This window comes from Balaenoptera ricei, chromosome 2 (assembly GCF_028023285.1).
Source record: "Balaenoptera ricei isolate mBalRic1 chromosome 2, mBalRic1.hap2, whole genome shotgun sequence".
Classification (NCBI taxonomy): Eukaryota; Metazoa; Chordata; class Mammalia; order Artiodactyla; family Balaenopteridae; genus Balaenoptera; species Balaenoptera ricei.
This window is the reverse complement of record NC_082640.1, coordinates 82,990,614-83,112,509: the sequence shown is the minus strand read 5'-3', so window position 1 is coordinate 83,112,509 and position 121,896 is coordinate 82,990,614. Positions and strand designations below refer to the sequence as shown.

At 36.7% G+C, this 121,896-nt stretch overlaps 3 protein-coding genes across 7 annotated transcripts; 1 reads left to right on the top strand and 2 right to left on the bottom strand.

Moving 5' to 3' along the window:
- Positions 1-4,054: 4,054 nt before the first annotated feature.
- ARPP19 (cAMP regulated phosphoprotein 19) lies at positions 4,055-21,929 on the bottom strand. The gene is made up of 4 exons (XM_059913277.1): positions 21,869-21,929; positions 21,575-21,629; positions 11,999-12,121; positions 4,055-8,136 (listed from the first exon to the last, which is right to left on the bottom strand). Exons 2-4 carry the CDS (start codon positions 21,617-21,619, stop codon positions 7,966-7,968), a joined length of 339 nt encoding a protein of 112 aa, XP_059769260.1. The 5' UTR covers positions 21,620-21,629; positions 21,869-21,929; the 3' UTR covers positions 4,055-7,965.
- A 6,752-nt stretch (positions 21,930-28,681) lies between these two features.
- Positions 28,682-114,866, bottom strand: ATOSA (atos homolog A). Of its 5 annotated transcripts, XM_059913276.1 has the most exons (13): positions 114,692-114,866; positions 114,261-114,376; positions 53,548-53,728; positions 52,371-52,573; positions 51,965-52,090; positions 49,359-51,207; positions 47,088-47,207; positions 43,820-43,899; positions 42,991-43,099; positions 38,921-39,079; positions 34,212-34,280; positions 31,699-31,898; positions 28,682-29,672 (listed from the first exon to the last, which is right to left on the bottom strand). In XM_059913276.1, the coding sequence occupies exons 4-13, from the start codon at positions 52,508-52,510 to the stop codon at positions 29,519-29,521; spliced, it is 3,006 nt and encodes a 1,001-aa protein (XP_059769259.1). In that variant the 5' UTR covers positions 52,511-52,573; positions 53,548-53,728; positions 114,261-114,376; positions 114,692-114,866; the 3' UTR covers positions 28,682-29,518. The 5 variants fall into 5 exon arrangements, with proteins under 5 accessions (XP_059769259.1, XP_059769255.1, XP_059769256.1 ...); XM_059913272.1 differs by lacking the exon at positions 114,692-114,866 and having other exon boundaries at positions 53,548-53,732; positions 114,261-114,368; XM_059913273.1 differs by lacking the exon at positions 114,692-114,866 and having other exon boundaries at positions 47,088-47,204; positions 53,548-53,732; positions 114,261-114,368.
- On the top strand, positions 63,303-64,190 carry LOC132359375 (histone H3.3A-like). Its single transcript, XM_059913270.1, has one exon. The coding sequence runs from the start codon at positions 63,399-63,401 to the stop codon at positions 63,807-63,809; it is 411 nt and encodes a 136-aa protein (XP_059769253.1). The 5' UTR covers positions 63,303-63,398; the 3' UTR covers positions 63,810-64,190.
- Positions 114,867-121,896: the final 7,030 nt, after the last annotated feature.

The following is a 121,896-nucleotide window of genomic DNA, read 5'->3' as shown; positions in this document are numbered from 1 at the left end:
TTGCTCCATTCAGTTCTCCTTAAAAAAATTAAAATTAAAATTAAAAAAAAAAAGCTGTGATTACTCAGCCATAAAAAGGAACGAAATTGAGTCATTTGTTGAGACGTGGATGGATCTAGAGACTGTCATACAGAGTGAAGTAAGTCAGAAAGAGAAAAACAAATATCGTATATTAATGCATGTATGCGGAACCTAGAAAAATGGTACAGATGAGCCAGTTTGCAGGGCAGAAGTTGAGACACAGATGTAGAGAATGGACATATGGACACCAAGGGGGGAAAACTGCGGTGAGGTGGGGATGGTGGTGTGCTGAATTGGGCGATTGGGATTGACATGTATACACTGATGTGTATAAAACTGATGCCTAATAAGAACCTGCAGTATAAAAAAACAAACAAAACAACTAATACTAAACTTTCATTGGGTTATTTGTATGGAAATATGTTAATATAAATGTTTCAGACATTACATGAAATTTCTAAAAATCTTATATCTGTATTTGTATGGAAATATGTATGGAAATATGTTAATATAAATGTTTCAGACATTACATGAAATTTCTAAAAATCGTGTATTTGTATCTGTATGGAAATATGTTAATATGTTTCAGACATTACATGAAATTTCTAAAAATCTTATATGTTCTGGTATAATGTTATAAGTAATAATCCTAGTTATTACTTTAAAATGTATATCTCAGAAATAACTAATTTTCTTGTCAACTGCATTATTATGAACTTTCATCAAATCTTTAACCGTGGTCATTTTTAAGTCTTTTGTCATTTACAGACAGTTCTGGGTGTACTCTGATGATTTTGCAAATATGTTCCTATAAAAGGGTTTCATCTTCAATAAATTCATGGAAAAGACTCTGACAAGTACAGGTTTCTGGTAACTGACTGTACTGCTGAACTGAATGAATAAGCATTTTCAGAACTCTAATGAAAAACTGATGAACTCATAAAAGTGCTAACAAAAGATCAAGATGAAAAAAAAAAAATTAATTACATGGGACTGAGTGAACTGATGAGGATGAGTATAATTTTTGTGACTTTCTGTCTGAATTAAAAAAAAAAAAAATCCCACAAGGACTCAGAGGCAAAGAATATACAAATCAATTTTCACTGCAAAGTAAAGGAGCTGTTACAGTGGAGGATTACTGGACTGAATGTCAATATTATGACATAGTATGAGTGTGTTTCATGTTTGGTAATTGCAATCATTGTTGCTTTTGTTGTGGTCATCCATGTACAATGCTTGGTGTCAGTCTATTTATCTCTTGTAAAAATAAAATACAGTGTGTGTGTGAAAAAAAAAAAAAAAAAAAAAAAAAAAGCTGTGAATTCAAACAATGATCCCAACGAAACCACTTTTAAATTTCTAGATCCTTTCTGGATCTGTTAAGTACATACATGCTTTTACAAAGCTATAAAGAGTCCCTGGGTCTCAAAGCTCTACCCTCTTCTCTTCCTACCCTCCAGGAAAATGACCTCAACCCCCCTCTCTTACAGGTAGGACTAAGGTCATTCAGTGACCACTCTCCTCTAGTATCCCTTTCCCCCACCTGCACTCTAGTCATTCATCCTCTGTTTGGAAGACATGCCAAGGCTAATCTCCTCATGCATGCTCTCAACCCCAGCTCTTGCCCTCTTGCCTCTTCTGTATCTTTGGTTTTTCTCCCATGCTTTTGTTTTGCCTATCTATAACCAAACTCAAATCTTTCCTACATTTAAAAGCAAAGCCAAAGACTGTATCTTCTTTTATGTACCTCAGAAATTCTCAAAAAATCACATCCTCTCCACTAACTCACCTTTCATCACTTATTGTTCCTTTTCTGTCCCTCTGTCCCAGGCCCATGCACACCTCTACTGAAACTGCTCTCTCCAAATGATCAGTGATACCAATTTCCAGTGGCCTTTTCTCAGGTCCCATTCTTCCTCATTCTGTTGCACTCTACTCTGTAGACGACCATCCTCTTATTGAAATTTTTCCTCCCTTTGCTTCTGTAGAACCAATCTCCCATGGGAATATGAATAGACTGCAAACAGCTGGCAATATTGTAACAGAATATACCCAGGATATTCTATTGAAGAAGTGAAAGGTTTGTGTTCCATAACTTGTTAAGTGTGGCGTGACAGAAAGCTGCCCACTGGTGTGTCTGCTTCTGATCTTTATCCTAAAAATATGGCTGCTCTATAGTGATCATTTGTGCAGTAACTCAAGCAACTGGCACCTTATGTCTATAGACAAAGTCATTAGGAATGTTAGCTTGTATAGTTGCAGGAAAGTGAGAGTCTACAAGACACTAATCAGCCCAAGTTATTGGTAATGGGGCAATAAAGAGCCTCAGAAACCAGATGCAGAATGTTTGCAAGGTTGTGATCACAAGCAAGAGTAGAGAAGCAGTGAACATTTAATACATCCTTGCCATGGAAAATCAGGCGCACCAATTTCAGTGATGTGAAGTTTATGAGAGCAAAGCTCTTTGCCATTTCTCCTCATGCAGAGAAACAGAGTATAAAGGCCTACTGCAACGAAGGAAAGGTTAGACGTGACTGAGATGGAGAATCATCATCTCTCTGCATCCATAACCTTAATCTGGTTTCTCACTTAATTTCCAACCCAATATTCCAATTCCATTTCACTTTATTCATTCAACAAGCATTTGAGTATGTATAAGCTGTTTCTAGGTGCTAGGGATGCAATAACGAATTAAGACTTCATCTAAGGAAGTTAAATTTGATCCGAGATCAGAATGAAAAAGAGCTAGCCAAACTACGAAACAGGGAAAGTGTTTAATGGAAAAGAAACATGTTCAGCAGGGGCAAAAGGATCTTGGATATATGATTTCAGAATGGAAATGGGATGGGGCAGTGGGAATGGGTGGGATTGCAGAACGCACAAGGGAGCAGGAGTAGAAAGTTATGTGTTTGTTAGAACTATAGCAGTTGTCCAGGTAAGAAATAGTGGCTTTGGGTATGGTGCCAGCAGGGAAGAGAAGTGGACAAATTCAGTGTATTTTGGTGGGTGTTGGTCACAGCCTCTGAGGAATAAAGGATAACTTCTAACGTTGGCTCGAGTACTCAAGTGGGCAAGTGCACAGAGGTGTATTTACTGAGTTGAAGGCTGGAGGAAAGGACAGTGTTATGCAGGAAAATCAAGTTCCTTCGCATGCCCTGATCTCCAACCAAACTTCTTTATACAGAGCCACATTTTCCCAACTCCTTGCCTATTTGAAAATAACAGCCCTCCACCTAAAATGCTTCTTCCTCCCTTTCCCTCCACCAATGCCTACAGCAACCCATCTCTCAAAACTACCCCTAAAATTTCCCTAACTTACCACTCATCCCATTTATCCCCTAAATTTAATAATGCATTCCTCTAGACTTCCTGGAACCTTATTTTTATTTCTATTTCTCTTAAGGAATGTAATACTTCCACCTTGCATTAAGTTTTATCTATCCATCCATCTATCTACTTATCTATCTAAATGCACACACACACATACAGTTGACCCTTAAACAACACGGGTTTGAATTGTGTGGGACCACTTATAGGTGGAATTTTTCACTAAATACACACTACAATATTACACGATCTGTGATTGGTTGAATCCGTGGATGCAGAACCACGGATAAGGGGGGCAGACTGTAAGTTATACACAAATTTTCAACTGCGCCCAGGGTTGGCACCCCTAACCCCACATATTGTTCAAGGGTCAACTGTATATATATAAAATTTCTCAGAATGTCTCACCCATCTTTCTATTTCTGACAGTATTGTACTAGAGTGTTTTATACCTGAGATGGAAAAGACTCACAATCTGCAAACATTTCATGTTACCTAAATTACAAAAGTCTTTACAAATATTAAGTTAGGCTGCTAGGATCTCATAAACGAACATTATTTAAGTTAAAACAAAATTTAAGACTACAACAGTCAAATTCTTTCTGCATATCGTAGTAGCTGAAATCTAAAGGGATCACCTTCAGAAAATATACTGAAAAACAATATAACACTTAAATGAGACAAAAACTGCAAATCAAATCAATAGAAATTAAGTAGATCAATTTATTTTTGTGTATTTCACAAGTATAATTTTGGAAGGGCTATTTGACAAATATCAGCATTAACTGCCAACTCTATAGACATGTTCAACAAAAACGGCATTTACTCTTGGCCCTTTTAATACAGGCAAGTGTCCTACTGCATCACAAATAAAAGACGCAGTAACAGATTTGAGGGTATATTAATTAGATTTTTCTTTCAAATGCCGTTTAGTTGATAAATAACATAATACAAACATAATTAATGGCTGTCATGACCATCAGTGATTTCCAGAATAAAACCCATAGGCCTACCTACTTTAAAAGGCAGAAACTAGTAAAACAGTATTAAAATCAGTGTTTTTATCCTTAGATTAACAATCCCAGAATGAGACTTCTTTGATCCCAATTTTACAAGGTGTGGTGTGATGTCAGGGGGAGAAGGGATATGGGGGAACACTAGCACTGCATGCTGAATTGCAGAGTTGGGACGGTGGCTCAAACTTGTCATTATCCAGATGAAAACAGTGCTTTAGAAAATTTTAAATGGGTCCTTAATTGTGTTATATTGGGAAGGGTATTAAAGGATTGATCATTCATCAGTCCTAAATACCATTTAATAGATGCCATCAGGAGGCTTAAGAAATAAGCAGGGATGGGATGGGGGAGAAGTGAAGTAAAATGAGGTGAAAAAGGAAAATGAAAAATGGAAGACATGTGTCTGAATGTTGGGGAATGTAAAAAGGTCACCACAGAAACTGCTTAAGTTGCCACTCAGACATGCTCTTCCTATTGGATACCTGCCCCTGGATCACCAAACACCAAGTTTAGAGCACAATTCAAGTAGAGATATTTCAGCCCTGATAAAACTTCACTAATTTGGATTGAGAAAGAATACATGTCTGATTTAGTAAAAAGTATCAATAAACATTCAGAGGTATAGTTTTGTTACATCAAGTAAAAACAGCAACAAATTCCAAGTGAAGTAACAAGTAGAGGGCTTGATGAATAGTTAAGACTTATTTTTAGGTGCGCAGCAAAGGAATATTGAATAACTTGTAAATAGACTGCAAAAATGCTCCTTTCAGTTCATCAAAACAATCCAACAGTCCTTACTATCCCAACATGCCAATAACTATAATTGTTTTAGTCAGATGTAGCCTTTAAAAATGAAATGTTTCTCAGAACTGTATTATCAAATAGGAGCTCCTGGACATAAAACAGGTAATTGAGTTCAGACATTAGCTAGTTTTCATGAAGTATTTATCTCCAACTTGTTTACTCCAACATTCATTTATAATAAGAAGGACAATGATTAAAACTGGCCATTTCTCAAACCACAATTCTGAAACCACAGAAATGTTTAAGCCCATCTTGGTCAAAAATCTTCATTCAAGCAATGGTAAAACAGCCTGCAAATATGTCTTCAATAAACTGAGCTTTGAAGCAGAACAAAAACAGAAAAATGTAAAACCTCTATCCCAAGCACCAATAATGGAGGCTAAGCAATTATACCTACAAGTCCTAAATGACAGGTCTTTTCTGATGGAAAATCCTGAGATTTCTATCACTGTGACTTTACAGAAGGCAGGTTGGTTTAATGAGGAAATTTACTTTTAATAAAAAGACAATCAACAGTATTTTATTTTGGGCACTTACTCAGTATTTCACAGATCCTCAACAAGTTTTGAGGTAGGTTAATATTAGTATTGTATTTTACAAATGAAAACTCAGGCAGAGGTTACATCACTTGTCGCAAACCATAACAGGAGTCCTACCATAATCAGTAACGTGGTCTGATCTTTCAGATTAATCTCTGATGTGTGTGTGAATTTGATGGTGCTAGCTTGCGAACAGTCACAAAAACAGAACAAAACAAAACCACTAGATATTCTACTTTGGGGTATTTTGTAATCCTTAAATAATCCTACAATGATTATACATACTTTGGAACAACCTAGTTACTCCCATTACAAATCTATTTATATATAACTAATCCTCATAATAACAAATCAGCACATTATCGATTTTGTTGTTTTCTGCCTTTTGGGGTGGGTGAAGCAGGAAGATAATCACCAAGTTTTCCTCAGAGAGCTAGGCAGCCTTTAAGTGCAGGTACTATGCTCAAGGCACCATCTATGGTGATTTGGGGTCATAGGAAAGCAGGTATACAAATGGAGCCAAGTTCCGGAAAAGATGCCTGGATCCAAAAGAAGGGGAGGCCCTGCACAAGTCAAAGATGAAGAAAAATATACTATCATCTCAGGCTACATATCCTCAGCATCATGGGAAGAGCGCCTAAAAGACCAGTAAATTTGTCCCAGTGAAGTCTGTTAATTAAAGTTCTTACTAACTAGATAAACCACAAGTATTATATTTTATTAAAGTGACATCTATAGAAACAAAATATCTAAGTATTTATTATGAATATGTTCCACCTATCATGTAAATTCCTCTAATTGTCACAAGCCTAATTCACCTAGCTCATTATAACTACTTAAAATTCAGCTCATCCTGACTAGGTTCCTGGGCCAATCTTCTCAAATATTTGTTTCATTATAAATTTCCTTTTATTTAAACAATTGTCAATTCTTAACAATACAGGATTAAGAGTGGTTAATTAACAACTGAGAAATTGTAAGGAAAATATCATTATTGTGTTAGAATATACAGCATTCAACAGAGCAAATTTCAAGATATAGACACCTATGTTTCTGAAGAGACTGCACGGCACAGCCCAACACAATTTGAGTCAAAGAAGCAAGAAAACAAGAAGGGAGGGGCCACAGGAGGCAAAGTATTTTATTCTAGTGTCCCCAGAATTGACTGTGGAAGTAAAAAGTTTCTACATTAAAAAAAGTTTATATAAATTACATGAATTGTAATTTTCATAAAAGTCAAAATGAAATGTTCTGCATAGGACAAAAGATATGCCTAAGCAACATATCATATTTGCACAAGGCCACTGAATGTCATGGATATGAGGAACAAATGAAAAAGCTTAAGTCTATGGCAGACTGAGCAAAGATTTCAGTTTGGTATTCTATAACCCCAAGACTGTAAACTACTCTTACTATGCAGAAGCTCTAATGACACAGGGTTTTGTGTAGGAACTCTTGTGCTTCTGGTTGGCACATCATCTACTCTTTAATATGTGAAATTAATACAGACAGTTGTGAGAGGTTGTGCAAAACTACTGTATTTACAAAAATGGCACAAAAGTGAATTCAACAGTCGATGCACATGCACACTTCATTCACATCTTCAACAACAAAAGGTATTCTAACACTACAGAACTGAATAAGAATACTAGCTTCAACAGCAGCTGTTAAGCACTAGAGTCACATAAGTTACACCAGAATGGGCAAATATTGCCCAAGTAAAATTCTATTGTTAAAGCTGAAACAGATTTAAGGCCATTCAAGTTCAAGCACAGGATACAAATCTTTTGAAGCTCCATCTATATGTGTTTGAAATATGTGACCTTTCTTCTAACTTGTGGTCTTAAACTTCTGTTTTACAAAATCCAAAAGGAAAATACACAAGAAATCAATACAATAGAGGTTACATTAAATAAGAGTAACATACAAAGCTATAATTAAGATGAATTAAAGAAAGCCAAAACTGTAAAACTTGCTTGTTACTTGTTGGAACCAGCCCTACACTAGGAGTTAGGTAATATATACAATTATTTTCAAGTAGATTACTTTACATTGCTCTAACATGTTCTTTTCATCAGTGCACTGTTAAACTAATCAAAACTCTACACACGTATATTCCCTTACACACACACTACCACTACCTGCAAAGCCATAACTCTCAAATGACTTAGTGAGTGAAAGGAAATAAAAAGTGGAGAAGTAACATATTAAGGAGAAATAATGGGAATTAGAAGATTCATGCAGTTCAGCTCTTTTAATCAGCCAGCCAGCTTGCTAGTAACAAGAGATGGTTTCCGTTGAGGAAGGTCCTGTGGAGTGGGAATGTGGTCACCAGTGACCTCTGTCTTATCCGGAGCTGCAGTAGGAAGTTGCTTGTTCTTCATTTTTGCTTTAGCCATGTTGTAATCCCCAGAATCAAAATATTTTTGCTACAAGAAAAAAAAAATTCAGACTAGAGTTTAAAAAGCTTTCATATGCAATTACACTGGTTTAAGATATAGATGTGACCCTGTACCGTCAAAATAAAATAAACCTATAAGTTTTTAAACAAAAACATCAACTACACGAAATAGCTATGACTCTATAGTGAGTTCTATCACAAGTCAACAGCTGAGAAGTCAGGCAAGAACCCCTTCTTCAGGCTTACTTATATCATTCTAGTTCCAGTATGGAACCCTCAATATTGATATCAACTTCCATATCAATCTATCTGGGAGCTAATAGCCCTGGACTTAAAGAGTGGGACACAAGCCTTTCACTTACTAATGGAAAAACCAGCATGAATTTCTTGTTTAAATGATTTTGAAAATAAAAACACACAATCCACCAACTTGCATTTGGGATGTCACCCACCTCCAATCAAGCTTACAATTATTAAAACTATTATTTATCGTTGCTGGTACTCTGTCATCTAAGATGAACTTTTCTGTAAAGATTTAAACCATTTATTTGAATTAGAGCAGTTCACTAACATAAAAATTAAGGTTAAAATATAAATGCTAGGGTAATAGACGAAATGAACTCATTAGAAATTAATTATCACTTAAAATACACATCCCTATCCTATAACACCATTTTTCACCTAAGACACTAAGTACAACAATCGCTCTTTTTAGTTGGAGAGATGGATGCAGTAACAACCACACCATTTATCACTGAAATAGAAACTGTGGAGCTAAAGATCAACCTTAATATAGATAATCTACATGAGTTAGTCTGTTCCGAGGTAAAAACAGATGAACTTGCCTGGGTTCTGACTTTCACCTATCATGTTTAGCCCACCTTTACTGAGTGCCTGCAATACTACACGAGGCACTGTGTGAATCATGAAGAGAGATATAAAGATGGACAACAGCCAAATAAATCCACTGTTACACTGTTTTAAATACATGAGGTGCTATGGTTATTCAAAGGAGGGGAACCTAACCTTTGCCTACAGCATAAACAAGAAGGAATATAATCCAGATACGAGATGAGGGCTTGGACAAAGGATGAAGGGGGGATATATAAATATTCTCTTTGAGACTTCAGAGGTAACTCAAGTGGTAAATGAAGGAGCTAGGAACTCACAGCTTAGTTTAAGATTGCTGAATGGCCTGAAAAAAAGGTCTCACCGGCTGCCTCCCTCCAATGACTATTCTTTTATAAGCATCTGGCCTTAGGCCAGAGTCTAAAGTTAGAAATTGCTTTTCATGTGTCACTTGGACCAGGCCTTTCTAAGACTTGCTGCAGCTTCATTTCTGCATGTTTCAAAATAAGTGTAGTGAAAGAAAACCTCAGAACTTCTGATGTACTATATTAGAGAGTTACTTCTGAAGTTTAGTAGCCTCTAAAAGAGAAAGCAGACTGTCAAATTTCTTAGAGTCAAAAGCACAAAATGAGAACTTTAACACATAGTGCAAATTTTAGGCAGATTTTCCCCAATGTAATAAAGTCTGTTTCTAATGTTACCTATTTTATAGTAACCAAAGGTTCATCACAAGGGGATCACACTTAACTGTAGAGTAGGTTACTTTGCTTGAGGAAAAGGAATTAAATTTATTTAGTGTGGTGAGAGAAAAACTAAACTCAATGCTTAATAATTATAACTGCTCTAGGTAGAGGAATGAACTAGATCAATGTTTCTCATATTGGAAAAGATACAGTTCAAGAAGGCAATATTACTTGTCTTTAACAATTTTTAAATTTTGTGTAAGTGAAAATTTTAAAAATTAACATATTCTGTACCATCTAGATGACACTCTTGTAAGAGCCTTTTCCCACTTCAATTTAAGGGCCACACTTACATCCATATTTATAATTGCACTGACACTAATGGATCACCAAAGTGACAATATTTAATTTTAAGGCCATGTTTCTTAAAACTGGATCCTCAGTTTTCTTGGGACTTCACAAACTCCACAAATATGAAAAAACATGGGCCAGACTGCTGCTTGATATCCCTCACACGTCATATTGTTAAAAGCCTAAAAATAGGTATCCGAATAAATAACATTAACAAGTACAATAAAACAGAAAGGGACCTAAAATAAATGATATCTAACCAACCCTCTCAAATAAACAAGAAACTGTTTAAAGATACTAAGATAACTTGCCAGTTTGCTATTACAACAGAGGAAAACTAAAACCCTGTGACCCAGACATTTTTTAAAAAACAAAACTCTTTTAACATAGTAAGAAATTATATCGTTGAATATAACACTTCATTTCCCTAATATAAAAGTGCTTATTCACTGACATTTTGGTAAAATACAGAATCACTGAAGAGCTCCCTTCTCAAATTCTATATAAATTTCTTGATTCAAGTGGCATTTTCTTATTGACAACTATTTACATCTATAACACCAACGCCAAGATACAATGTATATAAATTCTAACTTGAAGATACTTAAAAAGTCATAAATCGTTGAAGCTAGAGAAAAATGACAAAGTCAACAGCCCAAATGTTGGAAGAAAGGCTGTTAGCATAAGTTATACTGAAGATTAGCAAAGGAAAAAAAGTTTCCTAAACACTAATAATCAGTCAAATCCCAAATCCAAATAATAATAATCAAAGAAAATTACATAATTTCATACTAAAACCATATCTGATGGGATGATTTCAAAATGAGACTTGGTATGGATACATTTTACACAGAATGTAGAACATGTTTCTCAATGATGCTTTTTTCTATTTATCCCCTACATTATGGTCTTTGCTTTTTAAATGACCACATAATGTTCTACTTTGTTGACTTACCACAATTTACTTACTATATTTCTGCTGTTGAATAGTGATGCTGCTTTTTATTATAGTTAAAGCTACAAAGAAATAATTGTTCTAATTTATACTTCATTCATTTCTATCCTGGATAAACATTTTTTTCTGTGTCTAATAACAATATTTCCTCTGCTAAAATCCTTTATCTAGGGCACCTTAATGTTTTTCTTGTGTATTTGAAAAACCATTTTATGTATTACAAATATTAACTAACATTTTTATAATAATTTCCCCACCATATTACTTTTCATGGAACAAGGATTTTATTTTTATGTTTTGGTATAATCCTTCTTTGTCATTCTATTATTTCAAAGCTGTGAATGTCATTCTTTCATGCTATATAAAAACACCATTCTATATTTTGCCACTTTTAAAAGTAATCTGTTAAACTAAAATTAATGTTAAAATATTCTTTTGGTAGAAAGACAACTAGTGTATGACATCACTTATATGTGGAATCTAAAATCATCAAACTCACAGAAAACAGCGTAGAACAGTGGTTGCCAGGGGCTGAGTGGTGGGGGAAATGGGGAGATGCTGGTGAATGGGTGCAAACTTTCAATTATAAGATGCGTAAGTTCCAGGGATCTAATAAATGGACAACATGGTGTTAACTAGAGTTAACAATATTGGATTGTAAATCTGGAAGTTGCTATGAGAGTCAAGCTTTAATGCTCTCACCATAACAAGAAGAAAATGGTAATTATGTGAGGTAAAAGATGTGTTAGCTAACCTTATTATGGTAAGCATTTAACAATATGTACATGTATCAAATCATCACACTGTGCACCTTAAAGTTACATAATATTTTACGTCAGTTATAACTCAATAAAGCTGAAAAAAATATTCCCTTGAAATTTGGTTTATTTGAGAAAATAATCCACATATAACTATAGCCAACATATATACTTATCAATGCACACACATCTGGTGGTAAAGAGCTATAAACACAGACACCCATTTCACAATCTCTTTCGGCACACTGAGTTCACAGGACTTAAACATTTGAAGATTTACACATGAGAACTTACCCCTTTCTGCAATCGTTTCCTTAAAAAATCTGAACCTCCAGGCTTTTGTCCCAGATGAGGATACCTTGCTTTTAATTTTGCTTCTTCAGCTTTCTCTGGACTAGTCACTTTGTCTTCCATTTCCTGAAATAATTTTAAATAAATTACTTCTCTATTACGATACAGTTATTTTAGATAATTTCACCTTTTAAATATCTGGATTCTGGCTTCAGTTGTCAAATACCAAATAATGCAGCAATAGACTAAGAAATCAAGCACAGAGGCTTTTAAAACATATCTGTCTTGTTTTTCAAATGATCCATGTGATAGCTCTATTATAGCTGTGATGCATGTATAACACCCCACACACTGGATAAAAATATCAAGATAGCTCAGCTCTGAAGTCTTGCTTGCCATTACTTTCCAGTCATGTATAATACATTTATAGTTAGTCACCTTCTATGGAACTCATCAGCTCTTTGCCCATATTTAGAGAACCATCTTAATACTGTTAAAATAAAAAAGAGCTTTTTGACCTCCTGTTTATTCAAAATCATATTTAATTGAAAGCTCTGAGAATCTTTAATAGAAATTAACAGCAGCTTACTTACCATATTTTCCTTGAATAATGCAGAAGACCTTGTTATTTTTAAAGGGGAGAAACATCATCTCTGTCAATCTTTACATCTGTATATTTTATTGCCTAATTTCTACCCATATTTAATGGCAAACAGTTTTCATGCCAAAGATTCCATCTTTAATGCATCAAAAATATGTCTTCTGACCAAGGACTATCAATATCTTAAGCCTATTCACTTTTAACACCAGTCTTGATACAGCTTACTTTCTTTCTTCCATATATATATATATATATATATATATATATATATATATATATATATATATATATATATAGGCTGTGCCACACGGCACGTGGGATCTTAGTTCCCCAACCAGGGATGGAACCTGTGCCCCCTGCAGTGGAAGCGGGGAGTCTTAACCACTGGACTGCAGCGAAGTCCCCAAGAGTAATATTTTATAGGGAAGCAGTGTTTACCACTTCTTGGCAAGTAGTGCAGAAGAAAGAATGAATCAAGAAAAACAGAGCTGCCTTGATAGGGGAGGCTGGGCAATGGCAAGGCACACTTTTTAGCTAATGGACTCATTTCTGCACACCAGCTCAGCAAAATTACACACCTCTGCATCTTGATTCTTCCAGGTTATTTATGAATAGTCAGGAAGCAGAACTGTTATCCATAAATGCCAAGCCTACTGTTCTTACACAGCAGCAAGTAATCATTTATTAATCTAGGAACTCAAGAAACAACTTCATTTTTGCATATATCTTCCTCAAAAGTATTTTCATACGTTTTATAATCAACTTTATTCACCTTATAGATTGTCAAGATTTTTTTTCATCTTCAAAAGCTTCCTCATGTGTTGTTACCTCTTCCCATTTTTAGTCTTAGAGGATTTTGAGAATAAAGCTGCTGCTGCTGTCAAATATACCCTTTCTATGGGGCTTCTTTTATGTGTATGCTTCCTTCTGCTTCAAGTGTTCTACTCTCTTCTTATGCTGCAGTTTCATGCATCTACATATTTTGATTTTCATTCTTTTTACAGTGGTTGCATCATTCACTCGATGTACAAAAAATTCAACTATATGTGTGCCCAGCCAGAGATAGAGACTCTAAATAGTATCGGTGATTCTGCCAGTCATTCCATTCAAAAAGGGTAGCTCAAGTGTAAGGTGTATGACGCAACCCTGCGTTCCCAGGAGAGTCTCAATCCCAGAGTATGTCTCTTTCAGAGTGTAAGTGTACCAACATACTGTTTATCATTCCAGTGTTTAAAACACTCAGCCCCTATAACAGGAGTCAACTACCTCAGCTGGCAATCAACTGAAGAACCAGCGCAGCCATCTGTTCAAACACTAGACAAAAAAGTGACTGACTACCACTTGACCTACTGAGAATTGATGGGGCAGTCTCTAATGTGATCATGACTTCACTGGGTTTTTCAAGGGTGATTTCAGTTATATGTGATTTTTTGCCTTACTAACTTTAGAACCTAACCCCTATACAAGATATGACTACATTGTATTCATCAGATAAGCTGGAGAAGTAATATAAATTTAAGGTTCCCAGTTCAGTATAAGAGAGTGCGCTGGGTCACCACAGAGGCTTCACTTCGCTACTACAGCCCCAGGGTATCCATAGTGGTTAATTTATAAGTGGACTTGGGAGGGACCTACTCTTGGGTTCCACTATACAATTGTTTTTTAAATTGGATGACCTTAAATTTGGACACTGGTTGAAAAGGACTCCAACTCGATTATAGCCTTTCAGTCCCAGCACCTTCAAGCTAAAGGATGTTAACAGAGTCCTACATTTCCACTAAAACCATCCAGCTTTCTTAGGCTTGGGAAATGAGCGTGCTCCACTTCTTTGTTTGATTTGAATTATCAGTTCTCTGTATCTAAGAAAGATTCCTTGGAATTTCTAGTATGGGGTAGCAACTTTCCCTAGTTTCCAGCGTTTCTGCAGATTTCCCCATTTTATATACGAGAGAAAAAAAGTTGTGCACAATATGCCATCTTATCTGGCACTCCCCTATTTTCTTAATAAGGAACACATTTATGTATATATTTACATATAATATTCAATTAAATGAAACAGTTTACTATCGAAAAATATTTTGGGCAAAACAGCACCTACAGCTGAAAATATTATTTAGATTTACAATAAATTTGTAATATGTCCTAGAAAAACAAACCAATTCTTGGACTTTCTGGCCAAATACATAGCACAATGGCAAGTCCCTGCTAGGTGTAACTTTGCAGTTGGATTCAGAATTTCAGCTACATTTAACACCAAAAGGGTGGAAAATATGACCAAAGCTACATTTTTAAAATGTAGTCAGTACCATCAAGACACGTACAATACTTTTAATGGATCATACAGAAACATTCTTAAACCTTTTGCAGATGTATACAGTTCTAGGGCTTATTGATAAGCAAGTTCAAATGCCTGGATGTTCACCAACGATCTGACGCAAGTACAGTTTGCTTGTGGAATATTAATAACACGTCAGGTGGTGGACTGTGTCCATGGGCATTCAGCCCACACTTACCCTTCTCTAAACACTCCTCTGAATCATTACAGTTAGAAGCCTGAAAGCACATTTTCCAAACTGAATTCCTATAAGGTTCCGCCAATGGTACCTACAACAGATTAAAAGGCATGGGAAAAAGAATCCATTTTATTCCTGGTGATGCCACACAATGTGCAGACAGCAGTAGCTCCTGTGTGTTCCTGCAGAAGGGCATCAAGCTCATGATTAGGGTCTATTGTAGCAGCTACCTGAGATGGGGTAGAGGATGCTGGGCTCAGAATAGTCCTCACTCTTGCAGGGTCAAAGGTTTTTTTGCAATCCCTCACCTCTGGAAACATCATCTTCCCCTTTTTGCTACTCTATCCTTTCAAATAATTTGTAACCTAATCCCCTAAATCACATCCCTTTCTGTCTGAAATACCCAAATTGATTTCTATTCTCCAGAGCAGGACATTAACTGACAAAATCAGGTAAAATAAGCAATTTATTGAAATAGTTCCTAGAAAGTATTTGTGTAATTTAAAAGAAAGGAGATAATACGTATAGCAATACGTATATATGTAAACTGCCAATTAAAAAGAAAGGAATAAACTGTTGTATAACTTTTGCTAGAACTATTACAAATAAAAAGAGATCACCTCACCTCCAGGATGGTCCTGGCAGGATTTTGGGTGACTGGGGTGGGCATAGGGCTAAGAGGGAGAAGTGACCTGAGAGTCTACTCCAGATGCCTGACTTTGGAGTTCAGAGAGGTCTTATGTTGTGAGAACTTCATTTCACAGTGATTTAAAATAAAAAGCTGCAATAGAAATTTTTTTTAAAAAAGGCAATTTATCCCTACAGTCATGTTAAAAAATGCAAAGAAGGACACAAAATTTGGTGTGATTGCACGTTTCTGGACATCCTTCAAAGGAATTCCTGAACATTTATTCCAGCTAGAATGAAAATACATCCCTCAAAAGGTCTGAGATAAAGAAGGAAAAAGCAAACAAAGAAATTGGTATGTATGTATGTATACTGAACAAGTCACTTTTCTCATTTTTTCCCCAGCTTTATTGAAATATAATTGGCATATTCACTTTCCTAATTCTAATGTCTTAATATGTGAGGTTCAAAAAGGACAGAACAAAAATACACAAGTTTTTTAAAGTTTAAGTGTTCTATGTTCCTGTCTCATTTAGAAAAAGATTTATGATATTAATTTTACACTTTGTTTAGTTGAGGAGGCTTGATAAAATTTCAGGGGGAATCAATTTAATAACAAAATGAAGTATATAACTTGCAAACTAATAGCGGGGGGTAAAATGGAAGAAGAAAATCAGTCAACTGAAAAAAAAAAGGGGGGGGAGGGTGAGGAGGACAAGAAAGGAAAAAAAAAAAAAAAAGACCAAAAAGCTTTATTAGGAATACAGAAGATCTAATGTTTATGCCCCTAATAAGAAAGCCTCAAAATATATAAATCAACAAAATTATAGGGAGCAACTGATAAGTCTATCAGCATAGGAGAGTTCAACAGACCTTCCTCATATTGGTAGGTGAAAAAGACAAAGTAGTCAACGTACTTGATTTTAATTCTGCATCCAACAATTAGGAAATACATATTCTTCTCAAGGACAAATGGAAAAACTGACTAAATATTAGGCTGTAAAGCAAGTCTTAACCATTTCCAACCAGGCCACAATCTACGACTGCAATTCAGAAGGTTAAAAGTCAATTATTTCAAACTGTATATATCCCTGCCATCTGGAAATTAAAGTACATTACTAAATAATTCGTGGTTAAAAAAGGAATCATAGGAATAAAAAACATTACTTGGAACTCACTAATAATAAAAATTCTACACATACCAAATTTGTGGGATACAAGTGTCCCTTAAGGGCTTATATTAAAGAAAACTAAAACTCAATGAGCTACGCATCCAACTTGAGAAGTTAGACAAAGAACGGAACCCAAAGAAAATAGGAGAAAATAAAAAGCAGAAATTAATGAAATAGAAAACAAAGATACAATAGAAAGGATCAACAAAGACGGGAAATGACAAGCTTAACCAAGAAGAAAGTATTTTTAAAAATTCAAATCTGGTTTTGAAACTTTACTCTCCAAGAGGCCTTTGTGTTACACAGAAATTTTACTACTTTTTAGAAATAGATGCTGGAATATGAGTGACTTCATTTAGCTAAGTGGTTTCTATGCTGATAATAGCTTTGGGAGGAGGGGGGGAAAAAGCATCATTAGAATTCTGGAACTTTTACTCTAGGCTACAAACTAGGAAAGCAGAAATCCAGGATATTGCAACAGGATATTGTATGCTTATGATGCACAAAAAACAAAAACTTAAAAACAATATTTTAAGTGATAGTTATTCTCTTGGCAATAACATATGCCCCAAAATAATCTTCGTTGTATACTCTACAATTAGCACAGGGCCTAATATTTATTAATGTTAGGCACTTGCATTTTTGTGAATCATTCTATTGAAATAGACTAGCTAAGCTTTCTGTTAAGTAGAAAGAGTATAAGGTATAAAAGCATACATATATATATATATATATATAAACATACATATATTCAAATAATTAAGGATCATTTTGTAGTCTGTCATGGAATTGATAGTAAGTTTGAATGATTAATACCACTTTTTGGTCTTCAGCAGGGAAGTTACACAACATCAGCAAATAAAAATCTGACCTCTCTAAGTAAATTCTCAATCTGCTCAGCAATACGTTCACTGATGCACTGATTGATGAATAAGATTAATGAAAGCCAACAAATCCTTTGGTATAGTGTCAGGAAGGGACCAATACTGTTATCAACCTCTGTGGAAAAATTCTGTAGTCCTATTAAGTCCTTGCTGCTTGCCCAGTGCCTGGCATTTAATTGGTGTTCAATAAAAGTCTACTGAATGAACAAATACAATGTACCCCAACTGTTTTTTAAAAGTTAAGAAACTTTCTAAACACGTGATAGTTTCACCATCAGCTCATCTTTGGAATAGTTCATGTTTAGTAGACACTTATAAGTTCAGGAATAGAAGTTGTTAAGTATTAAAGTCTTGCACAAACAACGGGCAAGCCTAAACACTGTTGCTATCTCAGCAATTTACTACACAACAAATGAAAGAGCTTTTTTTTTTTGAAAGACATTTTAAAACTTTTCTGAGGTTTACTTCTAGATTGTTAAGAATCAATGGTTGCACAAGAAACCAGAGGAGCAGGTTGTGCTCCAAACTGAATATATCTTAAGCCTTTTGGTTACCAAAAGTACTGTCAAAACAGTCCCAGAAAAGGCCAATATTAACCACAATTTTTTTAAAACTGGGAAAATGGGAAGGCAATTTATATCCACTCTTTACTGATGACATAATGAAGTAATTTAAACAGTAGTTCTCTTCCTCTTCCACCAGTCACAAAAGCACCAAGCATACCTTTTAAACTGAGAAAAATATTTAAGTTGAGAGCTCTACTTGAGTTAGCCTTTCCCAAGACACCTTACTAACTTAATTTGATGAATCTTGTAACAAAATCTCTAGAAAACCTGTTTTCTAGAGAACCTGCTATTAAGATCTTCTCTAAAAAAAAATTAAAAGCCATATATATGAAAAAATACATATAAACATCCTTCTACTTTCATTCAGATTTCTTAAGTGGGTCTAACCTAAGGTTTTTTATATTACCATGGTCTATCCCTCTCTTTTTTTAACTGCAGTACTAGTATCGTCATTTGTATTGATATAGTGCTTTGGCAATAGTTTCAACCGAAAAGTTTGGAGAAAAATTCATTTAACCAACATTTTCAAAACAATGCCAGGCACTATCCTAGGTGCCATGGGAGAAAAGATAAAGGAGAGTCCTGAGTTTAAGATGCTCACGATGAAAACAGAACTATGTGTTTTAAGTCTCCACATGCCTCTTCTCACCCCCAGGATGAGACTGCATGCCTGTCTCAGCTCAGTGTTATTCAAAGTGGATGATGGATCCATGAAGTCTCTGCTAAAATAATGTTTACTTTTCACTTCGGTGATAATCTAAAGAAAAATATGAGCATATCCTAGGGCTTCTGAATTGCCATCTTATATATAAGCAGTACTATGGTACTTCTGTGTCTGAGCTTTCATTTACTACTCCAGTTATCCAAATAATGAGAAAACAACAGAGCTGAATTTAAAATGTAAATGATGTACCTAAGACTACAGTTAAACGACCATACAGCTTACTCTTAAAAAAGGGAGAAATGAGGGATCATATGGTCTAAGGGAGTGTTAACTTGCCAAACTCAAAAGGCTCCTGCACTTTAACAATTGCTACCATAGTCTCAATACACTGGAAATTCAGTTTCAGCAAAATACCATGCCACAGTGAATTAATAATTTAGAATGTTTTTGTATTTAGTTTGTTTTAGTTTTAGAGTGGTGTAAGAGAGATAGGAGTTTATACTTATTTTTACGTTTGTAATATTTAATTAGTATCGCAATAAAAAATAGTGGCCTATACAGTTTTCTTCTCTTAACAAGAGTGCACATACTACTCAGGTAGATAGTGACTTAGCTCTTACTCCATGCCAGGCTCATCTCTTTACCTTAGTTTTTCAGAGGCAATAGGCTGACGCACCATAAAACTATAAAAGTATTTTAGCTGAATACTTTGGCTTTAATTCAAAGGTCAATTGGGTACAAAAACAATAATCTAATTTTTTTAGGTCATCTAACTATTCTTCCAAATATAAGAAACAGGTGATTTGGCCCACAGGAACACAGAAGTGACTCTGCACATTTTCCTCATGTTTAGGGATGGTATCCATGCTACAGGCACTTAACATCTACAGCCAAACCTTAATTCAAGAAGGGACGTTATATTACTAACTCACACAGCAGCCCTAAAATCAAAGGACCTGAATTAAAATTTTAATGTAGACACAAAAAGAAAACATTGAAGATAGCATTAAACGTGTTAAGAGACATAAATATTAGGTTGTCCCAAGTGAAAGCATTTACAAGGCAGAAATCAACACTCCACGCTTTGGAAACATATTAACAAATCTCATAAAAGAAAATTACATAGCACATTATTGTGCATCAGAAGTCAAAACTGAGGTTGATTTTAGTGTTTAGGACAAGACAGCACAGACATGAGTTTGCTGTTTTATCTGGGTTCCTAAATCCTAAGCAATAATGACCACGATAAATATTTTACAATAAATACATAATATTTAATATTACGATTATGACTGTAATTCTTAAATTATATATATGATATATGCTTTTTTTTTTTTTGCCCCCAAGTTCAATTTTTAGCAAAGTGTGAAAAATACCCAACATAGTTTACATCGGAATATTCTCGAATGATGTAGTGACTTGGCCTATTATTTGTTATTGCTTTTTTCTCCAGTTACTTTACAAGTAATATCATAACAGAACCATCCAATTCAGGGAAAGTTAACATGGTAAAGAACACATGGAATGGGTTTAAAACACTAATCAAATTTTCAGCCTGATTAGGAGCATGGTTGTAACCTTAAGCAGAAGCCCTTACAAAATCCAAGTTTTAGACCAAATCCTATTTATGACAATGCCCTCTGATTCTTTAAATAATTATGGTGGAAGAAGCAAGCACTAGCCCAGACAAATATAAAGTTTTTATATCCATAATCTGAATCACACCGATCCGTGGCCTATTCCCCTACATCAGCAAGGTATTACAAGTGAGTTTACAAAATGTTCCCATGTTTCCACGAAAAACGTGATCAAGTCAGCTGGCAAAAAAAAATTTAAATTCCAACCTTTCAAGTTTTAGTCAAGCACCATAGGCGAATCCCACTGGCTCGCATTTCGGAGCACACGCTGCGCCAAAGCTGTAAGTTACCCACCACATTTAAGCCTCACAACAACTGTATCCAGCAAGGACTATTATTCTTATTTTACAGATGAGAAGACTGAAGCCTGAAGAGTTTAGTAACTGACCAAGGTTACACGACTAACAATGACTGGACCTGAAATTCCAACCCAGGTCTAAGTCACCGCCCCAACACGAGGTACCACCTTTGGAGTTACGAACACGCAGACAATACAAGCAGTTGGACAGTTAGTTCTTCGAGGGAAAAATAAAGGTTCATGAGCCAAGTGCAGCCCACGGAAAAACTTAGGCTCCACGCATACGGACCAAGTCACGGGCTCTTGTGTACAGTTGAGTGATTAAAGAAAACCCCGACACACCCAGGCGCTAAAGGAACGTTTCAGCCAGGACGCCGAGAACCTCCAACTCGCACCACGCCGGCGCTAACTACCCGAGCTCCTGCCGGCGGCCGGTTCCGGAGTGTCTGGCCTTGCCAGGCGAGGAGGAGCGGCACACCGGCTCTGCACCTGCGCCGGGCTGGCTCCGGCTGCGCCCCTTCGCCCTCGGTGGGACCAGGCCGCCGCCAGGCCCGGCCACCGGCAGCAACGGCCCCGGGCCTTGCGGGCTCCCCGGCCCTCTCCGCGGGCACACTCACCTTCTGCTCCTCCGCGGAGGCTGCCTCGGGGACTTCCGCGGACATACTGCTCCCTCTGCGGACAAGACACCGGGAAGAGAAGCAATTACCGAGTGGCCGAGGCCGCCCGCCCGCCGCGCAGCCTCAGGCCCGCCCCGCTCCCCGAGCGCCCGCCCGTGCCGTCTCTGCCCGCAGAAATGGCCGCCGCCTTATGACGACACGCAGCCCCGCCGCGCCCGGCGGGCGGCCACCACTGCGGCCCGCCGCCGGCCCGCCGCCTCTTCGGCCCGCCGCCCCTGCCGCGCCCTCGCCTACCTTAGCCCGCTTCTCCCGCTCTGCGACGCCCAAGCACTTCCTTCTTTCCTTCAAAGGTCGCGGCTCGCGCCCACCTCACATCCGTCCGCCGAATGCTTCCTGGGAATTGTAGTTTATGAGTGGAGCCGCCTCTCCCCGCCCTCGCCTGCCTAGTCTCGTCCCTTCGGTTCCAGGAGCGTTCCTATTTTCACTTCCCCAGGCTCGCCTGGTTCCGCTCTCCTCCTGGCTCTCCGCGCTGCGGTCATACAGACTTTCTTCTGGGCGCTCCATACCTCTGTGCTCCACAAGTCTCTCCCCACTCTGCTTCGCCTTCTTAACCCTATTTTTCACATCCTCAATCCTACGTCATTGCCTCGGGTTTTTACTGAGACCTTACTAGGTCAGATCCACCTCTTAAATGCTGTCACATCTCTGCATAGTTCGACAACGCACGCTTTATCATTAGACAGTATTTGTTGTGATTACTTTATTAATGTCACTTTTCCTGTTTAGATAAGCCACATCAGGGCAGGGACCTCGTCCGTATTTGCTTATGTTTTGTTCCCAGAGCGCAGAAATTCCTAGATAGTCAATAAATACCTGATGAAGGAATTCAGCTTCCACTCATTTGTCAACTCCCAGGGGTCCACTCCCACAACTTTACTCAAACTGCTGGTACCAAACTCCTCCAATGATTTTTTTTATATAAATTTATTTATTTTATTTATTTTATTTTTGGCTGAGTTGGGTCTTCATTGCTGCACACAGGCTTTCTCTAGTTGCATTGAGCGGGGGCTACTCTTTGCTGCGGTGCACAGGCTTCTCATTGCAGTGGCTTCTCTTGTTGGGGAGCACAGGCTCTAGACACGTGGGCTTCAGCAGTTGTGGCACACGGGCTCTAGAGTGCAGGCTCAGTAGTTGTGGCACACGCGTTTAGTTGCTCCGTGGCATGTGGGATCCTCCCGGACCAGGGCTCGAAACCGTGTCCCCTGCATTGGCAAGCGGATTCTTAACCACTGTGCCACGGGGGAAGTCCTTCAATGACTTTCTTAATTGCCAAATCTGTTGGCTTTACATTGAATCCTTATTCTACTTGACATCTGAATAGCTACAGGCAATATGTGGTGGTTCCAATGAAGCGTCTCTCAGAAACCTGGAAATAAGATTGCCCTCTAAAAGTTGAACTAGTATAAAGCAACAGATTATGAATGCAGTTCTGTGGGGATTTGGAAACCATAAAAACTCAACCAGGTTGTCCTGCGTAGACTGTCAGGCAGGAAAAATTGCACTGGGATTGCAACTTGAAAAACAAAAAGTGCACTCCTTTTGCAGAAAGAAAGGAAGGGGTTTGTCAGGCAAGGGAGTATTTAAAATACAAGGGTTCAAGAGACTGAGCTTTTTCTTTGACAAGTATATCCCTTGGGAGTGACTTAAGCTGGGCCAGCTGAGAAACTTCATAAGATCAACTAAATATTTGTTCTCATTTCATACTCACAAAGTAACCTACTGAAAATTTGCCTTTCTTTTATGCAGACCTACAGGGAGAAGGCAGAATGCACTAGTCAGGCTAACTTAAGCATCTAACAGTTTTATTTTTATTGAGTTGACATTCTGGTATATATCCTACATCAATGTATTTGTGAGCTAAAATCTGATAGATGCACATATATAGAAAATCAGTATATGTAACCTTAGATAAAGAGAATCTGTTCCTGAAAGATAGTGACACTCACATAAGGGCAAGTTTGAATTTCTGGGAGGCAGATTTTGGTCAGTGGAGAATCCACAAAGGCCAATGTCCCACTGTGGGGACTGTCTGAGAAGCCATCCTTCCCCAAGTAATATTCCTTTGCATCATCAACCATGTACCTTAATGTTTAAAATTACACAGTGATCACTAATTCCCTGTTTCTCAAAACTTTCTTCCCTTGACCTTTAGGATACCACTCTCTTATTCTCTCTTACTTCTCTGGTCATTCCTTCGCTGAGTCTTTACCTGCCTCTTAATGGGAGGATTTTAACAATTCTGTCCTTGGATCCCCTTCTCTTCTAGTTTTGTACTTTCTGAGAAATCATTTCCATCCTCATAGCTTCAACTGCCATTTATATATTCTAGATCAGTGCTGTCCAAGAGAACTTTCTGTGATGATGGAAATATTCTGTATCTGTGCTAGCCAATACAGTAGCCACTAGCCATATATGAATAATGAGCATTGGAAATGTGACTGGCACAACTAAGTGAATTTTCAATTTTATTTAATTAAATTAAATTAGCTACAAGGATTAGAATCACTGAGAAACCCTAGTGACGGAGATTCTCATTAAGTCTGGGGCAAAGAACTGATGTTTAACCAAAGCTCCCCCTGGTGATTCTGGTGCATACATGCACAAAAGATTTTTCAGGCTTGGAACTAGGTAGGAATATAAAAGTTTTAAAAAAATCAGGGGTCTTTTTGAGGTTTAGGTACCCTAGCTCAAGGGTTTGTAGGAGTGAGTAAAGGAGATGAGAAGTCACACCCCATCCATTCCTCAAACAGCTGAGCGAGGAAGTCTACCTGCATCATTGCTGATATTGTAGCAAATATCAAGAACCGAATACCGTTTTTTAAATTGAAGTATAGTTGATTTACAATGTTGTGTTAGTTTCAGGTGTACAGCAAAGTGATGCATATATATATTCATTCATATATATATATATATATATACATATATATATATGTTCTTTTTCAGATTCTTTTCCATTATAGATTATAAGATATTGAACATAGTTCCCTGTGGTATACAGTAGGTCCTTGTTGTTTATCTACTTTATATATAGTAGCATGTATCTATTAATCCCAAACTCCTAATTTATCCCTATTCCCTTTCCCCTTTGGTAACAAGTTTGTTTTCTAATTCCGTGAATCTGTTTCTGTTTTGTAAATAAGTTCATTTGCATCGTTTTTTTTTTTTAGGTTCCACATATAAGTGATATCAGATGATATTTGTCTTTCTAAAAACAGAATACATTTTTAATGAAAGGGAGAGACTGGAAGATCAACGCAGGGAAACCAAGTTAGATAACAGAGTGCCAGAAAACCCTGAGTATAAATGGTGATGTCTGTGAGCAAAACTCAGGGAACATCACCTGAATAAGTAGGTCTGAGAACTGTACAAAAACAAAAAAAAGTTTTAACAACTTGAGTGTTGGAAGTGGAACTTGAGAGAGGAGGATGCCACTTCTCTAGGGACTTAGTGAGACGAGAACTTTATACGAACTGGAAAGGCTGGAATAGGAAATTTTTGAATGAGTAAAAAGAATGATGAACAGTGGGGTCTGGAAGAGACGTTTAAAACTTTAAACACTTAAATCTCATAAAATATTTGCCACAATATGTTTCTGAAACTTCTCACAACTGTATTTGCATGCCTCCTGACAGTATACTAAGTTGAAGGGCCTCTGAGTTGCTTTACGACATTCCTTCCTAAAGTTTTTTTTTTTTTAATCAAAATCTTTTCCCCCCTAATGATTAATAGGCATTGCCCTATTATATAATCTCATTACACAGCAAATTAACTTTTTTGCCAAGAATATTGATGAAAAGTATATTTTGATGCCAGGCCACAATTACTAGTAGAAAAAAAAAAATGAAAAAAGGGGCAAAATGCCAGTGTAGTAGAGTGGAAAAGACAGAAGATTTAACCTAGATTTGAATCCTGGCCCTTCAACTTACTGACCATGGGACCTTGGGCAAGTACTTCAAGTGTCCTTTTTCTTTCATTGTAGACTATATCCATACCCTCTCTGAATCATGGCTTTAAGTATTAAATAACATATAAATTGTTTACAATGCCTGGCACACAGTAGGCATTCATATGTTCCCTGCCTCTTCCCAGTGTTCAAGTTTAAGACATATCTCTCACAGATAATCCATGGTGGAGTACAATGAGCTGATTCCAATGTCACACAGAGACAGTCTTAGGGATTGAGAGTGAATTCCTACCATGATGAAAAGTCTACTTCCCAACTAGACTGATACTGTGTTCCCAGGTCTAGTAGATCATGTGGAGTGTCATATACTAAATTTTTTTTTTTTTTTTTTTTTTTTTTGGCTGTGTTGGGTCTTCGTTTCTGTGTGAGGGCTTTCTCCAGTTGTGGCCAGTGGGGGCCACTCTTCATTGCGGTGCGCGGGCCTCTCACTGTCACAGCCTCTCTTGTCGCGGAGCACAGGCTCCAGACGCGCAGGCTCAGTAGTTGTGGCTCACGGGCCCAGTTGCTCCGCGGCGTGTGGGATCTTCCCAGACTAGGGCTCGAACCCGTGTCCCCTGCATTGGCAGGCAGATTCTCGACCACTGCGCCACCAGGGAAGCCCTTATATACTAAAATTTTAAAAGCCACCACATCTGTAAAGTGATAGCTAGAAGGGTGGATGGAAGGAGGGACTTTCACATTTACTTTACATAACTATGTAGTGTAAAAAAATTTTATAGTAAACATGCATTGCATAAATTTAAAAAATTAAATTTAAAAGCAAATCATTGCTTCACTCACAAACTGACTAGGGAGAGTGGGGATCCCAAGGATGAAGTTTCTGAAGGAGAAATTGCTTCCTTTCTCTAACCCTCTGGGAATGAGAGAGACCTGGTGGGGTAAAACGACAGGAGAGGGAACCCTCTGTTGGGTGCCTTCCAGCCAGTCCCCATTGTCATCACTTGTTATTAATGTTTTTCATACTCTTCTGATAAGAAAATCTCCAAGGACTTTCCGGAGGTTACTTGTGTCCTGGAGTTCCTTTTAAAAAGAAGTTATCACTCATTTTGTTAGTCTGCAAAACTGCCAAGTGAGCCTGCAGTAAGTGAGGAGATCTCTATGATCTACCACAGGTAGCAGTGTCGGTTGTCTTTACCTGCAAGCCAACTCTCACTGTAGTGACATAATCTGTGAGTACAAAGAGGAGCCACATAGGAAGTGTGGTAAAGTCTTGGCCTATGACAAAAGAAGGGTAGAAAAAGAACCATTATGATAGAGATAGTGCCAGGGCAAGCGAGAGCAGACAGGTGCTGGGTCACCATACCTCACTGGGAAAAAGAACACAGACAAAAAAGGCCGTAAGAAGTAGATGGACAAAATGTCAGCACTTGTTTCCCTTGCACAAACTTCCTAGGAAGAGCACAAGATGCATCCAGCTGCTTCAGTCATTTTCTGGAAATTTTCTTTCAAATGCCCAGAAAGGTGGAAAACCAAGTACTAGAAGTAATTCTAGAAAGATTGCAGTGTCGTGTCCACATAAAAAGACACCTGCATACACATACATCATTAATTTTTGGATTACTAGAGAGGTTAAAGCAGCAATAACACTTTTTTAAATTAAATAAAGGCATTTTGATGTTTTAAATACTTGGTATTTTCCGAGTTTTATATAAAATTATCAATATTGACTTTTGTCAAATGTATATAAAACGTCTATTGGGGGGCTTCCCTGGTGGCGCAGTGGTTGAGAATCTGCCTGCCAATGCAGGGTACACGGGTTCGAGCCCTGGTCTGGGAAGATCCCACATGCCACGGAGCAACTGGGCCCGTGAGCCACAATTGCTGAGCCTGCGCGTCTGGAGCCTGTGCTCCGCAACAGGAGAGGCCGCGATAGTGAGAGGCCCGCGCACCGCGATGAAGAGTGGCCCCCGCTTGCCACAACTAGAGAAAGCCCTCGCACAGAAACGAAGACCCAACACAGCCATAAATAAATAAATTAATTAATTAATTTAAAAAAAAAAAAAAGTCTATTGGGATTGACATATACACACTACTATATATAAAATAGATAACTAATAAGGACTTACTGTATAGCACAGGGAACTCTACCATACTCTGTAATGGCCTATATGGGAAAAGAATCTAAAAAGAGTGGATATATGTGTATGTATAACTGAATCACTTTGCTGTACACCTCAAACTAACATTGTAAATCAACCGTATGCCAATAAAAATTTTTTTAAGTCTAGATACATGTATTGAAATACGTATTCCAATAATTAGATGACACTTTAAGAAGAGAAGACACATTAATGATACTCTCACCCCATTTTGTCAATCACCCAGAGCCAGAAAGTTCAGTTCCATCAGATACCATTAGAGCTAGGACTATAATCCAAACCTCATGGGTCCTAATTCCATATTGTTACTACCAGATTAGAAACAAACCTTTATAAATTTGTGCCACTGAAAACTTTTTTATTTTTCGTGGAGTATAAATAGCCTTTTCTCTTTAAGCTGGTATTTCAAAAGGACTTTATAAGAGACTTCTTGCTGACCACCCCACAGCCTGCAGGCACACACTCTTACATGCCTTGTATAGTCTATCCATTTAGGTGAGTGCCAAAATAAAGACCTTCCCATCTCCCAAATTCCAGACTGCTCACTTGGTTCTAGACTCCCAGGTCTCCTGGGTCTGGCCTACTTGAACGGTATGTATTTTCTAACCTGCGTTCACGGCTTTGTGTGAGCATTCCCAGTATCTGTGCCTTGTTATCTGATCTGCTGTTGCCCACTGTCCCTGTACAAAGATCTAAAACCACTCCTCTTTCTGAGGGGGATGGATGGAAGACTTCTGATGCACTCAATCATGTTCCTTTACTCAGTGGTTTTCCCAGTTGCCAAATGCCTTCCATGTGACCGTGAATGAGAAAGTGATAAATTGGTACAAGGCTCAAGATCTCTCTCTCTTCTTATCAGCTGTAAAGCTAGAATAGAAACTGTCTGATCGGTACCAGAAATTCACTCAATCACATAAATGTCTCATCTAAAAATAAAAGCCAAATACACATTTCTTTGTTTCTTGCATATATTTACAATATAAATACTAATTTGTTTTCAAAGTACATATTCTTTCAACAATTTGCAAAAGTTATCTAGAATGGGACAGCAATTTAACGTAAAGCCTTTGTAGTAGTGATTAAGGAAAAAATAGAACTGTTTTGGGGATAAGGGGTTCTAGAAGGAATATGAATGGGCATGATGATCTGAACTTGCTAAGGGAATGTGAAGCAGCTTACTCTGCGTTGCACTGCCGATACAGCATGTCAAGGGACTACTGTGTGAGACAGCAACCGGGATGGGGTTTTGTAAAAACTAAACCTGGGAGATGTAAAAAGTACGCATGCTTGCATAGTGCGTTAATCTTGAAAGAAGCTCAACATTTCATTCTCATTTTCAATAACTTAAATGAATAGTACTTAAAACACATCACACAAAATTAAAAGACTTGTGCATATATTTCAGATTTCAACATTAATGTCAAAAATACATAGTATGATTTTACATAGGATTTGTGCTACATTAGAACACTAAAGACAAACATCACTTGAGTAGTAAGGAGAACATTAAATATTAAATAACTGAGAAATGAAACGTGTAAACACTAATCTAACTGTGGCGGGGGCTGTGGGGGGGGGTGGTTTGCTCTTGCAACAAGTCCAGTGAAGTGGTTTCGACAGTACAAAAAGGGTTAGGACATGAGTGTTTCCAGTCTCCTTGGAATATGTGGATCTCATCCCAGGAATCCTTTCATAAAAACTGGTCCAGGATTACAGGAGAGGATCCACTCTCCTGCTTGTTAATTTGGTACACTCCCTTCTATGCTATTTTTTACTTTCAAACTTGGGTACTGAGCAAATACTTTAAATTGTCACTCTTTATCAACATCTTGGTGAAAACTGAGGGTTTGTTGGCGATTCAGTGTAAGATTTGAGTTCATATGCAGCACCGCTATCAACTTCCATCGACTTTCTAGAGAACAGGAGCCGTACATCTCTATGGAGGTAGATCTTTCCAGATTTAGAACTCTGGAACCTAAACAAAGAAACAATAAAAAGATGCTTCATTTCAGGGAATCAGTGTTTAAAACAAACCTGAGTAATTAAATTTTGAAAGCAGGAAGAAGTCTTGCTATAATATTAACAGTGCCTCTTTAACAAGATATTTAAAGTCTTATATTGCCAATGCACTCGCTGCTATTTCAGTGCCTCTCCCTCACTATCCCTAAACATTCCATACTCCCTTTCCCCTCTTACAATGACAGAGGTGCTTCTTTTCGTAAATCTGGGTTTCACATGCAATCTGACTTTACATCCCTGACACCACAGCACATGCACCTTTCCTTACCTGTAGTAAGCACTTTCAGTTCACGTCAGCCAATTATACTACATTTGGGCATCTTCTAGCTACAAAGAATGACCCATTTCACACAACTTGCCCTCCTACAATTTTGAGTACATTAAAATGGATTCCACACTTGGAAAGTCACCACAGAAAACTATCAAGTTTTGAGACAATCACAGGATGAGAAAGGACTGCTACCACCAGTAGTGGCTAGCTAAATAAAGCCTAATCATCATTAGAAACCAAGAGGAAAGTTAGCAGTGAAATGAAAATGGTTATCAAAGCTGTATATGGAACTGTTTCTATCCTCTGCTAACAGCTTATAGCATAATACAGGGGGTTGGAGGCTTTAATCACATAAACTTATCTGGCAGATAGTCAAACATACCCTTTAGTGTTAATTTCTCTAGTTTTCCCTTTGCATAGCAGAAATATCTGGGTTTGTGGATTTTATTCCCAAATTAACTGAAAAATCTGGTGGTCAGTTGTATATATTAAAGCAGACCTCAGACTGGCTCACTCTTTCATTCTTTCTGCAGTTTTTCACCTACTCAATCTGAAGAAGAACATGGTGAGCTTTGGGAATTATGCCATACCTTCTAAAGCAGTTTCTTTACAGCATTTAAGGTATCTAATCATTATGTGGAGATGATAAAAGCTGGGATAGTTGACTTTTTGGTGAATGTTGGTTACATATGGCTACGGCTGTTGTAACAGATTAAAGAGATGAAAGTTACCTCCTCCTGACGAATAGGGCTCCTTGGAGTAAGTAGTTAAGCTAAGATGAATTACTGTCACTGATGTGATTGAGGACTTATCAGAAAATTATTAGGAATAGACTTACAGGCAAAGGGCTACTGAGTTCTCTTCTAAGCAATAGACTTGCTCATTGATCTTAAGAACTACACTAGGATTTCAGGGCTTAAAACCTTACCCTACGATGCTGGAAGCATGGACCTCAAGAGCAAACAAATGGTTTCTCGCAACCTAGAGCTATTAGCTGGGTAGTAAAAGTTTGAGAAAAATATATTTCTGATGGAATCACCAGAATATGAGCTGTGTAAGAACAGAGATTTTGTCCCTGCTGTTTCCAGGAGTCTAGAAGCATGCCTGACACATCAGTATTTGTTGAATGAATGAATGAATACATGAAAGTTAAGAATTTCCCTGTCCAACTCAGCAGCCACAAGCCACATGTGGCTACTGAGCACCTGAAATGTGGCTAGTTCAAACTGAGTACAGCAAAAGAATGTAAATATCTCATTAATAATTTTTATATAGATTACATATTCAAATTATAACACTTGAATATGTGAGGTTAAATAAAATATATTAATTCTCTGCTTCTTATTACTTTTTTTAATGTGGCTACTAGAAAATATAGAACTATATATATGGCTCGTATTACAATTCTATTGGACAGCATTGGTTTAGAAAACTGTGTTTCATTTCCCCCAGATATATTAGCATTGTTTTGCTATAAAATAGTTTCCATTACACAGCTATAATTGAAAACTCCCCTAATTCAACAAGTAGTAATGACTGAAGGAAGATATGCCATGTGTTTTCTGCATCCTGGCATATCATAAAGAGTGTCGAAGTTAAGCAAATTCCAAGGGGCACTCGTCTAGTTAGAATGACAGTTTTTTAAAATAAACTAAAAATTTTAGAGTTTTCTTCTAAAGTAACGTATTTTCATATTCATTTGAAACATTACCTCAGATGTATGAGGTAGCGTAATAACCGTTCTTCTGTATGTCGGATGTTCTCTTTATTAACACTTCTCTTCATTTCTTGTTTAACAGGTACAGAAAAAGTTCTTTGTCGTAGGAATGTCTGATGATTGGCTGGCATATCTCGTAAGTCATATATCACAACAAACATCTTCACCACAGTCTTATTAGGATTAAATAAGGTCTGAAGAAACAATATAGAAATTATTCTTTAAAAACAATGATTTGTTTATTTGATTCAAAATGATTGTGCCAATAATAAAATAGGCTTTTTAATAATAAATTAATCCCAGTGGATATAATTCAGTTTGGGGGAATAAAGTTAATAAAATTTCAGAAGCTTATGAAATGATATTCAATATATTTTTAATGGTTCAATTAGATTTTTTATTTACAGAAATAAAAGAAATAAAAGCTCCTGTAACAAATCAAAATCTTTAGTCACAAATCTCATATTAATAATAGATAATACATAACATTTACTCTTGTTCATATTTTAAGAAATGGTTTCATTAGATTAAGCAAAATACACCTTCACTGAATTAAAACATTCCAGTTCAATTACTTCAAACACTAGCTTTATTAAAATGAGTCAACTGAAAAATGCTCAAAATAGAATTTTAGTTTTCCTCACATTTTAATAGTGAATAAATAGAATTTTTTTAAATAAAAAAATAAAATCTTGGTAAAACTAGACTTTGATGTGATGTTTCAGGTACATATGGTTATTATAAAATTTAAAATACATTCTCAAAAAAGAGAACTTTTCTTGTTTGGAAATTTTTCCAAGTTTAGAAAATAAAGTTCATTATTATTAGTTACAAAGTAGGCTAAGTAATACTACATGTTCTCACAGTTGGATTCATTTCAAACACTGCAGTGATACTAGACTTTTTTTTTAATCATCATCAATATCATACTAGACTGAAATTAAATTCAATTGCTACTTGGCCATTAATAACTGAAGGAATATTATTTTTTAAAGTACTAATTTTTAAACAAAATTCCAAGCTGCTGATTTGACTTTAACCAAATTACCAACACATCAATAGGTAACTTGGTGCCCATGCTTTCAGAAGCTCATCCGTGGCACTGGACATCACTCACTGAATCAAAATGAGAAATATATCAATATTATGATCCAACTTTTGAAATCTAGTGAGTCTTAAGGCTAATAATACATTTAACAACCACAACAACTAGTAAGCCAGGAGTTCAAGCCATGTTTATACATAATTAAATTTATACAAGGAATGAAAGACATACCCAAATTTCAGATTTAAAATAGCCAGTAGAGTTGGTAGTCTTCAAACAAGGGGTAAATGTGCTGCCTCTGGGTTTATGCCTCATTATTATGACACCTGATAGCTAGCTTTCCAGTGACCCACACTTTCACAAGCGCTACAGAGCCAGAGGCAAGAGATCAGAAGATGATCACTCTTTTAGTTCAAGAAATCCATTCAACATAAAAATCTTACTTTAAAATGCAGTGATTTTTCCTCGGTAAAATTTATACATATGTACATACTGCAATACGTACATGCATATATATTGCCTAGTACTATGTTTCATTCCTGTGCGATACGAAATAAACAAATGTACAGACTCTTCGCTATACTGGAACAATGCTGATGAGTAAAAGTGGTCCTTCAAAGCACTGATCACACTGAACCCAAAGGTCATCAAAAGGCTTGCTGAATTAGACCAGACCCTTAGTGTGAGGAACTCAGCTAGACCTTTTTTTTTTTTTTTAATTTCAGCTTTATTGAGGTATAGTTGACAAATATCAGCTAGACTCCTTCCAAGAGGTGCAAGAGCCAACACTGTAATAGACTTCTGCGCTTACAGGATTATCCTGGGTCTGACCTGGAGATGAACTCAATCACAAACTGGCCTTGATATAAAATTACTCTTCTGAGAACCCTAGATCAAGGATGATGAAGGATTATTGCTCTGGGCTAGAAGAGTTCTCCTAAGCCAAAACTAGATCAACACCTAGACCAAAAGGAAAGAGGCATTCTTTGCCCTGACATCTGTTGGGCTGCATTTCTGCTTTGTGTAACCGTCTCATTAAATCAATTTTAGAAATTGTTACAGTAAGGATAATATAATTTTGCTTCCCATGTTTCCCTGCCAAAGCAATACTAATATTTGGGGTCTCCTTTTACATAGGTCAATCTCAATACAGCTTATTATATTAAGTAGAAGGTACTGGTAATCTAAATTCTAATTATACTGAAAATAGCTCTATTTAAATTATGTTAACTGTCATATACTAGTTTTCTAAAGCATTCACCTTGATTAGCTTATTAATGCTTTCCTTTTATGGAGGTCCCCAAATGGTCATTCCTGAGGCAGAGCAGGGAAACTCCAAACAAAGCTGCAGCCCCACTGTTACTTACCAAAGTTGTTGCAGCAGCAGTAGCAGGAGAAAGGGCTAAGTTCTATATGTATGTGAGAGAATGATTATTGCAATTGTAGGCTATAAAACACATACCACTTGTATTGTTCCTGAAGGAGGTACTCGATAACCCCTTTTACCAAGGGACTCTAAAGTAATCACACCCTTGAAATAAAAGAAGACAAACTGAGTACAAACTGATGCATATATATACATAAAAGACTAAAATAAGAATAATAAATCATGTAATTACTAACATTTCAGAATTGTATTTGTATGGAAAAACATTCACATTGAATTAAGAGATACATTCTATGAATATGAAATAGTGAGGATCCCACCTCACTAGCAAACAATTTACTGTTCTTCCTAGAGATGCTTCAATAAACAATACATAACATCAATGACCATACTGCTTGAAATTAATATTAAGATATAAGATACAGAAGTGAGAAGTTCTTTAACTAAAAAGGAAATAAAGGGAGATGATAGGATTATTCTCTTGTACCATGTGGGAGGAGGGAAATGAAGCAAAACAATTTATTGGTCTTTGGACATACAGAAACTCAGGAATGAGGAATGATCCTAAGTCTTGCCCAAAAATGAAGTCAATTCTTCAGTCAGAAAGTTGAGTTGTTATATACGTATATGGACTTCTGACTAGAGACAGACCAGCATCATCGGCATCACCTGTGAACTGGTTAGAAATGCATAATTTCTGGCTTCTCCCCAGACCTACCAAATCAAATCTGCATTTTAACAAGATTCCCCAGATGATATCATATGTACATTAAAGTTTGAGAGGCACTGCCATATTATATAAAATAGTTTTCTGAGAAAGATGCTGTAATTACTGAAGTCCAAACAATGATAAACAGTATAAATTAAAACACGGGAAGCTAAGATTGAATGTGTGAAAGTTTCTAGATAACCAGGATGACCAAATTACTACAGGTGGTGACTGTGATACTTAATTCTTAGGTAGCTTTAAGAAACAAATGCTGATTCATTTAACTGGGTGAATAGTTTTCTTTTGAGTAGTTAAGTAGAATAATTGCATGCTCTACAACTCATATCCCATCATTTTACACTGTACCTGCCAAAACATGTCAACCTTATGTAAAAGTAAATATAAAACAGGACTGTCCCATCAGGCAACATCTCTGTTGGGTTTGAAAGACAGACCAGGGGAGGCGGTGGGGGGTAGAAAGCAGTGGACAAAGGTAAAAGGGAAGGCCAGACTCTAATATGTGAATACCTAATCTCCAAGTGAACAGCAATTGACAATCAGAATATTAAATTAATATGTTAATAATGGGAAATGTTCATGGAAATGGGCACTGGAAAGACATATGTGGTTCTTAACAAATATGATTACATGGTCATTTAAAGCATGAAAACAGCATATCAACAAACTGCATCCCTAACCAAAACAGTAATGAAGCTTTAATAATTTTTCTCTTATAATCTTCTCTACATGAAAAAATGCTATGGTATATAATGCTCCTCTTCTTCCTAGTTCCAGAAAGAAAAAGCAGAATATATCTAAATAATAGCTACCTTTCTAATCACATTGCTCCAGGCAATACATTACTGTTTTTCCTTGCCATCCTCCACTAAATATATATAAGAAAACTGGTGAGGGAAAATCTACTACCAAGCCTACACTTACTTCCTTTAATACAATACAATTCTAATAGATTTTAGAACATAATAACAGTAACTAAATCAATTTATAAAGAAAGAATATGGATATTTTTAAAACCCCTCAAAGTTTAAGGCAACACTTTACAACAATAATTTCTAAGCAATATAAGACTAGTATTGGCAATGGCAAGTTAGGAATTTTGAAGAGATTGGGAAAGTATTTGGAATTTTATTTGTATTATGATTAAATGTATTATTATTTTTAAAATTTCTTATTTTAATTGGTTGGCATATTAATATTTCCACCTAGAAAGTTACTGTATTTAACATAAAGAAGAAAAATACATTTTCTTCTGGCATTTTAGGATGGAATAGGTAGATTAAGATGAACTAAATTTGGTCAAAATCTTACACAAAAACTTCTCAAGTGACTGGGGAATAGAGAATATGCAAAGCTAAGTAAAACTGAAGGAGGTATATCTTAATTTGGTTAATTATAAATAGAATAAAATATATAAAATATATAGTGCTGTTAATATGATCATAAAGCAAGTCATACCATGAATTTGCCACGGGCAAAACTGCTTTAGACCTTTCTGCCTGGTTCCACCATGCAATAGTTTCTCAACAGTGAAACGTTGCCATATTACATAACACTTGGAGAACATTTTTACCACTGACGTCGGATTGGGGAGAGACATTTATATGGCTTTGAGCTAGTCTAAAAGGAATTAGTTAATGAAAAGCCCTGTACTATCTCTACTCCACAAAGACAGAATTCTCTGTGCTAAAATTTCACCCTTGTAAGTCATTTGTATAATCTGTCATGACAGGTCCCAAGGTTATTATTACAGTAACAAATAGGGGTTTGGTGTCTCAGCTCCACTGGTCTGTGATATGTACTATCTTATCAAAACATGATCAGTCCTTTGAAAACAGACTAAACTACCAAAATACAAATAAGACTCCCTACCAAATAAGATTAGTTTGATTAATTTACAGTAGGAAAGATCCGTGGTCTAAGATTTGGACTGGGTCATTTGCAAAGGGAACCCATTCCTAATGAGTAAAAAAAACTACATAATGGAAAATTTATTAAAGAATATTATCAGAGAAAAGTAAGAAAGAGATTCTTAAAGGATAGACTAACTTAACCTAATTTAGACTCTTTTCAATATTTATTCATAATCTGTGATCATTTGTGTGTGCTTTCTGGAGACAGAGTGATAAAATCCTTTATCTGTCTTTTTTAAAAATTTAATTAATTTATTTTTTATACAGCAGGTTCTTATTAGTTACCTATTTTGTCTGTATTAGTGTATATATGTCAATCCCAATCTCCTAGTTCATCCCACCCCCTGACTCCCACTTTTCCCCTAAATCCTTTATCTCTTAAACCTTATTTTTTTAGATGTCAACCAAGTCAAGAATTAATGTTGTTTTGCTTTTTTAAAGCATAGTTCAAATTACCTCTTGCTCATGAATTTCACTCAAAGATAGGTTTTTGAGCTGACTTTCAGCCAATTCACTCTTTAACTTGTTTCTAACTCATCCTAATGGTCATCAGGGACTCTGTACACTAATGACCTTAGACCTTATCTTTCCATTCTTTATTACCATGTGCCAACAGAATACCTGAAACTAATGAGACTTCTTGATGTCCCAGTAAAGCAGAATGGGCATCCTTATAGCTATATTCTAATATTATAAGCATTCCAGTAAGATACACATTTTTTCTGGTATTGAGCTTATCTCAATGATATTTTCCATTTTATTAATTATCTAAAATTAAGTTATTTTTTCAAAATTATACTGGAAAGTGGATACATCTTTCTATGGTAAATGAATAACAAGTGGTATATGTGATAACTGGGTAGGTTTGTGAAGAATTGGGCCTCTGTTTTTTATAACAACCACTGTTATGCATCTTTACAATTATGACCCACAAGTGTTATTATTATTGAAAAAAGAAAACTTTGAAAAAGTGATACCACTGTGCTTTTTAGATCAAAGTATGAAACACCAATCAGACTCTTGATTAAAATTTTCACCCTTAGAATGGAATAAGGCTTAACAACCTTCCTTGAACAAACTACGCCAATAATGAGTAGACTATATTTAGGTCCCTAAAACACTATAACTTCTCTTCCTCTATTGTTTCTCAATTATGTAGAATTTGCTTTTCATAGTTTTTATTAATAACAAAAGACATTGTTGCTAATGTCCTTGAGGAACCTAGAAGGTGGGGGAGAGGGATATTAGAAAGGAAGCAATTGGGTCAGGGGATAAGCTGGGAAATTCAAGTAGCAAGACCAGAGCTGTATATTTCTATGCCTATTGCAATTTGTATTTCTCAAAGTAAGACCTAACATAAAAACCCAGATCTGACTCCATATTTTATACCATCAGTGTAAACTTCTTACAGACTTGCACTGCTAGCCACTAACTTGTCTTTTGGAAAAGGGCTGATAGTAATCACACACCAGGACTTGGTATCATTTTTGCAGTTGAGGGCTTATTTCATCCTCAAATCCACTGGAATAAAAAATGGGAAAGATAAAATTATAGGATCCTAAGGCTCAAGACAGTGCTCTTATTCCTCTTAGCTATTTTAATCTCCACTAAAACATTGGCCTGGAGTCAGAAATAGCTAGTATTCTAAAGAACCCTAGGAATGGAAAAAGAATGGTTCAAAGATAAACCAAACAGGAGAAAGGGGGTGAAAGGGCCTCACAGAAGCCGTAGGTCACCAAATCTTTACCCAAACTCTACTGAGATGAGGATCATAGTGAAGGCAACACTGATAGGACTAGAGTGCCCAGCAAGCACTTGAGAATTTGTGTGAACTCAGCAAGATATGGAATTACAGTGTCACTAATCAAAATTTTATCATTTTTTCATATTACATGGAAACAAGTAAATTTTCAGCACAATCCTCAAATGTAATAGAGGATATCTGTTATTAGAGCTTGCTCAGAAAGAAGTTGTGGGGTGTTATTTTGGCATATTCATCTCTATGCAACCTTCAATCCCCTCTTAGGAAATGCTTTATATTTTCAAGCATTGCACCAAAGTAGTACTAAATCTCTTTAAACTTAAAGGTATTTGTCATTAAGATGGTTGATTTTAGCAGAAGAAGACAATTAAAAAATACTTGCCATATAAGGAGAGGGAGCGTTATCATCAGAAACACTGTAGAATGACACTTCAACTGGAAGAGTCAAATGAGTGGGGCAGAAAACACCACTCGCCCCTACCTCGGCAGTAAAGCCATCAACAATGCCGAGAGGATCTAAACGATAGTTCAAGACAGACTCCTGGAAGGCAAAATAAAAGAATTTTTAAGAAATAAAATTTAAAAGTTAACACATTCATTCTTTCGTTCTATTTAAAGAAATATGTTAGTATGCTTTCTGGCACTAGAAAAGTGGTCGCTGCCATTGCCATGCCCTCATTTCAAATGTTCATCTGACCTGAAATCAACCCCCTCCCAAATCAATCTTCTACCATCCTACAAAGTTTGGCCTCCTTACTATTCCAACCCACACATCTTTGAACTTCACCATTATGTTGATATAATCGTTTAATGAGTTATTCTTATCTCTGTAAAGAAAAATATGCTCTACCAGAGCAGGTATAATATCAGAAATTTTCTTATTCCTCACAGAGTATATTCCTACTGTTAGCCACAGAGAAGCACTTGAAAACTTGTTAACAGGTTATATACAGAAGTTCCATCAAAACAGAAAGCCAAGTACTCATAACTTTAACTGAGAAACAACTGCCTCTTAAAAATCGTTGTTGGATGTGACATATGTTTTATTGTTTAGCTTAATTTAAAAGACAGTAAATACACATTGGGAAAAAATTTAAAAGTACATAAATACAAACAGTAGAGAAGCTCCTTATCCATCTCTCCCAAGCTCATTTGCTGAGGAAACCACTTTTAACAATTTAGTGTTTATCTGTCCAGGTATGAGAAACATGTTAAACATTTCACAAGCTCTCTTTTCTATACATACATCAACACATATATGCATACATCATGAAGTGTGAGTAGCATTTCTTTGATTCAGTAATTCTTTGAAAAGAAACACTCCAAGCCTTCATGAGTCTAAATTTGAAAGTGACATCAGCAATTCTCAAGTCCCGTGTCAAAAAGACCAGACCAAGAGACCTATGTTACAACCAGCCTTTATCTCCCTCCTGCCCTGCAATCAATCCAATCCATATCCTGCTGATGGGACCTCTCAGTCTCACAGCCTCAGCTCCCTCAACACCACTAACCTAGCTCAGACCCTCATAACCTCTCCCCTGAACAAATGCAATACCCTCTAATTAGTTATTCCATCTTTAGTGTATCATCTGTATTACTGCCAGAGTTTTTCTTAAAAAAAAAAAAAAAAGTCTTATGTTACCCACCAGGTTAAAAACTTTGTGTTTCCTGATGTCCACAGGATGAAGTCAAATATTCACAGCATGGTATGTAAGGCCCACCCTACATCTCTTACCACAGCTCTCCTCACTTGCACACAGTCTTATACTCCAGTTCTGGCTGATGCTTTTCAATATCACCATGCTCTTTTACTACTTTTACACATATGCCTTTGCACATGTAGCTCCCTTTGTCTAGAATCCCTTGACACTTCTCACACAAATTTACTTGGCAAATTCCTACTCATCTTTTGTAACTAAGCTCAAGTGACAGCTCCTTAGTAAAACTTTCCCAGTCCCTTAGCAGAGAGAACAAATATATGAAGACTGAGAAAATTTCTATTACAGTGCTAATTACTTCGGTTTATAGATTATTTATATGTCCAACTTCTCCAGCAGATTGTAAACTTCTCTAAGGCAGGAAGTTTATTACTTAGCTTTATATTCCTAGCATACAACATGACACATAGTAGGTACTCAATAAATGTTTCTTAAATAAGAAAAATGTTCTAAAGATGTATGAAATTTTCAGAGAAAGAGCACAAACAAAAATGCTAATGGATAAGGCCAATGATCCAATGTAGTCTCTGACTTTATTCAGATTTTTGTGACTTTAAACAAATATATTGTACTAACATGCATGTTAGGCCCTATTCAGTGCAAAACTACAAGAAAAGGAAGTAAAAGGTATACAAATTACAGAGTAAGAAATAAAACTGTCCCTATTTGTAGATGATGTGGGAATCTACGTACAAGAATCCACCCCCTCCAAATCAATAAAATTAATAAGTTGAGCAGGGTCATAGGTGATTATATATGTGTTTATACATGCATATATATACATACACACATACATATATATACATACACACGTCCATACATATAAAATCACTTATATATATGTATATTTTTAGCCCCACCTCGCAGCATGCAGGATCTTAGTTCCCCAACCATGGATCTAACCCATGCCCCCTACAGTGGAAGCATGGAGTCCTAACCACTGGGCCGACATGGAATTCCCTAAAATCACTGTTGTTGGGAATGTAAATTGGTACAACCGCTATGGAGAACAGTATGGAGGTTCCTTAAAAAACAAAAAATAGAACTACCATATGCCCCAGCAATCCCACTCCTGGGCATATACCCAGAGAAAACCATAATTCAAAAAGATAAGTGCACCCCAGTGTTCACTGCAGCACTATGTACAATAGCCAGGACATGGAAGCAACCTAAATGTCCATTGATAGGGGAATGGATAAAAAAGACGTGGTACATATATACAATGGACTATTACTCAGCCATTAAAAAGAATGAAATAATGTCATTTGCAGTGATATGGATGGACCTAGAGATTGTCACACTGAATGAAATAACTCAGAGAAAGATAAATATCATGTGATATCACTTATATGTGGATTCTAAAAAAAGGGTACAAATGAACTTATCTACAAAACAGAAGTAGAGTTACAGATGTAGAAAACAAACTTATGGTTACTGGGGGGTAAAGGGGGGGAGGGAGAAATTGGGAGATTGGGATTGACATATACACACTACTATATATAAAATAGATAACTAATAAGGACCTACTGTGTAACAGAGGGAATTCTACTCAATACTCTGTAATGGCCTATATGGGAAAAAAGAAGTGGATATATGTAAGAAAGAGTGGATATATGTATATGTATAACTGATTCACTTTGCTGTACACCTGAAACTAACACAACATTGTAAATCAACTATACTCCAATAAAAATTTTTTTTAAAATGTCATTTACAGGTTCATGTTTAAGATTGTTTTCTAATTGAAGACAACTAAACCCTTGATATACTTGATCCCAAGTAGAAGAGTCATTAAATAAAGCAGCACATGTATCAGAGACCTTTAACCATTTGATTTTTTAAAAATAATCTTATTTTATAATAAATTTAGATTTACAGAGAAGTTGCAAATATAGTACAAAGAACAATTTGATTTTGAAAATCAGCCTCCTTGATCCTGAATCAGCTGCTATCAGCCCACCATCATCCTTCCTGGGTCCCAGAGCCAGTTTTACCAGGTAAGAAGGTGTGGTCAAGCCTATTTTCCAGCTCGAGCAATGGATACCTCCATCCAACCTGATTTCACCTAAGTCCTGCATCTCCTCCACCAGCTCCCAATTCTAAGATGTCACTGCCAACAATTCTCCCAACTTTACTTCTCATGAAAAGGAAAGGAAAAAGGGAAATGGAAAAAGGAAAAAGGGATAAGGAAAAAAGAAAAAGGGAAAGGAAAGGAAAGGAGGTGATTTCAAGGCTTTAGAAAAATGTAATCCATTTATTTCCTTTTCAAGAACAAATGACATAAATGACACCATGGATCTAGGTTAGGAAACTTCAACTCTTAAAATAGTTTCAAAAAACATTACCTGGGCTTCCCTGGTGGCGCAGTGGTTGAGAATCTGCCTGCCAATGCAGGGGACACGGGTTCGAGCCCTGGTCTGGGAAGATCCCACATGCCGCGGAGCAACTAGGCCCGTGAGCCACAATTACTGAGCCTGCGCGTCTGGAGCCTGTGCTCCGCAACAAGAGAGGCCGCGATAGTGAGAGGCCCGCGCACCGCGATGAAGAGCGGCCCCCACTTGCCGCAACTAGAGAAAGCCCTCGCACAGAAACGAAGACCCAACACAGCCATAAATAAATAAATAAATAAAATAAACAATATGAGTTAGTCTAAACTATAAAAAATAAAATAAAATAAAATAAAGAACTCAAAGGACAGTCAGCTTCTAAAAAAAAAAAAACAAAAAAACATTACCTCAAAATTTCCTAAGAGACTAAGACTTGTTATAGGTGGAGCACTAGAACTCAGAAATGGTTTTTCATGAATATCTGGATCATCTTCAATGTTTAAACATGGTCGAGGACTATTTAAAAAAAGAACAAATCAGCAAATGGACACATTAACAACAGTATTTTCTAATTTACTTTTGTACAAATTAAATTAGGAGGATCTAATCAATTTTACTTAAACTACCATAATAAAAAATTAATGTAACCAAATTTTAAGATAAGAAATATCTCATTCTAAGTTCCTGATTAGATTTTATAATCTTTGCTATAATATTTGATAAAGAATATAAATAACATCCTAGGTTTCAAGGTGGAATTTATAACATATCACATAGCAGCATCTCCTGGAAATATATAATATTATAATGCAGTCTTCGATATCAATCTTCATTTTAAGTTAAAAATTAGAATACGAAGGCAAACTTATGTGACTAAGGAATATAATGAGAGTATTATTTGTCAACATGGAACAAATTGCCAAGGCTTTTTTGCAAAGGAGTATAAGACAAAGGAGGAGGTGAATGACCAGAAACAGACAAACCCACGTAAATGTTAAAACCAATGTAAGTGTTTGTTTATCATAATGACCACTGTATAGTTAGTTACTCATCATCTTAATTTCTCCCTCACTCATCCTTAATAACTGTATGTGTGAAATCATCTTGAAAATGATAAACTGAAAAATGGGATTCCTGTTAAAATTTTGATTTTCAGAGTCAACATTATTTACTGTGAAAGGCTAGAATTTTGTGCAAGATTACTTCATATACACTGATGAATTTTAAGATAAATACCTTCTAGATGATAAGCTTTTCAGATGCAGTAATGAAGAATCCAGATTAAAGCAACCTGATTGTGCCTTTCTTTGAGGAACCTAAGGTTAAAATAATCACTTGTTAGGTTTCAAAAGAATTTCAGAAGACTATAATTTTTTTCTTGAATTGATAGAACAATTTTCAAATGAAAGCTAAGCATATCTTAAAAAATAATAAAACTTCTCTCCTAACAGCTTATTAAAATCATGCTCTTTATTACATACTGTCCCTATGTTCTCATTTTATTAACTAGTTTGGAAAAAAGATGATTAATAAAAGCACTTTTACTAGGTTTTGATTTTTTTCTTTTTTTGGCCGACCACACTGCAGTATCTTAGTTCCCCAACCAGGGATTGAACGCTGGCCACGGCAGTGAAAGCGCCAAGTCTAAACCACTGGACCGCCAGGGAATTCCCTAGGTTTTGATTTTTTAAGAACCAGAACCGGTTTTTTCTAAAACCAATTCTTACATGTAATCCCAATATATAATATAATAAGACTTTTACTTTTTTACTTTATATACTTCTGTATTGAGGGGGTAGGAATAAATGATTTATAGCTTTACAATAAAAGGGGGAAAAAAAGAATTAAATGGTGATGGGAGTCTGGGGTCCTGCCAACCCTACTGTTCTTTTATCCATCCCTACTCGACTGCACATTTCCAAGAACCCTGGCTGGGGCTTCACAGAGAATAGGTTTGAAAAATACTACTGTGGAATTTTAACCACTATTGTATACCAAATTACATTTAAGACAAACCACCAACTAGCTAAAAATAATCTAAAAATGAAAGACCCAAGTGTAAATTAAAGGTCAACATGCAAGTTAGACGGATTTGTCTCTAGAATTAATGTTAAATATGTATAAAGTATCTGAGTGATTGGTCTAATTTGTGACTAAGAAACAGATGATACTGAAAGTCTAAACAACCTCAATATTTTTGAGAGTTGTACAAGTACACCATTCTATATTTTGGAGTTAGAATTTAATGTGAAATCTTCAATCCAGATTCTCAGGTCTTCAATTCGGGAAAGTTTTCTACTTTCATTGCCTCTAATACTGCATTTTCCTTATTCCATCTAGTCTTCCTTTTGGAATTTCTACTAGGCTTATACTGAACATCTCATTTTATCCTCCAGGGCTCTTTCATATTTTACCATCTCTCTTCCCTTCTGCACTTTATTCTAGGTGCTTTCTTAATATGTGTCTATCCACTGATGAAACCTCTATTCAGGTGATTCCAGTCCATCTTTTAATCCATGTGTACGTGTATGCGCACGTTGTGTGTACACTTCAATTATGTTTTTCATATTTTTAATTTCTATTTTTCCAATCCCACATGTTCTCTTATCTCAGTTCCCTGTCTTTATCTTCATTTATCTCTTGGAACATTCATTCATTCACTCATTCATTCATTTATGTTAACATCTTTATTGGAGTATAATTGCTTTACAATGGTGTGTTAGTTTTTGCTGTATAACAAAGTGAATCAGCTATACATAAACATATAACCCCATATCTCCTCCCCCTTGTGTCTCCCTCCCACCCTCCCTATCCTACCCCTCTAGGTGGACACAAAGCACCAAGATGATCTCCCTGTCTTGGAACATTTTAAAAAGAATTATTTCTGATTCTCTTTCAAGTTGCTCTGATAACAGGGTTCCTAAATATGAATTTTCCCACTTCTTCTTCTTGCTGATTCTTTTAAGGTGCTTTGTAATTTTAATTCCCCTGAGATCATCCTCAGTAAGAGTTACCTTCCATGAAAATAAATCCTTGGTGCCATGGGTAATAGATGTGGGATAGTTTCATGTTTTCTCATAGACAGCACAAATTCAGAACCCCCTAACCATGGATGACTTAGGCTTAGGTCTAAATTCTTCTGGGGGCTTCTTTTCCCATCTACTCTATCCCTCCTATTGCATCCCTTAAGTAAATAGGTGATTTTTTTTCTCTTCTCCCATTTCTAGAATGGCAGTCCTCACCTGTTTCTGGCTTTATGGAGTTTGGTTTTAGGTCCCAGCTATGACTGGCGTAGACCTGACTCCTGATCCAGCAGGAGCATTAAACCCTAGCACTGTATTAGATTTAGATATCTTAGAAGGTCATAATTTGCCCCAAGTTAGTTTCAGAGATTTATCTTTCTTGCTCTTACACTATATTATGTATTTAAAAGTTGTGTTATATTTTGTCCAGGATTTTTGTGTTTGGGAAGGAGGAAGGATCTTCTTGTATTAACTCAGTCCACCATATTGAACAGAAGTCTGTAGTGCTTTTTATACCCGCATGATGCTATAAGTTTTTTCCTCATCACTCGGGCATTTTGAAAGCACCTCATACGTAGGTCAAACATTTGGGGTTATTTTAAATTGTTTAGAATTCAACTTCCCTAAAATAAACATCTAAGGTCCAAGTTACAAATTTAAAACTAAATCTCTTATTCAAGAATTAATTTTTGAAAATATGCCAGATATTGCATGCTTTGAGTTTACTTAAAAAACTCACATAAAAACAAAAACTATGTCAATAGCAAAATAAACATGTTTTTAGTTTACTAGGATATTGACTGCTTACCTCTGGTTTAACTGAAATGGCAGCTTTAGCGACTATCAAATGCTGACAAGGAATGATACTAATCATCTTCCCAACACTAAGGTAGACATTATCACCCCCTTTTTTCAGATGAGGAAACTGAGGCTCAGAGAGACAATATTTCTCACCTAATGTCGCACAGCTAGGGTGAAGTCAGCGTGACGCCAAAGCGAGGTTCTTAACCACACACTCAGATCTATAAATTTATTAGTAAATGTAGAGTGGGGAAACTTATATGTCTCAAAATAAGAAGATTAACTGTACAGGTCGCAAGTCAAAGACAGCCACGAATTTGATTCCCAGATGATTCAGCTGGTGGTGTCAACCAGCCTCAGTACCATGATAGAAATCTATTTAGAGAAAATCCACTTGACACTAAGTATTTTCTTTACATTAGTGAGAATTAATATGCTGGACAAAAGAATTTCAGAGAAATTTTATAATCCTAATACAATAAATTCATTTGTATTCATTTTTTCTGCCTTTTTCCATATTAATATTTAGCTATTAAATGTATCAAAAAATAAAATGTTTTCCCACTAGAAATTTATTTTGAAGGTATTTAAATTTTTTCAATTAAAATTTGGATAAAGTGATTTGCAAACATTTTACATGTTTTGCAATTCTAAACATAAAATAAGAGAAAAACACTTACAGGACTGGAAAGAAGAGGCAATCCAGTTCGAGGATGAAAGGCTCTGGTTGAGGTTCCATCCAAGGAATGAAAATTATGTTTCTGCCAGACACTTGACTGTTTAAGTGGTATAGTTCTCTGCTAGGAAAAGATTTAGATTTTAATGGCAATATTTAAAATTTTTTTGTTTTTAGATTTATTCTTAACATGTACTGAGGTATTACATCCTTGGTGGTAAAGCTAACAACCTATATAACTATCTGTACACACATATATATACACTTTAATCAAAAAACAGTGTTTAAGAGTTTTTTCTAAGATGCTGAATAAACTCAAATATTCTACAAAAAGTATGTCCAAACACAGTTGCCTTATCAACATATTTATAAACACTCAGTCTGGGCTTCCCTGGTGGTGCAGTGGTTAAGAATCCGCCTGTCAATGCAGAAGACAGGGGTTCAATCCCTGGCCCGGGAAGATCCCACATCCCGCGGAGCAACTAAGCCCGTTCGCCACAACTACTGAGCCTGTGCTCTAGAGCCCGCGAGCCACAACTACTGAAGCCTGTGTGCCTAGAGCCCGTGCTCCGCAACAAGAGAAGCCACCGCAATAAGAAGCCCTCGCACCGCAACCAAGAGTAGCTTCCGTTCACCACAGCTAGGGAAAGCTCGTGCACAGCAATGAAGACCCAATACAGCCAAAAATAAAAACAAATAAATAAATAAGTTTATAAATATAAAACAACTCAGTCTATCATCTAGTAAGCTAATATTCAATTCTTTTAATCTGTGAAAAAAAAACCTCACAGTTAGAAAAAAATCAGTAAAATATTCTAAAATATAAAACTATGTCAGTAGCAAGAGTCATTCTCAGAAAATATAATTTGGTACAGCATGATACAAAAATTTAAATGTGAATTTTAAAATATACTTAACACAGTCACAGTATCACGTTTTTGAAGTGATATAAGAAATAGACTAATTCTTAAGAATTTAAAATGGCAAGTTTATACCCAGAAATAAAAAAATGCATAAAAACACATGAATAAAAATCAGAGAAGAATAATTGGGGTCCTGGCTCTACCATTTACTAGCTTTATGACCTTGGGCAATTTACTTAACCTCTCTGGGCCCAGAGTCCTCATTTGTAAACTGGAGTTAGTAATAGCACCTAACCTCATAGCGTAGTGAAAGGATTTAGTAAGCCAGCATGTATAAAATATTCAGAAGAGTGCCTGGGCACCCAGTAAATGCTATATAATTAAATTTAAAATGAGTGTATGAAAAAACAAATCTTAGTGGCTTGAAAAATACCATGGTCAAAGTAAGTCTCCCTATTAGGTACCAGAAAGGATCATGAAAAGCTAGTATTCTTAAGGCCAGGGTAGGTTTTTGTGACAATTACAGTTTTAGGAAATTGGAAACTGTCATTTGATTAAACCCATGTGTTAGAAAGAGATCGTCTGTTGAAAAATATTAATTGGAAACATGGCATACTTTTAAGACTCTAATGTCTGGCAAAACTAATTTGTATGATAAAGAAGATGAATCAAGGTTATTCAGATTTGGATAGAGGCAGTTAAGTAGTTTTCCATATAACTGAGATATAAATTTGTGATACTTCTTGGAGAAATAAAGGAAATTTAAGCCTAATAATAATTTTCTAAAGTTAAAAAGTGGTTTGGTGGACAAATAAAATGGAACTAACTTAAATAACTTTGATTTAGGTAGAGCATTAAAAGCTTACAAAATGTTTAAAGATCTATAATTTGATTATCACCACAACTATAAGCAAAAGAGATTCATCGTTCTTATTTTAAAATCAAGGAGACTGAGGGTTTTACAAGTTACGTGATTTATTCAGCTTCACTCAAGGACCAAATCGACAGGACTGAAACTTGGGTATTCTGACCAACAGCCCAGTGATTTCACTATAGATATTCCTAAAATCCTTAGCTGAGCAGTGGCATAACACAATGGGCACACTGCTTGTACTAGGCCAGAGCTGCTATCAAACAATACCTTAAGCTAATGATAACAGGTTTCACTTCTGACTCTTATTTACTCTCCAGCAACTGTTCACAGTATTAAAGTAAACAAAAAAAAGGCAACAGGAAGAATTTACCTAGCATTTGCTCTGAAGTGGGTGGGTTATTTACAAGGATGTTTACTATATCAGACAGTGAGTTCTACAGATAACGGGCATCTTGGGCCTAACTAGATCTCCTGTACACAAAATTCAAACCATAACAAATGTTTGAGTATTATATTTGAAATGTTAGATATTACTTACCAATACCTCTTTATTTTTCAGTCGTTCACACGTAAACAAACAGTCTTTTATATTCTTCCTCTGAGAACAGTTTTGAGATTTTTCATCAACTGGATCTTCTTTCTTATCCTGTTCATTTTTTAAGTGGTTTGGCTTTTTGCATTTGAAAACTTCACTATCTTTATTGAGATAATTTTCTATACTATTAAGTTGAGTATTTTGTTCGCATGACTTAGGCTTTTTTGAGTCTTTATCTGAGCACTCATTTACATGTTTGTTCAAATATCCAGACATTTCCAACACAGTAACATTTATTTTCGAGTCATTCTTTTTTGAATGATCAAACTGGTGATTGTTAAAAGATTCTGGATTATAATTTTCATTTATTATTATTTTGTCCTTATACTTATTTGTGCAAATCTGTTTGTCAATACTGTTACATTTTGAATACTGTTTATTGATTTCATTGTCAATTTCTTGTTCCTTAAATTGACACTCAGAAAGTGTCTTTTCCAATCTGATTGTGAAATCTAAGTTATCTTCTTTGCAATGAGACATATTTGAAGGATTCATTAAACCAGTGGCTTTGTTCTGTGTCTCTTGAAATGTACTTTGGATTTCACTAGGATGGTTCTGATGCAGATTTCTTCTTGTTTGAGGTTTCAAAGAAGGCTTGACATTACTATTGCATTTAAAAGAACTAAAATATTTATTAGGTGTTAAGTTTTTCCCTTCACTGATGTTATCTAACAAGGAAAATTTTGTATCAGAAATGGAAACAGAGGTGTCATCCTTGTTTTTCTTCAACAAATTTCTGTCTTCATAGGAACTCCTAAACAGTTTAGAAGGAACTGAACTGGAGTCCTGCATGTTGAATGATTGCCGGGGCATGTGAGGTGCTGTTGGATCAATATGCTCCAAGTGCTGAGCAATCCTTGCAATGACATCTTGCCGCTCCTGGAGTAAAGAGCTTATCAAAGGATTAATCTCACCAACAGACTGATGAGAATGAAGACCATTAGAGATGCAAGTCTCACTTCGAGGAGTTTCTGGTTTTACTCGAATTTTCCCTTCATTGGTGTCTTCTGAGGAGGTGAGCTCTGGATTACCAAAAGAAATGGAGAATGTTTCTTTACATTTTCTCACATTTTCATTTTCTCGTGAAACCCGGAAAAGTTTTGAATTAAGTGAACTAGATTCTTGTGTATTAAGTGGATGTCCAGAAACATGTGAAGTGCTTGGATCACAATGAATCAAATGCTGAGCTATTCTTGCAATAACTTCTTGTCGCTCCTGAATTAAAGAGCCTATTAAAGGATTAGTCTCACCAACTGACTGCCAGGAACTCTGGTGGCTAGATTCACTAGAATCAATCACTGAAAATGATTTTAAAGTTCTCACTGATGTTTCATGTGACTTTTTATCTCCTATACCACTGAAGCCCAGAATATTGCCTTGAGATGTTCCATAGTCAGATTTACCGCTAGTGCCCGGATATAGTTTGACATTTTTGATAGCTGCAGTATATTCTGGAGTTGTGCCATTTTTTGCATGTAATATTATGCTCTCGGGTGCCATGGTCCAAGTTTGTTTGCTACACAGACGCTGTGAACCGTTTGTACCACATTGCTCTGCTTCAGTAGAATTTCGGTGCTGATGGGTTTTAAGTTCATGGTCTTGAACTCTTTTCTCATAAAGGCCAATATTAGTGTGAATACTACAGGTCAAAACTGGATAATTAGATTGTCTGGGCAAGGACTGAACACTGACTTTCAAGGCCACATTGTGAGACACATTGGGAACAGGAAACACATGTTCAATTGGAGTCTGTGAAAAATTCCACTGTAGGTCTACATCAGCAGCACTGATTCTAGAATCACACAGAAAAAAATGGAATCAATGGATTATAAAACATATCATTATTATATGTTATTTAAAAAATTTTAAACAGTCATATACTTACCTTTGTTGCATTAATTACTACTGAGATTTTATTTTAACCTACTTTACCGTGCATGTCGTTCTAACAAAACCAACATAAATAGGTTATACCTGGAATAGAGACCATCTTCTTTTTGAGAACACGATTCTCTTAAAGCATTAAAGCTCAAAAATACTATAATTTAAAATTAGTTGTCAAAACAGAAAAAAAGGACTTTCCATTTACTACTAAATAAATGGATTCAGCTAACTCTATTAAGCATGGTGATTAAGAGATACTCTCTATCTCATGGCCACCTGCCTAAAGAGACAGTTAAGACAGTTGTTCAGCAGCCTCTGTGTTTACAGTTTTCAGGATCTAAAAACTAAGTCTACCATTATGGAAATTCAGCAACCCAGAAAGTTTTTCCACTTTATTTATAATGGTGGTACGTTCTCATTGTTAGTTCTGTAAAGTAAGCTAAAAAGTTCTCTGAAAACTATTCTACACCAGATTTAACCCAAGAAGCAAAATTCATATTGAGTCATATCTAAATTTCTCTAACTTGTTTTGAAAAATACTTCAGTAAATTTTGTCCACTTATATTTAGAAATGAAGGAAATAAACTGCTGAAAAGGTAAAATTTCATTCAGTAGCTAACCACTGTAGCTGAATACACATTGTCCTTTTTCTGCCCTAGACATACCTGTAAAGAATATTTCGTGGAATAGCACCATGAGAAACACTCAGCCAAGCACTTAATTGAGAAAAAAACACAAATGAGCGGACAGCCAATAGGAGAGTCTTCTCTTCAATAAATCGATCGCCACTCCTAAGGGAAGTAAAAAAGCATCATCTAAATGTCAGCAAGTACAAAATGACTAAATTTTAGAAAGATAAAAGCTGAAATAAACATATCACTCAGGATATGTGCTTTCAAGAGTATAGGAGTGCATTTACCAGTGTCACCTGAAGTCACATAAGTACTAAATATGTAAATTTTACTACATAAATAGAGGGACTCAAAGATATGATATATTATTAAAATAATTTATATAAAGTAATGGAAAACCTGATTTACAAAGGACAACTTCAAACTCAGTTCAACTTACTGTCGAGGAACTGGCTCCAATATCCATCTTTCTAATAATAACGCATCTTGCTTAATTGCAGGATCATTTAGATCAATCCCTTCTGTGGTGGGCCCATCGTCACTGTAGCAGCAATCTGGTAGTAGCATCACTTCCACCATGATTGGAAGGTTATTCTTCCACAATAATGTGACCTCAGACCTAGTTCGTCGGGCTTGGCGACACTTGGAGAAGATGGAGATAAGCAAAATGGCTTAAGAGCCCACCCAATTTTATATTTAAATTTGAAAAGTATAATTGTAAAGCAGACATCTGTATGAAAATGAGTTGCCTATTGCAGGGCTCAGCTCAGGCTTGTCTGCCTATTTAGGTTTCCTCATTAAACAATGCATCAGCACTAGGAGCTCTAGAGTGTGGGGATTAGTAGCAAACAACAATTATGATGCAAATTTTCTTGGGGGAGGATATCTTTGCTCTACTTTGTGGAAAAAGAACTGCCATGCCCAACGTCTGACAGGCTTCAAGATGGCCCAGCCTCGCCTCATTTGTTAATTACATCATCATTAATTACAGAGGAAAGATTCATTCTAAGAGCAAAATATTAAAAACTCATTTTCATTAAACACTCAAAGTAGACAAGATTTTAGAAGTTTAAAATTTTGGACTACAGTTAAGAGACTAACTGGGAGAAAAATCCTTACAGCAAATTATACGCTACATACCAAAATAAATATTTTTAACAGTATTATACAAAAACATTAATGATAGCAAAAAGTATCCTCCCATTAAAAAGGGGAGGGATATAGGAGGGAAAGTGATTAATGTGGGGAAAATAATTATGAACATCAATCTACTAAATAAACAAGAACACAAAGTTGATGAACCGGGGCTGAGACTAAAACTAAAGAAAAGCTAATTCATAGTAACAAAGATAATCTTAAATCTGGTGTGTGTGGAGGCAGGTATGAAACTGGCTGCCCACCTGCCTGCTGATGGAAAAGCTACCTACTGTGGCCTTTTAGAGCCTTGTTTACGAGCCAAAATTATTAGCTGCGGTTCAGGATTAGTACTTCTTCTTTATGTTGTGACCAATTTTATACTTAAATGTGAACATTATAATTGTGATTTAACAAAGTTAATGACAGAATTTAAACAGGTTTATATAAAAGATAAAAAGCATTCAAAACACAATTCTCACCTGGGCCAGCTTATCACTACATTCATGTTTGCTAGTTACTGGGTAACAGGACTGTGCTGGAGGGCAATGGAAACTTTCCGACCGACCTTTAACAGAACATTCAGGTGTTCGTCCTTCTGTTATTAACAAGGCCAGAGAGACCAAGAACTCCTCTGCATCATATTCAAAATATTCATCCAGACTATCTGGTATCAAAAAGAAAGAAAGAAAGAAAGATGGGTCCTTGCTTTAAGGTATTCTTGACAAGAACTCATTTTTTTTTTTTAACATCTTTATTGGAGTATAATTGCTTTACAAGAACTCGTTTTTTTATGTCTAAAATAGCCCAAATTCAAGTATATTTACTAACAAAGAGTGAAAAGAGAATAAAAGTGAGGCAATTAAAATACAATAAACTCTTGGTACTTCCCTGGTGGCGCAGTGGTTAAGAATCCACCTGCCAGTGCAGAGGACACAGGTTCAAGCCCTGGTCCGGGAAGATCCCACATGCCACGGAGCAACGAAGCCCGTGCACCACAACTACTGAGCCTGAACTCTAGAGCCCGTGAGCCACAACTATTGAAGCCCACGCTCCTAGAGCCCGTGCTCTGCGACAAGAGAAGCCACTGCAATGAGAAGCCCGCGCACCGCAATGAAGAGTAGCCCCTCCTCACCGCAACTAGAGAAAGCCCGTACGCAGAAACAAAGACCCAATGCAGCCAAAATAAATAAATAAACTTATTAAAAAAAAAAACTAATAAACTCTTAATTCACAAGGTACAGAAGTCAGATGATGATGGATAATTCAAAATTTCATTTAAGACAAAGCTGATTAAAATTATGGCATAAAATTGTTTTTATGTAAACTTCAATTAAAATGTTTAAGATTTAGGAATACATTTTATAATCTTTTAGATAGTGATATTTTTGGACCTCAAATACAATAATTTTCACACACAAAACTTCGCCAATAGCCAAAAGGTCAAAATGTCTTATTAGGTCATATAAATATTTTCAGCTGTCTTATTACTGTTATTAAATATTAGAAAAAGAGTTAGATACAAATGTATGTTTCTCCCTTTCTCTCCCTCTCCCTTCCTTAACTAGTTCCTTGTTCTTACAGCCCTAATTCTGTGATGTGGACACTCACAGCCACAGGGTCCTTCTCTTTCCTTGCTATGCAGTGGTAGTAGTTTCAGAGGAAGAAATTTTATAATTATCCAACAGGAGATGCAAGCCTGTATTCCAATATATGAAGTGTGATATTTTTTGGTTACTAGGCAGTTCCAAACAATCTAACCTGCAGATGTTTCACTTAGATATATTAAATTTAAAATTTTTCACAAGTCCTCCAATTTTAAAAGCACAGTTAGTTTTTAAAACTGTTAACCTGCTATGCAGGTTGGACATGCATGCATGTGTACATTCACACACGAAATTCAATTTATAGTGCAAACTTGAAAAGGTTGCTTTCTCTTATCTCTGCCAGCTAAGCAACACATATTTTAAGTGCCTAGCACACTGTAGTAGGTGACAAGGGGACACAAAGTTGTACTGCACATAGCTACTAGTTTCAAAGGATTTGATTCAGAGATGATTTTTTAAAACAACAGAACACTGAAGCATATAATAAATTCCAAAGAAGTTCAGATAACAGTGGTAAAATTTTGCCAAAGAGGTAGATGTTAAGCTGAACCATGAGAAAGTGCAACTTGAGTGGAGCATTTGTACCAAAAAAGTGTAGAAAAGGCAGGACTGGAGCCTGATTGTGAATAGCCTTGAAGAGTATGACGACGAGTGCCTATTTCTAGCCTCAGGAAGGCTTATCAGGAAAAGAAGGAGTCTTGAGAGCCAACTTGATTGAGCTGGTATTTTAATACCATTCAGTCCCTAAAATGACCATTTGCAACATATAAAACAACAGCCTGCACTTAGTAATGTTAGGCATTGCCAGTTCTCACTACTTTCTATACATTAAATCATTTACTCCTCAAAGCAGCTCTAGAAGGGACTATTACCACCATTTTTATAGATAACCGAAGCATAGAAAGGTTAAATAACTTGCCCAAGACCACCCAGCTAGGAAGTTGCAAAGTTGAAATTTGAACCTACACAGGTCTGGTTCTAGAATCTGAGTCCCTAACTACCCCATGCATGCTTTCTTTCACTGTGACTACAAATACTGCCTTTATATACTTTAAGAGATGTTTGTAAAAATATAAATAATGTATATTCAACATATATTTTAACAATATATTTTGGAATATTGTGGTACAGGATTTGTTTCCAGGAAAAGGACCGTAATTTATAATAATGCGCCAAACTGGGAAAAAAAAAAAGAGGACTCAACTTTCAACTTTCCTCCAGGAACCAATTAGGTCATAAGCCAAGGGTCTCCTGTGGTCTCCTGGGACTCACTGAGTTAAATTATGGTGTCCTTCAGACGGAAGCAAAAGACATAAAAAGAAATCCATTCAGACCTTTCTCTGATGGTTCTGTGGGTTTTCAAGGCTAGCTCAGGCTTGCCATGGGCTGGCTACATGGGATGATTTTAGCTCCCGGGAGATTTCTCTGGGCTCATCCTTTTCCCTCTCTCAGACTGTGGGGTAATCCTGGAGAGTTAAGAATTGTGGCAGAGCAGTGGCTCTTACGCTATGGAATGCTGAATGATGTCAAGATGTCAGTTACTCCATGTGAGTACCAAGGATGGTCCACAGCCTAAGTAACGTCTCATATATATTTGGCACTATTTTTTTTTAATTATAATTTATCTCCAAAACCCTAGCAGGATATCCACTGACAGATGAATGGATAAAGAAGACGTGGTACATATATAATACAATGGAATATTACTGAGCCATTAAAAAGAATGAAATAATGCCACCTGCAGCAACATAGATGGACCTGGAGATATCATACTAAGTGAAGTAAGTCAGAGAGAGAAAGACAAATATCATATGGTATCACTTATATGCAGAATCTAAAAAAAAAATGATACAAATGAACTTACTTAACAAAACAGAAACAGACTTACAGACTTAGAGAATGAATTTATGGTTACTGAGGGGAAGGGTGGGGAGGGGGATAGATTGGGAGTTTGGAATTGACATGTACACACTGTTATATTTAAAATAGATAATTAATAAGGAGCTACTGTAAAAAAACAAAAAACAACAACCCTATCAGGAAATGGCTTACTCATATACAAGAAATTACCAAGTTTAAAGTGATAAAAGTTAAACTGTTACACATTGTAAAGCAACTATACTCCAATAAAAATTAATTTTAAAAAACTGTTACGTGATGACAACCTTTAGGAACTTGTCAGGAAAAATTTATGGGTGTCTGAATTTTAATAAATGAGAATAGTAAATCACAGTAGTCATTAGAAAAGTTGCATTATTAAAATTTTGATAATTTCCATCTCTAAAACCTCTGCCATAGCACAGAGTTTACTGTAGTAAAGAATATGACTAAGGAACTGGGAAATTTTATGTCATACTAAAGAAAATTCATTAGATATGACGATACTTTGAGGACATAGCTTACTCAAGAAATAAGGTATAATTGTTGGGTCTCTGAAAACAATTTACTCTTTACAAAAACAAAAAGTGTTGCAAATCTAGACAAATATGGGCTGCTAAGGCTTACCTACTAGCTATACATTTTAAAAGAGAGAAATTATTTGATGTAAAACATAACTTTGAAAACAACAGAAAGGATGTTATAAATTCTCACAGGCTATCAATGACAAATCATTAGAGAGTGGGAATCAATCAATCAAAACATAGTCCCTCTGCCCCCAAAACCTCAATGAGGATAGTGCTTACACCACAGTCTGACTAGAAGCCATGACCAGACTAGCTCCTTTTTTGTGGCACACTCTTCTGGCTCTGGAGTTCAGCCATCTTAAAGTTCTTCATCTGTTCTCTCCAACAAAAGAGGTTAATAATTTGGCCCCTGGGAAAACCTTAAACAATCAGAATGACCCATAGGTGAAACAGACTAACTTGGGAAGTAAATTCTTCATCACCAACGGTGTTCACAAACAGACTGATAAACAATTGCCAGGGGTGTGGTTGAAGGGATTTAGCTGTCAAGTGGAAACTGAATTAGACTTGCAGTGGTTCTTTCAACCTTGAGAGTCTGTGAATCTCTGTTCTTCAGAAGTACTTCATAAAAAACCCAGGGGAGAGGCCAGAACCACCACTTCCTTCTTGGGAGGCCCTAACCAGGAGCCCCTCTGAATCAGAACTCATCATAAACACTTAATGGTGGTGTCTCTGGATCCTTGATTTAAAACAAAAACCTAGGATACTTCAAAGCTCTGTCTCAAGGAAACAGAAGAAGGTCCTTCCTACCATTGGGCTGCTGTATATATTGTTCAATTTACTTCTAAAGCCTGCCAAGGTAGTAGATTTCACCCCCCTCATATATGGAATAAAATGGCAAGAGAAGCATGAGAACACCTGGGGGATTGCCAAAAAGAAAGTTTCTCTAAAAATAATGTCCTTTCAAACTTATAATGGACAATCTAGTAATACGAATAAAAATTCTTCTGTGAATTTATTCCAATGAAATAATAGAACAAGTACACAGAGATGAATGTTGAAGGATATTTATTAAAATGTTTATAGCAGTCAAAAAGAATTGTAATCAATCTAAATGTCCAACAAAAAGGGACTGGTTAAATATACTGTGGTACAGTTTTATCTAAAATAATGATATAGATCTACTTTTGACAAGGAAAGATTATCTACACCATAAGTGAAACACAACTCTCAAAAGAATGTTATGATCATGTGTTTGTGGAATTACACATGCATAGAAAGATATACATGCAACAAAATATTATCAGTCCTATAAAGCAAACACACAAACACATAAACTAAATTTTAAATAAATTACTATTCTCTGACTGGCATTAGATAAATGATAAAGCCTATTAACTGAAAAATAATATGTAAATAAAAGAATTACATAGTGTCATATATTTTAATTAGAGTTATTGTTTTGTAAAACTCCTGCTAAGGAGATCACAGTTTGGTTACTCAGTAGAGGAATTTGTGAAGACACACATAGGTAACAGTACACTGGTTCTGGTGTTGAAAAATTAGAACTTAGCAGTTTGAAACACTTTTCTGCTTTGCTTTCTTTTTTTTTTTTTCTCTTTATAAATAATCTTTTAAAAATAATTAGGTAAGAACTAGCATCTCATACTGATAATATGAGAAACATATGGATGAATCTGAGAAAGGGTGTTAAGAATTAGTAGAGGAGGTTATGCTCAGAGAATTGGACTCTCAGTTGATATTACCAGTATGTAGGTATGAAGATGGTGCTAAGTGCCACGCTGTAATTGCAAAAATTGAGAATAATTATGTAAATGCTTTATACTAACTGTTGAGGGATGGCTTTTCTGAGCAGATAACATTTAAGCCAAGGTCCGAACAAGGAACAAGCAATTCAAAAATTGGAGGAAAGACCATTCTGAGCAGAGGGTCTAAGGTGACAATAAAGGAGTAATGTCCCAGGAACTAAAAGAAGGTGAGTAAGGCTGGAATGGCAGTAGCAGAGAGAGAAAGTGGTAAGAACTATAGTTTAGAATGGTGGGCAGGGAGTACATCACACAGGATTTTGAAGCTAGGGCAAGGAGTTTAGATTTTATCCTAAATGCAATGGGAAGTCACTGGAGGGTTTTAACTAGAGAAGTGACACGATCTGATTTACATTTTTAAATGATCGCTCTGACTGCTATGTTGATAACAGAATAGGGGAAAAAGAATCAGAGTAGGTATACTAGTTAGAAGGTTGCTGTTTTCCAGGGTTGGGGATATAGTTTTGGGAATCATTGGCATTTGGATAGTATTTAGAGTGAAGAGTTACCTAGAAGCATGCAGAAGACATTCATGACAAAGGCCCGAGGCACTCTAAGAAGTAGAGATCTGTTAGAAGATGATGAACCAGCAAAAGGAGCTGGTATATGTCAAGTATGGTATCATGGAAGCTGCAAGAAAAAAAATGTTTCATGGAGGGCATGGCCAATGGTCTCAAACACTAGTGAGGTTTAATAAAATATAAACAAAGAAATGACCACTGTATTTGACAATAAGGAAGTCATTGGTGACTTTGACAATAGCGATCTCAGTAGGTGGTGACGATGGAAGATTAGATGTGACATACATTGTCAATTATTCTGAAGGGTACAGATGATAAATACAAAAGCCTACTTTCCTAGTCCTCTCTTAACACAATGGCCATTCATGTATCACAATATAAGTATTACACATGCAAAATCATCACTCATACAAAATTGTCTCCAAATCCCAAAAGGGAATACGAGAAGTTCCCTTCTAAGTCTATGGTACAGGGACAGGAGATTCTCCCGCTTTATGGTCCTAAAATCCAGTCACTGAACAAGTCACTAACTTGTTCTTCAAATTTCTCTTGAAATTAAACCTTCCTTTTTAACCTCAAAACAGTTACCAAGGTGGATTCCTATTACTTTACACATCAATTACTACACCAGTCTCCTAGTTATGGTCTAGGACTCTAGGCCCTTTCTTATTCATCTTGCAACCTGATGCAGATTAATCTTCCTGAAAGCCATTCCATCACATTCCTCAAAGTTTTTCTGTTTGTTGTTTGTTTGTTTTATTGGCTCCCTAACTGCCTATTAAACCCAGTGTAAACTCTTAAGCCTGACATTAGGGCCAGGGCCACTGTACAGAGCCAGCTACTCTGGCTGTGCATTGCCAGATTCTGATGTGAACACTGCCTCTTGAAGTTATACACTGAGGTGACCCTGCTTAAGACTCCACCCACCTCTGGTTCTTAATCTCATCTTTTCCTGCTCTCTGTGTTCTACCCAAACTGCTGTCTATACCACGCTCTACTCATTTCCCACCCTGTACCACTGCTTTTTCTTTCTGTACTGCTAACTTTAGCCAACCCTCTCCCAACTGCAGGAACTTCCACAGTTACACTAACCCATCCATTTCTTTATAAAAATATTCTTAATATTTCATAGATGTTTATCTCCTAATGGGTTAAGTTCTACATACATTGAAATATTTTTGGTTTCTCATTTATATGTTCCAATCTCATAGGTATGTGTTGAGTGTTTCTGTTTTAAGTGACAATTGTAAAGGACCTTAGAAATCATGCGGCCTAATCTACCTTACTTCCAGATGAAGAGAGTAAGGTAAAAAGACATTAACTTTCTTGCTCAAAGCTGTATGCATACTGCTGCACACTGGAATCCCGGTTTCTTCATTCCTAGTGCAACTTGATTTATACACCATGAGAAGTCTTTAAGCAGAGAATAAAAGACAAAGTTGACTTTAATGACAAGTGCAAAAAATAGTGGCTGTGGCTATAAATGAAAGCAACTTTATATCTGCACTATTATTTTATTAATACTAGTGACACATAAATATTTCCACTGTCAGAAGAGTACCTTCAAACACAAAAATATTCTTTGTTTTTGTTAGCCAACAACAAAGCTTAAACTGAATTTTTAAAAAATCCTCAGCACTCTATTATGAAAAAGGCCAGTGATCTGTAAACAAACTTATCACGGACTGACTTTTAACAGCAGCTTTCTAGACTTGTGTGTGGTTTAAATTCAACCAAGTATTTCTGCTGTACATCTACATTATACAGTAACCACCAAAATTCAAAATTATGATTAAAACAATGAATATTCTGAGGTTCTATCTGAAAAACAAAGTCGTGTATGTTTTTATAATAATCTAGCTCTTTGAAAATTGGCTATAAATTTTAATTGTCACATAATACAAACATTCAGTTAAACAAAGATGATCATTATCATCTTGAGTTGTGGAGTGTTTTATCAAGTGCTTCCTCATCTTATTTCTCATGATGTAGCATAAAGTAACAGTTAAGAACATGAACTGTGAGGTCAGGCAAACAGTTCTGCTACTTGCTAGTTGTTTGGCTTTGTACAAGTTATAGTGATACAACCTCTCTTTGCCTTAGTTTTTAAAAAATCTACTAAATGGCAATAATAATAGTATTGACCTTCAGAGGGTAGTTAATAGGTTGTTATTTGTAAAATATTTAGAATATTGCCTGGCACATAGTGAGCACCATACTGTTTCTTTTTTCTTTTATTTTCCATCTAACGTTTCTTAAATTTAAAATAAAAATAGGGACTTCCCTGGTGGTACAGTGGTTAAGAATCCTCCTGCCAATGCAGGGGACATGGGTTCGAGCCCTGGTCCAGGAAGACCCCATTTGCTATGGATCAACTGAGCCCGCGAGCCACAACTACTGAGCCTGCGTGCCACAACTACTGAAGCCCGCACGCCTAGAGGCTGTGCTCTACAACAAGAGAAGCCACCACAATGAGAAGCCCGCACACTGCAAGGAAGACCCAACATAGCCATAAATAAATAAATAAATTTATTTAAAAAAATAAAATAAAACAAAAATAAATGCGATGGCATAGGTTTTTCTCTCATTTTACAGATGAGAAAACTAAATTTGTAAAATCATTTGCCCAAGGTCACAAACATTATCAGTAAGTAGAGAACCACCTGTAGGAGCCCACTTTCCACTACCAATAGTTCTTAATAATGCTCAATTATGAAAGTTCATTCTTATTTTTCATTTCACACAAAAAAGACTCATTTTTAGGGTAGAGGTTACCCTACCAACTCAGGGCATAGATTCTAGAAAGCTCTTCAGATAGACATATCTTCAAGGATTCCTGGTATTAAAAGAATTTGGACAGCTATTCCTTTCTCTCCTTATGTCTCCCTAGTTTAAAGGTTTCTCAATTTAGATATCATGGAAAAGGTCTGGATCATGCAGTTCCAGAAAGAGCAAGAGGATATCCCACTTAGAAACATTATCCTTATAATGCTTGGCAAAACTGTACAATTACATCTGCTCATAAATAAAATATTTCAATGTTCTGTTTTGTGCATTCAAAACCACTTAGAGTTTATTAAAACCAAGCTTGGTCCCTCTGTCATCAAAGAAAAATAAGCAGCTTCTGTGGGCAAAACTACAGGGGATAAGTTAAAAAGTGGGGCAAGGTGGGGGGAGTCTTGGCTTTTGTATAGAATTCAGGAGTTAAAGAACTCAAAGGAACCTTCAAGAGTATGTATTTTCATTAATCTATAGATGAAGAAATTGGACTTCAGAGAGTAAAGTGACAGCTCAGACACACAGAGCAACATAATGGTAAAGTGAGGCCTTAAATCAAGATCTCCTATGTATATAAAATGTTAAAAATCTGAGGACTTATTTCCAAGTGTCATCCAGTGTGCCTACCTAAACTCTACTCCCCAGTTAGTCCAATTCCAATTCTGGCTCAGGAAAGAATAATGGATGGAGACTCAGCCTCAGGTATTTGTTGGCTTGGTATCAAGGTCATTCTTACAGCTCATTCTGTATTGGTTATCTAGCCTGTGAATGTTGATTCTGGTCCTTACTGTAAAACATCTTGATGTCTAATTCCCAATCTCTGTTTTCCTTTGAATTCTAACTGGACTTTGCAGTTTACATGGTTACTATTCTGCAATCTTGACAGAATTTTCTTTGTTTCTCTGCTCATGCAACCACTCTGAACCCTACTTCTCACCACTGAGACATGAGGTGCTTACCTATCTCAGGATTGTTTCCTCAACATCTATTATATCTGATAGGGATTCCTATATGCCATGGCTACCCAAACTAAACCTGACACTCTGAAAGCTGCAAAAGAAGAGTTGTGAATGGCTTTTTTCAATTGTGTTCGCTGCCGCCGCCGCGCCGCTGTTGCTCTCCGACGCCAGCGCCGCCTCTCGCTCGCTGAGCTCCAGCCGAAGGAGAAGAGGGGTAAGTAAGGAGGTCTTTATACCATGGCTCGTACAAAGCAGACTGCCCGCAAATCGACCGGTGGTAAAGCAGCGAGGAAGGAACTGGCTACAAAAGCCGCTCGCAAGAGTGCGCCCTCTACTGGAGGGGTGAAGAAACCTCATCGTTACAGGCCTGGTACCGTGGCACTCCGTGAAATTAGACGTTATCAGAAGTCCACTGAACTTCTGATTCGCAAACTTCCCTTCCAGCGTCTGGTGCGGGAAATTGCTCAGGACTTCAAAACAGATCTGCACTTCCAGAGTGCAGCTATTGGTGCTTTGCAGGAGGCAAGTGAGGCCTATCTGGTTGGCCTTTTTGAAGACACCAACCTGTGTGCTATCCATGCCAAACGTGTAACAATTATGCCAAAAGACATCCAGCTAGCACGCTGCATACGTGGAGAACGTGCTTAAGAATCCACTTTGATGGGAAACATTTCATTCTTCAAAAAAAAAAAAAAAAAAAAAAAAATTCTCTTCCTGTTATTGGTAGTTCTGAACGTTAGATTTTTTTTTTCCCCCCGTGGGGTCAAAAGGTACCTAAGTATATGATTGCAGGTGGAAAAATGGGGGACAGAAATCAGGTATTGGCAGTTTTTCCATTTTCATTTGTGTGTGAATTTTTAATATAAATGCGGGGACATAAAGCATTAATGCAAGTCAAAATGTTTCAGTGAACAAGTTTCAGCAGTTCAACTTTATAACAATTATAAATAAACCTGTTAAATTTTTCTGGACAATGCCAGCATTTGGATTTTTTTAAAACAAGTAAATTTCTTATTGACTGCAACTAAATGGTGTTTGTAGCATTTTTATCATACAGTAGATTCCATCCATTCACTATACTTTTCTAACTGAGTTGTCCTATATGCAAGTACATGTTTTTAATGTTGTCTGTCTTCTGTGCTGTTCCTGTAAGTTTGCTATTAAAATACATTAAACTATAAAAAAAAAAAAAAAAAAAAGAGTTGTGAATGAGTTGGAAAACCAAAGGGGGAAGGGAAACAGGGGTTAAAAACCTTAACTAAGGAGTACACTGTTACAAACTGTGTATTTTCCAATGGAGAAATTGAAAATCTGCCAACTTTTTTCTAGTCCCTGATTTCAGTTAAATTTCAACTCAGGTGGGAAGCAGACACAGAGGGAAATCCTCTCATAAGCTTCATGTGTTCCTACTGCAATTATTACTCTACTCTAATGGCCGACTGTCTCTAATTAGATTATAAACTCTAGGCATGCAGGAGCCAGGTCTAACACATCCATCATTCTATTACCAGTGCCTAGGACAGTGCCTGGCGTACAGGCGACGCTCAATGAATACATAAGCAAAATGAAAGAGTGGTTAAAGTGTAGTTATTTAACTAATTAATAAGATCTCAGTTGCAGATCAACTTGAGATCTATGTTAAAGTATGACCAACTCTGAAGAATTCAGGTATTATAGGACAAGTGACCTCAGATTATTAGCCCTATAACAAATGGCAGGTTGAAGGTGCCAGGACATCAGGCAATGCACAAGAAGTTCTTTTAGCTTTTATTTTACTACTTTTTTTAAAAACAGAATTTAACTTATTCACACTGACATTTTAATAAAGAGTTGTTAAAACACACACACACACACACACACCACTAAAATGATTATATTCATGTATGTTCCTGGGCCTCAATCATCAGTATCTCAAGAGAATTTGTTTTCTACATTCTACAATTTGACAGCCAGTTCTGCCATCTGATAGTGTATTCTCTAAAATGTTGAAAGCAGGTAATTTTTGAGGGTAAGATCTTACAGATATCTTCACACTAAATCTCACAGAAACCAAAGGAAAAGCCTTGGCTAATTCTCTAATCACTAATTCTCTATCATTAACAACTAGCACAACTAGTATAACCAATGGAAATGGACTAAAGGAAGGCAGGCTTAGTGATTTGACAGGTGAGAATTAGGACTTTCAATTATTTTCAATGCTCCAAAATGTTTCTTAAGTTTTTCTAAAACTGCTCATGTATGTAGACATTCTATCAGGCTCAGAACTGGTGTTTTGAAATTTTCATATATATACACAAAAATTTAACTATTGTGAACAAAATCAATACAAAATATTCATTCCATCATTCTTAGATATTTTAAGATTAATAGTATTTTCTAAAGCACTTTGAACTTCTTGAAACAAGGATCTAAATAACGTTAAAAGCCATATAGTTCTAGTTCTAAAACTAAAAAGGAACATAAGAGAATTCTGGAAGCATAGAAGGTGCTCCTTTGATATGAGCTATGACAAGCCTGTGTACTCAGAACTCAGGCCGTACTGAGTTCCTATGTTCCCTAAATTACTTACAGTCAAGTAATAAGTACTAACCCTTTCCCACCTTTGCAAATATTGCATTATAAAAAACAGCAATCACCTACCAATTTGAATTTGTTTACCACAACTATTAAATAAATTACAGTAACAAAAAATACAATGCTATGTAGTTTTTTAAAACACTATCGTAGACTATAGTAAAACTTTTAAAAAGGCATATATTTTATGTCATTTAAACTGCTCAGATGATTATATTATAGATTAAAAGCTTGCATAACAAAGAAATATGGCATTTATGATGCCATATTTGATGGCATTTCCATCAAAATAATTTTTAACTAAAAGTGCTACATAGGCATAACACAAAAGAAAGAACTCTTTATAGTAGTAAAACAATTGGTGAGTTTATTTTAAAAAAATTCAATCTAATTTATGCAATACTTATTACTGAATTTTTCACCCAGTTGTTAGCAGATAGATATTTTCTAGGCACAGAAGAGTAAATAGAGTTCACCAGAAGCCAAGGAAGGTAAACCTTGTACTTCACACAATTCTGCAAGGCGACTCTTCCCAGAGGACTGTAATTGGCTGCCGTAACAGACATCTCCTTTTCCTCTACAGTCCGAATTCCCAACTACACAAAGCCTCTAATATGTAAGTGCCGTCCACATTCCCCTCCTGGCTCCTTACCAATTCAACCACAGTAATTTGTGTGGAGATAAGGGAATTTTTAAAGAAAACAATCAGAAAAGAATAGAAGGATAAGTAACTAAGAACTGTGATCAAAATAAAGAGAAAAACAGGAGGAAAGGGACAGGGAGAAACAAAATAGACAAAGAGGAAAGAACAAACAGGAAAATAAGACGGGGCGGGGGGGGGGGCGGTGCGGGGGGAATATAAAAGGAAAAATAAAGTAAACAGAAGAAGAGTAGAGTTAGAGGACACTGAACAGATGAGGGAGGGAAAAACTTTTCAGGGGAGCCATCACTTTCTGTCCTAATTGTTCCTTAGGCTCTTTTCCTAAACTCCCATCTTTCAAACATTGCAAAGTAGGCCTCCCTGTCTTCTCACACATGTTCTACTAGCACCCCTAAAAGGAGCCCCAAATTTGTTAGTTAGTTGTATACCCATTGATTAAAAACATTTTAAAGTAGAAAAGGCCAATTCAATCTGGATTTTAGTTCACAATAGTGTTCAAAAGGTACAGAGCTTCAATTTAGTGAGCATAAAATATTAACTGTAACCTAGGCAAGTTGCTCTCTTAATTATTTCTCTGGTATCTAAGAGATGATTTACTGTTTGATAACCATATTGCTTATAATAATTTTTCTGTTGGTTTTAGATAAATGATCTTAAAGATTAATTTTTCTAAAGGACACATAATATGCCAAAATTATAACTCTGAATTTTAAACCTGAAATATTAAAATTTTATGTTCTTCTATAGAACTGTGATGGTTCTAAACTGTGGCCTAACTTCGAAGAAAAAACTGGCTTTATGATCAAGTAGATGTAAATTCAAATACTGAGTGAATCTAGGCAAATTAAAATAATAATTCTTTGAGAAATTTCTGAGGAAAAAAAAACTCTGCCCTTTGATCTTTGGCATACCCTACTATGGTAGGAATTATCAAATTAAATTTCAGTTATTATTTAACCTTAAACAGCAAACCTCATGTAGTTGACAAATATTTATTTATTTATTTATTTATTGACAAATATTTAAAAACCCACTCTAAATTCACTGCTCTTTATGGTCAGAAGACATTCCTAGTAAAGTTTTCATACAAAGGGCCAGAATATAAATTAAGAAATTATTGATTTCAGGCTGTATTTCCTTCATAATGTATTTGATTCAAGGAAAGCCATGAAGCATAAAACCTTCCCATCTCCAGAAATGAAATGAGGTTATATACAACATAACTGATGGCCAAAGTGAAAATTAAAATTCATGTAAAGATCTGAAAATGAAATTAACCTTTAATAACTATTTTGTAACTGCAATACGTAAAACATTCACTGCAGAATTTGATTTTACTGTTTTCACAAAGACAGTAGGATCCAGTGAGGACAGTCCTGGGCAAGTTCAGGCATGTCACTTAATTTCTTCATTTATACAATGGTAATGGTAAGTGTCAGGGGAGAAAGGAACTTCTTCCCTTTACCTGGGTTGGGTCTCTGTACACAGGGAGAGCAGGACTTTACCACAACCCTTATCTTCCACCAAGGAACATACTGGGGAGAAACACATAATTTCTATATTCATCCATTTTATGAATTCTTCCACAAGGCCAGTAGGATGGCTGACATGACTGGTTTGATTTTGGTAGTCACTGTGTTATTTCCAGTCAAAATGGAGTAACAGGGACTTGATTTACCCACAACCTAAACCACAACAAAATACAAACAACTGTTTCCAGACACTGGACAACAGACAGTGTAAGACAGTGATCTCTGAGAGAAAAATAAACAGGTGAGCTCTACAACTGCCCAACTTTAAGGCCTGGAGAAAGTTTCCAGGCTGAAGGACAGGGAAGGAGAAGGCAGACAGAATCCAGCAGTCTCCCTGAATCAAGCACAAAAGAACTAAGGGAAAGGGAGGGTAGGTGGCTAGAGTCACAGGGCAGAGTACCAGACAAGGGAGAGTAGCACAAAGAAGGTGAGCTCAGGAGAAATAGAGGAGTGAAAGAAAAAAACTGTCAACCTGGAATTCCTGAAAAACAAACAAACAAAAACCTTAGACCCAGAAAAGCTAAAACAAGTTTATCACCAACAGACCCTCACTACCAAAAATGGTAAAGGAAATCCTTCTGTCAGAAAGAAAATTAAACCATTTGAAAATCTGGATCTACACAAAGAGAACTGGAAATCATAAATATGTAGGTAAATAAAAAATAAATTTGTTCTTTGTTTTAAAATCAGTTTTAAATAGAACTGACTAAAGGAAATGTTGAAGTATTTGAAGGTAAATACTTCGAAGTATTTGAAGGTAAACTGTGACAAGTTAATTATTGCATACTTTAAAGTAACTACTGAAAAAACAAACTAAACATACCCCCATAAAACTAATTATAATTAATAAGTTAACAAAGGGGATAAAATGGAATTATTCAAAAAAAAACCCAAAACTATCAATCCAAAAGAAGACAGAAAAAGAAGGATAAAGGAACAAAGACCAGATGGGACAAATAGAAAGCAAATAATAAGATGACAGATTTAATCCCATCCATATCAACAATAACCTAAAATGTGAATGGTCTAATTAAAAAGCAAGGATTATCAGATTGGTTAAAAAAGCAAGACACAACTGCATACTACCTATAAGAAATCCATTTTTAATATAAAGACACAAATAAGCTAAAAGTGAGTGCTAACACTAGCCAAAAGAAAGCTGGAGTGGCTACAGTAATCAGATGAAACAGATTCCAGAGCAAATGATCTTGCAAGTGATAATGGTGGCCATTTCATAATGATAATGAGGCCAATCCATCAAGAGAGCATAACAGCCCTAAACGTTTACATACCTAAGAAAATAGCTTCAACAAGTATAAAGTAAAAATGATAGAACTGTAAGAAGAAACAGACACATCCACAATTATATTTGAGATTTCAACACCCGCTTTTTCAATAATTAATAGAACAAGTAACAGAAAATCAGTAAGAACATAAAACTCTTGAACAGTACCATCAACTTGACCTAATTGGCATTTACATAACACTCCACTCAACAAAAGCAGAATACACATCTTTACTAGGTACACATACAACATTTACCAAGACAGACCATATTCTGGGCCATAAAACAAATCTCAATAAATTTAAATAGTTTTAAATCATCCAAAGTGTATTCTCCAACCATAATGGAATTAAATTAGAAGTCAGTAAGAGAAAGATAGCTGGAAAATCTCTAAATATTTTGGAAGTAAATAACTGGTGTGATTTCAATAGTCACTGGGCCACCTCTTTACTCTGAAGTGAGGTTTCCAAGTTTATGGACTGAATTGTGTCCTGCCACACCTTCCCCCACATCCCCAAACTCATATGTTGAAGCCCTAACCTCCAACGTGACTGTATTCCGAGACACGGCTTTTAGAAGGCAATTAATGTTAAATGAGGTCATCAGGGTGGGGCCGTAAACCAATAGGATTGGTGGCCCTACAGGAGTGGAAAAGAGAAATCTCTCTACCTCTCTTCCTTCCCCTCCCACCTCCCCCCTTTCCAAGCACATGCACCAAGGAAAGACCATAAGGGCTTCCCTGGTGGCACAGTGGTTAAGAATCCGCCTGCCAATGCAGGGGACACGGGTTCGAGCCCTGGTCCGGGAAGATCCCATATGCCGTGGAGCAACTAAGCCCGTGCTCCACAACTACTGAGCCTGCTCTCTAGAGCCCAAGAGCCACAACTACTGAAGCCTGTGCACCTAAAGCCTGTGCTCTTCAACAAGAGAAGCCACGGCAATGAGAAGCCCATGCACCACAACGAAGAGTAGCCCCCACTCTCTGCAACTACAGAAAGCCTGCGTGCCACAACAAAGACCCAATGGAGCCAAAAATTAATTAATTAATTAATTAATTTTTTAAAAAAGGGAAGACCATATGACCACACATCAAGAAGGCGTCCATCTACAAGCCAGGAAGAGAACACTTACCAGAAACCAAATCAGCTGGCACCTTGATCTTAACACTTCCCAGCCTCCTTAACTGTGTGAAAATGAATTTCTGTTGATTAAGCCACTCAGTCTATGGTATTTTGTTATGGCAGCCCAACCTGACTAATACATCAAGGATAAAACCCAGGAATCTGCCTCTATATTTCTTGTTCTTTGCTGAAACTCAGAGGGTGTAGTCCTGCACCTTGCTCCAGATTTCTAGATAAGGCATGCTGGAGCCTGTGCCTAGAGCCTACATGTTCTCAATTAACAAAAGAGGGAGTAAAAATACCAGGCATAAATGGGTTTCCAGAATCCTTGCATTTGGAGAACCATAGGGTGCATGCCTGGTTTAATAAAGTGATACTCTATTTCTCATTCTATTGATACCATCAATCATGTGTGTATATACTTGCAGTTGGAAAGGAGAAATGGTGATTAGTACTATGAATCCCTAGCAATTATAACTATCCAACCATCTTACATAATTGTTGTGAGGATCAGAAGTGAGGTATGCCAAACACTGATTCATTAAATTAATCTTACTCAAAGGAAAAAAAACCCTTCTGTTCGAGGGCATGGCTACTTAATGAAGTCAAGGTGGGGGCAAGGGGACAAAACTGAGAAAAGAGTGAGGAATAAGGGGAAAAGAAAAACAAAAGTAATGATAAACACATGTAGAAATCACGAAGTCCAACATCATATTCTACTCCCCCCTACTACCTATACATCCCCAAACCCAAACCTGCTCTTTCTCTTGAGTTCCCTATATAGTCTAACATTATCGATGCTCAACTGCCCAAGCCAAAAACTTGGCAACGGAGTCCTATAAACGGCACCTCCTAAACAGCTCTAGCCACTTTTCTTCCTCACTCTAGGACCCCTACCTATACTACCAATGGCCATATGGGGACTTCCCTGGTGGTCCAGTGGTTAAGGCTCTGCGTTTCCACTGCAAGGAGCATGGGTTAGAACCCTGGTCAGGGAACTAAGATCCTGCATGTTGCATGGCGGCCAAAAAAATTAATAAATAAAAAAATAAAATAAAGAAACCATTAAAAAAATACATACTTAAAAAAATGGCCATATGTTACACACTAGTGTGTATAAAATAGATAACCAACAAGGACCTACTGTACAGCACAGGGAACTATACCCAATATTATGTAATAACCTATAAGGGAAAAGAATCTGAAAAAGAATATACACATATATATATGTATAACTGAATCACTGTGCTGTACACCTGAAACTTATATGATATTGTAAACTATACTTCAATAAAAAATTTTTTTAAAATAGCCATATGTTAAAAAACACCTCCTGTAAAATGCTATGAAAAATATATATATGTATTTCACCAAGAGTGAACCCTAATGTAAACTATAGACTTCTGGTGATGATGTGTCAATATACATTCATCGACTGTAACAAATGTACCACTGTGTCATGGGGTATTGATAGTGGGGGAAGTTGTGCATGTGTGGGGAACGGGGTGTATATGGCACTCTGTACTTTGTGCTCATTCTTGCTGTGAATCTAAAACTTCTCTCTAGGGACTTCCCTGGTGGTCCAGTGGGTAAGAGTCTGAGCTCCCAATTCAGGGGGCCCGGGTTTGATCCCTGGTCTGGGAACTAGATCCCACATGCATGCCACAACTAAGAGGTCTGCACGCCGCAACTAAGAAGTCCGCATGTCACCACTAAGAAGTCCACATGCTGCAACTAAAAATGATCCCGCATGCCGCAACTAAGACCCAGTGCAGCCAAGATAAATAAATAAATATTTTTAAAAATAGAATAAAACTTCTGTCTAAAAAAAGTTTATTAATTAAAAAATATTTCCCTTCTATAAAATGCCAGAAAAATATTCTTGGTGGTTTTTTTTTTTACTTTCTGCAGATTTAAAAAATAAAAATCAATACTGAAAATAATCTATTCACTTATCCCAAAATTGTACTTAAGAAGTTTCCCTTAGGAAGCATGAATTATGAAGAAAAAACCAAAAATTATAGTAGAAAGCAACAAAAGAAGCACAAAAGAAAATTATCAAAGCTCAGATGAGTTATCACTGTCCCAGGATCAAAAAAAAAAAAAAGATGTTCTGTACAAACTTAAATTAACATGGTTTATGTTTTATATTAAAGCATTTTAATGCCTCATAAGTATGAATATACTTAAAAGTCTTCAGGGCCTGAAAAAAATGTGTAAGTTATGAAAGAAGGGAGAAACACTACTTCTGCAACATTATTTGCTATTTAACTTGTATTACAGGTAAAAAATTAAGTGACTGAGGGAAGCACAGTCCTTATTATAACTGATATTCTCAAAGTCTACTGACAATAATCTTGTTTCTCATATAACCTCTGGTGCTGAGCTTCTTGGACAAAATTCCCCTGGACTAGACTATTGAATACCTATGTTAAATTCTGTATTTTGAGAATATGCCAGAGTAAGAGTCCTTAATGAGCAGTACAGTGCAGTATATTGTATAATGATGGCTTTCAGCATTCTATAAATACAGCAGTCTTGGAAATATCAATTTAACGCCAGTCAGATTTGTTTATAAAAGAACCCACCTACAGGAAATAACTGAAATAAGTTTCACTTACAAACTGAAGACTGCTTGGACATCTTTCTCTGGTCTGTGGTTGTGGATCCATCACGCAACTATAACACTAGTATCTACAATGCTATGATAACAGCTGACACTTCCTAAGCTCTTACTATGTGCCAGATACTGAGATGATTATTTTACCTTATTTAATCTTCACAACGATACTGAGAATACATCACACTGTTTTACCTCCAAAAATAGCCTGATTATATATGGAATGGTCATTCATATATAACCACTATTGTTAATTCATCAAATCTAAGATGTCATTAATTTTAAGATACATAACTATTTTATCTTTCATTAAGAAAGAAAAATCTGCCAATTTAACTACAGTGTGCATCAAAGTGTAAGAAACACATTTCTTTCTGATTTCAAAGATTTAAAATATAGAAAATGTGCATGCTAAAATCAACCAAATATGGTAACCCTAAAATTGTAAGTTTAATCAGAATCTGATTTAAATGCAGTATTTCTTAATAGACCTGAAAACAAAGTGAGCTAACTAACTGAATGCTTTTCAGCCTCTTTTGAGAAGAAATCCAACCTTGGAGAATGAAATCATTTCGCCAACAAACTTCTTAACTGAATAGGAAAAAAAGAGAGAGAGCTACAGCTGCAGGTGTTCATATGAACTGCATTCACACTTTATGCTTATATATTTTTAGTCAAACTATGTACATTATTCAAAGTAAAAACACCTTCATCAAAGTGTGTGTTTAACAGTGACTGGTTAATCTATATTATAATAAAAGGGCGAAATAAGACTGGATATTTATAGTTTCGTGGTTAAGATCATGATTAACAGACAATCTGAATCCTGGTTCTGCTGCTAATAACGATGTAGCCCAAAGGAACTTATTTAGTCTCTCTAAACTTTACTTTCCTGAAAAATGGAGGTAATACCTATTTCATAGCATCAATGATTTCATGAGCTAACAGTATGTTGTGTTGGACAACATGGCACACAGTAAGCAGTTTTATATAATACATAGTCTTACTGTTCCTTAATAAGCCAAAGTATTTGGATAGAAGTTTTCAATAGTTCTAGAATCTTGTGGTTTGGAATCCCAGCTGCACATTGAACAAACTGGAGAGTTTTAAAAACAAAGTATAAGACAAAACAAAAAAACAGAAACAAAACTCAGGGACACATCCAAGACTGGATATTATATTCTTATAAAAGCTCCCTATGTAATTCTAATGTAATTCTAATGCAACAAGGATTGAGAACCACTGCTCTAATTGGAAGCTTGAGGCTAAGCAAGGGGAGAAAATGAGGATATTAGGCAAGGTGGTACATGGAGAAAATAGTGGTGACATTCGAAAAGCAAGAGACCCGCTTTAACATATGTACACTGGAGTTACATTTTCAGTTATAGCTGTGAATTTGTGAATATCCATTTATAATATGTAACTGAGGTAGAAGTGGTTCTCAGACTGGGGTCTGTGGACATTCTGGGGATCTGACAGCTCTCTCTCCAAATCTAACACGTGATTTATTTTCAATGAAAATCTCAAAAAATGAGCAGAAACCTAGCCTGGAACGTCGTGGACAATGATAATCAAGGATTGCCTTATAATTTCAGTGCTATATTCATAAGTACTATTATGATTTACATTTACAGTTTTGCTGGTGTTTAAATAACATGACTTTAACAGCTCTAGGCTAGTAAGAGAGGTGGACTTAACACAGATGATGTTTTGTATTGTGTGCAAAATGGTGGCCCGGGGTACCAACAAAAGTTGACAATGTGTCAAATGGGACAAGCAAATATCAAGCCATAGTACGGTAGGCACGTTCATCTCAGAAGGACTTGGCCCATAATACCAATCATGATAGTCACATTTTGACCAGTAACTTTGTAACACAGCATAATGATTTAAAGTTTACTGGTTCTACAGTTTTATTTGCACTTAGTTTTTAATTTTTAAAAATCTTTTTAATATTTTAATTTTATTGGAGTATAACTGATTTACAATGTTGTGTTAGTTTCAGGTGTACAGCAAAGTGATTCAGTTATACAGATACATATATTCATTGTTTTTTAGATTCTTTTCTCATATAGGTTATCACAGAATATTGGATAGAGTTCCCTGTGCTATACAGTAGGTCCTTGTTGGTTATCTATCTTATATATAGTAGTGTGCGTGTGTTCATCCCAAGCTCCTGATATATCCGTCTCCCCCATGTTTCCCCTCTGGTAACCATAAGTTGTTTTTGATATCTGTAAGTCGGCTTCTGTTTTGTAAATAAGTTCATTTGTATCTTTTTTAAAATTAAATTCCACATATGAGCGATATTGTATGATATTTGTCTTTCTCTGTCTGACTTACTACATGATAATCTCTATGTTGCTGCAAATGGCATTATTTCATTCTTTTTTATGGCTAAGTAATATTCCATTATATATATATGTACCACACCTTTTTTATCCATTCCTCTGTTGATGGACATTTAGGTTGCTTCCATGTCTTGGCTATTGTAAAAAGCGCTGCAATGAACATTGGGGTGCATGTATCCTTTCGGATTATGGTTTTCTCCGGATATATGCCCAGGAGTGGGATTGCTGGATCACATGGTAGCTATTTTAAGTTTTTTAAGGAACCTCCATACTGTTCTCCATAGTGGTTGTACCAATCTACATTCCCACCAACAGTGTAGGGAGGTTCCCTTTCTCCACATCCTCTCCAGCATTTATTGTCTGTAGACTTTTTGATGATGGCCTGCATTTAGTTTTTTAAAATCATTTTGGTTTGATAGTTGTATGAGGTCTACAGGAAAATTATACTGAGTTCATTTGTCTACAATGTAATTAAAAAATAACTTATGTCAGCTGGCTCAAAAAATTTTTTTCCCTTAAATAGTTGTGGGGAGTCCTGGAAGAAAGACTGAATGGATTCAAATCTCAGTTCCATTATATAAGGAGGAGGCTTTCAACTTTTCATAAAATCTTTAAGATCTCTTTCTCTCTCAGGTATTATTTTGAAGTTGGCAAAAAGTCATACTTGGCACACCTGTCAGAATGGCTATTATCAAAAAGACAACAAATAACAAGTGTTGGTGAGGATATGCAGAAAAGGGGACCCTCGTGCACTGTTGGTGGGAATGTAAATTGGTGCAGCCACTATGGAAAACAGTATGGAGATTCCTCAAAAAACTAAAAATAGAACTACCATATGATCCAACAATTCCACTCCTGGGTATTTATCCAAAGAAAACAAAAACACTAATTGGAAAAGATATATGCACTCCTATGTTCACTGCAGCATTATTTACAATAGACAAGATATGGAAGCAACCCAAGTGCCCAGCAAAAGATGAATGGATAAAGAAGATATGGTTTATATATACAATGCAATATTACCCATAAAAAAGAATGAAATTTTGCCATTGCAACAACATGGATGGACCTAGAGGGTATCATGCTAAATGAAATAAATCAGACAGAGAAAGACAAATACTGTATGATTTCAGTTACATATGGAACCTAAAAAAACAAAACAAATGAGCGAACATAACAAAACAAAGTTATAGATATAGAGAACAAATTGCCAGAGTGGAAGGGGGTTGGTTGCCAGAGTGGAAGGTGGTGGGGGGAGAAAAGAAATAGGTCATGAGTATGAAATGCACAGTGTGGGGAATATAGCCAGTAACTATGTAATATCTTTGGTATGGTGACATATCGTAACTAGACTTATCATGGTGATTATTTTGAAGTGTATAAATACCAAATCAGTATGTTGGTGCAACAGGAACTAATATAGTGTTGGATGTCAACTGTACTTCAAAAACAAAAAAACTAACGCACTCATAGAAAAAGAGATCATTGTGGTTACCAGAGGCAAGGGGTGGGTGAAGGGGGAATTGGAAGAAGGTGTTCAAAAGGTACAAACTTCCAGTTATAAGATAAATAAGTACTAGGGATGTAATGTACAATATGATAAATATAATGAACACTGCTTCATGTTACATATGAAAGTTGTTAAGGCAGTAAATCCTAAGAGTTCTCATCACACAAAAAAAGGTTTTTTTCTCTGTTCTTTAATTTTGACATGATGGATGTTCACTAAACTTATGTTGATAATCATTTCATGATGCAGGTAAGTCAAATTATTATGCTGTACACCTTAAACTTATACAGTGCTGTGTGTCAATTATATAGAGAGAGTATGATCCTATTTTTGTTTAAAAAGAGTTTTAAGACATCTAATATTATATATACTTACATGCGGACAGGGGAAAGAGTAAAGATACATGCACAGAACTATAGATACTGTTTATCCCTGGGAAAGTAGGCATAGGAAGAGGTAAGGAGTTTTCCCTATTTGTTTATACACTTTTCGTTTGTCTGAATTTTGTTTCAAACACCATGTACTATTACTGTAATTTTTTAATCAAATTTTTCAAAACTGGGGGAGGGGGCAGTGAGACTCAAATAAAGATACATGCCTTTAAAGGCTTTTAAAATCACAGATAAGAAATACCTACCATAAAAACTAGAGGATTACCAACTTTTTACTTTGCTAGATATTTTTTAAAAGACTACTGAAATAGAGAACTCCTAAAATGACTAATTATATATAAAACTTTAAGACATCTATCTTATATAAACTTTCCAAGACAGAACAATATTATTTAATAACAGTTCAAATATATATACAGTGATTAAGGGGAAAATATTGAGTATCTACCATACACCAGTGTTTCTCAAATTTTAATTTTTCTAAGTATTATGGTAGACAGAGTAATGACCCCCCCCAAAAATGTCCATGTCCCAATCTCTGGAACCTGTGTATATGTAACTTTACATTGAAAAGGAACTTTGAGGATGTGATTAAGTTAATCTTGAGATGGTGGGGGAGAGGTCCCTGGATTATCCTGTTATGCCCAACATAATCACAAATCCTGGGCTTCCCTGGTGGCGCAGCGGTTGAGAATCTGCCTGCCAATGCAGGGGACACGGGTTCGAGCCCTGGTCTGGGAAGATCCCACATGCCACGGAGCAACTGGGCCCGTGAGCCACAATTACTGACCCTGCGCGTCTGGAGCCTGTGCTCCGCAACAAGAGAGGCCGCGATAGTGAGAGGCCCGCGCACCGCGATGAAGAATGGCCCCCGCTTGCCGCAACTGGAGGAAGCCCTCGCACAGAAACGAAGACCCAACACAGCCATAAGTAAATAAATAAATAAATAAAATTAAAAAAAAAAAAAAAGAAAATGTATATTCCCAGGTCCTACTCCCAGAGATTCTGACTCAGGAGGTCTGCACGTTTAATAAGAAAGCTCTATGCCTCTGATGCAGGTGATCTCTGAATCATACTTTGAGAAATAGCACTTTAGATCATACATCAAAATAAATACCTCACAGGTAAAAAGAATCATATCTAAATTTTAACGGGGAAAACTAGCAGAATATTCAATATGTATTTATTTGACCTGTGGAATAACGAGACCTTTCTCAGCTTGAAAAGAGAAAAATACACACAAAGGAAAATATTGGCAGATTAAAATGTTTTAAATCTAAATTTTATATATTTCTTTTTCTATTTCTTAAAGGTAAAAAGTAGAAGGGGACTTCCCTGGTGGTGCAGTGGTTAAGAATCCACCTGCCAACGCAAGGGACAAGGGTTCGAGCCCGGGTCCGGGAAGATCCCACATGCCACGGAGCAACTAAGCCTGCGAGTCACAACTACTGAGCCTGCATGCCACAACTACTGAAGCCCGTGCGCCTAGAGCCCGTGCTCTGCAACAAGAAGCCCGCGCACCGCAACGAAGAGTAGCCCCCACTCGCCGCAACCAGAGAAAGCCCGTGCACAGCAACAAAGACCCAATGCAGCCAAAAATTAATAATAAATTTATTTTAAAAAAGAATGGAAAATATTTCTATACTATATGGTTGACAAAGTGTTCCTATTTATATTACATTATTCTATATGCTATTTTAATTAAACTTACTATTTCAAAAGTTGAAAAGAGAAAGAATTCACATAAGGTGAAATAAAAAGAGTAACCACATAGAGAGAAATGTTTACTCTCTCTAGAGAGGATGTTTAATCAAAGAAATACCAATTAAAACCATACTGAAAATCCATGTTTTATCTACTATAATAGTAAAGTTAAAAAAAATTTTTTTAATTATCTGTGAAAAATGGTTTGAGTGATGTTATGTCAACATGATGGAATATCCAACAGACATTAAAATAATTATATTATTTAGAAAAATGCACTCAAAATCCATTAAGTTAAACAGCAATACATACAATTTTATATTTAAGACTTTTTTCAATAATGTATAAACTGATATAAAGATGATCTGAAACAAAGATAATATAAAAAACTAAAATAAGTTTGCTAAAGTTTGCTAAAATAAGCTCTCTAAAGCTTCTGAAGATTTTTAAATACTTTACTTCTTAAAAGCAAAATTAGAAAGAAAAAAAGTACTATCTATCTATCTTTTTACTTTCACCATCATTTCATAAAAGAAATAACAAAAATTTAACAGTCATGATCCAGACAAAGGGGTCTCTCTTGAGAAAGGCTGCCATCTTTGCCATGGACAAATGAAAAGCTTATGTTAGACTAGCACAGGTCTGAGGACCAATCTTTGGGAACCACTACTACTACCCTGAAAACTACTTGACTTCAGGCCCTGTGTGAATAGTAACCAAGAGCCCAACTACAGTTCTCTGGGGGTTCTTCCTCTTTCTCTCTCCACTGCTCCCACTTCAATCAGCCTGAGAAACTTATCTATCATTTGAAGGAGCAATGATAGGGAGGGTAGAGACCATGTTCCACAAAAGTGGAAAACTGCCAGTTCTTAAAAAAAGGGGGCAATGGACCAGAAGTCAATGAGAAAGATAGCTTGCCAAAAAGAAAATGAGATGATGTAATAGCACCAAGAAAGAATACCCACTGGTTCCTACAGTGATCCAACCAGTTGAAGCAGGGAGACAATGCCACCCTTTTAACCATTTGTTTGTTCAAGTAGATTCATTCATTAACCTCTGTGCAAATGTGGGGAGATCAATTATTTTGAATGGAGGTTGCAGTTTAGTTGTAAATGGCTATTGTAAAGATATCACCTTGCTATATAAGGTTGGTAAGAAAAGAAACAATACTTTTTTCTCTCTAATTTTTTCTTCCTCAAAGGCAGTTTCATATTGCTCTATTTCCCCTTTAAAATGGGGAACTCTGCCAAAGACAGTATCCTTTGATAAAGATAATGATCAAGCAGGGGGATTTAATGCTAATGTAATGCTTTTAATTAACGTTTTATTGGATAACTCTGTGGTCATTATTGTCAACTTCAATCAGCCAAGTACAGGATAGTTCCTAGAACCAGATTAAACTGATTTTAGTTCAGCCAGTATACACACAATTAGAACTATCATCAGTCGAGCATAGCTATTATCATCAAGCAATTATTTATTGTTATATTATTCCAAAATCATCTGTTTAGAAGATAAACTTGCCAATATGCTTTAATTCCATATTTAACTTACATCTTTTACCTAAATTTTGATAGCTAAATAAATCTTAACACCAACATTTATACTTGTAACAGATCTTGAAATTGACAGATCTCTCAATAAAACAGAAAACAAATGAAAAAAATTTTATAGTAACTTGCAAAAAGTATGAAAATGCTATACTAGAAGCCAGAAGATCTGGATTCTAATTTCAGCTTTGTCATGAACTGGTTCCAAGACTTTGGGAAAGGTCAATTAAACGCAAACTCACTTGTAAAATGAAGGAATGTGAAACTAGATGGCCCCTTCCAATTTAAATAATATCTGATTCTACATGTGCCAATTTTTGGAGTTATAAAATACTATCATCCCATTTGCTGTCAGTACCACTTTGTCCACAAGCACAGACTGATCCTGGTACATCTAGCCTACCACAAACTAAAAATAATCATGGGGGTGCTGGTCAGAGTACAAAACTTGTCCCAACTACAGCTGTTTTTGCTTTCTGTGACTCAAAATCTTAGAATTTTCTATGCCTCCTCCCTTTCTCCCGTCTCCAATAAGTAAAGTCTGACTGCTTCTATTAACAATCTCCCATATCTGATCCCTCACCATTCCCAGTTTGGCCAGAGCATTGGTTTCATAAAGAGAAGCAATGAGAGATGAGGTAAAAAAGGACGCTATCTAACTTTTTTAAACCTCTTCTGTCATTACTGCCCTTTAGGCATCCAATGGTCTGGCTCACCTGATCTTATTCTCTCCCATAGCCACATCAAGATATCCCACCCCTCCGTATTCCACTGAATCACTATAATTTCTTGTTTCCAGCACTCCCCTCCTGGCAAGCCTCATAGCCCCACCTCAGTTGTTTTAATCCTTCTCTCCAACTATTCCAGTATTTTTAAAGCCACACCATGGAAAAACTTTGTGGTAAGGAGGTGATTCATCCTTTGTGCTCCAACTCTCCTAATACTCTTACTGCTTTTCCATTCTTGATACCCCACTAATTTACCAATGAGTCCCAAAAATTATAGCTAGTGACTCAAAAATCACTTCAACTAACTTTTTAAAAACTGCATTTTAAAGGTTCAAATCTCACCATTTATACAAGCCTTCTAAAATATTCTTTGGAAGAGTTTTAAAATTTTCTTCATAAAGAATTTGCTATTAAGTTCATTCAAAATTAGATTTGTTTGTTACACTTGTGCATGGGTTTTTAAAATTACATTTTCTAACAATCTCTACTCCTATGAAGTTAAAAATTTAACTTTACCACTTGGTCAAAGTTCTACAGATTAAAAGAACAGGGTATGATATGACCCGGCAATCCCACTACTGGGCATATACCCTGAGAAAACCATAATTCAAAAAGAGTCATGTACCACAATGTTCACTGCAGCTGTATTTACAATAGCCAGGACATGGAAGCAACCTAAGTGTCCATTGACAGATGAATGGATAAAGAAGATGTGGCACATATATACAATGGAATATTACTCAGCCATAAAAAGAAACGAAACTGAGTTATTTGTAGTGAGGTGGATGGACCTAGAGTCTGTCATACAGAGTGAAGTAAGTCAGAAAGAGGAAAACACATACCGTATGCTAACTGATATAGATGGAATCTAAAAAAAAAAAAAATGGTTCTGAAGAACCTAGCGGCAGGACAGGAATAAAGATGCAGACGTAGAGAATGGACCTGAGGACATGGGGAGGGGGAAGGGTAAACTGGGATGAAGTGAGAGAGTGGCATGGACTTATAAATACTACCAAATGTAAAATAGATAGCTAGTGGGAAGCAGCCGCATAGCACAGGGAGATCAGCTTAGTGCTTTTTGACCACCTAGAGGGGTGGGATAGGAAGGGTGGGAGGGAGATGCAAGAGGGAGGAGATATGGGGATATATGTATATGTATGGCTGATTCACTTTGTTATAAAGCAGAAACTAACACACTACTGTAAAGCAATTACACTCCAATAAAGATGTTAAAAAAAAAAAAAAAAAAGAACAGGGTATGAAATAATGCAATGAGCTCTAGTTCAGCTTAAATACACAATTCTTCACTAGGTCTTATCCCAGCTCATCTGGTCCTATTATACCCTCCCATGATGTTTTATTGTTTTTAGGAGAAGAGCTCATTGTACCTTATGCTTTTCATTCCTAAAACTTAGCACAGATAAAAATAAATCACTATTTGCCTTTTTTCTCTAACCCACTAAGCTCCATGAGAACAAGGACCAACTCTCTTACAGTTACCCAGCACAGCACTTAGCATGAAGAAGCTCTCAAACACTTGTTGAAATACTGAATGGTTAATGTTCCATCATATTTTGTTTTCTGCCTATTTCAGCTTATTTCTGGTTAAAGTGATAAAGGCTTGCTGTTACCCTTTCCAGATAACTATCATTTTATTCTTCTCTTGGATTTGACATTTTGCACTGAAATAGTTTTTGTGAGTTTTTTTTTTAATGCCCGTATTATATAATTTTCTTAAACGGGACAAGGAAATATTTGTTTTTAAAATAAAGAAATTGCATTAGGTAATCACCACATCTCTAGCCCAGGGCAAAAACATTTACTTTTTAAAAAATAAAAAAGAGAGCGTACTTTCTGAATTCTAATTTCCATATTGGTTATTGGAATTTCTAGATCTCAACAGTCTTTTAAGGGGTAACAGAGAATTCATCATACCAACCTATTGATTGCTCATGTGATGAGTTGGGGGCAACTTAAGCTCTAGAAAGAAAACTGTATTTTAAGTAATTTAAAGACTGGCTACAAGGTAAGAGTGGAAAAAAGAAGTATCTACATGTCAAAAAATTCAAGTGAAATCCAGCTCTTCTCCAGAAGGCAATGGGAGAATGCCTTCAAGTAGAGGACAGTCTTATGGAGCACATTCAGATAAGTCTAATTCGGGGTGATGCCTGATAGATAATAAAGGTGTTACTAGAATGCTTAGGTGGGAACTCAGTCTTAGATATCAGAAAAAGCTCCCAGAAGGCTTGATATTTAAAATGAAAGACTTAGGGAATTCCTTGGTGTTCCAGTGGTTAGGGCTCGGTGCTTCTATTGCAGGGGGCACGGGTTCGATCCCTGGTGGGAGAACTAAGATCCCCCATGCTGTGTGGCATGGCCAAAAAAAAAGAAAAAGAAAGAAAGAATTAGACCTAGTCAGTGTTACTGAGGTGTTCTTTTGTTTCGCCTCCTTAAGTTCAGGTTGCCAGAACTGAGCTTTTAGCCACGTATCATAGATGCACGGGCACAAACTTAGAGCTACACAGATTTTATTCATTTTCTTCTTACTTGCACTGACCCTATTTTTTAATTTATCTGTGCTCTGTGTAAACCATTAACCCTAATTCACCACTGTTTCAGGGCCTGAAAATCCTCAAGTAGAAAATACTGTCCTTTCCACTTTTGTAGGAATATTCCTGATTATATGGGTGTTATCACTCCACACCACATGCAGAAAGAACCATGGGACAAAAAGCTGAGAAAATGCTGCCACAAAAGGAAACAAAGTCCTGGGCTTCCCTGGTGGCGCAGTGGTTAGGAATCTGCCTGCCAATGCAGGGGGTCATGGGTTCAAGCCCTGGTCCGGGAAGACCCCCACATGCCATGGAGCAACTAAACCTGTGTGCCACAACTACTGAGCCTGTGTGCCACAACCATGAAGCCCATGTGCTTAGAGCCCGTGCTGCACAACCACAGAAGCCACCGCAGTAAGAAGCCTGCACACTGCAACGAAGAGTAGCCCCTGCTCGCTGCAACCAGAGAAAAGCCCACACGCAGCAACGAAGACCCAACGCAGCCAAAAATAAAATAAATACATTTATAAAAAAAAAAAGGAAACAAAGTCCTGTCTCTCAAAACCACAAGTTCTAGATTTAGCTATACACTCAAAAGATGACCCTGTGCTAAAAAAGCAACAATCCACTATTCTAGTTCTGTTTTGTTTTGTTCCAGCTTTACTAATCCCAGATAACTGGCACATAACTTTCCAAAATTACTCTCAAGCTTAACCTAATTTAGTCTTTCTTACATTTTTATCTCGTGGGAATATGGTTACAACATAGGCTGGTCCCCAAAAATACATTCTGTCCTTTCAACCTCCTTCCCTCTACCACATGCATGACTCCTACTTCTAAGTACTCTTAACATTCATATTTTCCACTGACTGTGTGCTGGTATGTGTGAACCTTAAAACTCCAGCAGAAATAAAAAGTGGATAGAGAGTTGTTTTTAATTAAGAGTTGAAAACTTGCGCATACACACTAAGATCAGTTCTGCTCAGTTCTCTTGAACAAAGATGGAATTAGGTAACATCCGTTGCAGTGGACCTATCATCTCTAGTGCAGAGCAATTTCTGGAAGAGCAACCAGGTGAAAGCCTAAGGCCATAGGAGGTGTCTTCTAGGTCTCGTCTTATCTCAGTCTACAACCCAGAGATGATATGTAGGTGCTGGGGACCTAGATATTACATTCCAGGCCTGGTCCTTTTTTCCTAGGTTCTTTATCAGAAGCCCATCCAGAATATAGGAGTCAGCGCAGGAATATGGGGTACTCCCTAGGACAAATCCATTTGCAAGAGTATTAATGTACGGAGTACATGTTAGAACATTTTCCCTCTCCTCAGAAGTTACAAAACAGCATCCCATGTTCACCACTTAACACTTTGCTTGTATACATATCCTGAAGTTCTTATCCAGTTTGTTTTAAACCTCAGTTCTCTAAACTTAATGCTTTTATTCTCTGACTAAAGGCAAATTATGTTTAACAAGATTTCTTAACTTAAGAGAATTTATGAACCTCTGGATATTTTCCACAAAATTATGTATGTATATACACAGATGCATTTTTTTCCTAGCAAGAGGGTTGATATTTTTCAGCAGATTCTCAAAAGGGTTAGTACCCTAAATGAGAAACAATGACATAGAGCAATCTTTTTTTTCTATTTCTGTGTGGATATTTTTCAGAAAAAAATGATTTAAGGTAAACAAATACACCAATGCAATGCAATCAGGTAAAATCAGGATACTTATTTCTAAAAAGGTTCTCCTACCCTTTTTGTTAGATGTGAAATAGTCTCTGGACCCAATGCAGAAGCCACTTGGGCTGTACCACTGAATGCATTGACAGTGAAAAAATGGAGTACACTTGCAAGAGACTGTCTTTTCTTTACATTTGCTTGTTCTCTAATCCTCAGTAAGCTAAACTTTATCTTCAGCAAATTGGAAGACTAAATATGTTTATGTGAGCTTCCCTGGTGGCGCAGTGGTTAAGAATCCACCTGCTAATGCAGAGGACACGGGTTCAAGCCCTGGTCCGGGAAGATCCCACATGCCGCGGAGCAACTAAGAGCCTGTGTTGCGCACCTAGAGCCGGTGCTCTGCAACAAGAGAAGCCGCCGCAATGAGAAGCTCGCGCACCGCAACAAAGAGTAGCCCCCGCTCGCTGCAACTAGAGAAAGCCCGCGCACAGCAACGAAGACCCAACAGAGCCAAAAATAAATAAATTTATTAAAATAAAAGTTTATGTAAGAATCACAAAATCTTAGCACTTGATGAAAATATGAAAACCAGGATGGGAACCCAGATTAACCCTCTCTCCCAAAATAACTTAAAATTATCACGACCCAAAGCAATGAAAATACTGTGCTCAGTTGAAAAGAACCTGAAATTTTGTATACTTATTAAAATGACAAAAGAGCATTTTCTGAACATTTTGGCTAAGAAGTTTGAGTTTTAAAATTTTAGCCCTACACTACCATATTTTTATTCTGTAAGTTCTTATATTTCAAAACAGTTACATTCATCATGTATGTGACAATATTTAATTTCTGGCTTCCAGACAGCTGGCTTGTCCCTTGTCATTAATGAGTGGTAAATACAAGGTCACCCTTAGCCCAATCCTAGTTGAGGAATTCAAAAGAAAAGTCAGAAATGAGCTACTGCCCAGTAAACAAATCCCCGGTGGATTTACCAACTCTAGTCAGTCAGCCCAGCACTTGTGGGCACTTGTATGCACACACAGGTGTGCACACGCACACACACACACGCACACCAAAAATAACACATCAAACAAATTTTTTCTGCCTTCTCTTCTTCATTTATCTTCCCATTTACTCATTATTTCCTTGCCATTATTGACTATTATCTTTCTTCAGAGGTTTAGTCACATACTTCCCTATCAGCCTTGCCCTTTCTTCTGCCCAAATCCCCAAACTTCCACGACTTTCTGGGTCATAAAGTAAATTGAGACATCTGCATAAAAGTATATCTGCATATGCGAAATTTAAAGGAAAAATATAAAAAACTATACTTAAAATTCTCAGAATTTAAAAATGTAGAATAATTTTAAAGAAAAGAGAATGGTTAATATTTAGCAAAAAATATTACGTAAATAACAGGGATTGTAAATAACTGGCGGAGTTCCCCTTTCATACTCTGGATGACAAGAAGCCTACAGCAAAATCTGAGGCCCAACTATGTATGACTCTTAGGGCCGGGCTATTTTTTCTACCCTATCTTGACTACTTCCTGTAATTTATAATTTTAATGTCCCTGTGCTTATCATAAACCTTATAATTCAAATCCTTTGATGTTCAGAAGTCTTTAAATGAGTAAAATTGAGACCAGTGAAGAACAAGGCAACATTTCCAGTTTCTCAAGTAACAGTCATCATACTACCACTTGTAACTCAGCCTCATCACAAAGGATTATATAATCAGATTCAAGCAATACGGTAAACAACTATGTTTTTAAAACTTGGGTCTTTGATTTTAGATACAATGGCATCTGAAGATTTAAAAAAAAAAGATTTATTATGCTCTTGCAAAAGCAATATAGTTTATGCAACAGCACTGTTGCTACATGAAAATGCTTGATAAAATGTTGTTAAGAGGCATCGGTGGCAGGGTCTGGGGAAGGGGCGGCAGGCGCCATGTCGGGCCACAAAAATGGGAAGAAGAAGCCCCTCAAGCAGCCCAAGATGCAAGCCAAGGAGATGGATGAGGAAGATAAGGCATTCAAGCAGAAACAGAAGAAGGAGCAAAAGAAACTCGAGGAGCTAAGAAACGAAGGCCGCGGGGAAAGGCCCCCTGGCCACAGGTGGAAGAAATCTGGTAAAAAGTAAGCTGTTTCTAGACTCCACGTATTGTGTCCAGGCAAGTTAATGAACAACACACACACATACACATGTGCACACAGCAGCAGCAACAACAATCTATGGGGTCGGGGGAGGGGTGGGGAGCAGGGGTAAAAAATGAGAATCCAGATTTGCTACCAGATATTATCAAATATGTCTACTTATCAAAAAAAAAAAAAAAGTAAGCTGTTCCTTGTGCCTGAGGCAATGATGATCCTTAATTCCGTTCCTGTTTAAACATCTGGATTAAACATCTGGATTCCCTGCCATAACATCTGTGGCCACCTATAGCTAGAATGAAGTGTTGTCTTGGAACCTATTGTACATTTAAGAGTAAACTTTTGTTAAAAAAAAAAAAAAAAAAAAAAAAATCATTAAAAAAGAAAGTGTTGTTAAGACAAAACTTTCCTGCCTAGCTGACTATAATAATCAAATCTTTTTTGGATTCAGAACATGAACAAGTGATGGAATTTCTGTAAGAAGGAGTCAAAGAAACATTGTATGATAGAGCACTTAGAGCATACATGTAGGAATCAAACGTTTGGGATAATACTTGCTGTAGGAATGATTTTTCACAAAAGACCAAAAGAAAAAGAAATTACTCAGATTGTTACCCCTTCCCAGCCTGAAATTTTAAATTACAGAACTTTTTTTTGAAGAACTATAATGAAATACTATTTTCATATTATTGCCTGGTGATTTAAGAATAAACAAAAAAAATTATTTTATTTAAAATAAAATGTTACAGCAATCACACTGCATCTGATAAATATAAGAACTTCTATTTGCTATTGTATCAAGTGGCTAAGAGAAAAAAGTAATCACTATTTTTGAGAACTGAAGTATTTTTCTATTTTCAAGTACAAAGAAGTATAGTTAATTTAAAGATTTGACACAGAATAAGACAATTAAAATTCTATTGTCAAATAATAGATAAATTCAAAGAGTTGAAATATGCTAGCAATGTCACTAGCCTTGACCAGAGGAACTTTCAGATGTGTAAGACATGTAAGAACCATCTTTAGGTGCTGAGCCCAGGAATAAAATCTGGGATTCTGCCAAGACTATTCCTCCTGCAACACAAGGCAAAGCTTTTGTGTGACACAACAGTAGATCCAAATTTCTTGCCAATATCATGTACCTTTATTTTTGCAGCATATGAATGAAATCATCCTGCTCTTGGAAAGTCTGTTAATTCTTAAGAAATAAACCAAGGGGAAGGGAGTAGTAAACCAATTCAAGCAACATTTTGGTTTTTGTGGTTGTATAATTAAAAAATAAAATAGTAATTGATGAGAGTGATAGCTAAAAAAAAATGGAAATAACTAGATTGACTTCCATGTGGTTAGAGCTACATTTGATGAACTTGGGTCTACTCAGCATGCCTCTGCCTCCCATCCCTGCCCTTCTCATAGCTCCTCTTCTGCAAATGAGTACTTTATATTGCGAAGGCCACCAAGTCCAAAAAATATAATAGCTTTCCTTATTTTGCCATAATTTTTATAACTCCTATCAAGTTCAAGTTTGGGGGTACACGTAACGAACTGAAAAAACTAAGAAATGCCAGTCTTTTAAAGTTTAGCAACATGTAGGTTCACATAAAACACTTTTTTAACGTTTAAGGTCAATTTATTTTGTAAATTTTCATCTACTATTTGAAATCCTTAACTTACTATAAATATATATGTATCTTTAAAAATGATCAGTAATGGGCACAAAAGCATGAAATGTATTTTGAGTTCTTTTCAAGAAAAGATATATCTCTCCTCTCTTATCAAATAATGCTACCCCTTCTTAATGACAAGCACTTCTTGAAGAGAACAACAATATCAAAACCAATCCTATTCCAAAATATATCATTTGTAGAGATAAAAAATAAAGCTTGACTATTAACTTGGAATTTATATTATATTAATTTTATTCAGACATAAATTACCTAGTGAATTAAAAAGGAGCCACTTACACAACCGGGTGAAACTGGATAAGCAAAATAAAATTGTTCATAAATGGGCAATATACTAATTAGTATTCTGTTCTGCTTTAATTAATTTAAAAGAATCATTAAATCAACTATGTAAAATATAATTTCACAGTATTTGAAATTATGTAAAACTTTTCTTTATATCTAAGATATTTTAAAACTTGCCTATAATTAGTTGGATAAACTGGCTTTTCCAGATCTCATAAACTGTAACCCACATTCTGTTCAATTATTACAAATATTGAATTAGGTTCAATTTAATAAGACTGTACTATATCTGCAGTATTAACTAAGTCAGATATGGAATTATTATATTTAATTAAGGTTTACTTTAATTTTAAAATATAATCTTAAACATTTCTGGTTTGTCTTCAAAATCCTTTATTTTTTCAGTTTTCTATATGGACATTTAATAGAACATGCCACTACCTTTGCAGTTGGATTTTACTACTATCCTTTATCTGAACTGAGAAGTACTAGTCAACAGATCAAATAATTAAGAGGTTATATACAATTTGAGGTAGCATCTTCACAAATCCTTTATAGAAAGACACCATGTCAAAAGTATGTCAAAATTCTCACTAAGCTAAATTCTGACAATCTCTGTCAAATTCAGAAACAATGAATTTCAGTTAAAAATACGTAACTTATATTAAATACATTCTCCTTAACAGCTTTTATTTTAAAAACACCTCCTGCCCCCAAGTACAATTAATACTTCTGTCTAAACCTCATTCTCTTCCCAGTTTTCTCATTTTTATCATATTTTTTCCCCATTAAAGTAAGCATATTGTATTTTGGTTTCTTTTCTCCCTATTCATTGTTCAGATCAGCATTTTAGTAATCTTTTAAGCAATGCTGTTCAAAGAAAACAGGCTATATGAAGCTAAAGAAAATTCCCTAAGTTCAATGTTTTTCAACCTGAGATCATTTTCCTAGACCTATTTATTAAAAATCCACGCAAAGCAAACACTACAACTGTAAACAGCTACAGAAAATTGGAAGCTTAAAAATAAAGCCGTTGAAAACACTTCATTACACACCTTCTCTGTGAAGCCCTTTGTTTCCACTGAAAACCATACTGGAATCCTTGTATAAAATAAGTTGCCTTCTGGCTGTCAATAGCTATACAGTCAGTAACTGAGGGATCCAGATGTCTGCAGTGGTTAAAACAAATGTTCAGCAGTGGGTGCTGATTCCGCTTCCCTCTGTGTAAGGTTTTTCACAAAGGCAGCAGAGTAAGAGCTCACATAGCAACAGCACTCACAGCTGATTGGATGGAGGATATGCTCTGCCGCCCCTGCTCGCTAGGTCCACTACAGCTTCCTGTCTGCTTGGCAGCGCTATCTTGTTGTCTTTGCTCCTCTTACCAACTCAGCCGTGTTTAGGCAACGTGAAAGGAAAGATCAGTAGAACGATAATGACAAAGTATTCTAGCATGAGCCCCTAAAATGTGCGTCTCTGGGTGCTTTTAAAAGGAGAGAAATTCATAGGGCAAACATTTACTTCAGTCAGTGTTTCACATAAAACTGAGGACAAAGAGGGGTGGTGGAGGGAATCAATTTATTACTTCGCATTTCAAGTAAATCAGGCTCTACCAAGTGAAACCCTCTGAAAACAAAGAATACAAAAATTTTCGACAATTAGGATAAAGCATCAACCTCCATCTACCTAGAACTATGAATTACTTTACAACAAAGTTCACAAATTCCAAGAAAAGCACGCAGGACCAGTTAGATAGTTAAAATGAGACAGGGCCTAAAAATAGTCCTCCCTCAAATTTATGCAGTGCCTTTTAAGAGGGCATGAAAAATTGAGGTTAACAGATTGCTTAGAAAAAGATTTTAAAAGGAAAAAATAATTGCTTAGTAAACTCTTGACAACAAGAAAAGATTTAACTAGGTATCTGCATTAATAATATCTCTTCTTACATAAACGACAATGACATAAAATATAAAACAACGACACTGAGCCTGGATTAATTTATTTTCTCTATCATAAAAGTATCTGGAGACAGGAAGGCATAGGAATTTTTTTTACCCCTAGGTTTCAAGTACTGGGCTTCAATGTACCAATCTACACTATCTCTACAAGCTTTAAGAACAAAAACAAAAATCCATCCCCAATTTAAGAAGATGTTTGGGGGAGTCAATGCAAGTGTAGTAGGAGATAAACAGATATGAAGAATCAGAAAAATTCCTCATTTAGGAAATATTTCCCTTGAACTTCACACAAGCTAGGATAGTGTTTTTCAAACTTTTAAAGCAATGGAACCCTTTTAATTTGCATTCTTCTAATAAAATGCATTATTAGTGGTGGCATTAGGATTTCTATACAGGAGGGGTTTGTGGGAGTAGGCAGAGGCAACAGCAGAAGCATACTGTTTATTAGTCAGATCTTTGTTTATGTGGAGTGTCTTGGGGATAGGGCAGAGAGGCTGATGGAAATGTTGGCACTATTAAAGCACCCCATGAGCACCATGAGGCTATTTTTAAATGAGAGGCTACAAACAACACTGCAGTTTCATATCAGCCCCAGAATCTACAGAATTCCTACCCTTGAAAAAGCTTTTAGGATCTCTGGAGCTCTACAGTATACAAACAAGAGATATAACCCGTAAGAGTTAAATCTTATTATTACCTTAGTGTAAGGAAAGAACCTGATCCTTGGCTCCACAATTAGCCAGAGGGAGAGCTGCTAAGCCCTCTGAGAAATAACAAGAGAGATGTGTTTAGGAGCACAATAACCTCGGAGCTAAGTGACTTGGAGAAAGAATGGCATAGTAGAGAGAACAAGGACGCTGGAGTCAGGCTGACCAACCTGGGTTCAAAATATGAATCTGCCATTTACAAACAGTAAGACACTATACAAATTACTAAACTACTCTGAGCTTCAGTTTTTTTATCTATAAAATGGAGTTTACTCACAGGACGATTGTGAAGGCTAAAAGGTGCTCTTGGCCAGCCAGACTGCTTTTTTGGTTACTAAGTTTCTTCAAAACTTAGGGTCTTTGCAAATACTATTCTTCTTTTGCTAGGACTGGTCTCCCACAACCCCTTCCATTGATAAGTCTACATTAAATTTCTCTTCCCCGGGGCAGCTTTCTGTGAGCCAAGACTAGTTTCAGGCTCCCTGTACTTTTTTCTTAGTACTTAGCTCACAGAATGTTAAATAATTATTTGCAAAAAGACTGGTTGGACATTCTCCTCCACGACATTGTAAGTGCTTTAAAGGGAGGTACTACATCTGTCTACATTATTGCTTACCTAACACCATGCCTGATTTATATTCCACATACTATTTTATTTGATTTCATAACCTTGGGAGGTAAATACAAGTATCATTATCTGCATTGTTCAAATAAGAAAATCAGCTCTAAATGTTTATTTACTCAAGTCATACAACTAGAAGTTAAAGGAAATAAATTTTTTAAAATTTTTGGATGAATAACTTTATAATTCAAAATTAACTTCTTCCTATATCTTTGAAAAAAAGAATATATAATCTCTAAACTGTTTTAGAATACTTCCTTTCAGTTAGAATTCTTAAACTTTTTAATTAAAAGCTAATGTTAGCCTGTTTCTATAATCTAAAACTACTGATTAACATATACAAAGAGAACTTATTGAAAAAATATTAACTTTAATCAGAAATATGTAATTATAAGTGAATAAAATGAACTCCAAGAGATATGCCACCTTAAAAAGTAAAATCCAACCAAGAGATTTATTTAGTGAAATGCTTCCTCTGCTACCAGTTTTCTAAATGGTAAATAAATTTCAAAATGGCACTTTATGTAACTCTGAAGAATGCTTGCTTTTTTTCCTGGTTCATCCTGGTACACAAAGCTATAAATAATCTCAACAGTCTACAAGTTAGGAATCTGAATAGGACTTCCCTGGAGGCGCAGTGGTTAAGAATCTGCCTGCCAAGGCAGGGGACAGGGATTCGAGCCCTGGTCCGGGAGGATCCCACATGCTGCGGAGCAACGAAGCCTGTGTGCCACAACTACGGAGCCTGCGCTCTAGAACCTGTGAGCCACAACTGCTGAGCCCACGTTGCACAACTGCTGAGGCCTGCACGCCTAGATCCTGTGCTCCACAACAAGAGAAGCCACCGCGATGAAGAGTAGCCCCCGCCTGCCACAACTAGAGAAAGCCTGCACGCAGCAACAAAGACCCAGCACAGCCAAAAAAAAAAAGAATCTGAATAATATAAAATGCTATACTAAGTGCTAGTCTCAGGTTCTCAATTCTCAACACTCAACCATGAAAAACTCCCTTTTTGCCCAGCGTGGTCATAATTGTACTCTCCATAGACCAGCTCAAGAAATATAAATTATTTATATTATACTAATGTAAGGAAATAAATAGGAAAGCAGATCTTCCATAAGAGTTTTTTAAGGTACATATTCCAAATATAAAATGGAAAAATTTGAATTATCAACTGTTTCAGATCATTTGTGTCCTCTGTTAGCAGAAATAATTGGGAACTATCTACTTTTAAGATACCTTAGAGATAACCATGCTAGCTTGGACAGTTTTTAAACAAAAAGATATAGTGCTAGAAGAAAAAAAAGAACCCTTCAAAGGTAATGATTACATAGCTGCTATATATGTAGGCCCATGGGCCAGGCATGGTGCTAACTTCTTTACATGCTCATCTCCTCTGACTCTGTGGTAGTTAAGTATCCTCACAGATGAGGAAACCGGCCTGTAACCTGCCCAAGTAAGCAGAACTAAGTGGGCAAAGCCAGGAAGTAGGTCTTCCTAAATCTAATATGTGTGCTCCTAACAATTCCTTTCGTAATTACATTTCTATAAGATAAATATGGCATCACATAAGAATAAAGTTTAAATACAGAAATCTCAAGTTAACATTTTCCACTTATTACTCATTCAATAACCACCACTACAGCCCCATTACACCTCAGAACTGTCATTGATACACTACTTATAAAACAGAAAAACAGGATTTGACTGCTAAACAGGGAGCCAGGCTGTAGCTATAGTGAAGGCACAATAAAAGATTCAATCTGTGAAACTTCACTACTTTATGATCACAGAACACATACCTGATTCAGAGAAAGTATAAAGGGAGTATTATAGAAATGAACGTTGAACCAGGAACCACAGATCTGGGTTCTAGTCTAAACTCTACCACTAATGAGCTTTGTGATCTTAAGCACTTCTCTGAAATTGCTGACGTCTAAGTCAGGAATCTTTTTTTTTTTTTTTTTTCCTTTTCTTTTCTTTTTTTTCTGCCTGCAATATTGGTATGTTGTCAGGATCAAATAGGACAAGAAACAATTATTTTGAAAACAGCAAAATGCTACACAAATAGGATATTGTCATCCCTGGTGGTCAGTCTTCTAGGGGTCAGCACAGTAAACATGTTTGCACAAAATCCAGTGTAATTACTGAAAAGATCCCTTAAAGCAGCAAGACATAATGGAGAAGAGCCAGACAGTCTAGGGTTCAAGTTCTTTCCACTTAACAAGCTGTGCTATCAAATTATTTAACCTCCCTCAGTCTATTTCTTCATCTGTAAAGTGGGAGTAATAATTTCTCTAAGAGTTATGATCCATCTAGTCCAATACTTGCTCTCAAGCAATTTAAGTTTCCTCTTTGCTTTTGCAAACATCAGCTCTATAATATGTCACTAAAGAGCAAATGTACATGCATACACACATACACATACCAACAAATAATGGGCAATACATCAGTAGTATTCCATATTAATAACAGTGGGGATAATATTTAAATCTTGACTACCAAAAACAGATTTTTATGACACTGATATTTCTTAAGTTTGTTAAATGATGTCACTTTGACAACACATTTCACAGCTCACTAACTTATTTGCAAGAAAGACTAAACAAAACTAAATTTTACAGTTTTGGGAATTAGGGAAATTTATGGTTTTTCTAATTAAATCAGAGTTTTTATTCAAAAATTATGCTGTCAGGTCACTACTGGGATAAATTAAGCCATAAAAAGCTATATTAATTTCCACTCACATGGAGATTTCTAGTGATCATTATTGCTGAAATGATTATCCAGTGATGTGTACTTATTATGACGTGGTACCAATAAGCCAAGTGGCCAAACAACAATCCAAACATACTGTGTTTTTAAGAGCTAAAACACTTCTTAAATTTAAAATATTAAAATGTACCTGAGAGACTTAATTGGGATTCTCATCTTTCAAAAGATTTGGGGTTATGATGACCTACATTAGTTCCAGGAGCGGAGCCTTGTTTACAAAATCTAAGATCTTGGAGAGAAGAAAATGTTCTAGCCTGCTTTTTGGCATCACTCATACTACATTGTTTTTAAAATGAGCTAGAACAGGGATTATTTATAATCTAAGCTACTGGACAAACACTCTAATAATATCTTATCCACACACTAGTCAGATATAATAAGTATCAAGATCAGGTATAAGAATCCATTTTTAATATCCTATAGTACTTGGTCTTAATAAAAATATCATTATTTATTTTCTTTTTTTAAAAATTAATTAATTAATTAATTTTTGGCTGCATTGGGTCTTCATTGCTGCACACGGGCTTTCTCTAGTTGTGGCGAGCAGGGGCTACTCTTCGTTGTGGTGTGCAGGCTTCTCATTGCAGTGGCTTCTCTCCTGTTGCGGAGCACGGGCTCTAGGTGTGTGGGCTTCAGTAGTTGGGGCACACGGGTTCAGTAGTTGTGGCTCTTGGGCTTCATTGCTCCACGGCATGTGGGATCTTCCCGGGCCAGGGCTTGAACCTGTATCCCCTGCATTGGCAGGCAGATTCTTAAGAAGTCCCCTATCATCATTATTAAGTAAAATATGTGCCAGGATGCACATGGGTTTCCCTTTACCTATACCCATATTTCTTTAAAGATATGATCTGGGATGTTGTTAATCTTCTTCTATTATAAAGAATGGTGGGGCTTCCCTGGTGGCGCAGTGGTTGAGAGTCTGCCTGCCAATGCAGGGGACGCAGGTTCGGGCCCTGGTCTGGGAGGATCCCACATGCCGCGGAGCAACTGGGCCCGTAAGCCACAACTACTGAGCCTGCGCGTCTGGAGCCTGTGCTTGGCAACGAGAGGGGCCGCGATAGTGAGAGGCCCGCGCACCGCGATGAAGAGTGGCCCCCGCTTGCCACAACTAGAGAAAGCCCTCGCACAGAAACGAAGACCCAACAAAGCCATACATACATACATACATACATAAATAAAAAGAATGTAAGCAGACAAGAATAGCATTAAAAAAATTAAAAAAAAAAAAAAGAATGGTACGTTTGATTCAGTCTTAAAAATCTAGAACCAATCGAGGATTTTTTATTCTGATAAAATGATATTTTAGTAAAAGTATTTCCATGGAGATAATGTATCTTACATTTACTTGTCCCTTAGATGATCACAACTTTGTGAAATAAGAATGAAGAGACAGAATCACCTAACCCAGGTTTAATTCCAAGTCCTGGGGTTTTTTTGTTTTTGTTTTTTTCCCCACAACTAGCCATCACTGGTAATGTCATTACCTCTACTAATTATGCCAATAGTCATACAAATGACAGATTCTGCATTTTAAATTTTGGAGAATGTTAACAAAAATCTAGTAAAGTAAATTAGTTATGTGGAATTAAGACAACCTCATGTAGCTTTAACTCAATTGCTAAGCCCTCAAAGTTTTAATAATTTACTTGCATTTTAAAAAATTTTGCTAATTTCAGACTATTTCATATAGTCTTGTTTCCAAATGATGTAACTGAACTCTTCTGGCTACCTGTATCACTGCAAACTCTAATGTATCTAAAACTGAATTAATTTTCCTCTGATTAGGATTCACCATTATTATCACTCCCAATTTCCTAAGCTAACAAACTCTGGAGAGAATAAAAATAGCCATTGATTATGTGTTTAAGTGCCTGATACAACCACTTTACTCAGGTTATGTCATTACAACAAACCTATAAAGTGAATACTATTATTATCTCAATTTTAACCAATGAGGAAACTGAAGCTCAGAGAAGTTAGGTAATTTGATCAAACTTACATAGAGCAGGTGACAAAACCAGAATTTTAACCCAGGTCTTCCTAGTTCTTTTAAATGCTAAAACAATCTGTAGGACTAAATGTGAAATCAATTTAAGGGGCTGGGACTATCATTTTCTTTTTAAATGAAACAGGAAAAAGAAAATATGAGCCACCATTGCATGAGGAAGATTGAGTAATGAGTGTTGCTTAGGAGGAGGGAATGTTGTTATAGGGCAGCAACTTCAGCTGTCTTTGCGGGCAGTCAAAAAAATGTTTAACCTACTGCTCCGTTTGATACTGCCTCTCAGTTACCACCACCCCCTTAATTTTCCCAAATAGGTGTTTGGTTCTTCCTTATCACATTCAACCAACATGGACTTTGGAAGCCTATATTAAAGGCTGATATTAAGTTTCACCTAGTTTGAGAAAGAAGTAGCTGCTAGAGATTTACCACCAGAATGTATGAATTCTGTAACTACTAAATACACTTTTTTGTGTAGAGGGAGAGTTTTCTTTTTCTTCACACAAATGCTACAGTCAACCTGTCAAAGCTTTCCATTTTCAATACAATTTCAGTTTACACAATTATTTTACCCAGCAAGCCAGTGCAAAGTACTTATACTTTGCATACCTTAATAGTTTCTAACCTTTTAGACCAGGAAGGTTTTAGTTGCATCGCCTAGAGGGGAAAATCAACAAGGCCTCATGAACTAAGCACCTCAATTGAAACCTGCACTTACTGAGAATAAATTTCCATTCCTTATTCTCAAAAACGAAATAAAACAGAACAACCAATACATACATACATACCCTATATTCAAACCAAAAATATTTGAGACAACCACAAATAGAAAAGGGTAGTGGAACGTCAAAGTTCTACAAGTCTGTGCAGGCCATCTGATACTCTTTTCCTCTGGGCCAGTTCCCCTACTCCCCACCTGCGCCTCTTCCAAAACAGCACAGGGTAACCTCCAGTCCTGATTTGTCTGTTGACTCAGGGAAAAAAAGTCAGGAAAGACTACATTTGACTACAGGTTCCATAGGGCAAAGATCATGTTAGTTCTTGCTCATGATTGTATTTCCACCACATATGTGCCAGGCACATAGCAGGTGCTCAATGAATATTTGTTTCAGGAGAAGAGAGGGAAAGGAATCTAACTGTCCAAAGTTTTATCATATTTAACAGTAAATTCTAAAAATGATAAGTCATTTTATCCCTATACTATGTAATTCACTAATTTAAAGTTTATTACAGAAGGCACTGTTCATAAGAATTCAGATGACTTTGAATAAAAATTTTTTTTTGCTAAAATATGTGCATTTTGGTAGAAACATTTTAGAAATCAAGAATTTCTGAAACAAAGTCCAGGTGTTTTGTACCAAATCAAAGCAAACATTCCGTGTTGTCAATCCCTTGATTTAGTATAAGAGTCCACATAAATTATAAAATATTAGATGCAATATCCTACAGAACACAGCTGGGGCAAATTGTCTGCCTTGAGTTATATTTAAGCTAGCTAAATACAGAATAAAATACAAGTTAATGGAAGACAAGATTTGAGTGCACTAGCAGGACAACAGAATGGCTAATAACTAGGGTGAACATAAAATTCTTTGTCCAAAACAATGACACATTTAGAGTGAAAGGAGACAACTGTGAAATAGGATTGAACACAAGCGCAACAGGCATAAAACGAGGACCATCCCAGGTAGCATTTAATCCATCCCATCCCCCAAGAAAATGTGAATTTCATGGTTAAAATAGATACATAAAATGGTTTAAAAAAAAAAGATATATAAAATGGTTAACTTAATTTTTTAATGTAAATTTTTTATTCCATGAAACTCACTGATCTGAGTCAAAATATAAAATTTATGATATTTTATGATATCTGAAATACTTTACAACTGTGCATCAGGTTTTTCAAATGTCCTTAAAAAAAAAAAAGTTACCATATGCAACTCACTACGTCCTAGCCTTCTTGTCTGAAGGGAAGGGAAAGAAAGATCAGGTCTTCACCCACAAAGCACTGACAGTGATTAAGCACACAATAGGCACTTAAATGTTTTCTCAAACATCTAATAAATGCCAGCTCTGAGCCAAGCACCATAACAGGTGTGAGGGAAGAAGTCAGATGCTGTGCTGCCCTTGGAGAACAAATACTCTAGTGAAGGAAGCCCAAATTGTGGTATGTGTCCTAGTCTTCTTTCATTTCCTAAAGCATGCCAGGCTCTTTCTAAATTCAGGACCTTTGCACATACTACTCCCTTGGCCTGCAATGTTCTTCTCCTCACTCGTTACACAGCTAGCTCCTTGTTCTTACCTCACTTTTTCAGAGAGGCCTTAGCTAATCATCCCAACCAAAGGGGTCTCCTCCCTGCCCTAAGTTGTCACCCTCTTAACCTTTGTATATTTCCTTCAGAGCACTTAGAACATGTACTTACCTTACTTGTTGAAGAAATGTTAATGTATTAACAATAATAGGTAACATTTATTGAATATTTCTTCAGAATCAAATACTATTCTAAGCACTTTACATGGATTACTTCATTTAACTACTATGACAGTCCTCTATTTAGGTACTATTACTAGCCCTGCTTTTCACATGACAAAACTAAAGATGGATTTCCTCTATAATTCTTAATAATAAGCTTACACTATTTCTTGACTTTTAAATTTTAGGCGTTATGTCTAATTTCTTTATATTCCTTTCTCTTTTTAGCAACCCAGTTTCAAGGATTAAATATTTATTTCACTTTGAGTCTATGTATTACCATTTGACTTTCTTTTAAAAGTATGTATATATTACTTGAGAAGAATGTTAAAATATAATCACCTAGCCTTTGTTCCTTTCAAGTTCCTTGAGTAAGGCTGGATGATCATGATGTCATTTCTGATGCCAGAACCTAGAGGCAACTGTGCTCTTGCTAGAGGTAATATAATACAGAAAAATACTCAACTGGCTAGCAGGTAATTTAAGTTTTACTTTTATAGTTAGACAGGTTACTTCTTTTTTGGGGGGTCTTATGTTTTCTCAACTGTAAAAATGAAAGAGACTCACACTCTCTAAGGACCTTTCCAAATCTGATGTCTAGCAATAGCATAGCTTTGAGAGTAATTTCAGAATAACAAAAGCATTTTCATGTCCTGAGCTCTTCATAATGGAATTTAATCTGTACCACGATGTAACCTGATGATTTTTTTTTTCATTGTTAGTCATTCAGAGTCCCCTGGCAGATACCTGAACTCTGCAACATAAGCTACAAGAAACAGCACAGGCCAGGGTTGTTATATGCTGGACTACAGAAACATGTCTCCAGGACTAGCATTCAACCAACAGAATAATTACCAAGATTTGAGGATACTTCCTCAAAGGCATTGGTATGTTCCTTATTCCAACTTCTGAAGAGCAAGTATACCAACTTAAGAACACACATGCCCAGAGAAACAATTTTTAAGAAAGGAGTTATGAATGATGGAAAATAAGATTTCCTGCTGTGCTCTTTCTACCACAATACACTGCTGAATAAACCCCTCTTATGACCAAAATTTTTTTCTTGAAGCTTTGGTGTGAAAAGTGTTTATTTGGTTGGGTAGTGGAGAAGATATATGTTCGTTCTCTCCTTAACACAGCTAGAAAAGCTTATCAGTGTTGTGGGGAATCTCCTTACTCTTAATGCTCACATGCAGTTGGGAGGTACAAGCGCTTCTAATCCTACAGAGTTCATTAAGTTTCTGCCAGCAATTGTCTGGAATGAGAGAAGGAATCTCCAACTTCATCCTGTTCTTCTCCCCTTTATTTGTTCTAACACACAGCTACTTTAAAATAAACTGTGCAGTTTACTACTCTGACCAAAGAATATCATAAAACAATAGCCATGGTATTATCAGTATTGTGTGCCATCTTAATATTCCCAAGAATTTTCATAAAAGGCAATACATACTAATCCCTCATATATTACAACGAATGGTGGTGAAGGGAAAAACATGTAGAGAAGAAAACAGCCAACAGTAGAGAGGAGTGTCAGGTAATTTTTATAATACCAGGTAATAATGTAATTTTGAGGGCTAAAAAACTGAATTTAAGACTGTCAGACATTCAATAATATCTCTGTTCTGGTTTACAATGAAATTATATAAATGTACTGCCGAATTATTCTTCCAAAAAGTTCTCTTAATCATATGAAACAGTAATTAATGGTGCCCCACTATCGAATGAATGAAGCTCAAAGTCCTTAGCTTGACATTCAAAACCCGAATCCCCTCATTCTTAAGTAACCCTTCCAATTCACATTAGTCTACCTGCTAGCCCTCAAACATCTTTATTGCTCATGTCCTCTCTTCCAATCTTCCCCCTCTTAATCTCTGTAAAATTTCCATCTATCCAAATCATACTGTCTTTTAAGGCTCAATACAGCTGCTGTCTCTGCCAAAAGACAGGCTTTGCCCTGAAATTAATCATACCAGCTGAAATTAACCATTCCCTACGAACTCTGATAGTAGACATTACTTTTACCATTTACTGTATTCAGTTATGAGTATCTTGTATTATGTTTGTTTGTGTGTTTGTTTGTAGTTATCTCATTTGATCCTTCCAATAACCTTGAGAAGTGGGAATAAATATTCCCATTTAGAAACAAAAATGGACACTGTAGAATTAATTCTTACAGTTATAAAACTAACAAATCACAGAAAAATAATGCAAAAAGTTTTCCAGTAATAAGTTTTATGCTGCACCACAAAGATATTAAAATGCATGCAAGCATTCATTCAATGACAAATATTTATTGAGCAGCTACTAAATGCCAGGCACCAGTTCATGCATGGGGGAACACAGCAGTGGACAAACGCCACTAAGTCCCTGCCCTCATGAAGTTTACGCTCCTATTGGGAGAAAAACAAAAAAAGCAAATAAATAAACATAGAACAGCAGGTCAGTAGTGATAAGGACTATGAAGAGTAATGCAGAGTCAACAGACAATAAAAGAAGTGTACTCTTTTGATAGGATGATCTAGGAAGGCTTCTTTGAGGAGGTGACAACTGAGCAGAAAGTCAAATGAAGTAAAAGACAGTCATGAGACTTATATTCCAAAAGGGAACAGCAAATGAATGCCAAGTCGCCATGGTGCCAATGTGCTTGTGGTGACTGAAGAACAGCAAGATCGATGTGCCTAGAGTACAGGGAACCTTAGAAGAGTACCAAAAAATGAGGCCAGATGGGTAGCATGAAGCTTCAGGATTAAAAATGGAATTCTTCCCAATGCAAAAAAAATTTTAAATATAATTCTTTTTCAATTGAAAAAGTCTTAGAATTTCACCAATACTCATTTTCCTCTTAGATCTACTTAGTCCAGGTAATTTTTAAAAAGCTAAATAAAATAAGGAAAAATCTGCTAAAATCCTAATTAACTGTCCTATTTACATGACCTAATTTTTTTTTCCAGAAGCCAATCATTTTATTTACTTGTACCTTTACATATTCTTATGGTGTACTCCAAAAGCTTTCTAAATGTTGTTCAAACATCAGGGTCTAACTCCTTTTCTGTAACAGAAAGCAACTTACTTCCTTAAAAGGCAGTTGACTATAGACAATACCAGGACAACTAGAGAAATATGAATATAAACAGTATATTAGATATTAGCATTGTGCTAATAGATTTCTGGGGTGGGATAACTGTATTGCAGGTATGTAGGAGAATGTTTTTATTTTTAGGAGACACACAGTGGTATGATGGTAAATGTTTAACAACTAGTTCTGCCAAGAAAAAAAAACAAAGCCCTGGTTTGTAGCACTGCCAATTTCCATGGTGTAAATGCTGGTACCATTGTTGATTTCAAGCAACCAACTTGATGCAGAGCTGGGAAGAAATGTACACAATCAGCTTTCACACGCTGTTACCAGCCAGTTCCATACTGAAGTACACAGGGTTGAAGTGTCATGATGTCTGCCACTTACTCTCAATTTATAGAAACAAAAAACAAAACAAAACAAAAAAGCCCCTATGTCTGTCTGTCTAACCACTTACCTATCTACTGACCTCCCACTCAAGAGAGATAAAACAAAAGTGGTAAGATGTTCACAATCCATGAAAAGTATTTGGATGTTAACTGTATGATTCCAACTTTTCTTGTGGGTTTGAAATAGAGCAAGCAATGTACGGAAGTTTAAAGAAATCCTATGGCCAACTCTTTTGTATGCCAAAAAATTTGTTTGTATATCAAAAATTATTTTGTATGTCAAAAAAAATTTGGGAAGTATACCAAATATGATATAGAGCTTTAACTTAAAGTTATTTTTAAGATCAAAACCTTGGAATTCCCTAGCAGTCCAGTGGTTAGGAGTCCACATTTTCACTGCCGAGGGCTCAGGTTCAATCCCGGGAGCTAAGATCCCGCAAGCCGCACAGCGCAGCCAAAAAAAAAAAAAGATCAAAACGTTTTTAAAAAAAGCAATTTGCCAATACTGAATGCTAAATTTATACGTTCTCCTACTATTATGAATTTAAGTAGAAGTGACCCACTGGATAATGCAACAAACCATGATATGTCTTCACAAAAGAAAATGGCTGATTTGGTTAAAAAATGTAAAAGAATTCTCTAGATGTCAGGGTAAAGTTTTATCAATATAAATGGCCCGATTTTAGCTATTGTTATCAAATTTTAATTCCATTCAGAATATATAAGTTTAATAAGTGGGAAAATAAAAAATGGGAACTTCATATTAATTTAAAATGTTAATGCCTAACTATAAACTAGTTGTGCTCTCAAAAAGGATAAGTTTTAAAGTCCAAATAATAGTCATACTTTGAATAAATATTATTTATAAATAATAAATAAATAAATAACAATTATAAATAGTTAAGTTATGACTAGATTCCCAGACTAGCCTACCAAAGGTTTCTTAACCTATAATATTAGCCCATTTCTTACAGCATCATGGAACAAGTGTAAATTCTGGGTCACAGAAGCAGAAGGGCCATGCTCCAAGCACTGAAATCAATCCTAGCTTATATTCTAAAATAAAGAAAAAAGCAATTTGGGGCACCATCTGACCATTCTAATAATTTCCATCAACCTCCTTCTAGTGTCCACCCCCACCCGAATCTCTTTGCCTTAACGCTGCTCTAAATGCTCTTAATGGTGTATGATCGCCCAGAAATAGTTGGTGTGCTCCAATTACCTACTTTCCCTCTCCCCTTGCATGCACGTTACAGATGTGTAGTTCAGTACTTGTTTCGAGTTCCTCTAGTTGTATATTCCAGAATACAAGGTTCAGAGTGACAAACAATAAGGGCCTATTGATCTCTTATGCCTTTTATGATTAACTTTCACAACAGAGCACTGAAACATTCATTTCCTCAGTGCAGCTGATCCAAGTTGTGTATCCTTGGAAATAAAACACTCACCAATCTCTATCCCGTGCCAGGCACAAGCTAGGTGCTGAACCATAGGTTCTCAGTTCGTCTTTCCCACAATCCTTAAGGTTGATGTTATTAGAACAAAAAGAACTGAAGTTCTGACAGGTTATGTAATTTGTTCAAGGTCATTTGGCTGATAAGTGCTGAAGTTAGAATTTCTAAGTTTGACCCTAAAGCCTTAGGGTCTTAACTCTTCCTTTTTAGCATGCTGAAATTTGAGCTAACTTTATAACAAAATATGCCTATTATTTCAATAATCCTGAAACAAGTATAATTAAATATACATTTATTAATCTAAATGGATCCCTTGTTGGTGTAATTTCAATCAGAATAACAAGGGGAAACTTTAAAAACAGTAAAAACCAGGCACTGTGTGAATGGATAATTTTAGACAGAATGAACCCACCTAAAATACACTTGGGAGCACCTGGCCCTTTGCTCATCTGTACAGATGATCCTGTCCATAGGGCAAACCAGTCAACATATATAGCATTTCACACCTTATATAAAGTTCTTTGACACATTATCTTACCTGAAACTCAGAAGCAACACTTTGAGCCCAGTACAATTTACAGATGAGAAAACAGGCTTGGAAGTTGACCCAAGTCACAGAACCTGTAAGTGACAGAATGAGCCCCAAATCTAAACTCTAAATCCTTTGAGTCTTTATCCTACTTATACTCAGAAATCTGAAGTTATCCAACAAATTTAATCTCTCTTTCTTTCAAAGAAATAGTAACAGGAACAAATTCAGCATGGTGGTTGGAGAGCGGAGAGCTACCAGCAGATGTCTGTGTGTGGATCATTTGTTAAGTAGATGTATATAAACTGGGGACCACCTATACCAAACAGCTTTTGCCTACTTCTTTTTTTTTTTTTTTTTCCTACTTCTTATTTTACAGCATTTTATTTCAATTTAATCAATTTTAAAATATAACCTTTTTTTAACTTCTTATTTTACATTATAATTTACTAACAATGTTGTGATAGTTTCAGGTGTACAGCAAAGTGATTCAATTATACATATACATGTATCTATTCTTTTTCAACTTCTTTTCCCATTTAGGTTGTCACATAATACTGAGCAGAGTTCCCTGTGCTATACAGTAGGTCCTTGTTGGTTAAATATAACCTTCTTTTAAGGTAAGTTATGGGCAAATGTATCTTAAATCTGTTTTTTTAAATTAGGTATAAAGTTGTGATAATAGCCTAACAGTCAATAATGCAAACAAATTCCTAAAGTGAGAGAATTTCAGGTGGTGACACTAAATCAATGATTGCTAATCATCTGCTTCTACTTCTATTTGCTCCACAAATATTGGGATATACTAGTGATTCATTCTTTCAGCAAATATATATTAAGCACCTCCTACGCACCTACCATGTATAAGGCTATCTGCTAGGTGATGGAAATATAGTCGTGAACAAGAGATAAGGTTCTTGTCCTCATGGAACTTAAAATCAAGTTGTGGAGACAGACAATAAGCAAAGAAAAAAATCACAAAATGTGATAAATGTGGGACTTCCCTGGTGGCGCAGTGGTTAAGAATCCGCCTGCCAATGCAGGGGACACGGGTTCGAGCCCTGGTCTGGGAAGATCCCACATGCCGCGGAGCAACTAAGCCCGTGTGCCATAACTACTGAGCCTGCGCTCTAGAGCCCGCAAGCCACAACTACTGAAGCCCGCGTGCCTAGAGCCCGCGCTCCGCAACAAGAGAAGCCACCGCAATGAGAAGCCCGCACACCACAACGAAGAGTAGCCCCTGCTCGCCACAACTAGAGAAAGCCTGCACACAGCAACGAAGACCCAATGCAGCCAAAGATTAAAAAAAAAAAAAAAATGTGGTAAATGCTATGAAGGAAACAGACTGCGGAGACACAGAACAATATAGGACACTAATTTAATAAATAATAACAGCTAGCATTAACTGAGCACTTTAGATAGAGTAGTCAGAGAACATCTCTCTGAAAAGTGATATTTAAACCAAGGTCAGAAGAATGACAAAGAGCTACCCATGTGATAACTGGGGAGAAAGGCTTTTCAGGCAGAAGAAATAGTGCACACAAACAAGGCTGTGAATGGTCATCGAAAACCTAAAAGGTGGCCAATGGAATTGGGCATGCTGAACAAGGGGAAGAGATGCAAAAAGTCTTATTATAATTTTACTGGATGAGTTTCTTTTATATGAAAAGGAATATACGAGAAATCTCAACTCAGGTTATTGCTAGGTCTGTCTTTGGTATTACACATGGATTAATGTCTAATATTTTGACTAGCTACTGGCATTTTTAGCCAGTCCATCCTGTTTCAGTTTAAAAAGAAAGTCTGACATAATCAACGTCAGATTTTTCACCCATTTGAGCAAAGACAGAATTAACTATTGACAAATTGACTTTGGTTTACCTACTAAGAAAGAAATACTGTTTCCTGGTACTACAATTTTGCTTTTTCATTAAAAAAAAAAAGTCAGTATTAAGTTAGAATTTCTAAGTTTAACATTCCCTCAGTTTTTAAAAACTTCAGCCTTAAAGGGGGGGAAAATAACTACCATAATTAGGTGCAAAGTTGAGAAGGACAAAAGAATAAATGAATATAAATATTCTTCATTTAACAACTAATTTTTTTCTATACTTGTTCACAATACAGAATGCTTAGGCCCCATGGGTTTCTTCACATTTTGAAAAGGAAATCAGCTTTTGAGTCACTCTCCCTATGTACACATTAGCCTCTCAATTCTGCCTTCCAATTATCTTTTTTCTCATCTTTCAAAGAAATGACAGTGTTCCACCCACTGAATCACTTCCTTCTTACAGAATGACAGGCAAAAACATAGGGAACCTCAATGTCAGTCCCTTTAGTACTGAATCTCAGAAGTTGTATCAAGCCAGCAATTATTTGACAGCTACTGATGTGTCAAGACCCATCAATGCAAATGGATGAAAGATCAACAGTAGTCATTTTTGGACTTGAGATCACAGGGAGTATACAAAACATATACAGCTTAATTAGCCCCTTTCTTTTGTCCTCCCCAGCTTTCCCTAAATGATTGACTTCTTAATTAGAATATGTCCAATTGTAGCAAGAGCAGTTCACATTTGAATGTCTACTATATCCCAGCCATAGTTCTAAGCACATTACATGCACTAACTTATTTACTCAAAGTAACCCTAAGGCAAGGAACTATTACTTGCTCCATTGTAAAGATGAAGAAGGTGAGGCACAAATAAGATATACAGTTTTCCAAGATCACAATAATTAGCAAATCTGTTTTTCATTTTCCTCAGGCCTATTTTAAAACAAATTTGGTCCCAATATCTTATAATATTTTAATATAACATACTCCTACCAGTCAGAGGGTTAAGAGCATGTACCCAAGCTTATTTCAAATCTGGGCTAGCCCTCTTATTAGCTGCGTAACCTTGGGTAAGTTACCAAACCTCTCTCTCTGACTCAATTTCATTTATCTATAAAATGGAGATGACAATAGCATCTAATTCCTTGAACATTTGTGATGTTTAAATGAGTTACATATATAAACTACTTGGAATAGTGCCTGGCACATAGTATGTAGAAGAGTTAGCTGTTATTAGTAATAGTACCACACCACCTCCACCCAGGGAATTTAGCAAAAGCCTGATCTATTTAATCTAGTCAACACTTCTTCTCCTCTAACATCTGTCATTTGTATTGTCTGACTTACATTGGCTAACAATGAACTATTCTTAGCAAGTAAGCAACACATCTAACTCCCATGCTATTTTTTTCTAGTCCTTACCACTTCTTTCCTCCTATTTCAGTTGCCCAGGAAGAACTATTTGAGATTAAAATGGTTCGCATTACACTCTAGGCAAGTTCATAAGCCATCGCAATACAAAAGCTAAAGCCTAAATTTGTAACACAATCAAAAAGGGGGTTTCTTAGTCTGTTCAGCCTGCTATAACAAAATACCATAAACTAGGTGGCTTATAAACAACAAGCTGTTTATTTCTCACAGTTATGAAGGCTGGAAAGTCCAAGATCAAGACACTAACAGATTTGGACATCTGGTGAGGACCAGCTTTCTCATTAGGCAGCTGTCTTTTCATTATAACCTCAGAGGGTGGAAGGGGTAAGGGCACTTTCTTGGGTCTCTTTCATAAGGGCACTAATGCCATTCATGAGGTCTTCACCCTCATGACCTCATCACCTACCAAAGGCCCCTACCTCCTACTACTATCATCTTAGGGCTTAGGATTTCAACACATGGATTTTGGGGGCACACAAGTATTCAATCTACAGCAGAGGGAAAAAACTAAGCATTCCTCTCAGTTTTAACCTCAAAAAATCAAATTGATTGGTATTTTATTTGTGGAACAGGTTTTGCACTAATAGTTTTTACTTAAGAATTATAAATGACTTACAATATGTGTTCAAATATGAATTGAAACAAAGTATGTTTAAATTATTAATGCCTTGATGATTTCCTAGATGTTATAGGCCTTAACCTTTCATAACAGTTGATAAGCTCAGACAACATTCTTAGAAATGTCTGATGAAGAAACTGTTTCTAACCAAAGCATAAAGCATAGCAAAATTGACATTTATCTTTTATATTAAAAAGATTTTGATTCTACTTAAATTGTTAAACAATACCATGAACTTAGGACTTCTGAAACCTTGGGACTTTTGAAATCAAAACATAAGCTTATATTCTATTATTTTGAAATATATTTTTATAGAAAAAATATGCATTCAAAAACATACAAAATTAGAAATACCATACATTTATAACATAAATAAATATTAAATGTTAAAAACATAAAATGCTTTAATTGCTTCTATGCAAAGACCATACTTTAGACATCTCTTGAAACACTGGGCATTCAATATCTAACTAGGATCAGATCCAAACTTTACATCCTTGAGTACAAGGTGCAGTAACATCGTTTAACCTCTCCAGCTGCCCAGCTCTAGTCAGAATTTAACACCATTTAAAAATATATTTCCAGGAAGCTTGGTCCACCCATGCCACCCCCTACATATAGAGGTTAAGATGTAATTGTAATAACAAATGACACAGAAATAAATTACACATACATCAAGCATCCTTTCATAGCTTTTGTATCTTCTCAGATAACTACACATTAAAAGCCTGCTAAATCTGCTTGAGCCTTAGCAGGTTACAGGCTATGAATGCAAAACGAAACAAGATACTATTAGGTTATTGCACATTTGACTATTTCTTTACCTCTGTTGAACATACTTTATAACTGACCAACATATAACCGTCTGTAATATCTTGTTTAACATGGTAATTATCATTTATTTAAAACCTAAAATGTGCCAACCAGTGTCGTATTTCATTCTAACAACTATGAGAAGTTGGAATTATCCCCATTTTACAGACAAAGAACCTGAGACTCTCAGAGATAAAGGAGATTAATGAAGATTACACAGCTAGCAAGTAATGGAACAAGGATACAAATACAGGTCTGATTCCAAAACCTGTGCTAATGATAACATCAAAGACTCATCTTTGGCAGCATTGCACAAGTAATGTTATATAACTGCTTAAAAATTTAAAAAAAGAAAAGAGAAAAAAAAGATTTACCTCAGACTATAGTAAAATTCTATTGACTACTGTGAAACGTAGCCACTGTACAGTAACATCTTAATTATCTGGAAGTACAGTAGAAGGTCTTTTAATTTTCACTTAATCAACTAGCAAGATTGTCCAATGCTTTCCATATCTTCCATAGAAGCAAACTGACAGACATGAGCAGCTAATAAGTTACTTTCCAGTTGCCTGCACACTTCTACTCCTACTAGTTGAGTTGTATGCTTAAGTAGTATCTGATGTTTATTCCCAAACCTGCTTATGCGAATTTATTTTAAAACTATATAAATCAATGAAATGAATGCAAAAAAAGGTTATTTCTGTGAAAACTATGTTGAATGCTTTGGAAAGCACATATTTTGATGAACATAATTTTGATGAATATATATTCCCTCTCCTCCCAAAACAAATTTCTGTTGACTACACAAATATTCTTGTAATTCCTGGTGTACACAGACACCTATAAAATTGTGTGAAACATTAAAAAAGAATTTAACACTTTTTAAATGTAAAATATTCCACCCTTGGATTTTTTTGCAGTCTTATTCTACTTTAAAGAAATCAAAAGTAGAAATCTTAGGTGTACATTTTTGATGTGGTTTACACAGGAAAGATCATATCTAACTCTGAAAAATAGACCCCATTTCACCACCAGAAAAGGGCCTTGAGCCTACACCAAAAGACAAGTGAAATAATTAAGGCTGTTATTTTTTCTGATTCCTCATTTAAACTAACTTTTTAGATTAGCCAACCAACTACCACATGCAACCATGTAGGATAAGAGGGTCCTTTTGTACTTAGAAACTTTCTGAAGCACAGCTGTATACCACTAAGCAAATATCTCAGAGTTTCTACACTAGAATTTGTATACTTTCTTAGCTTCTGAATGAATATCTGAAGGTTTTCCTATTTATTCTCATTTTTTAGAGAACTCAGTGCTAAGCATGGTTATCTAGTTCTTTATCCCAGAGACTAAAAGCAGTAAAATTAAAAGGAGACAAGGGCTTCCCTGGTGGCGCAGTGGTTGAGAATCTGCCTGCCAATGCAGGGGACACGGGTTCGAGCCCTGGTCTGGGAAGATCACGCATGCCGCGGAGCAGCTGGGCCCGTGAGCCACAATTACTGAGCCTGCGTGTCTGGAGCCTGTGCTCCGCAACAAGAGAGGCCGCGATAGTGAGAGGCCCGCGCATCGCGATGAAGAGTGGCCCCCACTTGCCACAACTAGAGAAAGCCCTCGCACAGAAACGAAGACCCAACACAGCCATAAATAAATAAATAAAAGAAACCTTACAAAAAAAAAAAAAAAAAAGGAGACAAGAATAAGCACATTGACAACAAAGACTGTTGACAGCATGGGAATTCAAAAATCAGATCTTAAAAAAAATAGGCTGAAGTGGTTTAAGCTAGAGGAAAAAAAAAATAAATCTCTGTCCACATATCATGATTACAACTGAAAATATTTTTGGCATTTAAAGAGTAAAGTTTCAGTTATCCAGAAAATTAACTCATATAGAATAGTTTCTTAGATACCAATGTAGAAAAAGTGAAGTATTACTGTTGTCAAGCTCTCCCATAATTGTGCCTTGCCAACCACAGGTCAAGAAATCAATTCAATGGGTTATGCAAGCAATTTTTAACAATAGAAATAGAACAGAAAGTACAAGACCACACTGCACATAGTAAGAGTAAGTATGTTTTGTGCAAAGTTTATTTCAGTATTTCTATACTACTTTGCAAAGTAAAAGATACTACTTACCCTAGGTCCTGGTCAAAAGAAAGACATGGGCCTAAAGATTCATATTATAAAATACAGTCACAATACTAAACTTTCAATCGCCTCATTTTTACACCATAATGCTAAAGATAGCTACAATTTTAACGAGAAAAAAGACACTTCTTTAGGAGTCTTGATGCATAAATGTATTTATTTTTCCTAGTAATCTACATTAATATATAACATTTTATTGTGTTTAGTACTAGTTTTGTCCAAAATAGAGACTGTGTGCAAATACTATTTTTTTAACTGCTTAGGGGACTTCTCTGGTGGTCCAGTGGGTAAGTCTCTGCCCTCCCAATGCAGGGGGTCCGGGTTCCATCCCTGGTCAGGAAACTAAATCCCGCGTGCATGCGGCAACTAAAAGATCCTGCATGCCGCAACGAAGACCTGGTACAGCCAAAATTTAAAAAATAAACAAACAAACAAACCAACAAACCTGCGTAGGACCTTAAAGCAACTTTTACAACAACCAGCAAAACAAAAACAAAAAACAAATAGCGACTCTGATTTTCTTTGCTTGTTTATTTTGAGATGCAATTACTGACCTTGGTGCCATCTTTCCAAAGTCACAGATGAAATCTAAAAGTCTAAACTTGGCATTCTACACAAGCAACCTGCTTAGTAACAATATTCTTGCTAATACTTAATTCATACAAAGCTGATTTTAAGAAACAACCAAACACTTAAAACTAATCCACTAAATTAAGTATGGCTTTCTCCACTTCTTTCTAGTGTATTTTAAGACAATATTATCAAAGATGTATTTTAATAGAAAAGAAAATTTGACTTTCTAATCCAGTTTGAAAAAATATATGGAAAAAATAACCAGTTTAATACATATCTTTTAAAATTTTTTTATTTTATTTTTTAAAATTATCATTTATTGATTGATCGATTGACTGCCATGTTGAGGCCTGCGGGATCTTAGTTCCCCCACCAAGGATCAAACCTGTGCCCCCTGCAGTGGAAGCACAGAGTCCTAACCACTGGACCGCCAGGGAATTTCCCATATCTTTTTTTAAATGAGCATCTAATTCATAAAGATAAATTAACATTTCCAATCTGAAAGTCTCAGATTTGGAAGGAACTCTGTCATCTAGTCCAACTCCCTACCAAATACATTAATCCTCTTCCTACAATGTTCCTTGGACTCAAATTCCCATATGACAAACTCCTAACTACCACTATATTAAAATCTTCTAAAGTTTGTCCTTGCAATGGTCAATCAAAAGTAGATTGATAAATGAGTTTTCAATTCCTTTGAAGTCCTTGAGAAACACAGTATATGCATTATTCCCATAAGTCCTGAAAATACAGGTTTAGAAAGGAAATGGCACATTTACAGTACTTATTATAGGGATTTCAGTAGCCCTGTGTATATATTGATACACTGGACAAAGCCCTGGAGTACTTTGCAAACTTTTAGAGTTTGCCTAAAGCACAAAAATCAGCAATGACAAATAATATTTGTGAACTCAAACAATCTTAAATTTTCTCAGTTTATCAAGTTCAAATTCTCAAGTTGAAAAAACTTTTAAACTTCTTTAAAATTGAAGTTAGATTGAACCTAAAAATGAGTAATGTAACTCTAAAATGATACCAAGTATTTTGGCAACAGATACAAGTGCTGTTCTTGGCAATTTCATTTTTAATATCTCTTGAAACTAATACTTTGAAGACACTTTTGAAGAATGTATTCTCCCATCTAGTTCCTAACTCTTCCATGCGCCCTTCTCTACCTTACCATCTGGAATCTGTAACAGAAACAAATAATCAAACGTAATTCACAAAGAGTTGATCCTGCCGCAGAATTAGGTTAACGTTTCTAAAATGGGGCACAGAAAAAAAAAAAAAAAATCCTACTTAAATCAATAATTTACCTCGGTCTGGCTTCATTTTCACGCCAATTTCCACCCAAGGTGCTGTGAAATACACGTGTGGGTTCTTTCAACAGGCTCGCCGCCGATTCTGTGGCTACTGCTCCGTTTTCAAAATGCTAAAAGAGATCAAAATAAAGTTAATCTGGTCTTGCCCTCAACACTCGATCTTGCAAGAAACTACTGCTAACAGGCCCCTTCCTGGCACTAAGTGCGGTGACAGCACCATCCGCAGGTCTGAAAAAAGCAAAACTCTGCACCGCCTCCCCCGTCTCCTCCGGACCAAGCACCCCTCTTCCCCGCCCCTGTGCTCTCCAGGCCAACGTGTCCTTCTTTGACACAGCGTCTCTGAACCAAAAGGAAGATCTATTTATAACCTGAAGGTACAGGCAGGGGAAAAAAAAGAAAGATTCAAGCAACACAAGGTAACTAACCCCTTTGTAAGAGAAACACCGCTGGGAACAGTGGCACCTCCGCAGTGGCTGGTATAGAAATGCTCCGACCTGGTGACTTGGGCGCAGGAAACTCTTCAAGACCCCAAGCGCCTCGCCTACAGCTCCGCCCGCCCCGCCGGGCCTCACCTGTGTAATTACCCTCTGGCTAGTCTTCCTGCCTCAACCGCGGCCAAGTTGACACAATGAGAGGGTCAGAAAGAAACGCGAGTCATCTCCTCGTGCCCAGCCCCCAGTCCCAAACGAACTCTACTGGGCTGTCCCGGGTCGCCCCCGCGGCCCTGCGAGGCCGGGCCTGAGGTCGTCCCGGGAAGGTGGTTACGGCCGGGCGCTCGCCCCTGCTCGGCGCAGCCTGCCCGTGCGGCCCCCTTCCGTCCCGCCGCGGCCCCGATTTCCTTCAGCCACGCCGTCCGGAGCGCCGCGCCAGCCCTTTTCCCCGCCGGAGAGTTGTTTTCATGGCTCCCTCGGCCGACCTCTGCTGACTAACTCGCTCTCCTCTCCCGTCCCAATCCCTCCTCCTCTTGGCACTTCTCTCAGCCGCTCGCCCAGCGGCTCACATCACACTCCCACCTCAGACGTGAGGCTCCGAGAGGCGCAGGGCCGGCGAGAGCGAAGTGTGGCGCGCAGCGGCCCCCGGGGCTGCGTTAGAGGACCATGGGAGCCCGAGACAACAAGCCCGACGCGGCTCCCCGGCGCCCCTGTGGCCATCCACCCCCGCCTCGGCCGCCGCCTCGCTACGCTCCCGGCGCTCAGCCCCTCGCCCTGCCTGCCCGACTCGCACCCGAGCCCCGCTGCCCCCGGGCTTCGCCTGCCCGTCGCCCCGGCCGGCCCGCTCGCCCCGCGCCTCTGCCAGCTCTTCGCCCGCCCGCTGTCTCTAGCTCTGGCGCCCCAGCTCCCGGTCCCCCTCGCTCGCCCAGTTCTTTCTCTGCAGTTTGCCCTGTCAAAACACTGCCCGGGTCACGTGTCCCAACAACAGCCAACCCACCGCTCGTCACTTCCTCCCCGGCGGCCTCCGCGGCGGGCGCCCGGTTGTTATGGCAACGCCCCCGCGGCCCGGGGCGCTAGCCTGGGGGCCTGGGTTCCCTTGCAGGTGCTGCGGGCTGCGAAGGGCCGGCGGAGCCCGGGAGGCCCGAGAGGTGCCCGGCGCTTTGGCCGCGCTCGCCTCCTGCCTGCGCTCCGAGCCGGCTGCGGCGCTTCTGGGACCAGGAACCGGAGCTATGCTATTAGAGCACAGGGTAACTGGGGAGATGTCATCCGAGGGCCTGCCCCAGACGTGGAGGATAATTATAGTCTCCTCCTCCTCCTCCACACTGGATGCTGGCGCAGAGTTGTGGCCCAGCCCCGAGGGGCTTGCAGTGCACGGTGGAAGTCGGGTCTAATTAATGTGGCCGAGACAGGAGAGTGGGCAGCCATACGCTGAAGGGATTGGGGAGTTTAAGAGCAAGAACCACCCCCCCACCACCACATTTTTTTCAAATCACTAGGGATTTTAGTAGGATTCGGAACCCAAGCTCTAGAGGCCTTCACTGTGCTAAAAATAACTTTTATAACCTCTAAAACACTGACTCATGGCAGGACACTTTTGACACCGTGTTATTGTTAGGGAGCTGTAATTTTGTTGTGCTATAACAATGTGACCTGATGACATTTCGTGTTGCGATGTTGTATCATCATTTCAACACAAACAGATGACAAGGATCTGCTGTAATTAAAACAAGCAATCCTAGCAAGGGCTGAAGCTATTAGCTACTCAGTTTATAGACAAAGTACACATGGGGTTGTGAGCTCAAAACAGAGACAAAGAGAAGTACAAAATTTGCAATCCTCTTTGGTTTCATTTAGAAAAAGCCTTTTTTTGTTTAAGAAATAATTTTGCATACAAGAATCACAACAGGAAAGTACTAGGTTAGGTTTAAAGGTGATTTACTTTAGTCTTTGTACTCTTCTGAGGTTTCCAAAGTTTTACAGGGAGTATGTTTACTTCTACATCAGAAAAGTTTTTGTAAATTACAAGATTGGGATTGCATTTTTTTTGCCTCAGATCTATTAAATACATGAAATTTTTATTATGAAAAAAACAATATTTTCTGGATGTTTTCATATGCACAGTAAAATTACATATGCATCTGCAATTAAAAACCTTTACTCTAAGATTGCAACTAATCAAAACAGGACAGAACATTCAGGAAGGTAACATTCATCTTCATGGGAAATGTTCTGGCATCATGAAGATGAAACTTCTGACAAATGGCAACAGTTCCTTAATCTATGTAATAGCTACAAATGTTAACTCCCAGTGGATTTGACTTTGATATTACAGAATACTATAGTATGTAGTTTCTTTTATGAACTGAAGCTTTACTTGTTCTAACATCACTTCTCAATTAACCTTGGTAATGGGAGACAGAAAGAGCAGTTAAAGATAATCCAAAATCCTAAATTTAGCACAACAGCTGGGACCAGATAACAGCTATTGTAAAGGCTTACTGGGTGAATAGGCAGCAAGATCTGTGATTTAGCTCCTCTTGCTCTGCCGAATTTGCAAGAGGTATAAAGACCAGAAAAATGTTGAGAGTAGAAGCTGAGAATATTGGATAATCTGGAAAACAAAAGAATTCTCTTTTAAACAATTAAGTTTTAACAGCACATGGATAAATGATGCTGTCTGAACATTTGTTAGACTACCTCGAAGCTTTTTATTGAGAATCTTAAATTTGTTGAAAAATTGGAGATCATTATGGCACTGGAAAAATATTTTAAAAGAGGTGTATTTTTGACTCATTCATTCATTTTTCAAATTGTTTTTTCACCCAGCCTACATTTATGGAGCACTCACTGTCTGCTAGGCATATGCTAGTTTCTGAGAGCACAAAAGTCACCAAAAACAGGGTCGTTACTCTCATGGAGCTTTATTGATTACTACAGTTGCATAGCCTAGGTCAAGTCACATTCTACAGCCTCTTTTAACCTATAAAAATGAGGGGTTTGGACTCAGGCAGTAAATAATCTCTTTCCTTTCTAATTCTGAAAGAATCCTGTAATTGTATAAAGCATTTGTAGAATGGTTGGAAATAAGGACCTACCTACCATGGCAACACTAAGTGTTGGTGATAAAGTGTGTTTGCACCTTGGCGCACCCAAGTAATACAAACATCTCTGGTTCCTGCTTGGTGAGATGTGAAAGTGGGTGAAGAAAGCAAGTCAAAACAGCTGGCAGGGGGCTTCCCTGGTGGCGCAGTGGTTAAGAATCTGCCTGCCAATGCAGGGGACATGGTCTCGATCCCTGGTCCAGGAAGATCCCGCATGCCGGGGAGCAACTAAGCCTGTGTGCCACAACTACTGAGCCTGCGCTCTAGAGCCCGTGAGCCACAAGTACTGAAGAGCGCATGCCTAAAGCCCATGCTCCGCAACAAGAGAAGCCACTGCAATGAGAAGCCCGCGCACCGCAACAAAAGAGTAGCCCCCTCTCGCCGCAACTAGAGAAAGCCCTCACGCAACAACGAAGACCCAACGCAGACAAAAAATTAAATAAATAAATAAATATTTTTTAAAAAACAGCTGGGAGGAACCTTTCCCCTTTTGCATCTGATTTGCTCTCCATTTTGCTTTCCCCTAGTGTTGCAAAGACTTGAGTAATTAACTTCAAAAAAGTTAGCTCATCTTCAACAAGGAGGTAATCCCCTCAGCTTTGATATGTTTTGCTGACATGGGCAGTGTATAACAAAACTCTGTGTTTAATGGAGGTCTTTTACTGACTAAGGTGATGAGGATAACTGGTTTGTTCACTTTATTAGTACAAGGCTGTTACTGTTACCAAGGTCATGGAACCAGTCCAGGCTACCAGAATGAGCTCCACCAAAGCAGGGACTGGTGCATTTTTCTTCTTGTATCTCTAACACCAAGCATAGGACCTGGCACAGAGTAGGAGCTCAATACATGTCAACCTTTGTAGTCACCAATAAAATATTCTTGTACATGCCCACAAACTGTACCTCTAATACCAGTTGGCATTTACTCCCTAGTGGGATAAAGCTAGACAGAGAGATGGGAAATCAGTGGGTGGCACAAACTTCGTACATGAAGGATACATTTTCATTATAGTTTTGGTATTGTCTTATAATAGTAGGAGCTTGTTGTGGGTTGAATTGTGCCTTCCAAAATGACATATTGATGTCCTAACCCCGATACCTGTGAATGTGACCTTATTTGGAATTAGGGTCTTTGCAGATGTAATCAAGTTAAGATGTAGTCATTGCTGGAGTGGGGTGGGCCCTAAATCCAATTACAAGTGTCCTTATAAAGTGAGAGAGATTTGACGACAGAGGAGAGACAAGGAAGATGGCCATGTGACCAGGCAACAGAGATTGGAATGATGCAGCTGCAAGCCAAAGAATGCAGAAGATTGCCACGAGCCACCAGAGTCCAGGAAGAGGCAAGGAAGGATTCTCCTCCAGAAATTTCAAAGGGAGTATGTCCCTGCCAGTATCTTGCTTTTGTCCCTTTCATCTTCAGAACTGTGAGGGAATAAATTTCTGTTGTCTTAAGCCACTCAAGTTTGTTGTGTTTTGTTACTGTAGCCCTAGGAAACTAATATAGAACTCCAGCAAAGAATATTGCCATAATTTTTTCTTGGCCTGTAAGTTGCATTGCTGACATTGCAAGTTTTCTAAAACTTCCAGATTCTGAATTGTCACCAAATCATGGAGATCTTTAATTCTATAAAAATTACAGTAAATCAGTTGGAAATGTGAAGAAAATCTCTCTAGTGTCACAAAAGAACAACTTTATGATCATGAATAATAAGTGGTTGAGAATCATCACATGAAAATACACTGTTTTAGATATGGTGATTGGTAGATCTGTTTTCATCATATTGTGGAAATAAAGACTAGTAGAATTAACTGGAATGTATAGATAAATCTTCTAAGGTAAGTAAAAAAATATCAAACTGTGTACTTTTAGTTCTTGAAGCAACAAGAGGAAAGGCACGCTATCTTTTCTGTACCTAAATTGTTTCTGATTGTTCAGTCGTATTTATTACAGTTCATTTCTTCCTAAGGGAGAAAGACCATGGAGTCGTTGCTAAGGTATTGTTCTCATGTAAACAACCCTCCACCTTCTTTTAAATCGGTTGGCTGATTTGTCCTTTTTGAGACTCCTGTTTGTCCACCTTCTTTAACCACGGGTATAAGGAAGTGAAAAATGATTCTTTCTGGTTCCTGCTTGCAGAAGTGATTGTAGTACTCAGAAATACAAAAGCTTCTAAACTTCAAGCCATGGGAACCTTTCATCTGAAGGTTTGCTGAGCTGCTAGAGGTCTCTGAGCCATCAAGACTTAAGATCTTTTCAAAAGTTAAAAATAATTGTTCATTTTTGTGACAGTAATTGTGCCCAGCACTTCACATATATTATACATTTGATCCTGAGAGGGTGATATTATCTTGTAGATTAGGAAACTGGGGCTCTGAGATGAGTAAGTTTCCCAAGGCTGCAGTTAATAAGTAGAAGCAGCCTGCTTCCTAAGTGGGCTCATTTAATTTCCATTAAAACATGATAAAGTAGGTTAAATTATTCCAACTTTTTCAAATGGGGAAACTAAGACTCAGAAACATTGAGAATGGTTGCACGTTTGGAATGTAAATTGGTTTATGTAAACTTAAGCTCAGTGCTTTGAGATATAAGTTCTAAATAGAATGGCTGTGGTTGGTTTGGTATATGTAAACTCCAAAGAGCAAATAGTCACACTTAGTTAATAACAGCAGCTAATATTTCTTGAGCATTTAAGTAGTAAGCACTATACTGAGTGCTTTATAGGTATTAGTTCATTTAATCCTCACAATATCCCCATGAAGTATTATTATCCCTATTTTATAATCAAATAAACAGGAAAAGGAAAGTTAAATAACATGCCGAAAGTCAAGTAATTAGGAAGTGTCAGAGCCAGGATTCACACCCAGGGAGCATGACTGTGGAGCTTATGTCCTTAACTACCACCTAGTACTGGTCCCATATAGTTTGGTTTTCCTCCTAAACCCTGTATCTTCCTGCCACTGGGCTTTTGCTGTTTCCCCCACAAAATGTTCCTCTCCAGTTCCTATCTAAACCCTTGTGGACTTTCAGGGCCCAAAATCTTACTTCACAATGCCTTCTAACGCCCACACTCTCACACACCCATCTGTCTTTTCTATGAACTCATGTTTTATTTATGGCCTTAAAACCACATACTATATATTTTTTTATCTTTTTATGGGCAGAGATGAACTGGGACCTCGGGTTCCTTTTTATTTTTTGTGTTGACTGACACCAGACTGGGCACAAAGCCTGAAGTAATTACTGAAGACCTGAGGCCATCACTATTCTCTAGAACTACTCCAGCCAATACAGTAGCCACTGGTCACATGTGGCTATTGAGCACTTGTAATGTGACTAATGAAACTGAGAAACTGCGTTTTTCATTTTAATTTAAATATAAACTGAATGACTGGTTCTTGATTCCATGATGAGAAAATTAAGTATGTTTGGAACAACTTGGGTATATGAATCTACTTTTTCCAACTGCAAATTGTAGGAAATATAAATATAGATCAATTATTTCTTTTTTTTCCAACCAAATTTTTTATTGTAGCAAAATTCACATAACATAAAATTCACCATTTTAACCATTTTAAAGTGTACAGTTCAGTGGCAATTAGAACATTCACAATGTTGTGCAACCATCACCACTATCAGTTCCAGAACATTTCCAACGCCCTAAAAAAACCCTTGTACCCACCATTTAGCAGTCACTCTTCATCCTCCCTCCCCCAAGTCCCTGGCACCCACAACTCTGCTTCCTGTCTGTATGGATTTGCCTCTGCTGCACATTTCACATAAATGGATCAACCAACATTTTTCAGGCTCAGCACCTGCTAGGCACCAAGGGTATGAAGATAAATATGACCATCTGCTCTTAATGAGATCACTTTCAACTGGGATGAAACAGATTAAAAAAAATCATAGTAGAATGTGATGTGACAATTATTGTAATAAAAATATGAACATTGTGAGAAAACAGATGAGGGAGATAAGGGATGCTGCAAGAAGTAAGATATGAATTTGGGCATGGGGGCAGAAGTTTGCTAGACCAATGAGGGCTGGGCAGGAGGGTGGTGTAGAAAAGAGGGAGCTGGAGTAGGACAGGGAGAGCG

Bases quoted from the DNA above. Each gene is read 5' to 3' on its own strand.
- ARPP19 (XM_059913277.1), bottom strand. From the start codon at position 21,619: ATGTCCGCGGAAGTCCCCGAGGCAGCCTCCGCGGAGGAGCAGAAG. The intron at 12,122-21,574 runs GTGAGTGTGCCC...AAATTATTTCAG, and splicing joins CCTCCGCGGAGGAGCAGAAG to GAAATGGAAGACAAAGTGAC. The intron at 8,137-11,998 runs GTAAGTTCTCAT...TTTTTCTTGTAG, and splicing joins GGAAACGATTGCAGAAAGGG to CAAAAATATTTTGATTCTGG.
- LOC132359375 (XM_059913270.1), top strand. From the start codon at position 63,399: ATGGCTCGTACAAAGCAGACTGCCCGCAAATCGACCGGTGGTAAAGCA.
- ATOSA (XM_059913272.1), bottom strand. The intron at 52,091-52,370 runs GTAAGTTGAACT...TACTTCCCTTAG, and splicing joins TTGGAGCCAGTTCCTCGACA to GAGTGGCGATCGATTTATTG. The intron at 43,900-47,087 runs GTAAGTGTTTTT...TTTTAACCTTAG, and splicing joins TGCCTCTTCTTTCCAGTCCT to GTTCCTCAAAGAAAGGCACA.